Source organism: Catharus ustulatus, chromosome 3 (genome assembly GCF_009819885.2).
Source record: "Catharus ustulatus isolate bCatUst1 chromosome 3, bCatUst1.pri.v2, whole genome shotgun sequence".
NCBI lineage: Eukaryota > Metazoa > Chordata > Aves > Passeriformes > Turdidae > Catharus > Catharus ustulatus.
In genome coordinates this window covers 82,918,910-83,035,109 of record NC_046223.1, presented here as the reverse complement: position 1 = coordinate 83,035,109, position 116,200 = coordinate 82,918,910, and the positions used below count along the sequence as shown (strand labels likewise).

The following is a 116,200-nucleotide window of genomic DNA, read 5'->3' as shown; positions in this document are numbered from 1 at the left end:
AACCTCAACACAGCCCTTTAGCTTATGTTAAGGACATAAGAAGATGGTGTCTTGCATATGTAAGGGAGACATTTTCCAGTCTCTCTTGATAAGGCCTTGAGCTAAGGTATAACTTAGCTTGGTTAGCATTTAACTCTGTATAGCACTCCCTGACATTCTTAGTAAAATAAGAATAATTTAATAATAAAATATGCCAGTGTATCTATAGCTACAAGAAGAGCTTCTACCCAGCGCAGCAAATAATTGCCTTGGAAAATAGTTTCTAAAACATTCGTAGCAAATAAAGATCTGGCAACAAAACTTGCAACTAATGGCCAAACTTTAATGTAGTCTTTTTCTGATTATTAGTATGACTACTTCAAAATGACTACAAAGAAAAATTAAGAAAAATTGAGTGCAGGTCCTTTCCCTTTTCATCTTTTGCCAGAAGTCAAGAAAACGCATGAATCCTGTGCATAGCAGCTTAGTTTTTTCAACTAGAAATTATAATTTTGTATATTCTTCATGGCAGCAGAAGAAAAAAAATTAAATTTCTATACTGCAAGCTAAGGAAGATTAAAAATAACTGCTTGAAATAAGCTTTCATCAATAATTTACCTTTTATTGACTACTGGTATCAAAGACACTGGTTTCAGCTCCCTCAGCCCATCAGTTGCCATTGAGAGAACTTAGAGTGAATTCTACTTTGATATTCCAATATGTCCTCCAGCAAAATCGTGCAGCAGATTTAATGCTCCTGGTTTTGTCTGTGCTGCATCATAGAGGTTGGTTTTGTGGTACCTTTGAACCATAGTTGTTATACCAGAAGCCATAAAAGGGACCAATGGACAGCTTAGATTGTTCTGGAACAGTTTAATCTATTAAAAAGCCCAACAGTATCTTGGAGCAAGGCACTGAGGTGTCCTGATCTGACACACAAGCTGAAAGCACCAGAACTTTTTTTCTTTCAGGCACCTGGCTTTGATTCTCTCTATTAGTTTCTCTAATCCAACTCTGAAAACTATCCTGTGCCATGAACATGGAAAATACACATCACCTTGCCTCTCTGCTGAAATCCCTTTGATAGTGTGAAGTGTGGGCTTCTTGACAATGGCAGGCATGTTTTTTTTCTGCAAATGTGGCTATAAGGAGATTCAGTCATCAGTGAGTATCTGTGCTCCCCAAAACATAAGTAAATATAGCAGAATAAGCAGGAGTTCCCTTGGATCTGAGGAATAATTTCCTAAACTGATTTCCTAGCCCAGTCCTGTAACAGCTGTATAATGACCATGGCAATGGAAATGTTGCTCAGCATAAGAGAGAAATTAGCTGGACTGATGGACCATGCTATGGGTGTTTTGGAACAACACTTAGTTCAAATTCCATTCTCTGGGAATAAAGCCAACAGAACAATGTCACATTTAATAAAACAGGAAAATAACAAGACCACAGTATGTCTCAGGTGAATAAATTCTACAGAAAAACACAGGATACAATTTTTGTTTGTATTCCATGCACAGTTGTAGTTATAGTGGCATGCAGCAGTTTTGGCAGTGCAGACAGCTTCTTAAGTGAAAGTGTGTTTGCTTTTATTTCCCCTTTCAAATAGACTGGCATCATGGCACTGTTAGCAAATAAATTTTATGTACTCAAGGAAGAATGAGTATGAGGCAAGTTCAGAATCTGTATCTTGTTAGGCTGTGTACAGTGAGACCTAAAGACAGTGGAATTTTACTCAGTAAATAATAATTATGTAATTTTTTAAAATAATCTTTATTATATATATTTTTAATGCAGTGGAATCGCCTCTTGGTAAAGCTCTTAATCAAATTCTAAGCCTGACAACAATGCTTGTGAACTATGCATTGGGATGCTCACACAACCTGAACACTTGAAAAAGGAGCTGACAGATCAAGACCCCAAGAAGTGGGGTTATCTGGAAGTGTCTCTTAATGTGTGCTACTTGACAGGAGAGCAGGATAAATCCATCACTCAGGCACAGGGGTTACTTCTTTACTGTTAGACATTGGAGGTGACAGTTCCTGCAACTGCAGAAAGACCTCTCGTGAAGCAGGGTCGCTGTCACTCTGATGGGGTTTTCTGACCTTGCTGGTCTTCTGTGAGGGCACAGCATCAGCAGGACATTCCTCTTTCATCCTCAGTCCTGACCCTCTGCTCTCATCTCAGATTTAAATCTAGGTTGAAAATTTGATATAGTGAAGATGCTTCAGTCTTGTCATACTTCTGTCATCAAATTGCCTACTTGTTCCCTCAAAATGGAAAACTGCTGGCCATCCTTTGCCCAGCAGCAGCTGGGGGATCAGCTGGGAAGCCAAGAATGTAAAAGTATGCAGGGAACCACTGGTTTAGCCTACTTCTATGTCCCCTAGTCATGCAGGATGGGACCTGCATCCTGTCAGTGAAGTGGCACAAACACCTTGGGAACCAAGTGCAAGTCAAAGGTTTTAGTAGAAAGAAGATGGGTAATCTCTTGGGAAGGGTAACCCCATTGTAAAGAAGGTCTTTCTCTGAGGCTTGTAAAGAGTGCTCCAATTAGCCCAAAGGAGACAGGTGATGCAGCTGCTCAGCAAAGCTGCCTGTCCTATTTCTGCTGCAAACAAAGGTTTCTCCATACATTTGCAGAGCAGCTGTTACTGTACTCATTCCTCTGTGTGATGGAAGGTATGTCCAACCCACACTTCTTTGGCACTGGTTTCAGCAAGGGATGGGCCTGGTGAAATATGGCTGCAGCCTACCTGTCAGGTATCTCAGCAGATGCTTTGGCATCACACCCTTGGAAAAGCAAATTGAGGTACAATTTCTATGTCTACTACTCATCCGTCCCTTTGAAACTAAAAGATGCTCCTGATCATAGAGTGAGTGAACTCTTCTTTCCAACCTAGATTTGTTTGTTACAAAGTGCTGAAAACAGTTTTAGCAGTAGTTTTGTCACTGGTGAGTAGAGTGTGAACTCCTAGGCACTGAAAAAACCCACTTCTGTCTGATCCTGTGATAGGGTCTATTTTAGTACACAATTGACTATATAGATGTCTGTGCTGGGACTGAATGTACTGCCTAGCCTGAGTGGTTGTTAAAACTGGAATGAAACAACAATGAGAACTGCAATTCTTCATCACAAGTTAACTTGGGCTCTTCAGTATCTATCAGTCATAAAAATGTGGACTTGAGAATAATGCCTGCTGTCTTATTTCTAGCTTCATGTGTTGGTGGATGTGGAGGGCAGCAAACACTTTATTCCTTTTCTCTTCCTCACCTCAGTCTTCACTAAAGAGAAGAAATGGCAGCATACTAGACAAACAGGGGTATTGAGGAGAACATGAACTTGATACAACCAGCAATTTCAAAATGCTTCAGAGCATTCCTTGAAAAAATGCCAAGATAAATAACCAGGGAAAACAGATGAGCTAAATGTAAATGTTTTGACCAGTGGGTGTTACTTTATTGACATATTCACAAGGGTGTTTAGAGATGGAAGTGTGATGGCTAAAGAAGTTTTTGAAAAAGAAAATGAGACCAGCATGAAACTCTGTAATGTGCCTGCAGAAATCCAGGGGTGATGCCAAGGTGCAAAGTGTTACCTTTTTCCCCCTTTGGTTTCAGCAAGCCCAAGGTCAGGCCCTGAATGCGCATTCTCCTGCTGTCATGTGGGCTTGCCGGGATTCTTGTGATGAACATAAGCAGTAAATGCCTTCTTCCTCACTTCACATTGGGCCAGAAATGTTTGGCACAGACAGAATTTAATCAAAGTGATAATTTGTTTCAGGTCTCCCCTGGTTCTTCTGTAAACATGGTTGTAAACATGTTGAAAACAAATTCTGAAACTGTTTTTTAATATAATCTACCTCATCTGTGAAAATAATCTGTTATGCATTGCAGGGGTATAATTACCACAGTTACTATCAGAATTGCATAATTTAAGGCCTTTATCCATTTTTTCTATGGAAGAAAAGGAACTAATTTTTGCAGGGATTCCTGTTATTTAGGAAGAGCAAGACTTTTAAGAGAAATTTAGTTATTTGGTGGCAAGTGACTTGCAGGAGCACTGCAAGGTTTGTCTTTGTGAACCCCAGCGAGATGTGGGTGTGGAGCTTTTGTTTCAGCTTTTGTGTTAGCTAAGTGCAGGCATCTGAATGTACATATTTAATTTGCAGAAAAACATCTGTGCACATTATCTTCTAAAGCAGAGTCTCTGCTAGTACTCTGAGATGAGAGTAAACCTGGATGTCCTCCTGGATCATTGGCAGCTGGTGATGCATGTTTAGGCTGACAGATGGGAGATTTATTTACAAAATGTGCCCCATCTCCCCTTCAGACATATTCATGGGTATATTATTTTATTGCCACTGCCAATAAATTCTGATCTGTTTTAAGGGCCTGGAAGTCTGTGGTGAGCATCTTGTGTGTCCTGCCTGCCTGATCATTGGCCTCTTTGTCTCTGCAAGGATCCAAAACATCTTTATTTTGCCTAATGATTACGTTTCCTGGCAAGCTGTCATATTTATTCCAGTTATGTACTGTCTTTGTCTTTTATGTTTCTCGCTCTTAGTAAGGTACTTTGCATAACAGAGCAAATGTGTCAAGACTTGTTTACACTGTCCTTTGCTTCTACAGACTACTATCAGAGAATTATCCTGGCACTATGGTCCTATCCTGTCTGTGGAAATCACTTTCTGAAATACCTGGTAAAACAAATTACGTGGCTGGTATTGCCATTAGTTCTGTTAAGAAACTCACCAGCTTGATATTTCAATTGTTATTTTATCTGCTATGCAGCATAATACTCTTTTACACTATACTCTGGTAGGTTGGCACTGAAGAATGGCATTGTCAAGAAGCTACCTTTTAGGTGTCTTTTTCTGTCCTCTTTAGACATGAGATTTTCCCCAAAGTGATCACTGGCCTGTAGTGGAACAGTTGTGTCTTTATTGAGCCTTGCTGAGCTGGAGGTCACTGTTCTGTCAGTCTGGTCCTCAGTGAGCCTTCAGTGACAAGGTGAACCTTAGCTTGGGGTAGGTCCTCAGCAGACATGGTTTTCCCAGAACTTACTGCTAATTACTCTGATTACTCTGATGTTCCCTTCCCAGCTGTAATCTTAACAATCATCTCCAGAGTGAAAAAGGACAACTACAAAACAGACCAGTCTGGACAGGAGATGGGATGTGTGCAAGAAAAGGCTGAAGAAGTTAAAATGTGCCAAGACTCAGCTTTTTATCAGCTGGTTTTATATAGAATCATAGAATGGTTTGCATTGGAAGGAGCCTTAAAGATCATCTAGTTCCACACTCGTGTCAAAACTTTCCTTTTTTGTTGTGGGCTGTATGTATCCTGTAGTTATTTCTGACACTTATGAATCTGATATTCCTCACGTGTTAGTCAGTATCCAAACACTGTCCCTTAAGCTGGTTGATAAATGATGATATTCAGCAGGCAGACATTCAGAAATGCTGTTTGCTGTTGAATTGGATAGACAATCTTTGTGTATTGTTCTAGTACCTGAAAAGCCCAAGCTTGGGGTGGGAAAATTGTGAGTTGTACAACATACCCTATTCCTTTTTAAGTTATGAGATCCATAACAGCAGGCCTCGTCTAGAAGTAAACCTAGTATCACTCTCCCCTTTTGGGAGGGTAAAATTTGAACTTAAACATCTCTTCAGGAGTTGCATAGCAATGTAATTTGCGTGCTATCACATGGGGTATGAGCCCAAATTTTTCCTTCAGATTTTGATTATGAGTGCCTCAAAACTGGGACAATCCTCATCAAGCACACTATAAGAAATGCAATTTCTTCCACTTTGTGTGTTTGTTTTTTCAGTAATTGCCATTGTTGATCTTCCTTCAAACAAAAGCATCAGTGAACAGGAAGATGTTCTACCTTTATATGTAGTGGAGGTGACAGAAAAGCGAGATGCCTGATCCACTTTCCTTGACTACCCAGAAATCAAGTGTAGGATGTTCAACTCACTCCTGCTTATAGTCAGGGGGAGAAGGACAGGAAAGGGCTCCTACAGTGGATGTGTCACTTAATTGCAGACAGACATATTTCCCCTAGGAATGATTCCCATCTTTCCCTTCACTTTCCCTGAACTGATCCTGGCTGGAATGCACTTTATTGTCCTCATAGCAGCTCATATGGTGCTTTGCTTGTGTTTGTGACCACAGAGTGGTGCTAACACACTGATGTTTTAGCTATAGATGAACAGTGTCTGCACAGCATCAACACCTTGGTTTCTCACTCTTCATGTCCATCCCCACCAGGGAATAGATTGAGTATGGGGAGGGCACAACCAGGTGGATGTCCCAAACTAAGCAACAGGATATTCCATGCCACATAATGTCATGCACAGCAACAGAATGGACAGGAGGGTGTTTAGGGAGATGAGCCATCTTTTTTTTTTTTGCTCATGGCTGGCATCAGTCCACTTGTGGGAGGTGATAAGTGATTGTTTTGGTTTAGTTCAGCTTTCTTTCTTTCTTTCTTTCTTTCTTTCTTTCTTTCTTTCTTTCTTTCTTTCTTTCTTTCTTCCTTTCTTCCTTTCTTCCTTTCTTCCTTTCTTCCTTCCTTTCTTCCTTTCTTTCTTTTCTTCCATTTCTCTTTTGCTTATTAAACATTTTTTTTTATCTTGCTTTTTCCATTCCTTTCTTCTTCCCCTGCTCCACTGTGGGTTGGAGGGGGATGCAAGTGAGCAGTTGTGTGGTACTCAGTTGCCTGCCAGGTTAACCCACAACACAACATATCTGCATTTAGAAGACAGCTCCACTTCCAGTCAAGCTGTGTGAGTTCTGAAGCCTTGGTTGGAGTAGCAATCGTTAGCAGGGTCACATATAGCAGGTCTCTGAAGCCACTAAAGCAAAGCAGCTCTTACAGGATGGGTCTTAACAGCAAATGCAGTAATCAGCTCTCTTTGGTCCAAGTCAGAGAACTTCTGAAGATACACAGGCATGAGGATCTGGGAACACATGCAGGAGTCTGGGACTTCTCCACAGCTGTAATCAATGACTTGCAAAGCCCTGGTTGTCTTCTAGTGCTACTCAGGGACAACCAGTTGAGCCATACCAATATATGGGCCAGGCTCATGCATCAGCAAGAAAGAATGGTCTCGAGTACCAGCTGCTTTTGGCTCATGGTTTTTCAAGTGCCACCTGGCTTTGGTTCCTGGCTTAGCCATGGACTGCTTGGGTAAGACCCTTCACATCTCTGCCATGGCTCCACACAATCTGCTTCAGTGCCATGGCTCCACACAATCTGCTTCAGTGCCATGGCAGTGCGAGGGTGCTACAGAAAAGCTTATTTTCAGGCTCAAATAATGATACTCACTGTGGCTGCAAGTAGATTTCTCCCATGTTTTAAAGCTATCTTGCCCAAATTGAAGCTGAATGAAGAATGATAGAGAGCTCTTTGTCTCTTTCCCCCTGTACAATGAAAAATGTTCCTCCTATGGCTTCATTTTTAAATTAAAGCAATTTAAACCCATTGTGCTTTCTCTGCACCTTTATTTAATTTTCAGCCTCTTGGCATTTTCCTTCCACTCTTCAAAATTTGTTATGATTTTTACTGTCTGGTTAAATTAATTTAGGGCTCCATTTGTCACTTGTTGATTGTCTGACTCCCTAGCTCCCTTCACTCTCCTACTGTTTAATACTTAGTACACATTGCATTTCCCAGCTTTAGCAACTTTTCTCCATCTTCTTTGGCTGTTGTCCAGTATTTTGCTTATGAGTAGTTTTCATTACATAAATTCTTCCCATTGTTATCCATCAACGTTGGAAACCTTCGAGTCAGCTTCTCAGCAAAGAAGCAAATTGTGCCACCAGTCCTGCAAGTTTCAGTACTAGCTAGTAGTGTGAGTAGTTCAGCCACCATATTTATACCTTTTCTGATACCAATTGCAAGTTTTTGAAAATCTGAGAGGTGGTTTTAACCATGAGGTTGTGCTGGTATCTCCAACCTTGTGTTTTCCTGACATACCTCGCTTTTGTGCCCTGTTGCTTCTCTGAAGATGGTAAGAAAATTGAGCTCAATTACAGTAATTTCACAACTATAAGGCACACCCTTTTGACTAAAATTTTGGCCTGAACCTTATAGTCCAGTGCACCTTATATATGGACAAAGTTGCAAAATTTGGCACCCCGGAAGTGGGAGCCGTGAGAGGGGGCAGCGCAGCGGGAGCACCGAGCCACGCGGGGGGCGGGAGCGGGCGGCCCCGGCCTGGCTGGAGCGGGGCGGGGAGGGAGGGAGGGAGGGAAGGAGCCAGTGGCCACCCCAAGCCAACTCGGAAGTGCAAGCTGTGGCCGTGCCACAGCAGCCCTGAGCCGCCCTGGACCGCAGGCAGCCTCTGTTACTAATTCGTTATTTTGTTGCGCGCGGCGCAGCTCCTCACTGCAACAAAAAAAGTGCGCCTTATAGTCTGATGTGCCTTATATAATGTACAATGTTGCGAAATTTGCTGACTCCCGGAGGTGCGCCTTATAATCTGGTGCGCCTTATAGTCATGAAATTACTGTATACTCTTTTCCTATAACTGACTTGTTGGTTCTTTTTTTCCCCCTCCTGGATAGTCACAGAAGTATTTGAAATCAAACAATGTAGCACACTGACAGGATACTCCATCAACAATTCACCAGAATATACTTTCTCACTGCTCATGATGGAGTATTCAATCATAGTCACCAAGGTAAGAACTGGGAACAAGCTTTCTTTCTTTTATTTTTCGCCCTTGGGACTGATAGCTGTGGTGTCTTCCCTGGACACAACGTGTTACTAGATTTTTATGCTTTGTGTTTCTCAAATCTCCTTTTGGGCACCTTGCTATAACATCCCTCCCACTCCCATTTAACTTCTATCTGCTTCAGGACAGGGCTACCTCCATTATATAGACTTGTATTCTGCTTCCTTCTATGAAACTTCAGGATCTGGAACTACTGCCAAGGGCTCTGTTAGAAAAAAAACCAAACCAACCAACCAACCAAAAAAACAAAACAAAACCAAAAACAAACAAACAAACAAAAAATACCAAACAAAAAAACCCAACCCCCCCAACAAAAGAAAACAAAAAAAACAACAACAAAAAAACCCCAAACAAACAAAACAGAACTAAAGTTCTTCAACTTCATTTGTAGTTCCTTAACTCCCTTGTATGTCAAGGGTTTTTTTCTGGATATTATAATCATAGAAGCATAGAACAATTTGGGCTGGAAATGTCCTTTAAATGCCATCTAGTCCAACCCCTCTGCAGTGAGCAGGGACATCTTAACTAGGTCAAGTTGCTCAGAGCCCATCCAATCTGGCCTTGAAATTTTCCAGGGTTTTACCACCTTCATTATAAAAAACTTCTAAATTAGATATAAGGATTGTTGTATCCTACAAGCTCAGAGGACCTCTGTTACTTTTCATTATCATAATCGACTTACCAAATATATACAATAATTTGCTTACTAGGAACTTACAAGAAAGATGTATGGATATTAAAAATTTCATTTTCATTCTCTCCCATGTAATCCAAAAATTGTTCTTGAAGACGTGGAAAAGCTGCAAGAAGTTAATAATCAGCTCTTGCTGGAGAGAAGCACTGCAGCATTAATTGTGTCTCTCCTGAGGAGGCTTCAGGCATATCACTTCCACTCACACTGATCATAAAACCAGCACTGTGAATCGTTTCACATTTATATCCATATCAAGCTGATGCAAATTTATGACTTACGTTCTTTTTAAATACTAAAATCTTATTTTGTTTTGATCTGTACAGATAAGGCTCTGTAGTTTCATTACAAGGTGCACAGTATGATTCCATAAACCTGCCTATTATTTCTATTACTGAGCTGTTAGAATCTCACTCCATTCTCAAACACCACCCTAGCAAGAAAACAGCATATCAGGCTTATTTACACTGAAGAGCTTTTTCATATTTGACAGTTTAAACATACCCAGTGTTCTCATTTTAGCTTAGCTTTCTAAACCATTTGCTTAACTACAGCACGTTCTTGTAGGTTTGTTTTGCTCTTTCTGGGAATGGTTGTGCCATGTGTTTGCCCAGAGTGCACAGAGGGCTGAAAGCTGCTTGAAGCTGGTGGCACTCATCTCTGCTCTTTTTTCAGTCCCACTGAGTTCTATTTGAGAGCAAGTTGTCAGTGGGGATTTTAGGAACTGTATGGACTTCAAACCACAGTGTGGCTTGGGTTAGCCCTGGCAGAGTCATTGTTTTTGACCTAAGTGAGCCGAAAAGAATTGGTTTTTCTCTGACTAAGAAAGATTTTGCATGGATGCACAAAACCCTTATTGAGTACAGACTTATAAATTCCACACTCACACAGCCTCTGACACAAGACTTTCACTGAAGCAAGGCTGAACGCTGCATACCAAGGTTTTCAATGCCGTAGAGAAAAACTTTTCCGTACTGTAAAATAATCTTTGAACTGTTGGAAGCTACACCTGCCAGACCCTCAGGGAAAGAAGGCCTGCAGGTTAGCAAGTTCAGCCTTTTTCAATTTACTAGCAAGCCCTTTGTGATGGGGGCAGCCTCATTTAAAGGTGAAGGAATGAATATACCTCACTTAGCAGCTGGTGAAAAGTTCTGACCTCCTGCCCTCGTGCTGGCCAGAAGGAATCCTGTATCGATCCTCCTTGTTCTCCATGCTCTCCAGCCATGGAGATTATTTGGCCTCTGGAGCATTTTAAGACTGATTGTGCAGAAGATAAAAAAGCTTGTGGCCTTTTCTCTGACACAGGAACCAGCTTAAATAACTCTGTTGAACTCAAGAGTCAGATTTGAAGCTAGCCTAAAGTCTTGACACCTCCAGATGAAAGGTATTCTGCTATGCAAATAGCATATTCTTCAATACTAATAGCTATTTCCAAGCTCTATCCTAGTCCAAGCAGAAAGATAATTTCTTTGAAGACACAGGAGCTACAAAAATCAGAGGCTAAAAAACCTGATTGTAGTGCAAGAATATCTTGCACTAACTTTTCAAAGCTGAAAATGGCTAAAAACCAGTTACATGCAGACTTCAGGCAGCTGTGGTTTTATGCAAACTGGGGGTCCAAAATGAATTTTTTAAAACAGCAAGCCCTTTAAAGAGCTACATTTTCACTGGAGGTTAAATGAGAAATGTTTTAAAGTGATATTTAGTATTTAAAGTGCCTAACAGAAACAGAAACTTAAAATTCTCAGAGTCTCTGCTGACCACCTTGAAGAAAGGAGGCAATTCCTTCCCACCTAGAATCTTTTCTTTGTCTATAGATGGTGGTTCACTCTTGATTGTGTATTTCTTCCATACACTCACCAGTGCTGGTGCTATGTGATAACTGTGCATGTATTAGAACCAGGGGTTGTTCCTGTAACATAGTAAGATCTATTTAAGGGTCTCTCCAAACCCATGATGTTTTAAGAAGGAACATCCTTCTTAAATGAATGTTGTCATTACAATGACTGTTCAGTATCTGAGCTTGTTATGTTGGACTGTAGCTGTATTTGCAGAAGTGGATATGTTGGTCTATAAGTTTTGAGGAAACCAAATACCTCCTTACAGTCATATTGTCAGCACTTTTAGGTTCCTTTGACCTCTCTCATGACCCTCCAAGTGTTTACTTCAACCAGAGAGTCTGGCAAGCATAGTTCATAACTGTACTGCATACTGAAAACCACAGACTGAAGAAGAATGTTGGTTTCTGCCTACTTCCCATCCTTGATTCATCCTTTACAGATCTATTCTGTAAGGAGTAAACTACTTCTCTCCATTTTTTTGGAGCTACCACCCTTGAAAATGTATCTCTCTAATACCAACCTCTGCTTTACAGTTTTCAATCACATATTCTTTCAAACCATTTAACAGATTAACACAAATCAAGTTAAAATCTCGTTCAAACTGCGCTTGGCTTTGGGGATGTAGCTTCTCCTCTGGACCAGAAGGAGGACTGTGTGCATGTTTGTTTGCCTGCCTGATTGTATTCGTTTCTCCTGGTTTATCAAAAAAAAAAAAAAAAAAAAAAAGAAATTGAGAAATTGGCTCACAGCAAACAATGCCTCACAGAAGGCAGTGTAATAATTTTTATGATGAGTTGCCTGGTAGTTCAATGACATGATTTCTCATGAGGTGCAGACCTGGTTGATCAAGATCCTCTTACAGTAGTGAATATATGGTTTTAAATTTTCTGTGAGCAAGCACACTTCTGGCAGAAGGTGATCCCCACTGTCAGTATCCTCTTTACTATGGAGGAAGGAAAATACTACAAATTCTAGGCTAGACTGAAGCTTCACAACCTGCCCTATGGGTTCAGCATGAGATGACAGCCTTTTAAAGAGAATGAATATCTGAATGTCTTCTCTCTCATATCTGAGGGAATATGGAATTACATTCATGTTCTGCCTTTGCAGTCTGCAGCTGTCTGATCACATCCCGTTTATTCCTGCAGGGGAGAGTGCCCCACTCACAGGCCCATGTGAGCTATTTCTTGAGCTACAAGGGAAAACTGAGCAGGGCAGTAGGTGCAGTAAAGCCTGGCATAACCAAAACATCTGAGTCAATACCTGCAAGGCACACCAATATTAATATGCTTGGCAGGTCATCCCTGCCTAGAGGACATGAATCTGTGAAAACAGAACAGATGAGCTGCAGAGAGCTGCCCTTGCTAGGAAGCCTGGGGATACTTCCAGTGAAACACTTCCTTTCCTCCAGTCTCAGATCAGCCAATTCCTTACAGACAACTTCAGGACAATTGAATTTCATTGCAAGGGTGTGTGAGGACTTGTAAGTCTGATATCTGAAGGCAGAATGGGACTTAGGTTCCTCCTTCCCTTCCAGCAGTCTATGGAAAGACACAACTGCTTTGGTTGCCAAGCGAAAGGGCTCTTCTGCACAGCGCAGCAAAATCTGGGCAGTAAAAGCAAATTAGGTTCAAACATAACCTGGAGGAGCTTTGGGCAGTAAGGCACACTCGTGATTTCCACCAGTTGATGTGGCTTACCAGTTAGAGTGGGTGAACATGGCTTTCTGTAAGGCTTTGATCTGTAGGATGTAGCTTATCAAATCTCAGTGACATGGAGCACATTTCTGTTTCATTACTCACTAATGCTGGGCTTGGCAGGCACTGCAGGTTGTTTTGCTAAATTATGACAGAACTGTCATCTGCAGGATAAACTAGGATATAATGCCTGTGACTCATGAGTAGTTTTGTTGGAATAAAGCTGCTTCTTATACAATACAGTATTTAGAAAACAATACCTGGAATTTATTGGAATAAAGTCTGCCTGTCCCTCTCTTTCCTTGTGTGGCTTACAAGATTGAACCAGAAACCTTTGAGGGCTTTTTTCCCCCCTCTACTCCTCACAGAAATAGGAGCTGTTCCAGGAACAAGATGCTTCATATATAGGGTGTAATATAATATCTCAAAATAATTTATTTTGTGATCAAAACACCAAGGAAAAAGAATGCTGTGCTAAGGCACTACCAAAAGGACCAAATGAGAGGATCTGTACAGGGACAACCTAGATAGGTTCCCACAGGAACAAAAGAGCACAAAGTCTGGCACAGGGCAAATCAAATAAAACAGACTGCAAGCACTGTAGGGGACTTATTCTTTCTTTTCAGAACTCAAACTTTTCCAGGAGGTAACTACACGTGTTGGGGAAGCTGGGACAATTGTCCAAAAATCTGATCTGCACAATGTTTGAATAACACAATTTATTGCATTAAAATTCAAGTAAGAACATATCAGATGTGGCACTGATTCAGATTTTAAACAGCTATCAGTGGAAAGGTGTCATAGCCATGAACTTACCTGGCTTTTAAAATTATATTGTTAAAAGAATCTGTAGAGAGAGGAACACAGACTGCAAGTCACACACAAAGAAAAAAAGAGCATATGCTAGAAGTTTATGATTCTCAAGAAGTTGCTAAGGGCAAGACTCGCAGTTAAGGACTAAACTGCTGTTATGAAGTGGTTATGTTGGCTCTACATCCTGCTGGAAAGAGGAATATGCAGGATCATTAGAGAGTTTATGTTTAACCTTTCATGTGGCTGGTGCCGGAATAATGCCTAAGTTCTCATCTACCTTCACTGAAAAATGAAAATGGATTACTAAAGGTAAAAAGGGATGCAGTGTTCAAGGCTATGAACCTTATTCAAAGAATGCTACTTACAGTTACCCAGTCACCATTAGAATATATCAAGAAACACTCACGGAAATGGTGCTAAGAGCTTTAAACTCCAACAGGAAAGGAGACAGCATTTTCAGTAGTTGAGCATAAGAGCAGTGGAAGATGCTTCGATGGAGGAAAGTGGATTCTCTGTGGCTACTATGGGCAAGGAGGGTGCCTCAGAAGCTATTCCACTGGTACAGCACTCCATTTGCCCATAGCTTTTCTTCAGCCTCCCCTTAATACTAATTCCATCTTTAAATTATCCCTTGTGAAAGTGATATCACTGCAAGATATGAACAGAGTGTGTGAGTAATCCACGTTTTACTAATTATTTATATCTGCAGATTTGCATCTAACCTGAAAGGGTGTCTTCTTTTTAAACTTCACTCTGCATTCATGAATGTGTTAGTCTTAGCTTCTAATTTAGTTTCATCTTGAAAGGTATATAAAGTACGCTTTCCTCTAAAATATAATTTCTTTTAAAACATGACAAACAGAGGAATTCGACAGAGTTTGAAGGAAAAACAGAATCAATTTTTGGCAACTTTGAAACCTGAATTTGTAAATACAATTGTCTATTAATGACACTGTTAAAAGTCAGCTTGGGCAGCTGGTTTGTACATCTGCATCCTTGAGAAGTGTTTTTGAGAGTGTAGCACAGAAAAATGGCAAAAATTCAGAAGCTTGTTGCTTTATATAATTTTTATTAACATGCAAATGCAACCAACCATACAGCTTTATTCTTACAACATAGTCAAAATTGTTGTAAGTGGTGTAGGAAAGCTCCTCTCTTTCTTTCTGTTTAAACCACCACAGTTCTGGAAGGAATTCAAAGCCTTTTACTCTGTAATAATGTTCCTTTCAAGAACTGTTTTTCTGCTGTTGTTTTGTTGGTTTTTGTTTCTTTGTTGTCAGTTCTAAATCAGTTACGGTGAGAAGTGTTGTTTGCTTTCTAGGTGTCTGCTAAACCCCAGGCAGTTGCTAACTACACACAAATATAAAGATTTGGGAAGTGAAAAGGACTGGTGGAATGAATTTCTGCAGAATTTGTGCTCTAATTGTAAATGCAGTTTCTGGCTGTGTGTCACTGAACCCGGGGCTGATGCCGCAGCTGCTGAGCCATAAGAGGGCGGCTGCTGCAGATGAAGCTCCATCCTCATTCAGGTCAGCCACAATGGGAATGCCTGTGCTACCTCTCCTCTTCCCTCAGCTGAATTCCTTTGCATTTTAAAAATTCCCACTGCTGTCCCTGTTAAGAGGAAGAGACAGTAACGATGAGCATAAAGAGCCAGAAAACGAAATGACAGGAGGAATGGGAAAAACATTGTGCAGCGCCCTTATCTACACTTGCAGTTGTGCACCTGCAGTTCCACATCTCATCAGGCAAGAATATTGTGTTTCTTCTGCTGCAGTCTCACCTGCATTGCTATTACTGAACAGTCATTAATTCTGCATTTTCACTAATAAGAGCTGTTAGAAACAAGATTTAGAATCCTGGGAAAGTGCTACAATTCTGGTTCATTAGTCTGTGGTTTGTTTTTGGTTTGCTTCTTTGGCATTCGGTATAAAAGCTGTAAAATCTTTTCTTACAGGACATAGCAGAGAAGTGTTGGAAGTGGTGTATCGGCTACATGAGGCTTCTTCCTTTTAGAGAGAATTTGAATGCTAATTTTTTTTTAAGGCTCAGAAAAATGAGCAAAAGCCTGAGTCATTCTGCCTTTTCAACAGCAGTGCAAATAGCAGGAGATGGGAAGTTCCTGACTTGCCATTGTGCTCATTCACATTTCTGATTACAATCACGAGCATGCATAAGCATCAGTTCTGTATTTTTGAGATGGAGATGACAGTATTGGTAGCTTTTGTGACTGCTGCTGGAGAGGGACAGTACTATCAAAGACCCAGGTCCTGCCTATAAAGAAACAGATGAGAGGGTGCTAACAAGTGTCAGAAGAGCATTGGCAAAGATCCACTGTAACATTAGAAGGTGGAAATTGCAGAGGGCTGCTTGCTTGGTTGGATTGGTGATGCCTCACACTTGTTTCCTCGCATTGGATTGAAAAATGAAGCCCTGTCGTTCCTTGTAACACTTGGTTGCCGTGAAGGTGACTAAATGCCATGAAGATAGTGAGGAGCCTGGGGGTGTGACGTATGAGCATTCGCTAAGGGATCTGTGATCCCTCAGCTTAGAGGAGGCTCAGAGGAGGCTCAGGGCACTCTTACTGATGTGGATGAAGACTGATGGCGGGAGTAAAGCAGGTGGAGTGGGACTGTTCTCAGTCGTATCCAGTGACAGGACAAGAAAAAATGGATGTGAATTGGAAAAATAGACACTTCCACTAAACATGACTTTTTCTTTTTTTTTTTTTTCTGTGAAGGTAATCAGGGTTTGTCAGGTTATGGATTCTCCATCTTTGGAGCTACTGAAGACCCAACTCATGTCCTGAGTTAAACACCCCAGATGATTCAGCAGGCCTGGATGATCTCCAGGTGCCCTAACAACCCCCACAGAGTCTGTCAGAGCAAGCTACAGATATCATAAATTCCAAAAGGTCTCTTTGTTTTAAGAAGCAACATTTCATAGGTTTGGAAACTCAGATGACTGGTTTACCACATCAATGTATATAAACATCTAAAGGGGGATGTCAAGAGGATGGAGCCAGGTTCTTCAACAGGCAGAAACTGATGCACAGGAAGTTCCACTTGAGCATGAGGAAGAACTTCTTTACTGTGCTGGTGCCCACAAACTGGAACAGAATGCCCAGAGAGGCTGTGGAATCTCCCTCACTCGAGATACACAAAATACATCTGGATGCCATACTGTGCAACGTGCTCTGGGATGACCCAGCTTTGACAGGGAGACTGGACCATATAATTCCCTGTGGTCCTTTCCAACCTGATCCATCCTGTGATATGGTTCGAGACACCTGAACCAAACCCCTGTAGATTTAGGGCACTGCCCTTCACCTCCTGGCGGCTGAGACAGCGGCTCTGACAGCCTCCACTGCTCCCCACCAGCCCCGCTCACTGTGACTCCCCATATGCAAGCGCGCTGCTCCCTCGGCTCCCAGGTGGGGACACGCCATCCCTCTCCCTCCCAAACCGATGTTTCCCTTTGGGATGTGTGAGCCCCTGCCTGGCAAGCGACTCGCAGGTGTTGCTGCCAGCTGACGCTCCGCCTGAGCTGCCCGCCCCCCGCCCCGCGTCCCGCTCCGTGCCACCCGCCCGCTCCGTGCCACCCGCCCGCGGGCCGGGGCAGCGCGCCCGCTGCTGATTCATTGGCTCTGCCGGGGAGCGAGCCCGCCGCGTCCTGCCCGCCCGCTCCATCCGCCCGTCCCTCCCTCCCGCCCGCTTCATCCATCCCTCCCTCCCGCTCCATCCCGCCTCGCCGGGGCCGCTGCTCTCTCTCCGGCGGGCGCTGCGCCTTTCGGTCGGGACGAAGCGGCGCTCCGGGATCCGGCCGGGCGGACGCACCGGTGAGCGCGGCGGGGGCCGGGGCTGCGGGCGGGGGGAGCGAGCGGACGAGAGAAAGGGACGGCCCTGCCCTGCCCTGCCCTGCCCTGCCCTGCCCCGGCGTGTCCGTGTCCCTGTCGTGCCGTGTCCGTGTCCCTGCCCGTCCCTTCCTGGGGTGGCTGCTCCCGGCTGGGCGGTGCGGGAAGAAGCCCCGAGCCTGGAGTTCAGCCTGCTGTTAACAGGTGGCCGGGGCGGTTCGGAACAGGGACCAGGCGGCTCCCGCAAGCATTAAGGTCTGAAGAGCTCCGCCAATTGTTCTTTCATTTAAAATAATAATAATGAGAAGAAAATGCAGGAGGTGGCTTTGTTCGTTTGGGTGACATGGAGAATGTCAGCTGTAGAAAAGCTTGTGTCTCCTTTCTGAATTTGTAACGGAGTGATTCCTTCTGTATTCATAGCAGAACAGCTAAAAAGCACGCTGACTGCTGAGCATTCGAATGAATTTAACAACTGAAGTGAAAACCTTTGAAAAAAAATTGGTTGGACGAAAAAGCACCAAGCTAAGTTTGTTGTGTGTTTGTTGTGGTTTTTTTGGGTTTTTTACCTTTTCCCCCGCTCCAGGTAGCATCTCTCTTCCTTTGTGTTTTCATGTCTCCTCCATACAGGCTTAGATTATTTCCTCTGCTCTGTCTTGCCTTCTTCCCTTTCTCTGTGTGCTTTTCCGTAGTCTCTTGATTCTCATTCTTTCCCCCTGTCCCCTCCCTCCCTTCCTTTTTTGTTTTTAACAGTTGTCATCTCAGTGGTTTCTTCCTCTGGCCTCAGCCTCGGTTGACAGTGACTGATGTGTAGCATCAGGTCCCTCTCCTGAGCTGTCTGCCATTCTTTTTTTGCTAGAAACAATCACCTCAATGACAAGCTTGCAAAACTTCTCTGTGAGCAGTCCCTGTTCCCTGACATTTGCCTTTTCATCCTGACATATAACCATGTTTGGCACATAAAGCTGGACAGTGACTGGAAGCACAGACACACCACAAGTTTGGCATTTCTGTGACAGGTGTAGCTCGTAGAGAGATGAAACAGCAGAGTTCAAACTGCCTCAGGCTGGTTGGACTTTGTTGGAGAGAGCACTGAGGTGCTTCTATTTCCAGGTGTGCTTCCCAACCCACTGCTTGTCTTGGAGTGTCTCCCTGTTTTGGTCTGTTCCTCTCATTTGAGCTTCCCAGAGGCTGTGCACACAGGGGTGCAGATTTACGTAAGTGCTGTGGAAACAACAGATGTTTTGGTTTCTACTTACAGATAATCAGGTAATAGTCCCCAGTTCTGGTTGTTTTTCTTGTCCATTTGTGGCTTTCTATTCAGGCTCTTAATCAGAGTCAAGATAATTTTGACCACAGGAATAAATGCCTGGGAAAATGCCAGGGGAATGGCAGGTCTCCATTGAGACAGCTGGTTCTATGCTTGTCAAAAATAATGAGATATTCTGGGTGTATCAATCACAACCAAATATGTATAAAATTAACAAAGCTATTTCAAGATTTTTTTTTAAGGGAAAAACCCCCAGAATATTAAGAATTGGACAAAGTAATTTACTGCCTACTCTTTCCCTGGTTGCCCATGTACACTTTGTCATGGAAAAGGTTTTGAGTGAAGCACAGATGATACTCTTGCAGCCTATTTAACAATTTAAATCAAATTTAAAAGTCTTTGAACCTGTAATAGCAGCTATTACTGGCAAAGTTATACTATAAATCTTATTACAAATGAATGAAGGCTTTATTCTGTGTACTCACTGCAATGTGCCCTGGTTGTACTGGTTCAGTGATGTTTTCTTGGCATCCAATTACTTATTTATAACACAGACACATGGCAGGGATAAGAATGGGAAAATTCAGACGTGTGCCTGTGAGTTGTGTACCACTGCCTGATTTTCCTGAGAAGAAACTGATATTTGAGGCACTACAATAAATTGTTTGCTTCTTCAGCAGTGCTGGAGGGAAGACACAGATTTGAAGACGGGGGGAAAACTCCCCCAGTTCTTGTTTGAAACAATCCCAGGCCAGTCTGACTTGGATGAACAGCTCAATTTCAGTGAGTGCTTAAAATTGTCACTGAACCAATTAAGGCAATATTTCTGCATTACACTGTAGGATAACTACAAAAGTTAAGAAAATATTTGTCATGCAGGTGTGGAAATTTTAATGAAAATCTCTGTAATTTTATTACTTTTTGAGGAAATGTAATATGTGATTCAAATTAAAAAGCTCATGTGTTATTTTGCATTGAAGAGATTATGGTTTTCACAACCTATGTAGATGAAAGCACAAGCTGAACATTTTTCCACCATAGCACTGCCAAACCCTAGCTGTGAGATACCCAAGTGTGGAAGTAGCTCTGATAAATGGTCTATCATACCTGTTTTAGGTTTTTTTTCATCCCTGCCAGCTAGTTTATCTTGCTCTGGCTTCAGCAGAGGCTGGGAACAGAACTATTTCTTCAGGGAGAACACTGAGAAGTAAGGAGGAGCTATGGGAAGTGTTCTGTGGCCTGTTCTTCAGACCAGATGAATGCTGACAATTAGAGAATTATTTTGTAATGGAAGGCAGGAAATTGTCATTGGCTTCCACTCCTCCTGTCAGCCTCAGCTCCGTGGTGACTTTCACTGACATAAAGCTAAAACAGAGTAATGAAATGAGGCCTGAACTCACTCATCCATTATTGGAACCCTGAAGCTTGGGAGTTTTGAACTTTCTGTGCTTTCTGACACTGACCCCAAAAGATATGGGGTGGGGGGGGTGTCTGTTTCTTCCTTCTTGTTCCTTCCTCTTCATGATTTTAGGTGGTACTTTTTTAATTGATTAGAAAGTTCTACAGTGAGGGTCACAGGTGCTCGGTCATTAAGTCAGAAGTATAAATAATACAGATGTTAGCTCTTAATTGGATAGTTAGGCTTCAAAAGGCCTTGTAACCAACTAAATCCACCTCCATTTTTGCTCACTTTTAGCTTGATAGCTGGAAGTGTTGAAGAACTCTCTGTACTTTAGATAAAATTTAATAAACAACCAAGACCAAACAAAAAAATCCATCTCTTAAGCATTCTATCTTAACTCTGAGTGAATGCAGAACAAGAAAGCCAACCACTTTCAAGAATCCATTTTCTGGGCAACCCAACAAGCAACTGCATAAAATCTGGAGCCTGGCACACTGAAGGTTGGTAGTGCAGCAGCACAGGGCATCTCCAGATATGGGTCACTGACATGAAGGGAACCCAGATAATTTTAGCTGTTGAGTAGTGCTGAGTTTCCCTGGGTAGTTCCTTCCTTCAGCCTTGCCCCTATTATAAATGGTTGATTTAGGTGGGGTTATTTGAAACACACCTGGCTGCCTCTATTCTTGGGTTTGGTTGGGTTTTCTGGTTGCACAGAACACTGTCCTTCCAGTGTGTCTTCATGACTTGCAGACTAGCCAGTTTGAGTCAATCTAATCTGGTAACCCTCTGCATTGAAATAATTTCTCAGTGAGGTTTTTTTGCTTTCAAATTGAACACCATCTTGTAGTTATAAAAAATGGCAATGTTTGTTCTGTCCCTTCTGTGGAGGCTGGGGTTTTTTTTTTGTGTTTTTTTTAATACAGTCTTACATGGTAGCAAAAATAGGAGGTATTTTAAAAACAACTCTTACAGTAGGTTGTGTTCTGATGGAGCCATTCCAGTTGACCTGCAGTGTGCTGATGACTAAGAGTGGATGGAGGGAGCTTTCCTTTCTCTCTGCTCAGAATAAGGTATGGGATTGACTGACTTCAGGGCTAGAAAGGAATTCAGAACATCCCCATCTCAGCACTGAGCTTTCTGTGAGAATAAAACTAATAAAAAGACACATTTAATAAAACTTGCTTTACAGTTTAATTTTACCTAATTAGTAGATATGCCAGAAGGGCTCTTTCATTTTACAACAAATCAGCCTGAGAGGTTAAAAAATTGTAGTGAGGAAGCTAAAATAGGCAATATTATACATAGCTGAGGGAAAGGCAGTCTTTCTTTTGGGAAGTGTTGAATATATGTATATATACCATTGATATCAGCATTTATAACATTACAGGACTGAAAAAGTCCTGGTACTTTAATGCTTATTGATAGGGCTTTTTCTAGTCTGGTTGGTCTTGAGGGAACTTGGGTTTGCAGCTGCCATGCCTGCACATCTAAGAGGAGGTTGGCTTTTAGTGGGGAGAGGAAAATAGGCTCATTACTGATTGTGTAATCCTGCCCTGGATGCAGGAAACAAATGGAATTATGGCTAATCTTTATTACTTTTAGAAAATGCTGTCTCTTAAGACTGCATGTTCTGGTTGTAGTATCTAAAGCTTTTGGTACTGGAGTTAAGCTAAGCTTCAGTGTGTTTTGGGAGTAAGTCCCAGCAGTCCCCTACTGACAGTTCCATGTCCATTTACTGTCAGTGCAGGCCTGAAACTTTTTGAGAGAAATAGGAATGCAGATATTCTGTGAAACCATATTAGGTACATTTCATCTGCCTTCTCAGACAAGGCTAATGAGTAGGCTTATGTAGCATTTACTTTATTTGTTTTTAGAACCATTCAGTTTTCAGTGAACTCATGACTTCATGACATGAACCTATGACTTCATGTTAGTTTCTGCCTTAATTTTCAGGTGGCACCTACTGAGTTGGACTGCTAAGTGGGCATTATTGTTTGCTTATATTGTTATTGTCTATAGGAAAATAGTTGGCAAATCTTTTTAGCCTTTATTAAATTTCACTTTAAAGTCATAATGTCATGTCACATTTCTAACTAGGTACAAACAGTACAGTTAGCATGCAAATTGTATATAATGGTGTGGAGTTTGTGTGGGGTGTGTAAGAAGTTTGTTGTTGGAATTTACATTGCACAGTTATAAGGATAATAAAATGCATGTTATATGATGTGTAATGGTGGTATGAGGCAAAGATGTCTGTAACTGTAACCTCTCATCCTTAATTCACAGTTTAAGCAGTGACTAAACCAGTTTTTCTCCTTTCCATTGTTATAAACTCCTTTTGTGATGAATCCAACATTATTCTTGTTACTTTGGTGCAACAGCTCAGACATAGCTCTGTATGAACATCAGTAACAACCATAACCATGGTTAACACTGTATTTTCTTTTATCTCCAAGAAAAGACCTAGGTATCAGAGTTGACATTCATGTTTGATTTCTAATTGTAAAATCAGTTTTCAGGTCTCTCTTTCCCTCTCTTTCCCTATTTTTTCCTAAATTTGGCTCATTTTTATTGCTTGCTCTCCTCTCTTTTATTGCAGGTGGGATTGGGTATTCCCCTGAAAAGACCACAAATTTGAATTCAGACCCTGCCCACCTAGGGTACTGAGAATTAGCAAGAAACAAGGACCCTTAGATGAAGTATTTCCTGCAGACTTTCCTGTCTGTGCTTGGGAGGGGCACAGCTTGCTCAAAGCCACATGATCAGGTTGTAGAAAGATGGGGTCTGTTTCAGCTGCTGCAGTGCAGCAGTAAAAATAAGTTTGTGCTTGTTTTTTTTTTTTTTTCTCTGACTTCACCTCCTAGTCTTTGGGATGGAGTAGGGGTGGCTGACTCTCTTCTCCCCCATGCAGAATATTGGTGCTGGTACAGGAATGTAGAAGATACGGGAACAGCCTGAGTTGTTGACTTCTCATAGCCAACTTCTTCTGGGTTAACTGTACTGCTTAATTGATGGAGCTGATGCACCAGGGTGTAGCACTAAGCTTTCTCAGGCTGGGACTTCTCACAGTTCGAAATGTTCCTTCTTTTTTCCCCTATCTGGGTCTTGGGATCTTCAGAGTTTCCAAGCAGGCAATGTTTGTTTGTTCTTTTGAAACCATTGAGTTCTTTGGTTCTGTGGCACTAAGCAGAATAGAGCTGTGTGGAAAATAGATGTAGTTGGTGACTGGAAATTCACCAAGCTCTTTGTGTCTACCACACTGGTAGTTTCTCTTGTTCCAGAAACAAACAGTACATGAGCAATCCACATGGTTTTCTTTTTGTGCATGCAGGTCAGCTTCGGAGGTGGTTGTTGGTGGTTACGAGCTCAGTTTCAGACATACACAAAACCAGATATGCCTTTGTGATCCCAGTGGTGGCTTAAGCCATAAAGTTGTGTTGCAGATGTAGTGTGTGTTCAGTTTTGCTTTCATTTTGAAAGGTAAGTGGCTGAGAGCCTCACACAATGTATCAGTGATGTCCAGATTGGAGAAAATAGTCCAGCTGCACAGTGTTTGATGTCCTGCTGCTGCTGTTCAAGGGCATGGGTTTATGCAAACATAGCTCAACACCCAGACTAGCTTGCTCAGGTGCCACTGGCAGCTGTCAGGCCAGCTGAGACCTTACAAACTTTCACACAGGTTACAAACAAGTTCTCATGAAGGCATAATTCAACTCCAAGAGTTGCAGTTGGGTCTCCATGAAGAACATCTGGTAACATTTATCTGCAGAGAGCAACTCAATGCTCCAGAAGAAAGACCTGAGCCCTTGCCTTCTTTAGTTTTCAGGATACTGACCTGTCTAAACTTCTGGTTGGCAGCACTGAACACAGTCGTGCTTTGGGGTTTCTTGAATAATCAAAGTGAAGCTTCTTGTTCCTGACTTACTTGCCCCTGGAAGAAGAGAGCCGGAGTGAGGAAAGCCTCTCTGCAGCCCTACACAACAAAATCAATAGAGGGGCTTTCATGTTTGCCTCAAAAGACCCCTGTACCTTCCACAAGAACCCTCAGCAAAGTCAATTAGAGGAGGGCCCTGTGAAGCTTCAGAGCTGTGGGATGAATCACAGCTCTCTGTGTCTGACAAAGAGTGTTTGAGAACACCTCCTGGAGGAATTCTTTCTTGGAAGTGATTACCTCTTACCTGAATCCCTGCATGACCTCCTGCAGCCAGGCAAATGCACTTGACAGGCTGCTACTGTGCCAGCTCAGCCTGCTTTGCTCTTCCTCAGGAGATGCAAGGTGTAAATAGTCACTTCTTTCACTGTGCTGGTCCTTGTATCATGCTAGACTGACTTTTTAGGTAGAATAAAAGGCTTTTGTGTGTTTGAGGTTGAGATTTTGGAGGTATTTGGACAGACAAAGCTTACAAGTGCTGAAAGTTGTTTTGGAACAGTGCTTATGCTCAGCCCTACTGGTTGATTTAGAAGCATATTTATATGTCCTTCAAAGCACAGGGTAGCCAGAAAACAGGTAACTCAGCTTTTCATTAGCACCTCTCCCTCTGACAGTGGCTTGTCTACAGTGAAAGTAAATCTCCACATGCATGTAGCCAGTGGAAAGGCTGGAGCTTCTAATCCTAACCTCATGCTATACTGGGATGGATTCTTTGTGTCCTGGAAGTGGTTATCCTCCCCATAAATTATAAATGGACACTTGTGACAAGATTGGGAGAGAGCTCTGAATGTGACCCAATGAATCCCATCTTCTTTGAGGTGGGAAGAAACACTTGAAGTGGAAGAAACATTTTTCAGCTTTTTCCTATACTCTGTTTTGAAGTTTTCTGCAAGTGGATTTCAGATTCTTTTGCAATACTAAAAGGAGGGAGGTGACAATGGCCACTAGTGATGCCATGTGAGGAATATTTAAATGAAAGGCTTCTCTGGAAAGTTAAAAAAATAAAAACAGCCTTTAAACAGAACTAATCAATTTTTTTGCTTTCTTTTGGTGTGCAATATCAATATTGTCAAGAGTCATGTCATCAGCAAAACATTGAGGAGAAGTGGGGGGAAAAAAGATGGTGGGAACCCTATGTGGCACCATGTATTCTCTTGGAGCACTGTCACAAAACAAAACACAGAGTCTTGTAACAAACAACTGACAGAACTGAGATGGGAGCAAATTAGGACAGGGATCCTAGAGTTTTCTCTGTGCCACTTCCTTCTCCCAGAGACAGCAGTTGCTTTAGTTGATTAAAAAGAGGAAGCTTCTGTATAAAGCTTAATCAGACATTCTCTCTTTAATTTGAGGAAATGGGGAAGCCAAGGAGGAACTTTACTGCCAACACAGGCACTTTTAGTTACACTTACCTCTTTCTCTCTGTCCATTCTGAATGGGTTGGAAGTACAAGATGGGAAACATTCTCAGCCATGAACTGGGTTGCCCACAATATCCGTTTTCTTTTCTCCTCTGTGCCTCAGTCTGGAGGCTTTCTGAAAGGCTAAGGGGAGGGTGAGGGTAATGTGGTGAAGCTTCTTATCCTGATCCAAGAATAGGGTTGGTCACTTCTCTCTCCAGCCCACCCCTTCACCTTTCCTGCTGTCAGGTTGCTCCTTCTGAAAATGAAATTGTTTCAGATTGAAAAATAGATACATTTATTCTTTTAAAAGATTTATAACTTGTCAGTCAAATTTTTTGATAAACATATAAAGTTCTGAACTCACACATTTAAGTGTGAAGTTTACTTTTTCGGGCATATTACTTACCTAAAATTGCGTTAAGGCATTACTGCCAGCACTTGGTAATGGTAAAATAGCTGCAGAAAGAACTGTTTTACAAATTTGAAATGCTGTTCATATTCTCTGAGTGAACGTGTTTCTTATTTTGTGCCTGATTTTTTGTTCTTTATGTATGGCCCTCCTAGCACTTGAAGCCTTAGTCAATCTTGCTTGGTTTTAATTGAATCCAAAATTACCCAAAGCTCAGCTTGCTTTCACAAAAAGTATTTTGTAATAAGTTTCAATTTGGATTTTCTGACTCCAGCTACCGCCGGAGATGTTTTGTGCTGAGATGCGCTTTCTTTTGGTGTGCATAAAACTGTCTCATATTCTGAAAAAAATTACTCTGCAAAATGCAAGGCTGTAGTACAGAATGGTGGTAATGACAGAGATATCTATCAAGATAATTTCATGATGCTCAGTGTTGCTTTGCAGTTTTTGTTAATCTGTGAGGGAAATCACTCCTGTTTTATTTTCCTTTTGTAGTGGAATATTGAGCCTGTTTATCAGCATAGAGAAATTTAGATTGGAAGGGACCCCTGGTGGTCATCTGCTCCAACCTCCTCCTCAAAGCATGTTCGACTAGATCAGGTAAATTTTTCTTTGTATCTAATATGAATTTCCCATTTCCCAATTTTTGTCCATTGCTTCTTGTCCTCTTACTGTGCACCTCTGAGAAGAGCCTGGCAGCAGCATCTCTGCTCCAAGCGCAGACAGCACTGAGGTCTCCCTGGAGCTGTCTCCAGGCTGAACAAACCCTTAGGCTCTCGCGCCTCCAGTGCTTCAGCTCCCTAAACATCCTGGTTGCCTTCCTCTGGGCCCCAGTGTCTGTGTCTATAATTAGGGGAAGGAATGGGAGGGGATGGGATAGCCTTGTCTGATGAGGCAGTGGCTGCTCTTGGGAACAGTGATGAAGCAGTGATCCAATAGAGAGAAAGAACAAAAACCCCAAAGGTGTGCTAGGTGTAGTCCCCATTAACACATTTCGTATCCCACAGGTCTGTATTTGAGGTGCAAGATGTCTTCCCTGAGGCTGATCTCTAACAGAACCTCCCAGCAGGCCCTGTCTAACTCTGATTACACCTGGGACTACGAGTACTATGAGTATGGACCAGTGTCATTTGAAGGCCTGAAGGCTCATAAGTGTAAGTTCAGCAGAGACATCATTGCAGCTGAGCTTCCTGTCTACGTGCTCCTATTCTTCACTTGCGACTGAATATCGTACAAAAACATTTCTCTACTAATTCCTAGGATTCTCTGCAATTAGCAGTATCCCTCTATTTATTAGATCATCATTGTTTATTATTCTGTATCCTTTGGTTAAATTTTTCTTGTTCTGTTGAAGAAGTGAAGGCAGGAGCTAGAAAAAATATTTTGTACATTAAAGCTTTAGAAAGTAAATAGACAAAGATAGCCAGGAGATACTTGTGACTGGCAGAGATAAGAACAAAATCACTTTTTGCCTTTGAAAATGAGGAAGCCTCAGTAATGTTAGTGAGAAGAAAAATAGGTAGGAAAGATCAGAGGAGCTGGAACTGCTGCTGGATGTTATGAGTATTGTGAAGAAAAGGAAGGCCAAAACTGTAACTTGAAAATGTAAAAAATAACCCATGACTATTTGTAACTTTGGGCAGTATAAGTGTCCTTCATACCATAATTTTTGAACAAAAGTTATGTACTGTTAATTTTGAATAAGTGTTTAGAATTTAGTAGGCTTGAATAATTTCCACTGAAGTAAGACCTAAATGAAATATTGAAGATAACTCAGGATACCTGTTTTAATTTTAAACAAATTCAAACAATGTAATTTATACAGCAGAGGGTTAGAAGCATGTCAGGAGGCACAGTAAAGCAAGGAAGATGTAGCATTAGGGTCAGTAAACTTAAGAATTCTCTTGGGAGCAGGGCCACCAAACCAACCACAAAACAGACTTGTTATTCAGCACATAATAGCAGGTGTGATTTTTGTGGGGAGCAGTAGTTTAGCAAAGCCTTGATTTTTTTTTTCTTTCTTTTTTTTCTTTTTTTCTTTTTTTTTCTTTTTTCTTTTCTCTTTTTTGTCTTTTTTTTCATTTTACCTTTTAGTTACATTTTCCAGCTTGATTGATATAATCTATGTGCATGTTTTTTAGTCATCTTGATCGCATTTTGTGTTCTGTTTTTAATGTAGCTGCATACCATCCAAGCATGTCTGACTAATTGGAAGGTACTAGTAGCTATAAATGGTCAAGTGGTAAATTTTTTAAAGGGAGTATTGCTTTTTAGATTAAATTTTCAGGTACTACAAGGTCCAACAGGATGAGCTATTTTGTATTAGGAAGGTTGAACTTAAGGGAAATCTTTAACCACTGAATACAGGCTGTGCTTACAGAATGGTTCTGAAAATAATTTAGTGCACATAATAAATGGAATTACAGAAATGAACTCCTGGCAGAATGCTTTAAACAGAGAGGGGTATTAAAATCTCCTCCCCCTCCATCACAGAGACCTACACTCAAACCCCATTCCAGTTATTTTACACAAGGTACTGGGAGGGCAAGATATGGCATAGGAGAGATGGAATAAATATTGCAGTGGGAAACTTGAAATTTAACCTCCTTAGCTTACCTGAGAAAGGGATTAGGCAGGGACTTCACTGTGATAAAGTATTTTCTCAGGGAGAAAATCTCAAGTTGCAGCAGGCATTTTAACTTTGCAGGGAAAGAGAGAATGGATTGATTTCCAGTTTCCACATCTGCCTTTTAGCATGGAAGATATTTCACAGTGGGAGCATGATTAACAGCTGGGGTCAAGAACCAGGTAGGATAGCTGATTCCTTGGTTTTTTCCACGTCTTTAGTTAATCCTGTAGGAAATTTAACAGTTCTGTGCTGTGCCTGTAGCACGGGGTCAGACATTACAGCCACTGAGGCTCTCTAAGGTTTGGTAGTGGCTGTGTAATGAGAGGTAAGGGTAGAAAGGATTCCTGTCCTGACCAAGCCATCCATCTTGCATGTCTGTATGTTAATGTTTTTGAACTTCTACAGTGAAAGTTTTGAATACTTGCATGAGAAAAGAATAACTAACTGAAAGGACAGGTCAAAAAAACTTGGGTGCTGATGGGTCCTGGGCCAGGTGATACTGAGTGTTGGTGCTCTGTAACTTTGGTCCACGCTGATCAGTTGATCATTGTCTGGAAATATGTTTTTCCCACTTGAACCACTCTAAATGAAGTTCCTGGAAACTTTGCACTTCCCTCAGGAGCAACAGTGGATCCACCTTGAAGTTGTAAGTGGACATAGATTTGTTTTCAGTAGTACTGGCAAATTGTGTTTGGCCCATTTGCTATAAATGAGAATAGTAGAGACAGTTTATGCACACAGACAAAAAGCCGTGCTCTTTCCAGTAACTGCTTTATTTGGCTATTGTGCTGGTGTTTTCCTATTGATTAACTGGTAGTTTGAATTTTTTGTCTAAATCTGTTGTGCTCCTCTGACATTGTGTTGCAGTTCTCTGTACTTCGGTTGGAAACCCAAATTGAAAATTATTCAAAAACATCTTGTATATGTTGGCTATTGCTATTTATTGAAGTAGCAAATAGTTTTAGCTGTGGTTCTGTTTCTTGCAGAACACGCTGTCTTGCTACTAAAAGGTCCTCCTAAACACATTTTGTCAAAGAAATCCATTTAAACCCAGAAACTTAATGGTCTGGGGCAGAAATAACTTAAAATGGCAAGAGTTCAGTTCCACAGAGACAGAGGATTTTGAAGAAAATCAAATAATCCCTCTTCCTAGTTCTAGCACTGACTTTCCAAAGCAATACTTGGAAATGGGCCTGGCATCACATAGGGAGATCCTCTTACTTAGCTAACCGAGAGAATTGTCTTCCCTCTGTTATCTGCTGTGTGCTTTGTCTAGATCTCAGTAAAATTTGGCCTCGAAATGAGATTTTCAGTGGCAGCTTTCTGTTTAAAAATAGATAGAGATAAATTTGATTATTCCTTCTCTTTGTCACCCAGAAATAAGCCGCAAAATGATTTTGAGTTTGCACTCATGCTGCCTGTGGAAGGCAAGTTTTTGCAAGTGCAGGTAAAATATTGATCATTTTGTTTTCTCTTTCTTTCTTTTTTTTTTTTTTTCTCCACCAGATTCCATTGTGATTGGATTTTGGGTTGGTCTTGCAGTTTTTGTCATCTTCATGTTTTTTGTCCTGACTCTGCTGACGAAGACGGGAGCGCCACATCAAGAGTGAGTCTGAAAATGGGAATAACAAATCCAGCCTCCTAAGTGGGCTCTTGCAGTCCCCAAACAGTGACAGTGCTCACATTGTACCTTTTTATTCCAGTCTGTTCTTATGAAACAGTACAGTCTGTCTTCATTTCAAGTCATTTCAGCATTTTTATTCTAAAAGGATGTTTTGGGTAGGCTCCCAAACAGGTGCCTTTGATTACTGTTGTGCAAACTGGTGGGATGGTTCTAAGTAGGCTCAAGTTTTCATGGGGAGATACTGTACGTATCAACAGAGTAAATACAAATAAAATGCAGGGCAGACCTTGAACTAAGGAAGCTGTAGCCTGGCTGGTTCCCAAATGTTTGTGTGTTCAAGTCCCGAGACAGATACGGGTAGTATTTGCAAAATCTCCCCTTAAGCCCCAGGATCTGAGAGTGTCTTAGTTTCTGCTGAGAAATTGCAGTAGATGCTGAGGTAGAGATCAGCTCGGCAATTTATTTAAATCCAGGCTCCCTTGAAAGTCCTCTATTTTTTATTATTTTCTGGCTGATAAGTATGTGCAGACCACGCCTTGCCTCAGTGGTTTATCTGCATTTACACAGGACGCAGGCTGTCAGTGTCCCTTCCTCTGAGAAAGTTTGAACCCACATCTCCTCTCAGGCTTGTGTGCCATAAAGTGGAAATAAAAAACCCTCTCTGGAGCGTGAGATTGCTTGCAGGCAGGTAGCAATGATGAGAAGCTGATTGCAAAAGGTGATTGCTGGTTCTTATCACTTCCTAAAGCAGCCTGTCTCTGCCTCCTTTGCTATTCAATCACATGCAAAGTGGCTCTGGAACTCGGTGTAATAGCACATCTAGAGAGACAGGGCCACAGTAGAGAGGGCAGATGCACATCCTGAGCCTCTTCTGTGCTCCTATAGTTTTGCTGCTGTGAGAAGAAAATAGAGGCAGAAGAATCCAGCTTAACAGAACTGACGTGCTAGTATTTTTGCTTCCCCTACAGACTATTATGAAGTAGCCAGAAATTGATCCCAAACAGATTTAAAATCCCTGTAAGTGTTGATGGGCTGCATCCTTTTCACAAAGATCTTATTTATTAGCTGAGCCTGAGACTGTATCCTATGTGGACAATTTGAGAGGGGAAAAGTGGTGAAGTCAAAAATACATTTATAGAGACAGTTTAATATGGATATTTGTCAAAAATTTTTACACTTGTAAAAATTTACTTTCAGATAGCAGAGGCCTGCTTTGTATCTCCCACTTTGTTCTGCTTTTTTCACCAATTTTCTTGGAACAGTGTCCTAGAGAGTTTGTGAAAAGTCCACCTTTGTCAACTTCTACATCTGGATAACACGATCAGAACTCAGACTTGCCCTTTCCTTCATCATTAGGCTTGAGATTTCCAGAGGTCACTTCTATTCTACACCTTATTATAATTTTTCTTCAGTTGCATCATTTCTGTATTTGTTACAGATCTCTTTTCAGATTTGGGAGCTGAGTGCTTGACCACTTGCTATGTATGCTGAGATGGCACCTTTAACAAATTTGAGCAGCTTTTCCAACATTTGGTAATGAAATGCTCATGTTACTGAACATTGATTCTCTAGGAATACGCTAAGGGCAGTGAATACAATTGTGTTCTCTTATTTTTGATACTTGTATATAAAAACTGGAGAACAACTACCTGTGAAACTAGAGCAGACTGGTTTTAGTTTGCCTGCATCTTCTATTTTGATACCTGACTGGACTCTTCATGACTTGGTGTTTCATTAGTGGGCTGCCTTGAGCCCTCCTTTAGAAATAGATGTTAATGGGATTCCTAGGTCCTAGGAGAAAGCCAGCTTGACTGATGGATGAAGTCTCTAAAGTCTCTGACTTCAGTCAGGCTATTTGGCTGTTCTTTAAAGTACCATTAATGTGAGAGTTTAAGTGTATCTGGGCTCAGATGGATGGATCCAAAGTAGAATACTCTGTGGTTTTTTTTGTTGTTGGATTTTTTTTTTTTTTTCCCCTCTAGTAGTATGCTTTTCTTGGCTCAATATAAAGGGGCACGATAGGATGTACTTTTCAAAACAACACAAGATGTTCAGAATTAGGTACATACAGAGCAGAATGGACAGGATATGGATGGGGACTGGCAGAAATTTAATCCGTTATGGAAATGATGTCTGTTGCATTTTTCTTTTGTTTGCTTTCATATATAAGCATGTGTGGAACATTAGGTTATGCAACTGAAAAGAAATTGTTGTCAATATCTGAATTTCCAGAAAATGTTCTCATTCATCACTCATGAGAGGAAAGCATGCCATATTTGTTTCTGCATTTCAAAATGTCCTTAAGAGCACATTTGTGCAACAAATGCAAGAGGTCATGCATACTATCTTTAAAAAATACTGGCTGATGTAATCTTAGAGCAGTAGATGTTATATAACTGGTTTTTTGGGTTCTTTTTAAGAAATTGGTTGACCCTGGTTAAGCAAACCTGGGATTTTTGAGGCTGCTTTTCTTGGGTGTTCTGAAAACAAACCTGCTGAGAGATTTTTGAGGAACTGTAATGAGCAAGACTATGCAAGTTTCTAGTCTAGTTTTAAAAAAATGTAATAGAATTCCTCTCCTAAATACAAAGATAGTGTTTGTGAATTTCAAAATTAAAAAATATCACAGTATATTAGATCATGTGTTTCCTGCTCATGAACACAGGTTTATGCTTCATCATATATCCTCAACATTCTGGGTCATCGTAAAATTTATTTGCATTTTCTGTTCTTCCATTAGGATTAGGTTGCCATTGCCAGTTTTGTGTGCCCCTATGCATGGTCAGCCTTTGCTCCTTCATAGCTCACTGGATTATGAAGCACTTTCCACACCTATGAAGCAATTCTACTCCTGTAGTGGATGCATTTTAAACTTCTGCAGTTGCTTCTTCCTGGGCTTACAGTGCTTGTCCTTGTTTCTCTGCTTATTTGCCACCTCTACTGCCTGTGCTACAACACTACCTAGAAATCCTTGGGACAGATTTGCAAATTGTATATGAAACTTCAACTCAGAGTGGTGCTTTTTTCTGCATTATAAATACACAAATATCAGTTGTCAGTTTAGAATTATTTCAGGGTGTTTCCCCCCTGCTGTGTATACAGTTGATTATTACTTAGTTACTAGTCAGTCTTACATCAATTTAAATGTTATTCTTCTACCTGGTTCACTTTGAAATGCAGAGTGAGCCAATACAGTTTTGACAAACTAGAGAACAGCTTTGATTTCTAGGCTAGTGGAAGCAATTTCATGAGGGCAGAATTCCCCCATCATGTAATGGAAGTAAATTAGCTTTTGAGAAGCAGGAACCTTTAACTCTGCCTGAAAGACTAATGGTAGGTATCCTGTGAACTTGAAAATTTTAGTGGGTAGACTTCTGAAGGTGTCATCTGAGGCTTTCAAAAGCTTGTAGGCACTTATCTCCCACTGCAGGCTTGAGGAAATGAAATTACACTGAAAAACTCTTTGGTACTGGGTGGACCTTTAGGTGTCCAATTATCTGACTCCAGAGTCATTTGCTACATCTTCAGATGTAAATAGTATGATTTATTAGTTCTTAACAAAATCCACATTCTGAGAACATGTTTCATTGCTCATTCTCTGAATACATCTACTGCCTTCCAAATGCAATTAACTTGCATTTTGTGATGATAGGATCTAAAAGCAGCCTGACAAAGAAGGAATCAGTAAAACTATTATCTAACTTGAGCTCTTCTCACCCCCAGCTTCAAATGGCTCCTGCATGAGTCCATGCAGATTGGTGCTGGTTTGAGATAAGATTTATAGAGAAAACTGCCAAAAAACATTAAACTATCCTTCCTGGGCTGCCTGGCTTGTTGAGACTGCCAGTGTTTAAAGCAGTCTTTAGTTCCAACTCTCCCTATTTGGAAATTTGAATTTCATTGACTGAAGTCAGCCGAAAAGATGGTTTGATGTCTGGACAAACTCAATGCCCTTAGCGGCAGCAGAGCTGCCTGTGCCTCAGAAACTTTTGTCTATCAAGGACTTTTCTCAAACTGTTCTCACGGGCCATTTAAAGCAATTATTACTACTTGAAATCAAGAGTGTTTATAAATTCATTCAGTGAGGTGATTATTATAGTATATTGATTACTAGAAGTGCCATTTAAGAGTGCTGGTATTAACTTATTCCTACGGAAAGTTATCAAGACAAATGAAGACTTAAAATTGCTTCAGCAGAAAATAATAAATAGTGCTTGTTTTCAAAGTCTGAGGTAGATAAACTATAAGGTTTCCTTTTCTTCTGATCATAAGGGTTGCTGAAACCAAACTTGTTGATAAGAACTCAAATAGTTCTACTTTTTTGTTTACTGTATTTTTCTTTTTCCTCCACAGCAATGCAGAACTTTCCGAAAAAAGATTTCGCATGAACAGCTTTGTGGCAGATTTTGGAAGACCTTTGGAGTCTGAGAGGGTCTTTTCTCACCAAATGGCTGAAGAGTCTCAGTCACTTTTTCATTTCTGCATTAACGAATTGGACCATATGAACAAAGCAAAAGAGAGTCAGAAAGGTCCAAGTCTGGATAGCAATACCCACTTCCAGGAGGTTTCCAAAAGCAGTGGAGTGTTTGAGGAAGACCTACATCGTCTTACAAAATTCAACATTCCTAACTTTGTGAACACTGAGCAGAACTCTTCATTAGGTGAGGATGATCTCCTCATCTCAGAGCCACCAATCATTTTATAAAGCAAACTGGTTATGCAATCTTCCCATTGGATCCTTGACTGAAAATATCTTTGAGGTAAACATTCCCGCTATTGTCCAGTTTGAAGCCTTTCTTGGTCTGCTGCTCTTTTGACAGAAGGTATTTCAGACGTGCTTTTTATTGTATGTAAGATTAGCTGTACTGACAGAACTCAGTTTAGACAAGATGAAAGATACTGAATGCTTTATTCTGATGCCTTCTGAGGTCTAAAACTTCTGCCCAGTATTATTTTTGCTTTTTGATTTTGCTTGTTTCCTGTATTATTCTTCATTTTTAAACATCTACTTATGGCCAGCTTCTGAAGGATATAATTCACAAGGACTGTGAAGGCTGGAGCCTGGCACTGGGAGGTCTACGAAAATTCATTGGCCAAGAAAGGTGTAAATCTCAAAGAAGACTGAAGAAAGGAATAAACAGCCCCTGGGGAGGTTCTGTAGTTTCTGCTACTCCCAACAAGGTGCCTGAAGCTGAGCAGCACAGTAAAGACTAAAGACCTGCTTGGGACTAACTTCAATTTCTGATCCCTAACTGCTTTTTGGTGCAGTAAAACCCAATTTACAAAGCTTCCAGAGGGAGCACCTTGCAAATTAAATTGTTTGGTTACAGTGTTTACAAAATGCTATCACCACCTGCTGCTGAGTAAAAGCAAATTGGTGCCTGTATTGTACTTCAGAATGACACCTCAGCAGCTGCCCCATGATGACATGGAATTAGTATTCTCACAAACATAAACTCTGATCTGTCTTTATTTTTTTTTTTTCTGTTAATTGCTGATGTGAACTTTGAGTTTACTAATTACGGGATTCAGTAGCTAAATCACAGGAAATAAGAAAAAGAGCTATTTTTCTTTGGCCAATAAAGTTACTACATGCAAATGATAGTGGTTTGTTAAGCTGGTGTTACGTGTTGAAATAGGCTGAACCTTCCTATGCTTTTTGCCTTTATAAAAGGTCATTTCTTTACTCATTGGCCAGTGAAATGCTAGTAGGCTTTGAGTTGAGAGTACTAACTCTAAGTATAGCTAAGCTGTGTTTGTTCTGTGTTCTTTTTGTTCTCAGTTAGTGCTGCAGATAGTGGTACAACCCCACCTGTTCTCCCTTTGGTAAGGATTTGAATAGGTATAGTTTCAACTTTTATTTTTTAGAGATGGAATTAAGTTCTGAACCTTTGAGAGTACTTAAAATTGTATTTCAGCTTTCTTCAAAAGATTGTAGCTAATGACTGAATGGTTTTAGAGCAAGCATGCAAAATGCAGAGGCACCAGGTTCAAACCCTTTGCCGAATTTCAAGTATGCTCTGCAGGAAGTTCTTAATTGAGATGAGAAGTGGATTCCAGATGCTGTGCCTAATTGGATTTTCTTGAAATTAATGTGCTTTGTATCCAACACATCTGTGTTCGAGGTTAGAGACCTGCTGATACATTCTTCAGCTACTTAAATGCTGATTAATTAATCTCTTCTTCACCTTACAAAGAGGAAAATGAGTGAATGGGTGTTGAGCATTTAAAGAATTCAAATTGTGTAGGAAAAGTGCAAAAAACATATTTTGTTTTTATGTCCTGTGCCCTTATTACATACCACTTACCGATTAATTTCCTGCTTTCAAATGTAATTCTTGCAGGATTTACTAGTGTTTAAAGAAACAGGATTACACTTAAAGCAGAGAGTATTTAAAGCTATCAGGATATTGCTGAAAACAGTTTCCAGAGAAGACTGAGATGAACCCTGCTCTGAATGAGCACAGCTCCATGGGCTGCAATGCACATCTCCAGTAAAATGCTTCAGGAGAATAAAAGGTCTTCTTTCATAGAAAGTACATAACACAAGTATGAAGGTTGGAAGAAGTTTGCTTTTCCTAAACCTGGGAAATTTGGGAAATCTGTCTCTGAGTATCTACTTCCTGCTGAGGCACCTCAATAACTATCAGCTATCTGAAGGTTAAACTTCGAAGCTCAATATTGTCCCTGATAACATGTTGTGGGACTTGTACTAAATGGGGCTTTTGTAGCTATTTCTGGATGAGTGAGCTGCCTAAAGTAATGTTTGAGTTATTATTTTTATTTTATTTTTTCCTTTGCTGCGCTTGAAAGCAGTAATGCTATTTGAAGGAAGGATAAATCCATGTGGAATTCATCTTCCTTGCAACTGAGAAATTAAGGGTATTTTTAAGGCATTAAAAACTATGTTTCATAGATCATTTAGGTTGGAAAAAGACCTTTAAGATCATAAAGTCCAACCATTAACTCAGCACTGCCAAGTCCCCCTCTAAATCATCCCCTGCTGTACCACATGGCTTTTTAAAACCTCTAGGGATGGTGACTCCACTGCTTCCCAGGGCAGTCTGTTCTGGTGCTCCACAACCCCTTTAGGGGACAAAATCTCAAAAAGTTTCAGAAGTTTCAAAATAATGCAGACGGGGTTTTAAAAAAAGAAGATGCTGCTATTCCCTTAGGCTATCCGGTGCTTTTCTTCTGCTACCTTAAATCTCAGTGGCTTTTCTTTGGGTGCATAACTACTACTTAGGGGAGAAAAAGAAAGCATTTTGTGTATGGATATTGGTGATAATGCCTAGATGAAAGGTACTTAATAAAATGACCCAGAGATGATGCCAACTTAACTTACAACACATTTGAATGACATAGTTAATATCCTGCAGCATGTATTATCCTGTAAAGCTATTTAAGTTTTTGGTTCCTGCTTCTGTTCTTTCCTGATGATGGTTCTACCTTTTTTTTCATCTTATCTCCCTTCTATATATAAAGTCCTTCATGCTGCTGTTCTCAGAAAAATAACCTGTCAGGGCCTGCTCTTGAGCTCCCACACCACTTTATTGTGGAGAAATAGTCTGATTCAGATTTTTGCTCTGCCTCTGCCTTAAAGTGGAGCCAAAGGCAAATGCAAAAACGTTCTGCAGTCTTCAAAAGTAGCTATTTTAAGGCTGTCCTTCCTTTTTTTTTTTCCTATTTAAGCTTAATAGACATATTTTGCCTCAGGGGAAAGGGCAACATATAACCTATTAAAAAAACCATTCATCTTTTCTCAGAAAATCAATTCATTGGTGCACTAGAAACAGAATAGAAAGTGCTCTGATCAGAGTAATCCTCAAAAGGAGTACTTGGAATTTAATAGTGTTTGAAAATGGAATTTTTGTGAGTTTTCTTAGTGCTTGGTCTCAAGCCTCTTCTCAAAACTCAGTATAAATGCATCACCTGCAGAAGATTTAACTGCAGAGACATAGCTCCTCTAAACCAGCTACATATGTTTGTTTGCCTAAACATGTCTTTTATTCTGTAAGAACTTACTAGATCAAGTTATTTATCCCAGTTTTCAAAGGTAAATACTTGCAAAATGCTCTTCTATGTAAACAGGTTTTAGTTGTGTATCTTAAATAAAAAAAACCCAACAAAACCCCAAAACCTCTAATGTAAAATCAGTAAATTCCTGCTTATAGAGAAGAGAATGGCAAAACTGTGATCGTTTCTATTACAATCCAGAGCTATAGTCTCTGAGACTGCAAGGTGAAGTAAATAAGCTATATTTATCATGAAATTAAGTATTTATGCACCTGAGCCCTCACCCTTGAATACTGTAACACTGTCACACTGACATTTTCTGCTATATTTTTAGCCTTGGATATTGACAGGTAGCAAGGACAGCAAAGAAGAACCTTCTAATACACATTCTCCAACAAGAGCAAGAGTTAGAGGCCTGTGCTTGTTTATTTTTGGATGAGAGGTATGTAGTTAGCTGTATGAAAGGCTGCTTTCAATTCAGAGATATCACTGGATTTCTGTTCAAGAGTCAGGGCAGCACTTGATGCCTGACCCCTCCCCATTCCTTGAAGAAGTGGATTTGCACAGCTACTGTTGGTATACTTGTCCTTTTAACTTATATTTTCCAGAATAGGTTAAAATGGGATAGAGGGACAGACTTAAAATGTATTAAGTTCCATCAAACAAAGTCTTCACTCACAATAACCTATTTAATTTATTACATGAACAATTTTGACATGTATTTCACAGAACTTGAAATGGAACATGCTGCTGCTGTCTCTGCCCCAAGTGCCGTGATGAAATCTGATACTTTTCTGCACATCATATTTTCGTCTCTTGAAGCAATCTAGGTCACTGAGTCACCTAACCAGATGTTCATGGGATTTCTTAAAAGCTTCGAACATGACACTTCAAATTATTATGCTCCAGCTGCTTTGCTGTAAACAGATGAAGTCCAACTAAGCATTAGGCAATGATTGAAAGACAATCCATTAATCAATCCATTACACTGCCTCCTGGAAATGCATGATGAAAAAGGATGGCACGAGAAGATGAAAAATGTACATGAGGAGTATATAATTATATAACTCCTTGAAAGACCACACTGAAATCCTCAGACAGTCACTAACTACTTTAGAAGAGAACTTAAAACTTGCACCTTAGTTCTCTAAAAGGACACCTGAACTGCAGCCATTCAAGGCCAGAGAGTCTGTTGCTGTGTAGAGTGGCCACTTCATGGTAAATGCCTAAAAACTGAAGACCGTGCTTCAGTGAGTGTACAACTGCATAAATACTTGTAAGAAAATGGTATAAACCATCTGCTAGCTTACAGTAATGGTAAATAATACTGTCCCTGCTCAGTAAAACAGAGAATTTAACGCCAGCTATGTAAGATACCAGCACTGGCTGACTGTACAAATTGTAAAAAGTGTTTGAATGAACTGCATTAACATTAGGACATACATGAACATACACAGAAGAGAGTTTCCAGTGACCAGAAATGCTTCTCTAGGATTCCTGTCCTAGCAACCTCCATCCAGGACCTGGCCTCTCTGGAAGCACAAGGGCTGCAGTAGTTGAAAAAACATCTTTTACTCAGGTCACACACTTTAATATAGTGTTACATATTTATCAAATTGTACAGGAAATAAATTAGTTGAATTAGTTGAATTTTTATCCTTTTTATTTGTAAAACAGACCCAAATCAAGAAAATGTATCATATTTATACACAGCTGGTATTTTACATACAAAATATTCTTATACTTACACATTTTATTAATATAAACTAATACTTTTTTTGATGGGGACAAAATAGAAATAGTGAAAATATCTGAACATGGAACAACCAGGATTACCACATTAACTGGCAACTGCCCATCCTTTTTAAATTACTATATATATATATATTTTATATATGTGTATACAGGCTCATTTCATGTTTGTGTATGGGCCAAAAAGAAAAAAATCCTTGCACTTAAGCACTGTCCGTGTCTACATGGTATAATCTTTATATTCTTCTGTTTTTTATGCATGCTCAGCCACATGCTTGTATGAGAGAAAACACACATTTACTAGCTGGTCCCTGAAGAACACAATACATAAATACACACACAGAGATCTAACTATTTCATATCTGACTTAAATGCTAGTTTCAACCAATATTGCAGGTCCTCAGGGACCTAAGGAGTACATTCTGGCTTTCATCTTCTCTTTGCCCTAAATAAGTAGCTTTGATTGAGATACAACATCAATGTATGTGCTTTAGAACTCTTAAGGACTTGCAGCCACTGAAACTTCAAACTAATAATGTACTGATTTATTGGGAAAGCATTCCTTCCAACCACCAAATGGCTATCATCATCTACTTTGAATTTTCTTTATAATTGCTGCTTCTTGCTTCTAGCAGCAGGTTTTTCATATATGTTAAGTGTAATAACCATGCTCATCACCCTCCCCAGTCTCCTCTCTGGAGCAGTGCAGGCTTCAGAGGTTCTTAGGGCTACATTTCCTGGAGTGATGATTTTTTCCCTCCACTGAGTCCATCTCTTTCTTGAAAGAGGAGACGAAAAGTGTAGCACCCTAAGTTACACATTTCTGCTGCCATAGGAACTACTCCTATGTACCTGCTCTACAGCACAGGTGTGTAACTGGCAGGGCCTGAGGACAGGGAGAAGGCAACAGCCTCCACCTTTCAACTGCCATCACACTTGCCAGTCCAGCAGAAAGTTAACTCCATATTTGGTATTATGGTCTGGTTTTCAGATGGGTGGCTTGGTTTTTCTGGGTTTTTTTTGTTTTTTTCCCTGGCCCCTTTTCTAACTTGCTCAATATTTTAACTCTAAATTTCCTCACCTACACATCCCTGAAGTCTGAGCTTTAGCATAGTCTTCACATCTGACTGGTCTGTCAAGATCACCTACAGAGGTACTTACTATGTCAGATCCTGAACAGCCCATTGTAAAAACCTTATCAGTACAGCCTTCCCTTTTAAAAAACACCAATAATTGCTCTCACACTGTATTTTATAGGTCTTTCCTGTATCTGCCCTGTAAGAATTCAGCTAGACCCACTCTGCCATCAGTCTTACCAGCACAGTTGTAATTATCTGAAAAGGAAAGAAAGAACAGCTTGAATTTGAGCACCACCAGGGAATGCCCACTCTGTTCCAGCCCTCCAGTCATTCACTGAAGTGGAAAGGGGTCTTAAAGAGAAGGGAAGAAAAGTATTATATGAACTGGGGGGAGAGAAGCAAATGCTGGAAAAAGATGCTTTTCCTGTCCTATGGAATGAAACACATTAATGCTATACACTAAACATACAAATCAAACAACTTACTACTCAAATTTTTCACAAAGGAATCACTATAAGACAAATCAGAAATCAAAAATATTCAGGCATGTTCTACGGTCTGTGAAAAAGGAAAAATTTCAATGGTAGTTGAATTTATGGAATAACCTCAATATTCCTATTATTAAAAACTGTAAATTTATTACTAATAAAATAGAAGACATACAGTATGACTAGAGTATTGCTCAGTGCAAATCTGCCTCTGGACATGAGAGACTGCAGTTAAGATCAGAATGCAATTCAATTTATACCCATTACAACAATGATTTTCAATAACATTTGCTATACATAACTTCGAATATTAAAATTCTGCTGGCTCTACCTAGTCATATGTTCCAACAGCTGTCTGTCACTCTGAATCCACTGGAATCAGGTGCAGGAATAACAACCCCTTGCTTCTGCAGCTCACGTAAAACATCTAGTATTGAATCCAATTCAATTCGAAATTTCTCCAGTTCCTGATTCTTCTGCTGTGCCAGCCTTCGCCACTTCTCAACCTCCTGGGTCTGCCTTACTTCAGAAATGTGCTGTGTCAGTTGGGTTGCCTGAAAATTAGAAGAAAGTCAGCACTGTGACTCCCTACACCAATACTCAGCCAGTGCTTCCACTTTGCAAAAATCTGTCACATCATTTTATCTGATGCTCAGTATCAAAGCTGAATGCTCACATTGTGGGCATAGGTAGAAGCAATTTTTTCTGAATATTAAAAAAATCATTCTGACAGCAATAAATTCCTTTAGATAACTGCATTAATGACAGAAGGGTAGGATTGATTATTGACTAATGAGCCCGAGGAGAATTTAACTTACCGTCTCCAAAGCAGCAGTTAAATTTGAATATTTAAGACAAAGCTGAGCACATAACATAAAACCCTCTATAAATCAAAACTGACTTTTTGAATTGCCACTTAAATGTGGGAATTAAAATAATGCTCTGCAAAATAAACTCAATCTCAATGACATGTTGTACCCTACTACTCTACTTCTAAAAACCACAAGTTCCATGAATAACCAGAAATTGTTCTGTAGTCACAAAGATCTCATGCTGCTACAGATAAAGGTCTGAATAACTTTAACAGGAATCCCTGACATAATCTTATTAAACAACAAAACACAACACAAGTAGTGTCATAAGATATCAAAATCTCCTCACCACAATCAGGTACAACAGATTCTTTAAAGAATCACTTCCACTTAAATAGTCACCTTTCACTTAAAGGCCAAAATTATCATATTTGCAATTTGATACTAAGGACAATCTACACTCTTTGTTTTGCTATAATTCATTTGGGCAACTGTTCAATGGCCCAGTGCTGATGGTTAAAGGAATAAAACTAGGACAAAACAAAACCCAAAGCTTAATACATAACAAGGGCAGGAGCACCACAAAAAGATGAAATTATTTTGTGCTAATTATGTATACTGTTATTTCTTATTCAAAAACCCCAAAAATATTACAAAACTTCTTAGTAAATACTATTGGCATTCAGTGGAGCTAGATCACAGAGTAGGCAGCAGCAAACACTTTACAGAAATGGTAAAGACATCCTCACATTATATAAAAGAAAATTAAGGGAAAAAAAATGAACTGTATTACAGTCACCTATAGCAGCACAGAATGTGAACAAAAATCACAGTGAAAGCAACAGTGACGACAGGATTTGTTTTTAATCTAGTGACTTGTTTTATGCACAGGTTTTTTTTGAAAGAAAATAACCATCTGATATAGAAATGTACAGAACAAATCCTTCTACAACAAAAAAATCTGTATATTAAAAGCATATTCCTTGAGATTTGGTTTTAAAATTGAAAATAAAACAAGGTTTTTCTATACTTTTAATGTAGCTTTTCTGAATAGGGCTGCTAGGACTAGATAATTACAGTTCAATTGAGGAATATATCACAGTTTAGACTCTGCATTCAAAACTCTTGTCAGTTTTCAGTAGCTCACTTTCATTGTGTAACTGAAGTATGAAATAATGATATTGACTCCAGAGGTCACACTGTCCGACCCTGTGGAACAGCAAGGCCTTCTTAGACCAAGCTGGAAGGAAGTTACACAAATGATCTTAATTACCAGAGCAGGGTCGAGCTGACCAGGCCTGCACCTACATTCACTTGCATTAGGAGCGACATCAGCAAAGAAAAAAACATGGCTTTATAAAAGCTACTTCTCTCCTGCAGTGTGAGCTAAATAAGCCTGAATAAATACCATAAAATTACAATTAAACCAATAAATTGCTCTTGAGAAGTAAATGCAAGATGTACCTTTTGAATTTCATGCTCTCTTTCTGCATGTCTGCTCTCTATATGCTTGATTTTCTTTTCCAGGGACAAGAAATGTTTCATTTCAGGACTCTGGCTCTCCCTAGCCTCTCTCAGTTCTTCCAACAGTTTTGTCACCTACAGTCAAAAGAGAATTGATGAAAATTGTTATCATTGTGCTAGGCAGGGTATATAACAGATTCCTTTAAAAATGTATTTGCATTGTTTAATCATTACATTCAAAAGTTGTAGAAAGGCAGACATAAAAGAGAAATCTCCTTTGTTCAAGGGCTTTAACAGGGACTCAGGGACTTATATTAGGATTTTTCATTTCTAAGAAGTAGCCTGAGGATGTGAAAGTCTAGTCTCTTTGATAAATCCAGTTCTGTTAATAATGTTATGAAGAGATTGTGTTCTGTCACATTTTATACTTCATACAATGAAAGTTAACAGAGAATATTATGATAAGATGTTCTTACACAACCCCTTCTCACACTCAAGATAAAGACCAAATATAAAAGATACCAGTGTATTTGTAAGGACTAAATTACAGTAATTTCACGAATACAAGCCGCACCAATTTGACCAAAATTTTGGTGGAAACCCGGAAGTGCGGCTAATATTCCGGGGCGGCTAATCTATTAACAAAATTCTAAAAGCTGCCAACACGGAAGTGAGAGCCCGCGGCAGCCCCAAGCCAAGCTGGAGCCCGGCCGGCCCCGGCAGAGGTGGGAAAGCCTGGCAGAGGCGGGGCCAGCAGTGTCGGGGGCGGGCGGCAGAGCCTGAGCCAGCAGGGCGGGGGAGCCCGGGAGAACTGGGGCTAGCAGTGCAGGGGAGCATGGCAGAAGCAGGAAGGCCGGCGGGTGGGGCTGCCTGGCAGCGGGGGAAGGCCAGCATAATCGGGGCCAGCAGCGTGGGGGTGCCCGGCGGTGCGGGGGCCTGCAGTGCCGGCCAGGGCGAGGAAACGCGGCGGCGGTGCAGACGGGAGGGGGCGGCCGGCGAGCGTGGGTGGCGGCGGCGGCAGCCCTGCCGGCGGGGCGAGCGAAAGCGGCGCTCGCGAAAGCGCCGCCCGGCGAGCGAAAGCGCCGCCGCGAGCCGCGAACCGCGAGCCGCGAAAGCGCCGCCGCGAGCCGCGAACCGCGAAAGCGCCGCCGCGAGCCGCGAACCGCGAGCCGCGAACGCGCCGCCGCGAGCCGCGAGCCGCGAGCCGCGAGCCGCGAGCCGCGAACCGCGAGCCGCGAAAGCGCCGCCGCGAGCCGCGAACCGCGAGCCGCGAACCGCGAACCGCGAGCCGCGAGCCGCGAACCGCGAGCCGCGGACCGCGAGCCGCGAACCGCGAGCCGCGAGCCGCGAACCGCGAGCCGCGAACCGCGAGCCGCGAACCGCGAGCCGCGAACCGCGAGCCGCGAAAGCGCCGCCGCGAACCGCGAGCCGCGAAAGCGCCGCCGCGAGCCGCGAGCCGCGAGCCGCGAGCCGCGAGCCGCGAGCCGCGAACCGCGAGCCGCGAACCGCGAGCCGCGAAAGCGCCGCGGGGCGGGCGCGGCGCGGGGCGGGCGCGGCGCTCGCGAGGCGCGGCGCGGGGCGAGCGAAAGCGGCAGCGGGGCGGGCGGCGAGCCCGGCGGCGGCAGCCCTGCCAGCCGGGCGAGCGAACGCGGCAGCGGGGCGGTGCTGACGGGAGAGGGGGGCCAGCGAGCCCGGCGGCGGCGGCAGCACCACCCGGCCAGCCCCGCCGAGCCGTGGCGCTGAGCTGGGCCACCCGGCCCCGTCGGCAACCATGAGCGGGCCGAGCCTGCCTGGCCCCGCCCCGAGCCAGTAAAGCCCGCTATGCCGCGATCCTGTTACTAATTGGCCAATTTGTGAAAGCTGCGCACGGATTCTCGCTACGAACGAAAGTGCGGCTAATATTCGGGGTGCGGCTTATCTATTGACAAAGACAGCAACATTGTCGAGGCACCGGGGGTGCGGCTTATAATCCGTGCGGCTTGTATTCGTGAAACTACTGTAATTAAAGACATGCTGCTAAGAGAGAGGATTACAAGCCTGTATGTAAGTTTAATAATTACCAGGTAAAACCAACTTGACAATGACCTGAAACTGATTTCCTAATCCTCCAGAAAGTCAGGGAAGTTTTCTTATAAAGCCCCACTGGTTTATTTCCACTCTTAGCCTATTTTAAGTAACTTGATATTCCTTAATTTAACATCCAAAGTATTTTTTGGTCACTCATTTTAATGTGTATAAGTAAACTAAAGGGAAAACTTTGACATCTTTTACTTTTATCATAGTCCTTAGCTCCCCTCAGCCAATATAATTGAGAGCTGTTAGCCCTCTTCAAGCACTCAGCTGTCCTTGGCTCTCTGCTGTGAATTCAAGTAGCTGGAAGCATTTTATCTTCATAAGATGTTGTCACACTTACTGCAAAGTGACTGTAAGGTAGCTTACTGTTATTTCCATTTTAAGGTGGCTTTCTAAAGTAACGAGGCCTATGTCAGTACATTTTTGCCTGTCCCTTACTTCAGCAGCTTTGAAGCTGTTCAGCCACGTTTGTTAGAGGAACAGAAGTCTTCGCTTCAAGGGGTCTGTGCAACTGACTGCTTGGCTGCTAAGTTGCCCCTCTGAAGGGAAGGGCTGATGTGTGGTCTCAGGTATATAATTAATACAATTAAAAAATCATAGTGGAAAGGTCTCACAGGGGAAAAAAGCCCCAGGAGGAAATGGGCTCTGTGTATGTTGCCAGTGACAGAACTACGTCAAATACAATGCAGTGCTATGTGCAAGCTGTTAAGGAAAAGAAGTACTCAGTTAATGGAAAACATCCATGAACAGCATTTCTGAGATCAGAATTCAAATAACAATCTTCCAAGAAGGCTCAGGAAAAACTTTGCCTTTTTGGATGTAGCACCATTTTAGACAGAGGATTCAATCCTATTACCAGTGAGGTGCCTTCCCCTATCACTACTATTTCCATTTGCAGGTTTGGCTGTCTTCTTTTCTCAGCAAAACTTATTTAACCACTTAATGCTTAAGATGTATTTTAAAAGCAGCACAGAAGTTGTGCTAGAGGGCAAAAGCAAGACTTTACATAGATATTTCTCTCTGTACAGTCTTGCAATGATTTCTGTAACAAAGATACTCCTTTACATTTTGTTCAATACCAGCACCTTGAAGTTGGCCTCTACCATGTGGGTCAGATTGGATGATCACTCTCTTAACCACCACTGTCAATAATCTGGAAAGCACTCACAGAGGAAACAAAAACATTTGTGTTATTGTACTCTCGCCCAGTTTTTCCAGGAAGAAGTATTACATACACTAACACCACTGGAATGAAACAAGTTTTGTAAGGAAAGCCAACATATGAACCCAAAGTCTCAGACTCTTTTCTGCAAACACAGAACTTGTATAATAGGACATCTTTTTTCTCCCCCTACAAACCCACAGTCTTATACAAATACATCACAACAGAGGTGGAATTTTGCATGTGTGAGATAAAATACCCAGATATATCTCAGTTTAGCGAGATTAAGATTAATCACTTTTAATAACCCTTGCAAGTTAGAATATTATCAAAATTAAGTTAAAATTGTGATGTTCATACATCAAGGCGATGGTGAATGAAGCATAGGCAGAATGCTGAGACAGGCTATAGCCTCTTCCTGAACAGGAGGTGGCAACAAAAAGACTAGCAGTACTTCAAGAACAAGAGAAGCATAGCCAATGATTCTAAAAGCTTGAGCTAGAAAGTGGACAGCAATTTGACACATCATTAACCCAAAAGCAAAGATAAGAACAAGCATAATTTTTAAATTATAAGCTACTGATAGAAGTAAAAGATTAGGGAAAAAACCTATATACTTTTCTCAAAACCATTGCATTTCATAACTTTTATAGCTAACTCTCTTCTTGAAACACATAAAGTTTCAGAGATAGCACAGGAGAAAGCCAAATATATAACTGCCTAAGTTAGTTTTATGACATGGAGAATGGAAAAAGAAAAGCTTTTGAAAATAGTAACAAAAAATCCTCTTAATAAAGAGGAATAAAGAAAAAGTCCTTAGGTCTGTTTACTTCCACTACCCACCATAACTCTCAGAGGATATGAAAACCTGGATTAACCTGCTGATCAAACTTGATTTTGTTTCTAGGACATATTTTACTATATATTAGTAGAGGCTTGACATGAATTAGGATGAAAACTCTTATTAGACTAAGGTACTCCCATTGAAATTTAAATATACCTCTTTTTGTAGGAGTTGCTCTCTTATCTGTGAAACTAGAAGAGCTTCTTGACGTCTCTCTTGTTCACCAAGTTGTTCTTGAAGATGTTTTATTAGTATCTACAAAAGGTTTAAAAATATTTTGTCATTAGCATACACACTCATGACAACATGTGTAAACCTGTGCAGAAATACAGAAAAAAATAAGCAGCACTGAGAAAGTTGGGGCTGTTCAGCCTGGAGAAGAGAAGGCTGTGGGGAAATCTCATAGCAACCTTCCAGTGTCTCAAGGGGCCTACAAGGAAGCCAGAGATATATCTGCTGTATCTTACCTCCTGTGTTGAAATTCTGTTCTTTAGTTCAGCTACTTTAGAAGTGGAATGTTCCTTTGCATGCTGGCAAACAATCTTCTCGACTTCCCTCTGGTGAGAATCCTTCAGAGATGCTATGTATTCTGCTGTGTCTTCCTGCATCCTGAACAGAGCAAGAGAAAAGAGATGTAATAAAGCCGCTACAGACAGTTCTTCAAAAATGCAGCAGATTCTCACTTGAAAACACTAAATAACAAAAATGTTAAAGGCGGCATATCACTGATATTTCATAACAAAACCTTGCAAGACAGGACCACCATTACTTCTATTGCTCTGAAAGGAGGAAAGGGAGGGAAACCTACAATGGTGGATATGTGTATAGTCTACCTAGAGGCTGTTAGGATACAGAAAATTCAGTCAATCACCTGCTGGTTCCTCTTATCAAAACAGTGTTGAGAAAACACATGCTTTTAAATCATAATGCAGCTATCTTCTTTTAGGTATATATTTTAGAAAATAATGTGTTGCAATCAAAATACACCAATGTCTTCTACTTTGATTGTGAAGGGATGTAAGGGAGACTAGGTGAAGTATAAGGTTTCTACAGTTGGCCAAGTAAATCCCACTGAAAGCATACCTCAGGTTTGAAGGAAAGAACATGGACTAAATATCAATGCTATATAACACAAAGCATCTAAGATATGATGATTTACACTGAGATATTTTACTTAAAAGCATAAGAAATTGTAGTATTAACAGAAGCATGAATACAGGTTTGCCTGTAGAAAAAACTGTGACAGTACACTGCTTAAAAAACCCCCAAAGTAACAAAAAAACCCCAAACGCCTCCCAAAGTCAGAAAACCTACAAATGAAGGCATAAGTAACTTCACACATGGCTGACATGTTAATGTGCTACTTCAATCCTACATTTGCCAACACCTTAAGAAGGTTTTTAAAGATATATGTTGAGCATTTACCTTCGCATGTTACTTTCAGAATAAGCCAGCGCTGCTTGAGATGTCACCCGCTGCTGGCTCATTTCTAGGGACAATCTCTCCAGCTCTTCTTTCAGATGTGCATTTTCTTGCAGAACTTCCAAGAGATGAGAATCAGAAAAGGTATGTGGTTGGTGTATTTTGTCATCACTGAAAATACTTCGATGGGGTTCAGTGTTGGAATTCCTTCTATCTGTTACTGAGGTATTCTTTTTCAAGACTTCTGTGGAGTTTCCATTAGTGTTTGTTTTATTTCTCAAATTATTATCAGACAACATCACCATCCTTTCTTTTTGAAGTTTCTCTACAGTTTTTGTGAGGTCTTGTATTTCTCTATTTTTGGTGACAAGTTCTTCATTTAGTTTTAACAACCTGTCTTTTGTGTTACCTTGTTTTATCTTAGAGTCCATGGACTCTAAGTCTTTATTATCATTTTTACTTCTGAGCTTTAATTGGGAATTTTGACTTTTAAGATTTTCAATTTCTGTTTGGAGGTTTCCAACAGTGATCTGATGGGTCTCCTTTAGATTCTGAAGCTCCTGTTCAAGTTCTGTAGAAGTGGCTTTATCACCATTCAGTTTTGGTGTTTCATTCATAAATTCATAGGCAAGTAGTTGCTCAAGCTCTGCAAGTCTTTGTTCATACTGTATCTATGAGGGGAGTAGAAAGCAGGGACAAAAAAGCAATTGCAGAAGTGTACTGTTATTATTAGCTCTTCCTATTACTCTTTAAAGTTACTGCCTATCTGAAGGAACATTTCAGAAGACAGGATACAAATCATGATTACTAACAAACTACTCAATCAGTTCAGAAACTAGTGAGTGAAATAATTAAATCTGCTGTAAAACAGAATTACTCAAAACATTTACGACAAAATAATCTAATCACAATGGATGCAGTAACTATGGGATAGAAAATTATATTGACAAGAAAATATTTCATTTTTATGTAAATGAGTTCTCTTCAGATGCTACCAATGTTAATTTTGTCATTATGTACTTGTTATATGTCAGCTGGTAAACATTCATGCCACGTGTTCAAAATTTGACTTCACATTTTTCAAAACCTCTCAGTTTTTAACAAAAGATATTTCTTTTTATGTATTTATAAGTATAAAGACAGAAGTATGAATTCAGAGAGATGCAGGATCTTTCCTCCTAATGAGCTGAGGAAACCTTCCTAATTGTTTGGATGGCCTTTGAGGAAAGTATGATGAGCGACTCATGGAGAAAAGGTGGAACAACTGGCCAATGCTTTCCTTTCTTGCTCGTAAAGCACCTGTGCAGTTCACCTTTTCCTTGAAGTAAATGCCAGACTTCCATGGTTCCTAACCTGAGTCTTCAGGCTCACTATCATGTAATTTTTGGACAGCATGTTTAGTGGTTCCCAATGCTCCCTGCAAAAGTGCTCAGTCAGCAGACCTTTGAAATCACAGTCTTTGGTACAGCAAGGAACTAGATAAGCAGCTACTCTGACCCACAGAGTGCAAACCACTTAATTGTAAGAACTGAATTATTATGCCTCGAAAACACGTGCCCTTTGTTTCAAAACTCCCCTAGCAATTTCAGTGCTATTTTTATCTTAGGTGCTGAAGGTACTGAAATTCTGGGTCTAAATTCTTTTGAGTATTTTTTTTTTCCTTGAATGTACTCTTTGCCTTCAGTTTTAACCACTACCCTGTGTTGGACTCCAGTTGCCTTGTGACTGTTACTTGCAAAAGTGAACTACGCAACTTTTACCTTAATTTTGTGAAACTGTTGTTCCATGGTACGGAGGCTTTTCTTAGCTTCATCATCTTTACCTTCAAGTTCTGTTTCTAATTTCTTTATTCTTCTCTCCAAAAATTCGACTGTGCTTGTTTTAGCTGAAAGATCATTTGTTTTCTCAGCAGCAGCAGCAGCATAAATTAAAGCAGGCAAAGAATTTGGATACCTTCTTTTTAGAATTCCTTCCATTTCTCTGATCTATTCATAAGAAAATTAAGTCAAAGGTCAAAAGCAATAAAGATCTAATGAAAAGGGAACAGAAATAAGTGACAGAATGTTAACAAATTTCATTCCTTTAAGGTGGAAGAAGGAAAACTATAGATGCATATACTGAGAATCATTTTATATTCCTCACATTTATGTTTTTGTTTACAGAAAAGCAAGACTCATCATCTCTTACTAACTTACACATGATCTTAAAATATTGTTCTGGTCTTCAGATTGCCTTATGTCAATAGTCTAAAGAAAGTTAAAAAAGGGATTTGAGTATGGCTCTGAATGCTGTGACAATACTTTATTTCTGGATTTGCATTCACATTCTGCTTTTCCAACTGTTATCAATATTTCATAGTGACATTGGCACTATTCTCCCAATAACAGATTGTATGCCTTTTATTTTGTAGTCTGCAATAATGTAAAACTAATACTTTGCATGGAACATTAATAACAAGCCCCTCTCTTATCTATGGACAAGATATTCACATCAGAATTCTGCAAAGGCTCTTGCCCGTGAGTCCCTAATTAATCCCTAATTAATGCAACTGCCACCTCCTAAAGTTCAGGAAGGCTCACTTCCACTTGATGTTCCTTTAGTAGAAACATGGATTCTAAGGTCTCAACTCCCACAGTTTTCATGAATCTTGTAGAAATCCAACGGAATCAAAACCCCTACTCTTGAATCAGCTTAGTTGAAATTTGTCATGCTGTTAAGGAATTACTGAGGGTGGACAGGAGTCTTAGAAGATAAACAGCAAACTTTGGCTTTTTCCTTTTGAAGAAACTCTAAACATTATGGTAAAAGATTTTAAAAGGGATATCATCTTGTTGGAATACAGCAGCAAGAAGTGCTCTAAGTAAATAATTGTAGTTTTTTGTGTTTATGAGTGTTCAATAACACAAGTTACTTTATCACAGAACTTTGTGCTATACTTTATCCTTATGAAAGCACTGGGGTTTTAAGAGACCTTTATCTGAAACAAAGGTTAAAGGAAAGAAAGTTCTTTTATTGCCTACTTGTCGTTCAAGATCCTGAATTCTTTTAGCATCTGCTGCTCTGTCTCGCAAGCGTTTCTTCTGTTGCACACACTGATCTCCTGCTTCAGCTCTGAGCTTCTCAACCTGTCCAATTTGCAAGGAGACAAATTGAAATATGTATTCAGGGAAATTGCCCTGAAAAGCATTTCAAACACACATGATAAAATGGAAGTATTCTGCCACTTAAAAACTCGTAATGGCAAGTTCTGTATTAAATGATTCTTCAGACTCTTAACCCCCATGACAGCCTCCTTCTCCGAAGTAACTGATATGGAAATCTAAAAGAGAATTTCAGCTCTGGGACACTCTTGTCTTCGCACCAGTAAAACTGTTTCTTTCTTTCATACTGCCAGCATGCGGGCTTCATTAAAAAGCTGTCATACAAAGTATTACAGTTCATTCCATGCTTCAGGATTAGTTTAGGAAATGGTTTGTGATTTGCAATGCTACACTATGTCATGAGATACAGAAACAGCCAAAAGGCAATATTATGTTGTGTGCACATAAAAGCTGAGTCCCAGAACCAGGGAAAGGACCTGGATAACTCATGGTCCCGCACTCCCATGAAGTCTGGCCATGAGGAATCAAAGTTACCATCTAAAATTGAATTTCCTACCTTTATTAGCCACTATGATCTCTGTATAGCAATATTATACCCAAGATATTTAAAAATATTCCTATCTTGAATTCTCTCTCACATTGGTAATATTAGCATAAGTCATGCTTTTATGCCAGCATTTTATAGTTTGACTGATTTGATTATTTCTGTGAAGTCAGAGCTCTAGGTATCAGAATTTTTAGATACCAATCCAGGCTAGAGAAAATGTCAATAAAAATATTTTCTTTCACAGGGATGATATATTGATCAAAGTTTGATATGGTGGTGTCTGTCCCTGGTGGCTCCTTCAGAATCACCTCCTTTAATCTGCAATCTTTCTAATAAAACATCATAAAAAAAAATCCAAGATCATTTATATTTTAGCACCAGTAAAATTTTTTAATTTTGTGAATCCTAAGTCAATGCACTGACAAATCTCAGCAGTATTCAAGATTCCTGTATTAGATTAGTTTGCTTTATATTTTGAGTGTTTTGTGTTTTACCTCCCTACTACAGTAACCAGGGATTTTTTCCTAAGAAAGAATTTAGAACTGGTACTTAAGAGGAAAAACAAAGTGTTGCCTAAGTTACTATGGAGCAAAAAGGAGGAAAAGAGAATGAGAAGAGGGGTGTTCCTATCAGTTAATGTAACAATATACTTATTTCCCTTAAGTCAAGAAATTCGAAGGTTTTAGGGAAACATGTTACTTTTGTTCCCAGAAGCATAGCCAAGGTGTCCAATAGAACCAATCTAATATACCAAAAAAAAAGGAATTATTATGAAGGAAATAATTACATTACACTCATCACTGGAAAAGAAAATTTTCAGTTCCAACTTCTTATATAAAGATAGATATTACCACCTCTAGTCTTAGTTTCTCAATTTCTTCTCTCGCATCTTTAAGACGGGCTGCATCTTTATCCAGAAGATCTTGATTTTCTGCATACCACTGAAGTCTTTTTTTTAAATGAGTAATTTCCTGTTTGTATGAGTCTTCCATAACTTTAAATTCATAAGACTTCTCACCTACAAGAATAAAACATTCTTAGAATTGTTTAATTAGTAATTATGTATTGAAGGAATAATTAGTCAACACTGCCTTCCTCAGCATTTTTCATACATTTACCGTTTTGACAATACTGTTACTGTAGTAGCTTTAAAACCAGATCCTAATTTGGACTTTAAAAGCAGCAATATTTGTAAAAACCCCTTTATTTCTCCCATACATAGCAGTACTCAATGGCCAATAGCTCACCACAGAAAGTACAGTAGTTTCACGAATACAAGCCGCACGGATTATAAGCCGCACCCCCGGTGCCTCGACAATGTTGCTGTCTTTGTCAATAGATAAGCCGCACCCCGAATATTAGCCGCACTTTCGTTCGTCGCGAGAATCCGTGCGCAGCTTTCACAAATTGGCCAATTAGTAAGAGGATCGCGGCATAGCGGGCTTTACTGGCTCGGGGCGGGGCCAGGCAGGCTCGGCCCGCTCATGGTTGCCGACGGGGCTGGGTGGCCCAGCTCAGCGCCACGGCTCGGCGGGGCTGGCCGGGTGGTACTGCCGCCGCCGCCGGGCTCGCTGGCCCCCCTCTCCCGTCAGCACCGCCCCGCTGCCGCGTTCGCTCGCCCGGCTGGCAGGGCTGCCGCCGCCGGGCTCGCCGTCCGCCCCGCTGCCGCTTTCGCTCGCCCCGCTGCCGCTTTCGCTCGCCCCGCGCCGCGCCTCGCGAGCGCCGCGCCCGCCTCGCGCCGCGCCCGCCCCGCGGCGCTTTCGGGGCTCGCGGGGCGCGGCTCGCGGCGGCGCTTTCGCGGCTCGCGGTTCGCGGCTCGCGGCGGCGCTTTCGCGGTTCGCGGCTCGCGGCTCGCGGTTCGCGGCGGCGCTTTCGCGGCTCGCGGTTCGCGGCTCGCGGTTCGCGGCTCGCGGTTCGCGGCGGCGCTTTCGCGGCTCGCGGCTCGCGGCGGCGCTTTCGCGGCTCGCGGTTCGCGGCTCGCGGTTCGCGGCTCGCGGTTCGCGGCTCGCGGCTCGCGGCTCGCGGTTCGCGGCTCGCGGCGGCGCTTTCGCGGTTCGCGGTTCGCGGTTCGCGGCTCGCGGCTCGCGGTTCGCGGCTCGCGGCTCGCGGTTCGCGGCTCGCGGCTCGCGGCGGCGCTTTCGCGGTTCGCGGTTCGCGGCTCGCGGCTCGCGGTTCGCGGTTCGCGGCTCGCGGTTCGCGGCTCGCGGTTCGCGGTTCGCGGCTCGCGGTTCGCGGTTCGCGGCTCGCGGCGGCGCTTTCGCGAGCGCCGCTTTCGCTCGCCCCGCCGGCAGGGCTGCCGCCGCCGCCACCAGGCTCGCCGGCCGCCCCCTCCCGTCTGCACCGCCGCCGCGTTTCCTTGCCCTGGCCGGCACTGCAGGCCCCCGCACCGCCGGGCTCCCCCACGCTGCTGGCCCCGATTATGCTGGGCTTCCCCCGCTGCCAGGCAGCCCCACCCGCCGGCCTTCCTGCTTCTGGCATGCTCCCCTGCGCTGCTAGCCCCAGTTCTCCCGGGCTCCCCCGCCCTGCTGGCTCAGGCTCTGCCGCCCGCCCCCGACACTGCTGGCCCCGCCTCTGCCAGGCTTTCCCACCTCTGCCGGGGCCGGCCGGGCTCCAGCTTGGCTTGGGGCTGCCGCGGGCTCTCACTTCCGTGTTGGCAGCTTTTAGAATTTTGTTAATAGATTAGCCGCCCCGGAATATTAGCCGCACTTCCGGGTTTCCACCAAAATTTTGGTCAAATTGGTGCGGCTTGTATTCGTGAAATTACTGTATTTAAACAGAATTGATCATACTCCTCCCATTTATGGACCAAGCATTTTCAGAAGAGACATGGAGGTAAATATTACTGCACTTAGCATTTGTGATGTCTGACACTGGAAATGAGAGAGTCCAATTTTGAGCCTTCTCTCATTAATTCAAACTGGAAAAAACTCTGATAAGAATGCTGAAAAAAATCCCAAGGCATAATTTATAGGTAAAAAATGGGCAAGATATAAATAGGAGACTAAGATGTAACACAATCTTTTCTTATGAACAGAGCTGTCACATAAAATTGAAATAATCTGTCTTCTATGGCCAGTGAAAGATGGGCAAGAAATAAAATTTAACGGGCCACAACAAAGAGTTTGGTTGGATACAGGAAGATACTTTCTAATAGAGTACCAAAAGTACTGCAGCATGTCCTTCACTGTATGCTTTTGTTAGAAGTTTAGACAATATTTGGAAATGCTCTAGATGCATTTCACTAAGAAACAAGTTTTTGTTACACATTTATTTACTGAAATGCAAAGTAAGCAAAATTATTCAACAAAATGAAGGTACTTTACTTGATGCAGATGCCATCTGGACTTTCACTAAATCTCTCTCTTTCTTGGCTTGGACCAAATCTACCTCAAGAGCTTGCTTATCTTGTTTTAGACGTCTTATCTCTTCTTGTAATTTAGCTTCTTCTTTCTGGGTTTTAGAGAAAACAGTAAAACATGAAAAACTGAACACATAATATCACACAAAACCCCTGAGTGTGCCTTTCATCATACAAAGAATAAATCACAACACTTGCATCCCACCACAGCAACAATAAAATCTTTTAATTTTGGTATTGCTATAGCAGAGCATGGAAAAACATATGCTAAACATTAAAAAAAAACCCAAACCCCGCATTTTTTAAGCCTTACTTAACTGTCATGGAAGTAGAAAACCTCTGCCTTTTGAGAGGGTCAGTAAAGAAAATGGCTTGACTTCTGAGACTGAAGACTGTAGATTAAATGGACAGATGTATTGTCCAACTTTATTACGTTCTACTTCTTGCCATTTTCTGCAGGCAGTCTCTCTTCTTTTGCTACACACAAGCACTAGCAAACTTCAAGACCAAGTAGGACAAAAGGTCTCAGTGCCAGAGCCACTTCTAAAGATGGAGCCCCTTGATCTTAGGTATGCACAGCAAAGATCATCTGGGAGGCTGAGATTTTGGGAGCAGCCAGTAAACAGACTGAGTGTCTAGGCAAGTGCATGTAGGTATGTTCCTGCTAGTGAGCTCCTATCCTAGCCTGCTGAATAGGCAACATCAGGCCTGTGTGCCTCAGGTCACATGTTTCCAGCAGTATTATTTGTATTTCTGTGCTACAAGCAAAGGCACTACTCTATTATCTTACAGGCTTGGTATATACCTACCCGTGCTGCCCGAAGCTCTGAAATCAATTCTGTGAAACTCTGATTTCTGGTTGTTTCAGAATCCTGCATGATTCGTGACTGGTTATTAGTCTTCTCTATCTTTTCTCTAAACAATAACAGCAAAAGCAGTTACGCAATGTGGTGAATCAGCATACTATCAATGGCTACTGAAAAATAATCACAGTCCCCTGCCCCCCAAATTGTACCACAAAGTCCATGGAGGTTCAAAACAATAAGAGAAGCAAATATGCACAACATTCGTATGCAAACAAAATTCACTGTAAGGCAAACTTGTTTATTTGGACTCCACAAAGGAAAGAAATAAAAATCTACCCTGCAACAGTGGAACTCATTTACAGGCCTCTCCAAAGCAAAGATCTGTAGATTAGAAGTACACACAAATCTAGGATGTTTTTCCTCATTGCTAGCACAGGATGTAAATCTCACAGGTGCTACAATGCAGTGAATAGAACAGTTTCTCCACTAGCAGAACCTCTTGTGACCCCTGATCTACTGTAACAGCATCAAAACATCTTAACATCAGCAGAGCCATAATATCAGAACAAGTGCAGGATAATGTATTATGCATTTTGATATGAATAAGAACATTGAAATATTTCCCAGGTGGAAGTCTCTAGTCTTCCCGTGGGTTTGCAAAACCATCAAGAAAACAAAGAATTAAGTGCCCATAACAAATCAATTCTCAAAAGAATAAACAAACCCACAAACCTGAGAAACACAGGAAAACATGCACCTGATAGACTCTGCAATGGTTCTTCATTAAAAAAAAAAATAAACAGCAGAAAACTCCAGAGATTTAAAGTCAGATATGTAAATGAGCCTACCTTAAGTGTATTAATTCAGACTTTAAGCACTGATTCTCCTTAAACATTTGTTCCTCGTTTTTTTTGTTTTGGATTTGTAGCTCTTTCATTTGTTTGTATAACCTCTCATTTTCCTAAGTTGAGACAAAGTAAAAGCATGTTCATAAATTACTGTTTTCCACAGTTAAAAAACAATTTTCTATGAATCACAGTTTCCCTGCTGAAACAGTGGAAGAAAAGAGTAAGTTTTCATAACTTCATGAGCTTCTAAAATGGATATCTACTTTCATTATCTACAATCTCATCCAAGTGTCTGCTCACTCTGCAGGAAGGAGCTAAGACAGATCCTCTACAAACTATCCCAACTATATCCTAAAAACGTGCTCATGGGTGGGTGCTGATAGATCAGAGCTCAGCCTACCCAACTCCAGTCCTGGGGATACAAACCATCATTGTTTGGGCTGCTCACAGCCATATTGGAAAGACACGGTGTTTATATCAAGGAAATATGCTGAGCATCAGCTGGAAGCTCATTGAGCTACCTACTGGATATTACAGCTGCAAGTATTCAGGATTATTCAGCTTGAATTATCTATTTCTCCACTTAACTTAGTAATACAAATCAGGCATGCTAATAAGGTTACCTTGAAATCTGCCAATCAGATCTTGAGAAAAACATTTTAAACCCCAAAATTTTTCAGATTTTAATGCTGCTTAAATGTACTAATTTTCAACTACATTTGGGCAAAAGGTTTGTGGTTCTTCATTGACCATAAAGTATTTTCCCAGTTCTCAACTGAAAAGTTACCAATTTTAACAATTTAGAACGTTACATGGAACTGTGGAAAAACAGTCCAAACTAGACACATGAAAGACTTCTTAAACCTGCCATACGTTTGCCCTTCACACTCAAATTCCATCCACCTTTTAGAAAACAAGATACCTGTTTTCAACAGAAAAGTAGTAACCATTAAACAATTTTGTTTCTGAAACTGGATAGAGGACAGATCAAAATAATGTGTGGTGTTACCTGTTGATAACCTTGAATAATGATTTCTTGATCTTCAATCTCTTTTTGTATTTGTGCCAGTTTTTCTTCAGTTACAGGAATTGTTGCTGCATGGGTCCACCTCTTTTCTTGGGCCATCTCTTCCATATTTCTTAGCTTTCAGAAAAAGACACACAAGCAGTAAGAAAGTTTTGTTAGCAACACAGAATTTTCTGTAAGACTACAGTCCAATCTCTTCATTAAGGTATGAGAGCAGACCAACGAGTGGCTCTTACTGGAGTTTTACAGAAACAGAGAAAAGATATAAAATATTTGGAAAAAGCTAAAGTTCTTGTTCTTATGTATCTAGACAGGAGGGTATGTTATGACGCAGGGAGTTACCCACAACATATCCACAACAGGGTATAGTGGAATAACTCTGGGAATATTTCATACAGACAAAACATAACATTGAAAAATGCATCGAGAGCTATAAACAGCACCTCAGCATATAGTACTTATCTATAACAAGTGGTATCTGTGAGAGTGAATTAAATCTTTGCAAACAATTTGCTGCAGGACTCTCAAAGTAAGGGAACTCAGGTAAACATGGTTTTTCTCCAGAAAAAAAACCATATGTCTTATAAGCAATAAATGTAACAGCACATATGCATTTATAAAGTTGCAGAATCTGTCTAAATTTGGATTTTCTGCACATCAACAACTCATGTAAAGTAACACTGATTCAATTTTCAGAAGCAATGTTTCTTCTCTTCTATAGGCACAGTATACAAGATGATAAAGTACCTTACTCTGAAGAACATAGTTTTCCTGACCCAGACAGGAAAGTTCCTTTTCATGCTGTGTTTTCAGTTCCACTACCTTGGCCTCCACCTCCTTCTCTTTTTGTGAAAGCTTGCTGGCCAGCTGCTGAATCAAATCCCGAGCTGTGTTCAGGTCCTCCTCTGCTGCTTGTACTCGTTTTAACAAATACAGCTCTCTATCACAGCTTTTGAAAGGGGAAAATTGTAGGTCCTAGGGTAAAAAATTCAGGGAAACATTACACTGAGCTGATTGTTTATCAGAACTGTGCTATCAGTTTTATTTAACTGGTTTGTCTGGCTCTCAGCAACAACACAAAACACTTGAAGAAACAACACAAAATACAACTCTCCCAACATTTTAATAGCAAAACATCCTATATTTATTTCAATGAGCTACCTTCTAATTTGCAAAATATATATGAGGAAAACTAGACAAAAAACCCAATAAGAAACAAATAGATCACATATGACAGCCACTATATTGCTACCAGAATTGTTCCATTATGCATCTTACTTTTAGAAAAGCAGCAATGCTTCAGGTATTAATTAATAGCTTTTTAATGCAGCTGATAAGAGAGAAGGAAAAAGCACTACGGTACTGTAAATTCAGTCATCTTGGAGAAGTCAGAAGATACTATTAAATATTAAGTGCAATGCAAATAGGAAAAATCCCTGAACAGTAGTACTGTTTAAAAATTCATAGCATAATATTATAAGTAGAAATTCTATTTAACCTTCTTTTATAATGAAATAGAAGTTTTTAGAATTTAATAAACAACTTTAACTATATAGAACCACCAAAGTAACAGCATTATCCAAGCAACTGAAAAGCAGTATTATTATATTTGCATATTTTAAAAGCAAAAACTAGTGTTTTACCAATTTCATTCAATATTTCAGTATTTGCCAACCTTGTGGTAATTGTTAAAAGCCTTGACAAAATAGGCTTGCAAACCAAGTTGTACATGCTATAACTGGAAGCATCACTGATTATTACTCACATGATGATATTGCCTGTTATAATCCACAGCCTGGTGTCCAAGATTACTAACAACTGATTGGCCAGACAAAACTCTGTTAATACTTCCCTCCAAAGTTGGTTCATTTGTTGCAGATCTTATTATCCTAGTAGCAAATAAAGCTTCTTCATTCAGGCAGAAAGTAAAATAGAACAAATTAAATTCAGAATTTTATGTCCTTTAAGTAAAATATGTATTCATGTGATCCAACCTGTAGGTCTATAAAGTATTCTACAACCTGAAATTTGAATGAAATACAGAAACTTGAGAACAATGATATAGTATGGAAAAACTGGAGAGTTTTTTTTTTCAGTAAGGAACTGATGACAAGATAAAACAAAACCCAAGAGAACAACTGAAACAAATAGCTGGATAATAAATACTTCATGAAACAAGGTTAACCTCACTCCTCCACTTCTGAAGTGGCCAGTTATCTAAGTATACAGAAACACAAAATATTTCAAACTATGGGGAAGATAAGACACAGCAATTTTCAAAATAGACTTTGGAATGCAGACAGCACAGAAAGAAATGCATTATTTATTTGTTGCATCAAATAACAACTTGACTGGAATGAAAAATCAGGAAAGTTCCTCCAGGAGTCAGTAACATATATACAACTGTTCACATCTCAGGTCTTCTGAAATACAGATAGTAACTACAACTGCTATTTCAACTGCTCCTGCTTAGGAATGTTACACCTGAAAAAAAACCAACCCATCAGATAATGATTCTTTTTCAAATTTCATGCCTTTTTAGTGTCACACACCTCTCAGAAAGGTGCTCCCCTAGCACTGATGACTTGGGAATTGTTTGATTCAATGCTATTCTCCTAGCTACAGAGGAGGCTCCTGCAGAATGAGGCCAGGTGAGAATAATTTCTGAAATCACCTAAAATTGCTATTGTGAATGGTTATAGCTAGAGAGGGAAGAGCAAGTTTGAATGAAGCCAGTGGTCTTATTTTCTCAGTACTTGTCATTCACTTTACCACTTTCACCAGGCTGTAAAACCTTCTCTTCCTCAGGGAGAGGCACAACAATGTACTGAGGAACTGAGGTTCTTCAGTTCAAAAGCTGCCATTGAAGCATCTCCTTAAGATAGGCAACATAATCCTAAACTGCTTTTCCTGACACTACCTGCAGGGTTTTTCAAAGCACTGCATGCTAGAAGTGCACTAAAGCCTGGGTATCTGTAGAGTTACTTGTCCATGCCTCAGGGACAGCAAACATTGCCTGCAAAGACACTAAACTGAATTACCTCATGAAACTCTTCAGGCTTTACCCCAAAATAAAAAGGTTCAGTCCTTTACTTGCAACCTAGTTTACACAGGATTACATTAGTAATTTCCTTTCCATAGTGTTTCCAAGAGACATGAACAGAAAATAGGACTTCCTTTTTAGTACTCTTTTTGCACTCTAGGAAAAGCAAAGATCAAAAACGAAGAAGCTGAGAACAGGAATTCAGCCTCAAACATACAAGTTAGTAAGTCACTGAATCTTTGCATTTACTGCAATGAAAAATATCAACTTGTAGATATTAATTTTTGAACACCAGATTTTTTTTATTCTTTCAGTCCTACTGGTGAACGGTAGGTAAGTCTCAAACACAGTGGTGGTAAATGTGAGTGGAAATGAAGCAAGACTACAAAGATTCATATAAAAGTCTCTCTTACAGTAATTTCATGCTAATAAGAAAAAATCAGTACTTAAATGCATTTGAGTTTAGATTTCTATGACGCTTGGGTTTTTTTAATGCAAAGCATAAAAAGCAAACCTCTCTGGCTCTTAAACTCAGAATTAAAAGTCTTAAAACTTAGAATTACCTTTAGATTTTGCTCTATCTGCAGGACTTTTGGCTTTCATACAGGTCTTTTTGTAAGTTTCTTTTGGTGTTTTCTTTTCACTAACTGGAAAAGACTGCTTGGAAAGTAAACTGGGTTTCCCATAGCCAGAACTTCTAACCAGCCCATGAGGACCATGTGAAGGTTTCTTTTTATGTACAGGTGCTGGACTTCTGGTATTCTTATATGACATTGATTTGGTTGTCATTGATTCTGATCTTTCATTCTTCAAGGAACAAGACCGAAGAGCCTGTGACAGAATATATTTGTTTAAAACAAGTTTTAGGCTCTGCTCTAAACTGAGGGTAGCATTCACCAGTGAAAAACAAAGAATCAATTATGAAAATTACACAACTATAAGACTCAGGGTGATGGCAAGCATTATTTTTAACCAAATTAGTAGTAGTAAGTAATTCTGTGGAATTGTACTACTTCAGAACTACACAGGGCAAGTATTTTGTACTGGCTCTGTTTAATTCATCTGGGAAATTGTATTTTTGTTTTAATTGTACTGCACATTTCAGGATCTTTTGCTTACCAAGTAAGGTAGGTCATTATTAAAGGCTAATAAACACAGTGAATATAGAAATCTAGCCATGAAGAAAGGAACAGTGGCAGGCAGAGGAACCCTGCTAAACCTGATCATCAAAAACAAAGCACACAACTCTCAAGACCAACAAATGAAAAAGTTTAGTCTGTTTGCCCTGGTGGGCAATCCACCAGGATAAATCAGCCAAATCTCTGTCCCTAAAATGCCTTGCACATAGAAGAGACAATTGCCTAAAGGAGTGTGACACTAATTTAAGGGATGCAAGGAAAAAAGAATTTGGGGATGTAGGGAGAAGATTTAGGATTATGTAAATCTTGTTCTGGAATGTCTGAGATGATTGTAAGAACGTGCAAAATTTACAGGATCTTTAGGGAAAGAACAAAAACAAGGTAAAGAAACAAGTCTGGGAAATAGAGGGAAAAAATCAGATTAAAAAAGTTGGTGACATAACCAGCTTGCTGGTCAGCACAGTTGTCTGACTCAGCTGGACACTGACCACTGCAGTCCCTCCTATATTCTTCTGAACTGCATTTCTAACTGTTCTCTCTGTACAAATGAGTTTACATGTGTCCCTCCAACGCTTGCATTCTCAGAAACACCAGTGTCTTGAGCTGGAGACATGCATTGCACATGTTGGGCTGGGACAAGAAGAATCCCACTGGTCCCAATGTCCACTGGATTTGGTGACCTCGAACACTAGCAATGTCAACACGAGAATTTAAAGGAAAAGAACAACAGTCTCTCAATTTCTTAACATCAGAGCATACTCAAGTGACAGGCAGTCTAAAATACATACCTTTAAAAATTACTTCCATATAACAAAAATCTGGCTGGTAATACTTACTTTTTTAGTTTTGCTTCCTTTTGAAAGCAGAGAGTCATGTCCTATTTTTTCTCTTAGTATATCAGGCTGTACTTCACTGGTCTGAATTTCTTTCTCGGTCATCCTCTGAAAGTTGTCGTCATTCAGGCTTGTCCTTAGAAAGATGTTTTCTTCTCTGTTAAACTTTTCAACTAAGTTTTTCTCCCAAGCTGTATTTCTCTGGGGGTCTTCAAAGGGTGAGTGGCTCATGAGGTCATTTTCTGTGCTGCCTACCAGTTTCACAGGACTACAAGAAAAAAGAAGTCATATATAATAAGACTTTTGCCCTTTGCTTTTTTATCACGCTGGAAAAAGCAGGGCATTTTTTCCTTAGGTATCAGCTGTAAAGACTGCCTGAATTTCAAAGAGCTACTGAGGCTCTTTTAAGACCCATCTCACACATTTAGTCATACAGATTCACTCCCACAATGTAGGAGCTGCTTCCCAGCAGGGACTGTTTTTGTGGAGGTAGCAAAATTGGCTACAAGATAAACACCTGTAAGCCTGCAATTAACACTAGGAAAAAAATTAGCAGCATTTTTGCTGAGTGCAGCTACACGATAAGCTCCCTGAACTCATCTGCAAAGCATAAGCTGTATTCCTGACAGTCCCAAGGCCTATGCTGTCTGCTCTAGACAGAACAGTTGCAGCAAATAAGGGGGAGGTACTGAGCACAGGTTAGTAAGAGTCACAGCAGTGGGGCTTGATTTTAAGATGATCTGAATTTAAGATTATGGAGTTTGGAGAGCTAGGATAGGATGTGGACTGAAATCTTTGTATGGAGAAGGGGAAAGAGCAGAAGACTGAGAAGGCAGAGATTCTAGATGTGAGAATGACGAACACTCCTCCAAATGATTTGACAAACACTGCTGCTTATTACCCAAAGTATGGGAATCCCTGGTCTAAAACTATTAACACTGCATAACTCATTTAACAGTTCACTGCAAATGCCATAATGCCAGTGCAGGATCTAACAAAATTTCAGTATTTAATTAACAGAAAAAGACAGAAGAGTTATTCAGTAAGGTATTTTCAAAATCATTAGCAGCTTTAAGTTACCACAATTCTTAAAATGCACCTTAAAATAAATACCTTTCAGAGTCGACATCAAAATTTCTGATATCACACATATGTCCTTTAATTGTTTTCATCAATTCTTCCACAGTAGGGAAATCTAAATAATGAAAAATAAATGTAAAATAAATTTAAAAACAACCTAGAAAAAAAATTTGTTACAAGGATATTCAAATATTTAAAAATGTTTCATAAATTGATATTTCTATTGGTATTATATATATTTAATATATGTAAATATATATTAAATACAATAAGATTAATTGTAATAAACACTAATATATTAAAATGTTTTATAATTGGATATATATATGATATTATAGATATTACTAGCTCACTCACTTTACAAGCTTGTACAATACATACCTCCCTTTGAGCTATTTACCTGAATCAACAGTTGACCTGTTTTTCGCACAGATGTCATGATTTTGTGAAATGCTTTGCCCTAAGCCTTCTGAGACTGCCACTGCAGAATTGTGCAGTTTCTGCTCATCAGTGTCCTGCAAAGATTGATCAATGTGATGATATGCCTGGTGTAGTGCTTCCATGTCACTGGTGGTTTGTCCATAGGAAGTGCCTGATAAAAAAACAGGCTTGTAAGAGACACTACTGGATTTTCTGTTTTGGGAAACATCCCATTGGAGCTTGTGTTACAGTAACTAGCTTAGTCTATTATGTAGGGAAAACAGTGATATCACTTACATTAAAAGAATAATTAAAAATCTAATTTTTTCCTATAAAAAGAAACATTTGCCAAGTTAATTAGTGCCTACTAAATTGTCTCATCTACAGTTTGCATTCCTCTTTCCCATTCTCCCTCACCTCAGTATTTTAACAGTACTAAAATTAACAGTTTATGTTATATGAGTATTTTAATAGGTGCCATCACAGCCATAATCTGGATATAAGTGGCCTGTACTGTTGTGCAAAGCTTGATAAGAGAATGTAGTTAATAATTCAGTTCAATGCTGTCAAAGAAGAATCTTAGATATGAGAAATAACCAAAGGAGATGGTATTTAAATAGGAAATTGCAGCATCAAAAGCAACCAAGTGTAAAAAGACTTCTTTTTAGCAGAAACATCATTTTTTCCTGAAATAGTTCCTCCTGCTTTTAAGATTTGTTGGCAAAAGCCAAGGGCCTCATGTTCCCCAGTAATCTAAGAACAGAATCTAAGTGAAGACAATAGAGTCACCTATTTTAATAAAGTAATATTTTAGGTTTTGAGTTTTGTTGTGTGGTGGGGTTTTTTTTTGGGGGGGGGGTTGGGGTTTTTTGTTTGTTTGCTTTTTTTTAAAGCACTTCTTACCTGCTTCATTCATTTCTTCAGGCTGATCATGCTCGCCTGGAGCTACATCCAATGTTTCAATGGCCTTCTGAAGTTCTATAGTAGAATCTTGTGAATCAAGTAATACAACTAAGAAGATAAATATTAAAGAAAACACAAATCCTCTTATTTATATTTTGTCACACTGGAATTAGAAGTATACCAGAGCTTATCTTGACGTCTTAAGCATACAAAAAATACTATGTAGATTATTTTATTGCCTTTAATGGAAAACCAATGAATTCTGATTACAAATCTGAATTCTGAGTAGGTGTAATAAATATAAAAATACATTCATTATCATAATGAAGTGTTAATATGAAGATTACTTTTAACTATTTAAATGTAACATATTTTTGGTAGAAATAAGGTGAAAAATAAAATAAGGTGGAAAATATCAAAATAGTAAAAATCAAGTAAGCAAGTTTCAAAATGTTACTTTTAAGTTTCTTCCACTGATCAAAGTTTACATTTTACCTTTAGCCAGCATGCCAGTGTTTGCTTCTTCCTAACGAAAAAAAAACCAAACCCAAACAATTACTTTTTGAATAACAGGGGGAAAAAAACTGGACAAACTTTAGAAGTTGGTCCAATACCTAAAAACAGTTTTCAGAACTTAGAACTAAGCAGATATTCATTCTCCAAGAAGATGCACTTCTCTGAAACTCTCCTTAGGATGCCAAAAAGTTCTCAACATCCTGTACTCTGTAAACCTCTTCAGAAGTAAACAGAAATTAAATGCTCCTCTGCACAGAGGAGCATTTCTGCACCCTCCTGGTTTTCTTTTATTGTAATTTGAGAAAAGAAAGTTAGGTAGCACTAAGCACATAGAGCTACATTCTAACTTTTCAAAAATTTATTAGAAATACCACTCTAATAAATTTTTTTAAAAAGAGCTAAAAACCAAATAATTTACCAAGTGAAAATGAATACATGGTGCTCTATAGACTTCTTTTGCAAAAAACCCAAATCTGAATGTGTGCTTCAGGGATGTACCCATGTGCTACACATCGAAACACCTGACAAAGCCAGTGGACAGCAGTGTCCTCACAGCTCATACAGTGAAGATTTCTGTGTCCTATGTCCAAAGGGCTTCTATAAATTACATCCATGAGTCTGTGTCATTTGCACCTCAATAGCTCTGAGAGATTAATCACTACCCATTCTGAGTCTGATTTTCCACCTGAGCTCATAATTTGTGTACTTCCATCCTTTCTTAACTTAAAGGAGGAGTAAGCAGGAAACCCTGTGAAGAACTTAAACCTTTCTATGATCTATTACAGGAAAGTTCATATCCTTAATACAAAGATATAGTCTGAGGGCTAGTATATTCTTTCAGACAGTACATATCATATGAAGGTTTTTATTGAGTTACATACTGCAGACCTTTCAAAATTCCTGCAAGTAATAGAAACATTTAGCAAGCTATACCTGTTCTTGAGGACTTAAATCAACTTCTGACACGATGTTTTGAATCACCTGATCTCCCTCAGTTTTAAGGGCAGGATTAGTATCTGTTACTTCTTCAAAATCTTCACTGTAGCTAGCTAAAAGAGTAAAATAAACATCAAACAGAATGAATACTCAAGGAAGATAAAGCACTAAGAGAGAGCTAGCTCCCTTTCCCCAATGCCTCTAAGAACAGCTACTGCTAATGTTACCCCCTTTACAAAAGCAACAGAAAGTTTCCAAAACTGAGTGTGGTACTAAAACCACAGTGAAAGTCACACATAATATCTCTAAATTCAAAGGAAGCCTGCCTTGTGATCAGATATGCTTTGTTTCCTCAAGGTGTACTTGAACTGACCCCCTTTATTCAATTACTCTCTCTCACTTAGAGGTGAAATGATGCAATTCCAACCCTGTAGATAAAATACTCTGTACATTCACTTTGACAACTCCAGCAGTTTTGAGGCTCAGAATCTGTAATTTGACCTGCTTTGGTGGGCCAAAAGAAACTCTCAAGAGTAAGCACTACTTAAAACTAAGTGTGTCAGAGAATGAACTTTACAAGCAAGCCAAAGGCTTTTCCTTCAGTTACCTAGATCCTTTCACAAGTTTCAGTTCTCCTGTGGTTACAGGTTCCAGTGTCTGCTTTATCTTGTAACACTTAAACCAGAACCCTTGCAAAACATTGGTTCATAGTGTGTTCTTTATGTGTTTACGGTTTACAAATGTATCCCCCTTATGCTTGGGAAATTCAAGCCTGACAACAGGACGTCTCAAAAGTTCAGCTAAATATACAAATTTAAAAATAAAATCCATTAAATTACATAAATACACTCTAACATATGCCAGCAATAAAGTATGAAATAAAGAGACATGACAAGTGAAAGACAAATAAGCAAGAAATGTAGCATGGAAATTTGGGGGTGAAAATCAAATTACAGTAATACTGCAAATTACAGAGATTATTCAGGCATGAGAAGATGGCGGAGATGACAGTTGAGACACTGGAGTAAATCAAACATCAAATCAGATTTCAAAATCAGAATTTATTTTTTCATTTATGATTGATGCTGGGTTTTTGAAACTTTTTTTTCTTTCTTTCTTTTTTTTGTCTTTTGGTTTACAATAGATTAAAAATCCACTTAAGAAAACAATCCCTTAACCACTCTGTATGAACAACAGCAGCAGAGTCAAAATGCAAGGACAGCCTGAAAGGCTTATGTAAGAACTGCAGGTAAAAGAAAAGACTGTATTACCAGATTTTTCTTCATGTGCAGATTCTTCTTCTTTTTCAGCATTTTCATTTCTGAGAAATAAATGAAAATTCTACTCTCTTTTTGGACAGTAAACAAATATCCTTTTTTTTTCTTGGAACTCTACACTCTGATACTTGTTACAATTAGTAATAAAAGAAAAAATTGTTATTTGTCCAGTAAACCAAATCAAAGGTAAGAAAAGTGGTAAAGTGGTAGCAATTACTAAAATAAAGTATTTCCCAGCTAAAATTCTCAATCTAACTCCTAAAACAACTCCCTTTCTGCATTCTCTTCAAAATCTACATTAACTTACCAAAAAATATTTTTGTGATCCAGGTTTGCCTCCTGTTCTGACCCTGTCATTCTGGATTAACAAAATAAATTAAAAAACCACCCACCCCTCCTCTCTTTTCCCTTTTCCTATAAAACAGAAGTTTTGTCCTTATCTAAAGCTCCCTAAAATTCTGCCCCCCTAACTGTTTTAATATCGGAAGTTGCCTCTGAACTCAGCATTTTCAGCAAGAGCAGCCTGAAATTACCCTTCAAACATTTCTCTCACAGATGTTTGAACTTATTTTCATGTAACTGATTATAAATGGGTTGCCCTAGTCTATGAAGATTAAGTATCTTTTCTCTAGATTCATTTGCTATACCATGTCTAAAGGGACACAGAATCTTTCCTGATCTACTTCCTTGTTATTATCAGTTGTTAACTCTTCATTTAGCTACTCTTTACAATTAAGAATGTTGTTACTACTGAGTTATGCACAAGACTGTGGAGCTACATCCACTCATCACTAAGTCATGCTCTTACTTTTATTTATTAAGCTCATTTTTGTCCTTCTCTTTAAGAAAAAAAGCCAAAACACAATAAACAAACAAAAAACGGACTGAATCATGTACAGGGTATCATCCAACGAAATCTCTGTGGCCATACCCAAGCCACCTGTGCCCACTAATACAGTCCCCAACTTTTCTTCCCTCTAAGTTACCGTACAAATGGTGCTAGTATGACAGAATCATTGGAATCCAGCTCTTTATTTAATCTTGAATAATCAATAGTAGAGGAAGCTTCTCGTTCAAGCTTGGCAAAGAAGATCTCTTTTTCTTCTTGTTCTTCCAAAGTATCCAATCCAACTTCCATGATACTTTGATTAGGCCCAGAAGCTAAAACTGAATCTAAATTTCAAGAAAGAGAATAAACTGTGTCTGTGCTGTATGTCCACTCAGAATAGCCATAATACTTAACAACAAGTACAGACAGACACGTAAAATATTAATGACATCAAATCAACACAAACTAGTACTAGGAGAATTCAGTTCGGGACACAGCTGACAGAAGTGAAGAAATCCATCTTGAAATGAATCAAGGTAAAGTGCTTTTAATAGTAACTTATTTAGATCTAGTTAACCGGATGAAATGATTGAGATCTCAGTTCTCACCATTTGTTTCCAGGCTGTCTCTACTCAAAGCGACAGCATCTCCATTACTTTTCTGAAGCTGCAGCTTTTCAACATCCATATTTTCATGGCTTTCTCCCATAGGCAGTGAAGTGTTCTGTATCTTGACAAAGTTTTCATTGGCTTCAAGAATTTCTAGGAAAAAGGTTGCAATATTATTTAACTACCATCTAAAAGATTTGTATTAGTCTTGTCATTCATCAGTCTTCTAGTCTCTTTCCTGAACCACCAGTTTTAATCTCACATTGCAATCGCAAAGATACGCAGTCTCACGAGCTGCATCCACCCAATTTCTACTGATTCTATCTAAAAATCTTAATTAATTAATTAATTAAGCTATTATAAATGTTATCTTCCCATCCTTCATATTTGAAGACATACCTAAAGTTCAGCATGAGCTAAATGTAAAAACTCAGTTACCATCATATTACTCGCAAAAGAAAATCTCACTCTCAGACCCTATACAGAAATTAACATTTCTTTCTTAAAACCCAGTTTGTTTTATTTGGTTTACTACCTCAGATCACCACAGATTTTTTAAACTTCCTAAGCCATTGGCTTAGCAGCTAAATTTTAATGTGTCGTTTAAAGGCTATAAGGAAAAAAAGAGTAATCAAAGTCACTTAAAAGTCACTGATGAACACCCAGTTCTCCCATTCTATATATTTATGCAACTACAATTTGTAGTTGCGCTCTTAATTGCAATTTCACTGTTGTGAGGTTCCAACACCAACTAAGAACTTTATGCTGGCTCTCAGGCAGAACACTGCCGTATCTCCTTCCTTATGGACAACTAAAAGTCAGATATTGCAGGACCTTCCTAGTTCAAAAGTTCCCTTCTGCCTGCCTGTAAAATACACAGGTTTATACTTAGATTCTGAGTAAGATCTCATTGGAGAAGGGATAGGACAAAAGCTGCTTATGCCTTTTATCAAATGACACATGAAATTATTTAACAGTTCTCACAGAAGGGAACAGAAACTACGTCTGTCTTTTCCAACAGGAATCTCCAGTTGGTTTTTTTCGTTCTGCCTGGCCACATGATGTTGAAACCGTAGCTGTGCTGTGTCCTTGTGCTGAACACACCAGAAGGGGTGAAGACACCGACAGCTCATTTCCTGCTGCAGGAGACCGGAGGAGATCCATACATCAACAACACTAAATCAATCTTCCATGTCCTGACCAAGTGCTTCAGCTCTGGCCCATACAAGTCCCATTTAAAAATGCTATACTTGCTGCATCATGACAATGGAGCATCCTTTCCCTTTTGTACTGAAAATGTACTTAAAGTGAGGAAAGGCGGGAAAGTAGGAATCTCAACATCTTTTCCCTCCCTACTGGGCAGCCCTCAGCATGTTCATTTTGGTTGTAAGAGCCTCCTTTTCAAAAAGTAGAATAGGTTTATTTTCTTGATTTAAATGAAAAAGTCCCCTTGCATGTCTTATTGGGAGGCTAAGTGCATAAGATTCCATATCTTGGATAACCAATGTATCTTGGTTAGATACATTTCTGTATCTAACCTCAGCTCTGTCCTCAATAGAGCTAGGACTGACTTGCCTTGCATGCAACAAATAAATGTCAGAGACATTGTCTAAAGGTCAAGGTCTACATGTATAGAAAGTTAATACCCAAATAAATACATATTGCTACATTGAAAAGTAGAAAATGGAAAGCTCAAAGTGCTGAACAGAAGTAAAAAATTACAAATAGCCCATTTCTCAGGTAGCCAAATGCAGTAATTTAAAGTAATTTACTCTGACAGCAGATGACACCCTAGTTATCAAGACAGCAAATAGGAGTCCTTTTGCAGCTGGGTCACAAATGTTTTGCAGAGTTTTAGACTAGCCATAATCTCACCAGACCTCCAACAACCTATTTTTGAATGAGAATATATTAGCAGAATCAAACGCTAACTGCAACTGATGTCCTATGTAGAGATTTGCAAGCAAGGAGAAGGGATTATACAAGAGTTAAAAAAACCAATTAGAATGCTTAATTGAACAAAAGTTTAAAAAAATCTTTTCCTGTGTTTTCTTTATTTAAATTGTCTCATATCCAGTGAAATTTCTCAGCAGATGTACATTGATCTTGAAGGCTTCATGGGGTTTATGTAAGCTATCTAATAATTTTTAATTATGTTGCTAGTCAGGGTTTGAGTCAAATCAGAAATTTTTTTTAAAAAACACCTTCCATAATAATCTGAAAATCAAATGCTACTTCTGCAGCCATTAAACTTTACAACTTAGCCACTCTCAACACCCAGACACACTCCCATTGCTAGTGAAGGCAAGAATATTTATTTTCTCTTACCCTTTGAACTCTGAGAAACCTATCAAACTTGGAGAACATATCAACTTATATGGATTTAAGAGTCTCTTCATTGTGTTTGTAACTGTTTGAACATTCCCATGGATTTCAGTGAGACTAGCAAGAGCCATTTCTTTTTGTGGAGTGGGTATTTGTTACTTCTCTTAGAAGTTTCTTAAATAGTTACCTTGAATGCCAAAGTTTTCACTACCTGTATGTTTATACACAATATTTCGTAAGGCTAATGATATGATTATTTTTTTAAATACAGCCACTCAAAATTAATTAAAATAAGAACCTGAATTTCCCCCTGAACAATATTTCTAACTACCACATTTGCAAAGAAACATTTAAAAACATAAATACAAAAGACTTAAACTGATAATAACAAACATCTACTTCAAAAAGTAACTTATTTTTTTCTTAATCTGATCAAGACTGTCAGAATTGAGTCATTTTACCTTTTTAATACCATATAAAATACAGTAAATTTGTTACCCTCAGAATTGTCTGGACTGTCAGAAGCGAGGGCTCCTTCTTCTTTGTCTAAGTATGAATCTTTCTTGTCTTTATGAAATTTTTCCAACATTTTGGATTTAGACAAAGCCTTGCTGCGAGATGCACTGGAAGATTTAGAGGGAACTACTTCTAAGTGTACATAAACATTATAAATTTTAATGCATAGTGGACAGGGAATAAAGAGAAGAACAAGATGCGAGACTTCAAAGCAACACTTCTGAAAAAGTAATACAGTTCAGTTTCTTGTACACAGAATTATCTCTAATTTTCTATCTATAACTAAAAACTAAAGTTAATACTTATAACTTCTGGAAATAGAACTACTCTTCTCCATCCTTTACTTATTTTTAAAAATATTCTTGATCCATGTATACTTTGCATTCAATTACACTGTTCTAGGAGTTCAATAAATGACCTGAAAACAGAAAACTACTAAAGCTACTTCAACGGTAAAAGGTTTTTACTACAAGGTTTGAAAGAAAGCATCTAGACCGGTTCAAAGAAAAGTGGGAAAGTGTAGGTACATTAGTATAAATTACTACTGTCTTTATCACTATCAGATATAAGAACTGCATTTGTTTGCTCAAACCCTTGTGGGGACCTGCTCAGCAGCAAATACAACAAATGCCTTCCATTTACATTAGCAGAATTAAGCTTTAGGTAACAGCACCTACGCTGAAAACACATGATCAAAGAATCTTAGAATAGTTTGGGTTGGAAGGTACCTTAAAGAGCATCCAGTTCCAATGCCCCTGCCAGGGGCAGGGACACCTTCCACTAGACAAGATTGCTCAGAGCCCCATCCAGCCTGGCCTTGAACACTTCCAGGGATGGAGCATCCACAGCTTCTCTGGGCAACCTGTCCAGTGCCTCACCACCCTCACAGCAAAGAACTTCCTCCTAATACCTAACCTAAACCCACTCTCTTTTAGTGTAATACCATTCCCCCTTGTCCTGTCACTACATGCTCTTGTCAAAAGTCTCTCTCCAACTTTCTTGCAGGCTCCCCTCATGTACTGCAAGGGCACAGTTAGGTTGAAATATTTTCTTCTCTAGGCTTAACAAACCCAATTCTCTCAGCCTTTCCTCATACAAGAGGTCCTCCACCCCTCCAACCCTCTTAGTGGCCTCCTCTAGACTTCCACATGACAGCTACACTACAGCCTTTATATACTTCAGGCTGGCCAGTTGGTCTATGTTAGATTTTGCCATGTTGAAATTGTCATGGCGGAAGAGGCTTCAAAATTGAGTAATTCAGATCAAACTCTTAGTTATGGGTCTTTTGAGTTTACCTTGAGACAAGAGAGAGTAGTCGAGGACATCAAGCCAAATACTGCTGCTACTTAGAACAGGAGTTCTAGAACAGGGATATGTGACCAGAACTTAACACAGCTCAAACATCCAAGATAGCTAAAAGAAGCTGGTGCAGCAGAGAAATGGTATTAAATCCATTCTGATACAATGTATAGGCCCTTTATTCCCTCAACTGATGTGTAAATTCACTACCAAGGCACTACTTCTCTAGAGCTATATTCTCTCACATTTACTGGGAAACTAGAAATGTTGACAGCATACCATCTATTGTAAATAATGGAAACACCAGATACCTTTTAAAACAGTAATTTGAAATAACTACAGAGGTCCACCTATTGCTCATACTTCAAACATTAATCCTAATTTGAGAAATAAATTAATTTTTAGTATTTATCTCCCAGACTGAGATGCTTTGCAGCCATTCTATACAAATGAAAACATACATATATGTACATTTTCTAGGGCTGCACATACACTCTAGAAAACTAACACAGGGAGATGTTCTATAGTCTACAAACTAGATTACCAACATGATCCAAAGACCAAGTGCCAAATATTTAATTGTCATGTCCCTCCAAAACATTACTAATCTGCTTGAATTTAACACCAACTCCATGCTTAAATCAGGACAAGTTAATTGCTATTGTCTTTTATACAGAAGTATCTAATGGATCAATGCTTATATTCACTGGAGTTTCTTTTCAGATAACATAAAATGACTCACATAAAATGATGAATCTAAAGTTACACTGACTAAAATAATCCTGCAGATTAAGCAATTTAAGCTTTTCATTTATACCAACTGCTGTTTCCATTCCAGGGGCAGCATGCACAAAACAGTTGTCAGCAAAGGGAAAAAAACTAAATCAATAGAAAATAAATAAAATGCATTATCTGACTGCTCTCCTTGAAATTAAACAAATTATACAATTCTCAAGTATGAAATGCAGGAGGTGTAAGAGACTTTATATTTACTAAACATGTGCTTGTTACAGGTGAGAGCTTTTTGTTCAGATTTTTGAAGTTATTTCCCCTTTTCCCCAGGCTGACATCTAATACTGTCTGTCCTACTGCATCACTATATGTAGTCATATATGATTATACAACAATTGAGAAAAAGTTCACTCAATTATTAATTTCTCCTGAAATTGATAAAAGAAGTATGTGGCAGCTTGGTCAAATGGACAGTTTGCTAAGGATTTTCTATAGGAAACACACTATTAACAGAAGGTTGACACTGAATAAATATATCAAAATATATTTAATGAAATACCAGACTGGGAATCTGCATGGGGACTCTTTTGTTCAGTATTTTCCACTACTTCGGCATGGCTTTCTGTCAGTTTCTTCTCTTTTCTCACTTTAACAAATTTTATTTGAAAATCTTGAAAAGACAAACAGCAGGAACAGACATGCAAGCAAGACAGGACAGGAATTCTTAGTATCCAATTTCTTTTAATCATTTAAATGACAAAAGCAAATAGAAAGGACATTACCTAGGTCTCTAACCTGTCCAATATGGGAGACAGTGTCTTGAATCACAATTTGCACATTTCAATTTAAAGCTGAAGAACAAATAGTTTAAACGTGCCTAGAATAACTAGTGGAGTTATTTTAAAATGTACTTCTCAGAGGAACAGGCTATTAGTTTAACTCCCTACCTATTTCCTGACACTTCTGTAACAAGATGCCTTGGGTGAAAAAAACAAAAGAACAAGTAAGTGTAGAGCATGTCAAAATCAAAACCTCAAACTGCAAGCAACATATAATCTTGACACTAGTATGACACTAGCTAATTATCCAGGCTTTCTTCAGATAACACTATCTCTCTACAGTCACACCCAAAGACATCAACTTACACATATGGAGCTCACATTTGTAACGAACGCAGTGCCACACTGTGGGTGAAGGCAAGATTTATGCATTTATGTAAGTTTGATTCATGATGACAAAACAACTTAAAAAACCCAAATTCTGTTAGCTGACAGTCTATTGATTACACCCTATCTGCAACCAACATGAAGGACACACAAGGATCCCCACAAAATTTTGAAGCATGCTGACATTACACTTTCCAGAAATTAAATTCAGCTTATTTTCATGTTTGCTAGCATCCCAGGAGTGTTATTATTTTCTCCCATATGAAATTATTTTACTATTTAGGGAATGTTTACATATAACCTTACAAAGAACTACAAGTCTGAATCATCATCTTCTCAGTCATCCAGTGCAGTAACATACATTGAAATGCTGCTGTGCCATCGTCCACTTTTCAGAGGTCTGAGCAACACATTACAGAACATACACATGCTGAGAATATTAGACATGGCAAAACAGTACTTGACAAAGTACTTGGAAGCGCACAAGACAAACAGAGAGATACACAGACGAAAAGATAAGCAATTCTGGAAGTTTATCCACACTGAATTCCTTACAGTCACCCAACCTGTCATTTTAAAACACAACAAGTACATCTACATGAACTAAAATTACAGCCACATAAGACTGCAGAGGAAAACTCAATTTATCCTAAAGTTGGCCACAAGGGTCTCCGCAAATAGCTCTTTTGACTCTAGGTTAATTGCCCTACAACTAGACCCTACATTGCAGAAAGGCATTCATCATAGCACATATTTTGCAACTGCTACCTTTTGCAAGTGTCCAGTGTAACAAATACAGCCTTTTCCTCATGGGACGACACAACCAGGAGATCCACTTCATGCCATGGAGTTACTACCTTCTTGCCAACACAGAAAAAGGAAAGCCCTCTAGCAGGAAATAAAGGCCACTCTGCTTGGCAATATTAAAGTAGTAGGCGGGATATGGTTTATTGCATATGCTCCATGAGTGTGATATTCTACGCAGAGTGGTGACAGAGCAGTAAATGAAATAAAACTAATAATCTGCCTGGCAAAAATGGTCCAGGAAGAATTCTGTGCACAGATCTGGCACATTTGGCATACACCCCTACATTCTCAGTTTTGTTATGTCCAACTGCCAAGATGTTGGATCTTGGAGTCAAAATGCATTACATACAGATTACATTCAACTCCCTTCAAAAAAAAACCATCAAACCAGTCCCTCATCAACAGTATGAATATGAACAGGTTAGCTTCTTTTGCACATAAATTGATTCCATACTGGCAAAACTGGACAGGCTCACCTTCTGAATGCTCTTCTATTAAATGAGAAACTTTTCTAAAGAGAGACCTTGAAAGTTTACCAGATATTTCATACATCAGTAAATTGCAGATCAAGTTTGTTACAGATCTAATAGCTTTACCTCTAGTTAACCTGCACAGCTGATAAGATATTCTCAAATATCTCTAAAAATTTTTAAAATTATAGTGGTGGAAATTGTTTGGATGGAACATCTTGATATAATCACACTGTTTCATGTAATTCTGTTCTGAATTTTACTTAATCCACACAAGCACTATTCTCTAAAACTTGTAATCACTCTGTGCTTTAGGAACCTATCCCATTGTGTTTTCTACCATAAGAAGTATCGAAGTTCGGTTGCCTCAAGCATCTCAGAAAAACCATGTAAACATGCTGAACTTGTAAAGTCACCAGAAAATTTTCTTTGATAGAATGCAGAAAAATGAGACCATGCTAACCTCCAAATTTTCACACCACCCAGCAAAAACACTCCATCCTTATATTATTTGAAAAGCTGTAAGGAAATTATTGTATCTCACAACCACCTGATAAGAACTTTCTCATATCCATCTGAGTTTTACATCAACATCTTAAAAGGCCACAGACAGATAAAAAGTCCTAAACATTTTAGGATTCAGCCTAAATAGCACAACTGCTGACTAGGATTTGACTCCTCACTAAGACAAAACTGACAGGACACAGCTAGTCTTACAACCTGAGACTATCAGCAGTATTTTAACTCTGTGAGATGAAAAACTGATTTTTGTTACTTTCTGTTAAGATACATTTGCAATTAATACGAATAATGAAAACTAAGAAACCACCAGTTACTACAAGAAGAGGAGGCAATCACCCTGTGTAAAATCACTACTCATAGGCTTTACTACCCAACAAGAAGACAATGTAGACAATAAAAACATAGAGGTGGAAAGCTTGCAAACAGTTATATATTTTCTTCCAGAACTATGTGACCATGTCAATACTGAACCAGCAATCATGTCATCACAGCCCATTTTGCCTTGAGCCACAGTTCTTGGCAAGGAAAATGTTGAGAATACTGAAGACATACATCTTAGATTTAGCTGGTGTTGAAAAGTTTTTCTGTGCTTTTCCAACCTACTACAAATGTTGTAGTTAGCATACGTTTATACAAACTGGTCTTTTTCCACTACAGTTTTTAAAACAGAAAGCTATAAAAAGTCAGTATTAAGAACAGGTTGGCTACAAAACACATATACCAATATTTCTGCAGAGTTTGTAAGTTATATTTTCTAATTATTTTACTATTTATAATGTCTTTATTTTTTACAAGTTTTATTAACTCAAAAGATACAGATAAAAACCAGCAGACAGCTTGCACGCAGCTTGAATATGAACCATTAAAAATACAATTCTATTTGACTTTTATGCTTTACAAACTTGCACTACAACATTCTAAAACACTTGAGTGGCATGAGCTTAATCTGAAACCAGGCCTAACATGCAGTATGAGAAAGAACTAGCCTGACCCCCTGTGGCCAAAACATTGCAAAACTTTAAATTTACCACCATCATCCGAATCTTCCTCAGATAACCACCACGGCACTGAATCTTTTTTCTTCTTTTCTTTTTTCCTGGGCTGTCCCAATTTCTCAAGAATGCTGGACTTTTTCTTTGAATTTCCAAGTGAATCATCTGAAAGAGACTGAATCAATTGCAGACAAGATTAAAGAGAGCTTGTACATTTTTACATTGTTTCAGCCACTCAATTCTGGACTTCTGAGTCCAGATGCCTCTCATTATTCCCCAGTGTTTGTCTTTTTTGTATATGCATCACAAAACTGATTAAGAAACAATAACTATATTCATGTGGCATAATACTGCATATTTTAATAATCCTGCTGCCAGAATTTGGATATATTAAAAACTGACTGCTTCAGAGAATGTATGTTCAAATGACCAGCATAATCAGCTCTTCTTCAGTTAGTCAAGACATCTAAGAACTACAACTCTGACTCCATCCCCGAAAACAATGAAGTAGAGCAGAAACAATTTTGCCTTGTCCTTGCTTTGTACATGAAAATTATGATTAATGTTCTAAAAATAAATGTGCACTAGCAACATTCTAGCTGCCAACACATCAGATTTTAGAAGTTAATTTTACACTTTTTATTCATGGAATGTAATAGAAATGCCAGAGCCACTTCTACCCAGCTATGTATTAAACTTTCATACGTGTTTGTCATCCATGCTCATTTTGACTGATGGCTTAAATCAATGAAAAAAAAATCAATGAGTATGGACACTATATGAATTTAAGTTACTGAAAAGTAACAGGAAGGAAAAGATAACTAACCTCTGCTCTTTTCCTTTAATAAAGCTCTTTGTGCCTGAGAGCAGGCTCAGAGCCACAATCAGCTGTCCACACATTGAACAAGGAAATATTCATTAAACTAGTGCACTGCAACCTGATGTTCTACATATTCTTTGAGCACCAAACTGGGGTTAAGGGGAATGGAATACTTTTTATCTAATTTTTTAGCTACAACTGTTAAAATCAATTCTCCTAAACTGTCTTAAAGAACACAGTGCACAGTTATCAAAAGCCATAAATGGTAATAAACAAGGAATTCACATATGAAATTCATTGCATGGGAAAATTTCAAAAGCTTCACTTTTGTAATAGTCACAAACAAGAAATTGCAATAGTATAAACCCAATATTAGATGCAACAGGATTGTGAATACTTAACATGTAAACCACAAGGGTATGTTTTATCAAAACAAGCCTCTGCAATCCACTGCCTCCTATTATATTAAAAACACTGCCTTAAAAGCTGATCTTTACTATATGATGAAAACTTCAACTTCTCTGGGCTTAATAAGAACATTCAAAAATCAAATGCCAATCATAAAACTCTATAAGAAAAAATAATTGTAATAAAATATTCTTGTTAGTATCTCTGATCAAGCACATCTTTAGAGCTTTCACTTTCACTAGAGAAAACTAAATGCCTGTCATACATCTTAGAAAGAAAGAAGTGCTCTGAGCCTTGCACTTTAATAAAACACAACTTTAATTAATTATGAAACTGATAGACAACAGGATGTATTGCAATTCCTCTAAGTTGCCTCTGTGACATAGAATAAAACACCTTTAGATTTCTAATAAATATCCCATAAATAACAATTTCCTGTTACTAGTCACAACACAAATACTAGTGCCATTGTCCCCAAAGGTCAGAGAGCCTCCTGCTAGCTGGAAGCATGACAGGTCCTTGATGCAAGCTCTGTTATCACTTGTTGTTTCTTTTACAACCAAAAGTATCCTCTGCTCTGCCAGCAGAACTTCAGTGATGCTCACACTCCTTAGTGGATTGTAACTAAAGAACCTGCAACTCCCACAGGTTGTGCTCAAGTTCTGGAAACTTTCCAAGTCCAGCCATCTTGTCAACTGCAGACAGTAAAGCTGCAGCAGCTGGGAAAGAAATGCTGACACAAAAATACGGGTGCATTTTTCCCAAGACATCAGTTGTCTCAACAGCAAAACCTCCAGATTTTTTTTTCCTTCCTTTGAAAAAAAAGGTAAATCTATCAATCAATCATCAATCAGCTTTTTGGACTCATAATGATTTCTCAGCACCAAGTGGCAGTAAGTGGCACCAATTTCTTCCTTCCCCTCCTCCATAAGACAACCTCTCAGCCTTTCAGGAACACAGTCACACAGAAACACACAAAAAGTGTTAGTTGTTTAATCTCAACATAAATAAAAGCCAAAAGAGACAGTTTTAAGAATTAGAACAACTACATGGCACATCAACAGCTTACTACCCCTTTCCACATGGAGGAACTTAAAAAAAGACAGGTAATACAGAATTTAATCTAAAACACTCAAACTTTCATAGGCAGTTGTCCTAATTAATTCATGAAACCAGTATTTTTCAAATAAATAAGTCTGCTCCAAAATATGCTTTTATTACACAATAATATGTTAATCTATTTGATCTTTCTGTAAAAACTTAAAATGTTTCTCAAACATGGCTTCATGTGTGGTGTTTCTCTTCCAGATATTATTCTACAGGTATTTTAGTAAAGATGATATAGCATAGCCTTCCTTCTCAAGTATCCATGAATATCAAGTAGAACAAAGGTCAACTGAAAATACTAGAAGCAGACACTGGCTTTTTCACAACATTGGTTTTGGCCATCAAGAAAAGGCAATTAATTCAATTAATTAAAGCACTGTGTATTAGAAAGACTTCCTCATGTTGCATGTCCCAAGAGAACGTCACAGCCAACACAGCAAACACTGAAAACCTGGAGCTAAACCAATATAACAGATGACACTTGAGGGAAATCCAACTGACAATAGGTGAAGCACACCAAAACAAGATACTGATGGTGAGGAGTCAGTGGACCACAGCAACACAGAGAGTGGAGGAGGAAGAATTATGGGAAGAATTATGGATGACAACAGGCTGTCTTGGCAAGGGGTTGGGAATAAGCATAACCAGGCAGAGGGAGTAATTAAAGGATTTATCCTACATGCAGTCCTTGTTATTACACATTTGTGTTTCCTTCTGTATAATGATAATAGTCTAGAAAATCCACTGACAGCTTTTAAAGATCAGTGGATATGCCAAAAGACTTAGTTTAATCCTCATATTAGACCTGCATCATCCAGCTGTATACACAGTCTTTCTTTTAACTTCATGTTTTAATCACAAACATACACACAGCCTCACCCCAAACACAGATTCAATAAGATTTGTTTAAAAGGGAAAAATCCAGCTCCATTTAATCTTTGAAAGATTTGCTTAAACAGTATTAAGTCTTCCCAAACTACTGAGAAACAGATTTTACTTTTCCCCACCTGCTGTGACACTCCCAACACAAAGATCACCTACAGAGAGATTTCAAGAAATGGAGCCCATCAGTTTCTCATCTTTCTAATATTAAAAGGCAAAACACTTTTTATAAAAAACTGAAGCAAGGAGAAGGACATAGCAAAAGATGCACGTGTAAAAACAAAAGAGAGTAGATAACACCATTGTTATTTGGTTCTGTATCTAGCTGGCAAAAAACACAATACATATTTTTAATAACTAGATTAGCAGTGTGAAAACGGTTTTGGATTGAAATTACTAAAAAATTAAGACATGAGTTGTTAAAGTTACATTCTCTGGGACATTCCAAATGCCACTTAGAATAATTGAATGGTTATCAGGATTTTTTTTTATGAGCATTCTCAGTGTGGGCAATAGCTGAGGAGGAAGAAGAGCATGCCAAATGAGGAATAAAATATTAGAAGCAATCACATGCAGAGTTTTGACACATGTGCATAACAAATAAGAATAAATCTCTTTTCTCTTCCCCAGAGCAACTCCCTTTGTAACAACAGTAAGTAACGAATTTTGAAGGAAATGCAAAGACTAGTTTTCTAACTTTAATAACATTAACAATTTCAGTGAGTTCAGGAATGCTAACTTAGTTACATTATTAAATTACTTTTCACAAGTCATTAAATTGTAACACAGTTTTTACTTAAAAAAAAAAAATTAATCATACATTACATATAAGAGAGACTCCAGAAATATTCTCTGCCATCTCTAGTTATGCCTACATACAGAATTAAAGGCCTTATGTAGCAGTATTTATGTTTTAAAGTGACAACACTGTGTGTCTGACAGACCAGAGGACAAGTTCTGAAATTACAGGTCTATCTGAAAAAAACATACCTAGTCAGGGTATTATCAGATCATATCTGACAATTCTCAGCTTAAGTCAGAGCCCATGGATTTGAATGATTATGCCAGTACTCAAAACGATTAAGTGCCATGAGGAATAAAAGGAATCTAATTCAAATTTTCTAATCACTACAACATGCTCCATTTTATACAAGAATTGAAAAAAAAAATTCACTGAGAGTAAGTATTGCACTAAAAAATAAAGAAATTTTGAAAACATAGCTCGTGTTTATATACAGGTAGAAGTTTTATACCTCATTTTCAATTATACATCAATTTGAAGGGTCTGGTACTAAGTAGCACCAACAGTAAAACTGAAACAAAAATCAAGAACCAAGGGCTCTCTATGGAAATACAACCAGGCAATAAAAAAAAAATTATTTAATTACAAAACTATTCTCTTGATTTCAATACAGCAAAAAATATTAATTTAGTTTAGCAATTAAGACCTTGCAAAGACCCATACATAAAACAGCTATGTTAATTATGTGATAAAAGCACAGCTGAATCTTACACTTCATAATCTTCCATACTCAATTTTCCCCATTTCTAATAGAGAATAGGGATGTGACCTTGCTCTCAAACATACCTCTTTCAGAAACTCTTCAAACTGTTCATCTAATTCTTCCTTTGAAAATCGATGAGCCATAATTTGCAGCTGGGTTTTACCTTCCAAACAACTGAGTCTAAAAACTAAAATTTAAATTAAAGGTAATTAAATGCATTCTGAAATTGATGTAACCTAACAATAGAGCTGTAAGCAAAAAAACCCCAATCCAAAACTTGAGAGATGACAAACACTATTCTCCCACCCCTTATGAAACTATTTACTGAATGAGACAATCAGGGCAAATGTACCCAGATCACCCAAAATCCTTATAAGCAAAATACTCACTTCCAAAACACCAGCTTCAGCATTTAAACTTTGAGGGATAAATAAAATATGATTTACTTCAGCATCATTATATTATTCTTCAAAAACCAGCTCTCTTAGCAACCCACAATTAAGCAATTTTTTAATAATCACACAAAAATCTACTGAAGTAATATTTCCATTTTTAGATATTTAATTCCTTTCTATGTTTCTTCTTCAACACTGGGGACATCTGGCATTGTTAGTTTTCTTTTAATCATCTTTGCTGTGCGTTGGATTTAGTAAACAAAAAATACATGTACATCTTTTTAAAGTTAGGGAATGGCATTTGGTTTGATCTGCCCTGACACAGAAAGCCAATGACACTTGCCTCCCTCTCCCTCCCCTAAGTCTGCATCAACTTCTCAGGTATAAAATATGTCCCACAACCAGAAAGCTGCAAAGCTTTTGTGTATCACACTGCTCAACACATATGGCTCCCTTCAAAACTGCATATGTATGGCAGCATTAAACTGCACTAGCATCTTCCAGGCTGAGAAGTGCGATGTAAACATAAAAGGGCTAAACATTTGCAAAACTGCTTTTACCATTAAATAAAACTTTTCCCAGTATGGAGCCCACTCAGTACACAGGACTGTTACCTACCTAGTAAATTGATTTTGACAGGCGAGTTGTGACAACTGTTTCCTGCTTTCACTCCTTATCCATCCATAGACCACCCGACACTTTGGCAGTTAAAAACAAAAAAAGTTACATAGCACACTGCCCAGGCGTTGAATTGAGCACGATATCTTTATGTAAGCAGTTGGACAATATCTCTGAAAACATGGTAAGGAGATTAAGAATGTTACCTCTCAGGGCACACATAATCCAGTATCCTTTTATACTTTCATATCAAAGAATACTTGATGTGAAACGCAGGATGCTTTAGCAATTTGCTAACTGTGCCAGCTACTTTAGCAAGTGGGGAGTATTCAATTCTAGCCTTGCCAGAAAAGGCATTGACATTATCCGCACTTCTTAGAATGAAGGCTTTCTTCTGCCTACCTTATAATTACATATATTATGAAAACTAACAATATGTAACTTAAAGGACAGCAGACACGTTTACAATTTCGGTAACAGAAGATCATAGGCAAACATTAACCTTAGCAATTATACTTTCCAGCCATATCTCCAAACCTGGCGGCTCACAAATGACTTTGCGCACAAAGGCGGCACTTGCCGGGATGTATGCTACAACACAGCGCAAAAAGCCGAAGCTTTGAGGCTAAACCACGGGGATGGAGGAAAGCTTAAACAGTCTAACACATTTCACGCAACCTTTTAATCATGCCAGCCGTGCATGGATCCTCCTCCTCCTCCTGCGGCTTTCCCTGGAGCACACGCACGGCGGCGCGGGGACGGGCGGGCAGGGCTCGGTCCAAGGCCCGGCGGGCGCCCCGGGGAGCAGCGGGGCAGGGAAGAGGACCCGGCACGGAACCGAGCGCTGCCCCGGGCGCCGGGCCCCGCTCAGCCACGGCCGCCCCGCTCAGCCACGGCCGCCCCGCTCAGCCACGGCCGCCCCGCTCCGGCGGCGCGGTTGCCCGGGAAACCCTCCCGGCCACCGTCCCGCCCGCCAGCAGGGACCGCGCCACGTGATTCCGCCAAATCCACCCGCTTCCCTCCGCTCCGCCCGCCCCGCCGCGGGACACACGTCACGGGGGGAGCGGGCCCCGGCGGCCACGCGGGACGGGAGGGGAGGGGCCCGGGCGCTGTGCCTGCCGCGGGACACGCGGGTCGTGAGGGCACGGGGAGGGGGACGGGGACAGCGGCGGTCGCCATTGACGGGCGGCAGTGGCGGAAGGCGCCCCCTGGCGGGCGGGCAGTGGCGGTGCGGGTGGTCCCTGAGCGGTCGGGGCCGGGCAGGGTTGAGGGCGTTTCTGTGTCCGAGCAGAGGGAAATTTCCGTGTCGGAGCAGTCTGGAACCGCCATGGCGCCACACTCGCACCACCTGAGCGGGGAGGAAGCCCCTCAGCAGCCACAACACCCCGCAGTCACACGGTCAGAGCAGGTTTCCTTCCGCTTCGACCCCAAGCTCTTCTCCACACGTCGTACAACTGATCTTTAGGAAAAGCAGCAAGGAAAGAGTTAAAAGTGTGTTGTATTCCCTAATGAAAGGGTCAAAGTCAAAGCATCCCTTCTCGTTTATTCACAGAAATCCCTTTCTAAAGTTTTCCTAATGTTTCAGCCTTAGATGTCGGCCGTTGTGCTTTTAATGCGTTTTAGCACATCTCTGGAAATGTTTAAAACACGCAGGGAAATTAATGACCCCTGTTTCCCTGACCACTGCCTCTCAAATAACCACAGAACAATTGCAGTCTGTGCCTGCATGTGCTCTCCAGCGAGGGTCTGTCAGTTGTGTTTGTTGTGAGAGTCACGTTGCTTCAGGAATTTTTATGCCAGCATTTAGTAAATGGCAAAATAAAACAAGTTCACTTAAGAATACAAATGGACATTGTTCACACACGCGCGCAAACACACACACACACATGGGTTTCAATTCTCTGTTCAGCAGACTTGGAATGAAAAGATTTTGAAGTTTTCTTCAACGAGCGTTGGGTACTCATAGCAAGTGAGAAACCAGTTCAAGTCCTACTACTGCCTCTCATTTCCTGTTAGCTTGAGAGATAAAGACAGCGCTCCCAATATGGCCTTTATGTATCCCAGATTTTTTAATGCTGGTATAAATTATAGTTTAAATTCAAAGAAGCAAAGAAATATGGGCCCTGTGTTTTCCACACAAATCTATAGGAATTACTTTGCTAAAGGTGCTGCAGCACTTCTTTCAATCAGACCTATTGTCTGCAGATGGAGTATTATGTTTCCATTTGCAAAGTATTTTTTTCATCTTTATGTGCAACTTCTGCTGCTGTCTGTGGGAAATGTGGGAGCTGATCAAGGACAGAATGCCCACATAAACTAATATACTAGAACAATTTGTTACACACGACAGCCGACTGATTAAAACATCAATTTCCAACATTTACTTTTTTCTCATATTGCGTAAAAAAACATGAAGCCTGAAATTAAAATTTAAAAAGAAGTATGGAAATTAATTAAAAGAATGCCAGTCATGCTTCATGCCTTGATCCTGCGCAGATACAAGCCAATGCAAATTTTGCTATTAACTTCAAAGTGATAGCTGTGACTTCATTCATTGATCATAAGAGTTACTTCATTTATGATCAAATAATCACATCAAGGGCTCAGTCCTTCAAGCTGCTAAAAAACTGTTGCACATTGAAGCTTTTCTGTTTGCAGAAATATGTTCAAAGAGCCTTATACAAAGTATTGAAAAATGTGCAGAGGGATCAATGCTGTTGGAAACATCAGTACCCATATGGGAAAGAAAAAAACCTAAACCACTCTTGATGACTGTGGTGGAGAGGAGGCATTGCCTGGTGTTGAAATGTCATCCAGTGCATTCAAATAACATGCACAAGAGCCACTTAAAAGATTTTCATTTCCTTCTAATGCCAACCAGTTGGAGCAATTTTCTCAAGAGCTCTTAACAGCAAGACTTAAAAAATGGGAGAGTGGGAGTAGCCATGAATTTCAGACAGGAACATGGCAATTTGGGCAGCAGTGCTAATAAAGCAGAAGGATGGATGCAAATTCTAAAATAGATCCTGCTGGACAGAGCCCCAAATTATAAGGTAAATTTCAGGCTCTGCTGACATGGGTGGGAAGCCTTTGTTGATTTCTATGAACCCAGATTGTGCTGCTGTAGTCATTGGCTTCTCATTTAAATATGTGGCATGTGCATACACAATGCATATGTTTTTCTTGCTGAACAGCAAAAATATGAGGCATCATGGATTATTATAGTAATTTCCAAAGATTAATGACAAAATTAAAAGGATTAAAATACCTCTAATTTTATTCTGTTGTCTAATTTCAGTTTTGTATCATCCACAAAAGTCAATGGGGAAAAAGATATCAAATAGAAAGCAAAAACCTCTGCCACATTCACTTTGGCTGAAGCATTGCATCAGATAGTATTTCAGTACTGAACTTGCAAATATGTGAAATACGAGATTATGATAATAACTATTTCACCATATTCTTGCTTATGTTTTTTTAAGGGTTAACAGTTTCCTACTGAATCAAAAGCAAACAAACAGTGGTGGACTAAGAAGTTAAAATTGCATTCTCTGTGTATGTTCACCGTGATGAGACTTCCTTAAGTGACGATGCAATAAAAGCCCTTTCCACAGCGTGTACATCGTAAAAAAGAAAGCCTTCCATAACTAGAAATTGCACAGAAAACAAAAATAATTGTGTGGAACTGTATTCCATGAGAAAATGGCAGTCAAGTTAGGATTAGTTATAAAATAGCTCACATAACTGTAATTGCAGCTTAAAAGAGTATTTTTAATACTTTCACTTTTGGTTCACTGCAAGTCTCATTTTGTTCCGTCACTGATAACAAGTCCTCAGATCCCAAGGGTTGGATTTTTGGTTGATTCAGTTACAGTAGTCTGAACTCAGCGTCTCACCGTTTTTTTCCATCATGAATTTTCTCCATGGGCTGAGAACTATATTCTGTGTCATGTTTCAAATTATACCAGAGAGTCAGACTGGTCACAAATCTTGTTTCTTCTTGCATCCCTTGAAGGGAGCCGCAAAGTTTGGAGTTTGGAGGCTGGGCTGTTGCTGGCCATTTCCCGTTTTCTGGAAATTAGCAGACACGCACTGTTTCTCATGCTTTTTGAAAATGAATCCTCCCTCTGGCTTATTTGTGTAAATGTTTAATTGCCTTAATGTTGTGCCCTGTACTGCCAAGTTCTCAGTTTCTCTGGAAGAGCACAAAGTTGCTGTAACTACTGGCTGCAAGAATAAATCTTTCACCATCATAGAGGAAACTCTCCTATCACCAGCAACTGTAAGCAATTAAAAATTTTTTCAAGGGGTGATTGTTTGCAGTTGATAATTAAAGGTGATTATCACTCTCTCAGATTAAAGTGCATTTGCCAACGTTTAACACTGCTTTTTCTTTCAATACCTAATTCTCTGTAAACTTGTTGGAGAACATTGCTCCACTGTGTAATCCAGCTAGTGGAGCAAGATCCCTTCTGTTGCTTTTGAGAAATCCTGGGAAAATTATTATGCAAATATAGATACAAACACGGCTGGTTTGACTAACTGTAGCACTTTTAATTTACTCTTATGATGCTGCCCTGTGCCTACTGCAGGTCCTTCTTTGCCAGTGAAAATTTCCAGTTTTTGGCATCAGGTAACATGCTTACAATTCCTACTCTGTGGGACTGGAGAAACGACTTGGGTCGCTTCCACCTGAGATCATTTGAACTGCAAACCCTCATCTGCCTTGAATATTCTCCTTTGCATATAGAAAGTTTTGTAATAAGTTTTTCTCTTTGTGTGAAAGCACACTGCATGTGTTCTTTTTCAGGAGAAGTTAAGGTAAATATTTTTATAAAAATTTCTTGGTGGCTTAGGAAAGATCAAACTCAGAAAATTATGCAGAGGAAAACTAAGTATTCTTATTATCTTTATTAAAATTTTTCAGATCTGTAACATCTTTCGTTGATCCTGATAACATATCTGCTTAACACTGGCAGGAATGTTAGCTTTGCATTTCAGATTTTCACTTGGTTATTTTTAGTTCTTCTGAAGCCTGGGAAATAAGAAATATAAGCGCTTTGAACAGTCTGAAAGAGCCAACTCTAGCAGGGCCTCTGAATCTGATTAGATAAAACAACAAAGAGGTTCTGTTAGGGCAGAGGCAGGAAGAACTAAGGTGGGTGGCAATATCTGTCATAACTCAGGGGAAATGTAGCCTCAAAGCACTCAAAAGTGGGTGAAAAAATAACATAAGCAATAGACAACTTTCCCACATCTTAGGTCACTCTCCAAATGCAGTTTGAAGAACTTTCTCTGCGCTCCACTTTTTTTCTTTTTTTTTTTTTTAAAGTACAATAAACAGCACATGCATGTGTGTTTATATTAAAAAGCTGATTTAGGGGAACATCGTTTCTCTTCAGATAAGTATCTGAAAAAGTACAGTGTGGCAAGTGCAATTACATTTGTTGGTGCAGATTCGGTATAAGATCTTAAGGGACAGATTTGCAATTTTCAGTGTTTTCCTCAGAAAGTTAGGTAGCTTAGGGATGGACACAGATTTCTACCCTAAAATACAGCTAGTCATAGCACCACATTTGATGCTACTCTCCAGAAAAAGAATCAAACTTGTGTTTAGAGCTACTGGGGGTGTACAGTTTTTTTGGGGCTTCATTTAAAAATGATGTATTATTGGAGGGGTGGAAACCTGAAACACCCACTTAGCCAAGGATTGTGCTTCCCTTCATTCAGTGTAGGATGCTTATTTTGGGTTGGAAGAGATTGAAAGAGAGATTTGTGCATTTCCTCTGGAAAATCAGTCAAAATCTTTTCAAATTTGCTGTGCATCCACAGTGTTGAGCTGTCTATGTCAAAGGCTGGGAGTGTTACCTGATTGAAGCCCACTGCTAAGTGTGCCCCAAACAAGTCCTGCAGCTCCGGAATGTGGTGCTTGTTCCACATCTTGGAGGCGTATGAGAAAAGTCCCTCCAAACTGCTCTTTCCCTGCATGTAACTGTGGCACACTTCCAGGTGTGTCTGCCGTGGGACAGATGTGGTGTGGAACAGGAGTTGCATCCAGGTGTGATAACTAATGCTAATCCAACACCAGTTCAGCCCCCCTGCCAGGCTGAGGGTGTGCCTGTGTGTATGCCTGTGAACTAAGTGATTTGTAAGCTGTATTTTTCATCAGGCTAAAGGTAGTTACAGTGTACATTTGGGCAGGAGAGCTGGAGTGTGAAATTTATCCCTATTACCTTTCTCCTCAAGTTTTTTCTCATTGTAATTCCATCAGAAAATATACTGCTTCACAGTTCTTAATTTTTTTTGAAATCTCTCTGTGAGGTTTGGTCTTACATTCCTGCACAGGGAATTGAGCATCAGATCTTAAAAGCTTGAGGAGGCAAAATCAGATTCTTGCCAGGAATTGTTGCCTATACAAGTTATGCTCCACCAGCTGATCTGTGGACTGCCCAGGTGAATGTATAAGAAGACTTTTTCCTGTGATGAATGGAAGAAAGATAGATAAAGTGGATATGGATACCCCTTTTTGCCTTTGGTCAGTGAAGGAACAACCCCCTCAAAATTGGGTTCACATGTAATAACAAAAACCCTGGGATGTGTTAACCAGTATTGATGAGGGGGACAGGGTGACTATCACAAGTCTGTTCTCTGTGAGAAGCAAGTTTACATGTTTTGTCAATTTAGTGTAGCTGTCTTGCTCATCATCTTCTCACTCGTGGAGACAGAAAGCCCAGTCCTATGCTATTTGTGCAGATGCTGTGAGTACGGAGATGAGGGATGAGGAAGTCAGGGGAATCTGAGGTCTCCTTCTCTGCAGCCACGTCCCTAGCTCTGCTCGGAGACATTTCAGGTCCCTCACCTACAGCACATTTCTAGCACAACACTTTTTGTTGCCTTGTACTGGTATGAGGAGGTTTAATTCTGCACCATGGGAAGCAACCTTTCTGGAGTCAGCATGTGTCTCCTCTTTTTTGGTTTAATTTTTTCTTACCTGGAAAAAAAGATAATCTAAACTGTTGTTCTGTGTATGTGAAACAAGTGCCAGACAGATAGGTACTATGGAATAGAAAACCTCACTACTCTGGAATTCAAATGTGGACAGGCAGATTTATTTATTTTTTTTCCCTATAAACAGTGCTTTGGGGATATGACCTGTCATTACTTAGAGATTTCCAGCAGTGGAACCTTTGGTGTCTGTCTACCACCCACCTAGTACCAAAAATGCCACCAAGAGATCGGCTTGTCGCGGGACTAAAATAGTCCTTAAAGCTTAGCCTCTGAGGACTATGACACCTGTTCTCCTGTGTCTTCTCTTTCTCTCCATATCTACCCCACTAATCACCTTTTATCTCCTAAGATATACCAGAAATAAACACTAGCAGTCCCAAGGTTCAGGCAGTGCATATTAAGATCTGTGAAAACAGCCTTTTGCAAGCATTTGTCTGGAAAATAATACCTAGCTTAAGGATTTAAAACCTAATGAGATTTCTTTGTTATTTCAGGCTTCTGAGAATGGTCATTTTCTTAATGTGATAAGAAACTGAAATGTTTTCAAAGAAAAGACACTTAGATGTGTGGCCTGCCTGGGTTAGTAAGACTGGAAGCTGCTGTTCCACTAATTCCTTAATTATGACAAACCTTCCCTGGCAAGCTACTGCATATATTTAATTGAATATTAAGCTACGATTTTTACATGTATACTAAAGGTATTTAGGTGTCACAATTGTCTTGCAATGTAATAATATTTGAAGTGATTTAATTTAAAGTTGGATAAGCTTGGACTTTTTGTTCATTTCCTCCACTCTGAGGGATAAAATAGCATGGTGTGAAAGCCTTTTAAGATTCAACAATATTGTTCAAGCATAGCATCTGCAACTCATAACTATGTAACTTTGAATGAAAAAAATGTCTAATTATCATGGAAAAGAGAAGATGGTTGACTCATCTTCTGCAGTTTGGATTACATGTGTGGTATTGTGTTTTGGATGGAGCACTCCAGAATAGCAACACTCCATCAAAAACACAGTCATGCACCTGTACTCCAAATGGCTGAATAAGGCAAAACACATGTCATCTGAACACTGTGAATCAAATTAAAAAAAAAAAAAAAGAAAAAGAAAAGAAAAGAAAAGAAAGGAAAGCTGGAAGAGAAATAAAGACACGTACCATAACATTGGTGTGTGTGAAGAGTTGTTTCTTTAAAGCTCCCTGAGTGATTTATTTATCACTAAACCTCTGTTCGCAAGCCATGTTTGATTTTGCTCGATGCTGATATAGACACTGAAACTGGATATTATGGAAAGGGCTGCCAGCAACTGTTTGATCCTGATAAATTACAATAACAGGCACAATTTACAATGAGAAGCTATTGCTGCTTCTGGCTCTAATGTGTGATGAGGTTTAAAACATGGTGGGCCAAAATTCCCTTACCTGGTGGCCCCCTCAGACCATTTGCAGAAGAGCGTTTAAGAGAGCCACTGAGCAGAAGAAAATTACATTCGCAGCGAGGGCCAGGCCCAATTTTATATCAAAGGTCAGCATGTGTGTATATGTGTATCTGCCTGCATTTGGAGTGAAAGATGTGGGGAAAAGAAGTAGAAGAAGCGTGTATAATCCACATGTTTGGAAACTTGTGTGTTAAGTGAGCAACCCATTCCCTGGTTCCTTCTACATGTACACACACCCCCAAAACCCCCACACCACCACCTCTCACCACCCCTTTTATGCCTGCAATGCATATGTGTTGTGAATATTGAAGTATTTGCTCTGGAAAGTTAATTGATGACTGGCTGCTTGTTTGATCTTTACAGTGTCTAGTTCAAAATGTAATGAATGATAAAACCCACCCAATAGCTGGGCTTGGAAAGAGGTGCAAATTCAGAAAAGTGATATGAATTAAAATCCCCTGCATAGTTTCTTTGCAGTAGCATTCCCAGACACCTGCCACTCATTTCAGAAATTTATACAAGCCACAGTCCACACCCAGGAGAGCAAACACAGATTTCTTGAGATATTTCATTGCCTAGAAACTTCTGATAATCTCATCAGGTGCTGCTTTTCCTCTTTAGGGGACTTGGAGTCCAGTCAGATTGACATATACATTCTTAGTGATGTGCCAAAAGTTCACTGTCACAGGGGCAAATGAAGAATGGAGTGAAAGGGATGCTGCAGGAAAAAGAGGAACAAGAATATATCAACTATATGTACATGAAACCATGCATTCTCTGATCAACTCACATTGCTTGTGCCTCCTGTAGAGAAATACAAGGGTAGAAAAGATAATTTAGGACACTTTTGTTAGTGAAATGTTGAGCAAAGCTTCAGAAAGTCTCTAGGAGTAGTGGTGATGTTCAGTGTCTCTGACGGATTGTTTACTTGACTTCTGAAGGACTGTAAAGCACCTCGCCTAACACTGGATTCCTGTCTTTGGGAAGTGTTCACCTATCCAAGACTGTATCATATCTCTTGCCTGACCTCATCTTCTGTTAGTTGCCTCATCCAGCTGCTGTTAGATTCACATGATCAGGAGAAGTTTTTCTGTATTTGCAGCATGCTTTTCTCTTACTCCAACATAAACACTTGCACGTGAACCGCAGAAGTTCCATATTCACAAACCTACTTCGTGTCCTCTGCCTTTGATAAGTAAACTTTTCCATTCCTTTATTTTTCCTCTCTTGTTTTCCATTAAAAAACCATGTATTTATATATATGTATATTCCACTAACCATTCCTCTTTTCCTTTGAAGAAAGGCATGTGTACACATGCCTACCACCCTGTCTCTGCACTGCTGCTTTCCCAGCCTTAATGTAGGATCAGTATTTCCAGTGGCATCTGCTAGAGAGAGGCAGACAGAGTTGCTGCATGTCTTTAAGGAAGGACTGTGTGTCCATGAGCATACACATGTGCACACACATGCTCTCACGTGTAGGTGCCCCCCTGTCTGGAGGAGTGAGGGATCTGAGGGATCCCCTGGATCATGAGGAATGAAGCAGAAGAGGTGAACACAGACTTGGGTCTCTATAATGTGGACACAATTTAGCAAAGACATAGTATGAAATATAGATCTTGAATATAAAGGGGGCAGGCATTGAGGACAAAAGACACACGTGTTCCTCTAATTCTAAATATAGACAAATGTTTAATCTATGGACTCTATGTAAAGGGACAAACTACTTAAGAAAAGTAGCTAAGAATCATTTCTAAAGAGGTGCCCATTTCCATGCTGCTGGAAATTTTCTGCCAAGAATTAGGTTGGATAATTCCAGGCCAGGTTCCAAGATTACATGCCTGCCAGGGGGGCATGCATTAGAAATTGAAATTAGATATGATAAGCTGATCATAGGAGAAAAAAATTTAAGTCAAAATATTTTGGAAAAGAGATCAGCCTGAAATTAGATTAATGGTTGCAAAAAGTGGTCTGAATATTCAAAATGAGGGCAGTCTATGGGAAATGCCTTAAATGTGTGCTTTTCTTTCTGAGCAGGTTGTTCAAATTGCCAAAAGAGCAGAATTTAGGGGTTTGTTTTCTCCGTTGACCCCATAGTGAAAGAAGAAGCACGTCTGTCATTTCCCTACGTTTCTGGGGAGTGTGAGTTATGTATCTACAACTTGGTGGGTTCTCAGAATAGGTCTGATTTTCTGTCCATTGGAAGTACTGTGGTACTGGGACCGGTAACTTGTGTGACCATGACATGCCCTCTAGGAAAGCAGCCATAAAGATATTCCTTTCCTAGCAACTGGTTCTGCTCAGTACTAATGATTAGTTCTTTTAATAAAAAGCCATCTAATTCAGCACTTTAATGTGTTTGACTTGAGCCTTCCAACTTGTGAGACCCCCTCTGTTAGATGAAAGAGTTGAGAAGTGCACTCTATGTCTTTTCTGCGGCAGTACTAGTATATTGAAACCAAACCACTTCTTCTTGACCAGCTGTAAATTAAAGCCACCAAACTTGCTGTGGGGAGCTACTGCTTTCATTTTAAACCAGCTTGTATGATAATAGAGCAGCGAGTCGCTGGAGTTTACCTTTCCACCTGCTTGTGCAGGCTCTGAGCAGCAAATGCAAGCGATGGGAAAGTTAACAATCAGCGACAACAGAGCCGGCCTCACGCAGTCCCCCGTCTGTCAGCCCTGCTTCAGCTGAGCTGATGTTGCCACAGGGGTGCTGCATGTTTTAAGAGAGAGATTTCCACGTGTCCCTCCTGCCTTCTCTAGGCAGCAAACTACCTTGCATAGTTCAGATTTCATCATGAGCCATGTTTACTGAGTTGTCAGAGATAAGCCTGTCTCTGGAGGCAAATGTTAGGGCCGGGAACAGAAATGCCAGCAGTGAGCACATATGGCACTGTTTGTGCTCTTAAGTTTGAAAGAGCTAGACAAGTTAACAAATACAGATGTTTAAAATCAGTAAGAGTGTTTAATGAAAACAAACAAAATACTGTAGTCTATAAAGCTAAACCTGTTTTTCTTTTGCTCCTTTTGACAAGCTGGGATTAGTGTTTTTCTGAACCTATACCCTCCTTGACATATGGGACGTTTTTGAGGGACATTAGTCCCAGCAGATGCTGGGTGGCGCTTGGGTGGATGCCTCTGATTTTTAGTTAGTTAATAAATCAGCTTTTACAACCATGTGTATCCTATGATTTAACACATGAGTAACAATAATACTGGATTAAGAAGAACAAACTGTTTCATTGCAAAGGAGATTTTATTTCTTAGTAATATTGCATACAATAAGAGCTTTTCTGTAACATAAACAAAGGATTCATGCTTTTTTTTCATTTAACCAGTGTCCTTCATCCCCATGGGTCAAATTGTACTCGGAATTGCGTTAGTACAAATGCAGAGTACCTCCGCTGAGCTCAATAAAACTCTTTCCATTCACTTCAAAAGGATGCTGTGTCAAATTCATGCAGCCTGCTTTCCACAGGCAGCAGTAGCCACTTCCTGCCTAGTAAACTGCTTAAGTGATGTTCCCTCAATTAAAAGACTCCTGTAATGCTTTACCTAATCAGAAGGTTAAATAGTGTCACGTTGCTTTCCTACAAAAATCTTTTTCCTATGTGTCCCACTTTTGTTTTTGGAAGGAAAATTTTCTTTTTAATCTTTAAACTCTCACTGCAGATATGTGCTAAGGTTCTAGCACACATGACATCATCCTTGGCTTCAGCCTTTGAAAGTGAAATGGCATTTAAAAATATGAAATTCTGGTAGCAATGTCACACCCAAAGTTGAAGTTTAAAAGAAAACTGACAACAAAATCAACTGCCAGGAAACAGACTATTTTTTAAAATTAGACATCCATCATGTCAACTTTGAGTTAATCTCTGGAGCCAGCTCAAGAATGGATGAGGTAATATTTGCACATGTTGTGGATAAGATAGAATAAAAATGGATTTTCCCTTTTTTTTTTTTTTTTTGGCTAATATGCTGCAAAGATTATGAAGCCTGATGGTTGGAATCACGAGCTGTAATTGAGGGGTTATGTGTGAAGCAGCAGATTGGAATGGCTTTAATATGTTACATGATGATCTCTGAAAGTCCCAGGCTGTATACAAAGCGTGGTGAATAGGGGCACTTGCAGGAGGTAGGAAGATAGGTGATAAGTGGAGGATTGACATATTTCTGGAGAAAGCTCTCAAAGCCAACACATTTGGTGGATAAGTTTAAGGACTTGGTCTCACTGCTTTAGTTATGAGTGCCAGGGGTTGAGGCTTAAAAGGGAATCAGGACTTGTCGACAGAGCCAGCTAAAAGATGGCTGGATGTAAGTTATAGTGCATGAAAGAAAATGAAACATTGAGTCATAACCTGTTACAAGAGCAACCTCTTTTGCTATTACAGAAACTGTCTGAAAATTTGTTTTTGTCTGTGTTAATAGTGCTTAAAACACATGCGAATTACAGCTGGGAAAAGAATTTCACTAATTCCTGTTTTCTGTGCTGTTTGTGAAAGCTTTTCTTAGCCTTTGTCCGCACTGTTCTCTAAAGCATACTCCTGGCAAAGGCCTACATTCCTTGCTCAGCATTTGTACCCAACTGCCTGTGAAAGGTTGACATGTGCAGAAACTCTCAGAGGCCTGGCTTAGGAAGTTTGGGGCTCAGGTGGCTCGTTCTATCTTGTTCTTTTTCAGGGGTCTCAGTGGTCTTTTCTATAATCTTAGCAGTTCTGGGGGCCAGTTAAGTTAAATCAGTTCTTTCCAAGACCCTGCCCAGAGGTCCATGCTGCAGCCTTGTCTGTTATGAGCAGCTATAAATTGCTAGTTCTTTGATCTGTTTCTCCACACCACTGGAGTAGCTTTGCACCTTCTAGGAGTGTGCAGGAGCAGAGGCGGGAGAGTTCTACAGGGTAAGACCCCACCCTCCACAGGCAGAGATATGAGGGGTTTTTTGATTTTTTTTCCCAGTTTCCCTTGGGGATGTCAGTGGAAGAGGACTGAAGGACACACAATGAGCAGGAGGAAAAAGATGTGTTCCTGAGTGAATGTGAGAGCCAGGAAAAGATTTGAAATGTTGGTCTTTGAATCAGAGCAGGAAAGGTTTATTCCACAGCCATCTCCATTCCTTTTGAGAGATATGCAGACAAGATGTTGATTTCAGTTACTAAGTCAGTTTTACAAGTGTAACAGGTGAGTTTCTCTCAGGTGTTTTTGCTATAGGCAGCTGTGAGTTTGTTACAACCTTCTGGAAACCCCACAGTCACGGGTGCTGCAGTCTTTATTCACAACTGACCATTACATATCCAACTCCATTCATATCTGCTCTTCAACTGAATAATAGACCTGAAAACTGGTTAGCTGTGTTTTGTGGCAAGGACACTGTTCTAAAAGGACACTGCCTAAAACTGCCAGAGGATGTTCAGGTAAGAACCAGCAAAATGTGAAAGAGCTTAGTGCCAGGCTTAGATGTGGACACGACTCAACCAAGAAGCTCAACTTCCTCCAAAGAAGAGCACACTGAAACTTCTTGTAGGACCACACAGAGCAGGACACAACACAGAGTATTTTCACAGTCAGATGCTGTTTAAAAAAATTTAAAATCAGTGGTTTTGAAAATTTGGGGTTTTTCTATAGAATACGAAATGAGTACACAATAGTCATCACATTCAAGAGAGAATCAGTGGAGAAAATCTGAAGTAACCATGACTAGCATTGGGAAGGAATGGAAGTGAAAAGTTTTGAAAAACTTGCAGTTCTGTGTTTTTTACTTCCCAAGAGGCTTGTCTTTTTTCCTGTGTTCGTTTTGATTTGTGGAAAGCTGTTTACATGACATTTATGCTGTATACCTCTGTGTGAAGAAAGTTATACAGCATATGTGTTAGTCTATGCAGGTGTTTATAACTGAAAATGTTACTTTTGTAGTTTGCCAAATGGAAAATACACCCAACGGCATCTTCTTGAACCTGTAAATAAACTGTTTTCCAGAGCAGCCATCAAGCACATCATGAAAGGAAATGGCAGAGCAATTCCATTGACAATAGCATGAGAATTATTGCAAACCAGATGTGAAACAATACAAATATTAGTGAAAAGAATAGTTTCTGTCTACCCAAGCATGACAAAGCTTCAGGAAACACAGGGATATGGATTGGATGTGCAATGAAAATAAGTGTGTGATTCTCTGACTGGAACTGCAGGCTGAAATTATTCTGGACAAGCTCACAAATGACGTGTTGTTGGTATGAACACTAACCAAAAGCCACTCATCCCTTTGACTGGGACCAAACTTCTCTTGCTCCCCGTGGGTGAAGAGCCAAGGCATTCCACCTGGGCATCAAACGCACACCTCCTTTCTGCCCTGCAGCCACAATTCTGTTATGAGTGGGTCGCTGTAATGCCCAATTCCATAGGGACTTAGCAGGTTTACACCGCAGATGTGGAGGATTGATGCAGTGCTTCAGCCTTTGGTGTCTGACTCTGCTTGGGATAATGCTCTGTTTGTGTGTGCCTCCCTGAGGCAGCTGGGCCCTGGTTTAGAAGGGGAGGCAGGGACATGAAGAGCAGTGTGCACCCTGTCTGACAGCCCACTGGGGATGTCTCAGACACAGAAAGGCATTTGAAGGGCACCAAAACCTACTTTTGGGCAGCTGAATCATGCCCTAGGTGTTTTGCACAGCAGTAAGCTCCGGCAAGCTTGGATGTGAATGTGAATAGCAATGCTGCACTGTGGGCTATGGCTGAAGGTTGAATATAGTGCAACACTGGCATTTCAGAAACAGAAGATAAGGTTTCACTCTGGAATTTACCAGGGTACCAGTGCTAACATGTAAATTAGGTAGAATAATCACATTTTGTCTTTTTAGCCAAGGTGAGAGCTCTTCCTTATCAGCAAATGAAGTGTTTACTAACTGACCAGGTTTCTGTTGAGACTAGGCAAGGGCAAACTGATGTGATTAAAATCTCACACTTGTTTTTTTTCTCTGCCAGTGTTTCATGTGAGAACTTCAGCAGCCCATCTGGCCTCAGTTGGTGGTTTTCTAAGTTGCCAGCTTTGCTTCAGCATATTGTGATAATATTATTTCAAAATAGCCACATCATCAAGTATCTTTCAGGATGTGAAATATTTATAAAAATATATATTTCTGTTTCAGCTTATACAATTCCTGCCATCCTTTACCTACCAAACTTGTGTCATGTGAGCTTTTATTCCATTATTAAAAGGGAGATGTGAAGTCGTGGCCATCCTATCACAAGCTTTTGCCAGCTGTAAACCTCATCACAGTTCCTGTAAAGTACATTTCCACAGATCAGGTTACTGCCAGGGAAGACTTTAACAATCTTCTACCCTACTTTCAACCCTCAACAATTAGTATTAGCAAATGGTCCAGGCCACTGCCTGAATCACATATGATTTCTATTCAAGAAAGACAAACTTTTATTCAAACCAGACCCATAAGCTAAACACATGAGTTTCCCTGCTTAAAATAATGAATCTGAAGTAGTTTCTATCATTCATTTTAAAAATCACTCTCACATTTGAAATCAAGTTGGCTATTTTCCCTTGTCTGTATTAGCCATCTGGTAAGGGTGACTTTCCTAACACTGGTGTCTAGAGCTAGGATTTATTCTCTTAAAAAAACCCAAACCAACCATCTTCCCCTTCCCACTTCAGGTTTTTTTTTTTTCAGTTTTGGAGCTTGTCCTTGTAATATAGACAAAACTCATCCTATCTTTGAAAAGGGGAAAAAAGCCCTCCACACATGGCATAACTTCCTTTATAAGATTCTTGATATATTTTACAGTCAAATTGTACTTTTGTATGTGATGATTTAAGAAGGCACACATATGCTTTCAGGTCATTAAAGTGCATTGTAAAAATAATAGAGACACAAAGGACTTATTCTCAAGAAACGATGCACACCCTCTTCTCCATGGAATATTGAAGATCTGTTTCATTTTTCAGTATAAGGCAAGTTCAAGATGCTATTTCCTTACCACATACCTCAGCGGTGCATGACCCCTGAAATAAAAAAAAAAAAGTGAGGGGATTTATATGCAAAAGAAAAATCTTGGCACTTCTTAACATTTTGCTGCTCTTCCTAAATAAAAGACCTTCAGAACAAATCCTCTTAGTGCTGTTGCAAGGGGGTTGTTCTGTCAGGGAGCCTCATTTTCTGTGGATGCTGGTCTGAGTGAGTCTGAGAGTTTGTTAGATGCTGCTTTGTTACAATCTCTAGTGAAGCAATGTGTATTTAAAGCAGCCCTTTGTCCCTACCTGATGATTGGCTGTTCACAATAAATGTGGATGAGAGATGGTGTGTGAGGTTTTGATGCACTGACTAACAGAATTGCCATTAAAATCTGAAAACTGGATCAACCAGAATATTTTTCCAAGTAAGTATACCTCAAGGTCTCTTAACAGGTACTTTTTGGCAGAAGTTAGCTGTCTGTATGCTTTCCACCTCCTTTGAAATATAAGATATCTTGATACACTGAAGCAGGGATCAATAAATTGCCTCTCCACGCAGTGCAACATGCACAGAATTGTGGTTGGTCTTGTCTTACTGTCTGTCCTTGCAGTGGCTCAAGTCTCTCCTTTGTGAAGATATTGGTTCTCCCTGGGTGAGTGAGTGGGAATTAATTCAGCATTTGCCACAAATCTTCCTGTATCCCTGCCATGTTAACAACAGATTACCTAGACAAATTCTGCCATACAATCATAGAATATTTGGGGTTGGAAGAGACCTTAAAGATTATCTAGTTCCACCCCACCTACAATGGGCAGGGACACCTTCCACTGGACCAGGTAACTCAAAGCTCCACTGAGTCTGGCCTGTAATATTTCCAGGGCTGGGGCAACCACAACTTCTCTGGGCAACCCATCCCAGTGCCTCATCATCCCCGCTGTAAAGAATCTAAACCTACCCCCTTTCACTTTGAAGCCATTTCCCCTGTCTATGATAATCTGAGAAAAAAATCGTATGATAATCTGAGAAATCTGAGTGCAATGAGATTTGGTAACAGCAGTTCCTGCAGGCAATCCTGGTTGTGATGCAGCCCTTAGCTCAGGTGCTTGCATGTGGAGTCCCAGTGTGCCAGTGTGGGGCCATCAGCACAGCAGCTTTTCACGCCACTTTCCGAGCCTGAGCACCAATGCCTCCCACTCTGCATCAACCAGCTGCATCCTCAGCATAAGGACAGCAGAAAAGGGCAATCTGGGGCTCACAAGCTGCTGTGTGGAGGGAGGGACAGCCAGCCAGGGTCCTGAAGCCTCCATCCTACCATGAATGGTGTTCATGTTTTCTGCTGGTGCAAAAAGGGGTCCTGTACCATAGACTGGAAATAAGTAGCCAAAGGTTTCAGGTAGGAGAAGGTCAGTTTGGTTTCTAACTAAATGAGAACATGCCTCTGCCCTTCTAATCTGAATAATAAAGAACTGGTGGTAATAATATTTTCAACATTTTGATCAAGGTTTGTAAGGGAGTGATATATCTTTTATTATACTAGTCTGAAAAAGCAGACAAGATTTCAACAGCCAAACTCTTCCTCAGATGAGTGAGGGTACGTGTAGGGAGCCATTAATGTTTTGTGTTAGTAAACAATTTGTGGTAGAAAAATGTCCTAAGATGTAAGCAAAATTGAAAGAAAACTGAAATTGCACAATACCTCAAGAAAGCCTTTCTGTAGTATTTATATCACTTAAATATATTTTGGGAATTTGAAATCAATCATCAGTTTAAAATCTCTTAAGGATTCCTGGTGAGGTATATAGCCATTAGCTCACCAATTTGCAAGCACTTAGATAGTGTTTAGTATATTTAAAAATATTTTAGAAAGTGAAATAGTAAATAGACTTACTGTTCATGAAGATAGATGTGGTAAGAGCAGGAAGGACAAGCCTTACCACCAGCTCTCTTGAGCTACACAATGGTTCTTTCTCGAGCAGCCATTGCTACACCACATTGTTTATTTATGAGGATCTATTCCACACATCCCTGCAGGAAGATGCTGTTTGACCGTTCTCACCATTATTGCTGACATTTGCAGCTCCAGAGCTGTCACAGTCACGAAGGACATTGAAGATCCACGCAAAGCATGCTCCTAGGGAACCTCTTCTCAGCTGGGACTGCTGGCCCAGAGCATCAGTCCCACCTACACAGAGTTAACTGACATGGCCCACATTGTCTCCTGTGCTACCTGGGGGGAATTGGGAATAAAGTATCACACACAATGACCTATTTTCAGTTGTGTCTGTCTAGACCATTTCCTTGCTCCTTTGGCTCCAGGGAGCCTTTTCGGTGTGGTTGCTGGAGCATGCACACAGAAGATATGCTGGCTTGTCTGCAGGTGATGCTTCACGAGCGTGGCGTTTCTGTGGGTAACAGGTCAGTGTATTCCCGCCTGAGTCCTTTCCATTTGATCTTTGCTGGGACATTAAGCTTTGCTATTTGCTGCAGAGCAGGGGTTTCAACAGTCTCTGTGACCCTGGGGACGCTGAGACGCAGTGTCCCTGCAGCCGGGGGCTGTCCCCCAGCAGGTGCCCAAGGTGGCCACCACTCGCCCTGGGGCTGTGGCCCCTCGTGGGAGTCAGCAGAGGGTGCTCCTGCAGCAAGGTAGTGCTGCCATGCCGCCCTGCCTTCAACCATGTGCCCGATGGGAAGTATTGCTGTATAAATTATTAACCGCAGCCCTCTGACACACCAGCAGACTCACATCTGTGGACATTTTATATAAAAGACAAGTAATGGGAGAAGGTGAGATCTTCAAAGTGTCTTGTAACCCAAGAAGGTCTGTACTGTATAAGCACAGGAGGCAGCAAGGGATTACAATGAATTGTGTTTGTTTGGGCTGCAGGGAGAACCCCTGCTCTTCGGCCACTGTTTGATGCCTGGGGCCAGCACGGAGCCTTTGTCAGCAGCAAGTTTTCTGATGGCCATGCTGAAGAGAAACCCTGGAGGGAATATTTCATCTGCTCCCTTTTGGGTAGGCAGGCCATGGCCAGCTCAGTATTTGCTGGCTGCCACAGGATGTGTGGGAATGTACAGGGATGTACAGGGAAGTGCAGGGATGCACAGGGATGTGCAGGGATGTGCCAGGATGTTTGGGGGATGGTAGGCAAGGTAGCATAGCTAAGGGTTGAGAACAAGAAAGAGAACAAGAAAGGGCTGCCAGGAGGAGGATAAAAGGAGACAGGAAAAGAAAAAACAAAAAAACCCAAACCAAACAACCAAAAAAACCACAAAAAAACCCCATAAAAACCAAAACCAGGAGGAAATACTCCAGTGGCCCCAAATACCCATCGACTTTGTTGTATTTTTGGTTTCATACTGTGCTTACTTTCTTACTTTTCTGGGCCTTTTAAAAACTATGCGTGTGCCTTGTGTGTATGTGAAAAGAGGAGGTTGTAGGGATGCTTTGAAATGGGGAACTCAGGGGCTGCTGTATGGAGCCTCAGTCAGTTTTATGACTTGGAGGTACCCTTGGCTTGATGATCTGCAAGATTTGCTGTAGACAGCTGTATTCTGGGTACTTTGTCATCTCATTAAAGCCAGTTAATGCACTGTTGAGGTCACAAATGCTTCTCTCTGGCTGATGTTTTTCTACTCCGTTATTTGCTGGTGTCCAAGAAGTTGGAAGTTGAGGAAAACATGATTTTTTTGTTTCTTAAATAATTTTTGCCGTTAAAATTCTCACTCAGCATGTTCCTCTTGTCATGTTGAAAAAACCTAGTACAATTATCAAGCATCTGGGTGTAGGCAATAATATAAAATAAATAAAAACATTTTTGTGCTATCTCACACTGTTAGCTCCTGAGGGAAACTCTCATAACAATGAGAATGGAAACGAACATAAATTAGGCTGTAACTGCAGCTGACTAAATAATAGCTGGAGTTTTTTGTCAAGAAAATTGTTCAATTAATAGTTTTGTGGTCTTCAGCAGGGAGAAACTGCTTGACCAATATTGCATTGTTTTCTTCTGCAAATAAAACAACATTGATAAATATGTGCTCCTTTGCCTGGAGTCACTGTGTGGCTTTGCCTTTATATTCTTTTCTTTTAATCACTTCCTTAAAATGCCATAATTTTCCTAAACGGCTTATATGCATTCTTTTCGAAAAGGCATTTTTAAACCAGAGGAAAAAAATCACCCAAACTGATTTCCAGACCCTTGTAATGAGCATGGCTTCCCTCCCAATCCATTTTCATTTCCCCTTCTCTTGACCCATCTTTTCTACCTATAGGGGTGTATCTGCACTTTTTTTCTGTCTCGAGGTATAGGTAGACACAGCTGCTCCTCCTGGAGCCCCTGGATCACAGAGGGATGCAGAGTGTGTGTGAGAAGATGCATCTGCCCCTGCAGACAGGGCCTGTAGCTGGAAAGCTATTTCAGTAGTGACCTTTTCTTCTGCTCCACAGTGGAGCCTCCAGCCAGCTCTCAGTGCTCACAGAACAGCAGCAGCCACATGCACTGAAATTGAGGTAGATCAGCACTCGCGTAGCAGCAGGCTTTGAAAAGTAGCTGCAAGTCAAAGAATATGTGGTGGTTGGGAATGAGCAGGGTTATCTGGTGGATGTGAGGAAGCTTTAGTCTGCTGTACCCACTGCTATTGACAGTGCAGATTTTTATAGAGAAAACCAAGGTGTAATATCAGCTATCCATTAAACCAGAGACATTTCACCTGCTGTTTATCTCAAATTCCTTGGATTGTCTTCACAAGTGGCACTATTAACTTGCCCTGCCTTCAAACAATGCCAAATCAAAGCATTTGAACAGACCCTATGAAGTGGCTTTTTGTTCCCTGGATCCACAGGAAGTCAGGAAGATGTATCTTATGAGGAGTTAGGAGAAAAAAGCATTTTAAACCAATGCAAACATGGAACACCTTCAATTCAGTTACTTTCAGTTTTAGCCCACTTTCATAGTGGATCCAACAGTCGCAAAGACTGTAACTGCAACATTGCAAAGTGAAAATGTAGATTTTACATTCAGAAAACTTTTCTGTAGCAGAACATCAGTGCTAGGTTAAACCACAGGTGGTGTGGTTAAATGCATGTTTTCCCCCATGTTGTTACAGAATTGACCTGACCCTGGAGTACACCCCTCAACACCAGTGGAATTCAATGGCAAAATTCCCACATACTGGGAATGGACCAGTACCGGGAAGGATGGGATCCTTGAAACCAAAATCTCACAATGACTGCAGTATTCCCATTGAATTTGAGGACTTCACATGCATCAAGGTTTGATTAATGGACTGCTATATGTGCTCAACAAGTTGTAGGATCGACCTGCCTGCCAAATGAGTAATGCAGGGCTGCAGCTGCTTGACTTGGCTGGATTCAGAGCAAGGCTGGTATGAAGTGGCAATTCTGCCCCAGGGACTCTTCAGGCTCTGACTCACCTGTGGCAACAGAATAGTACTGAGTGGCTGAAGGGGTTCCTGTCCCAAGCCATGGGCTGAGGGGGCTGCATTCTAATGGGAAGGTGCTGCCACCATCCCATGGGCATCACCTACCCTGCTAGTGGCATTGAGATGGGCTGAAATTCCACCTAATTTCAGACTAAAGATTGGAACTGTCTTGTCTTTCAGAACAGGTGATTTGTTTGGACTTCAGTAGCAGGGATGGAGTGACAGGGTGGGGATGGAGTTATCCCAAACCTGAACCATTCAGATAGTTTTGGTGGATAGCACAGTTAAAATCCTAAAACATTAGAAATTATTATTGATCTGTGGACTTTTAAATCTTTTTTTAAATATAAAACAAATAGAAGGATATTTCTGAAATGAAACATCCTATTTTAATTAAGGAAAATAAAAATATTTTATACAATGTCACTGTGAACAATTAGCATTTTTAAGGATTTCCTAATATATAAGTGATTTGTTTAAAGCAAAATGTGTGTCTTCATAAACCTGATGTGTTTATAAACCTTATGCTGTCAAGTCTGAATTTATTGAAAAAATGCAACAGCACAAATGAATGCAGTAAAAACTCCTTTTATTTGTTATTGTAAAGTAAAAAAAAAAACCCAAAGAACATTTTAGTGTTCCTCATGTGACGAGTTCCTTGATCTAGATGAAAGCTTAACTACTTGTCTTCTAGCACTGTGTATATCTGTGAACATCATGATATTATATAGTTAAATTTCGTGGAAACACAGTTAGATCTTAATCTACTGCTTTGTCAGTGATGACCTGAAATCTTAGCTCAAATCTTAGGTGGATTTTGCTGGATATTTGCAGTGAATATTCTGTGTCAAATCTGCAATGTGAAAATGATATTACTTTACATTAAAGAAATAAGCAGTCAAATTACAGCTTGTTCATAGGATATTTATAAATAGAAACAAAGCAACCAAACCATAAAATCTGTAACTATGCTGTTAGCTATGGCTATACCAAGGGCTTTTCATTTCCCTGTTTCTCTGTAGGGCTGGGGGAGTCAGGAAAGCCTGGAAAGCATAGAAGCTTCCATCAGAGTTTCAGGAAAAATGTCATGAGTTTTAAGGATTTGAGGTTGAATTAATATCCCTGGATCAATGACAAAATATTATTTTGGTGCCACAACCATTTCTTCGGGTAAAATTTTTGTTTTGTGCTTACCTAATATAAAAGACAGCGACTGAAATGTTTTTGAAATTAATTCCATTTGGCCATTGTCAAATTTGCTCTCCTGACAGTTGCAATTCTGAATGTTTGCATGCTCTGCATGAAACTGGTCATTTTAGAAAAGAATTATACAAATCCTAGAATTCTTGGCTTGCAAGTGGGCTGGAATGAATTATGACCTAGTTGTCATGTATAAAATTAACTAAAACCCAGAATAAAGCAAAATGCCTTCAGCAAACGCTCTTCTGCTACTAGGCTTTTTCTAAGAGATCATGTTGAATTAACTGTTTCTTGAACTTCCAGGAAATGTAGTGGCTGGATTATTGCAAAAGCCTTGGCTCTATGAAACTGGGATCCTTTTGTTTTAGGAAAACAATAGGAAGGGGGTTTTTTTTGCTTTTTTTTTTTTTTTTAATGCTCCTAGGCTAAGCAGTATGATGCCTCTGCGGTTACATCATGGTCAGCAAAGCCTAACAAAGTGAAATTAGTTGGTTCTAATCCAAGTGTTTTTGTTACTGGATGCTTCCACAGAGTCACCATACATAGAAAAACTGAGGGATCATAATGAAACCTATATGACACAAATGAAAATTTGAACTCTTGAGTCAAATCACAGAAAAAAATCCTATATTTGGGAACAGATAAGAACCTAACAGGATGTTTAATAACTGGAACAACATTAGATACAATGTATAGATGAAGTCTGTGTTCTGAGGAATAGTTTTTACCACAACAAGAGATTATGTCTTTATTCCTTAGAGACTGAGGGAAGGAACTGGGGATTATATATCACTTAAATGTGCCACACACATTGTCTCTGAACACTCTGGTAAAGAGAAAAGTGGTTTCTAAGGCCATAGCTTCCTTGCTTAGTTGGATAGCTTTCAACTGAAAAAAAAAGGATGAAAAATTAATAAAGGAGGGGACTTTTTGCATGTTTCACATTACCTTTGTTTGTTAAGCTGGAGTATGATGTGTGGAAAAATTTTAAATCTTTAAGGCATCTTTTAATATTTTAGTTACCTGAAATATTAACTGATTTATTAGGTTCTATGATATTGGATCCAGGTCAGTACAGGAAATACTCAGCTGCAGTGAGTCTCTACAAAAAAATAGGTCAGACTATCCATATATCTTCTTATATTATTGGGAAATTGCTTCCCAGATAGCACTGTAAGTAAAAATGTGAGGTTTTTTGCATTTCACCAGATCCCCAGTGGTTGCACTGTGACTTCCTGCACATGCTGTTCCAATGCCCCTCTGTCCTAGTCCATAAAAGAGGTCACTTCATATTCCCCAGGATATCATGAAATATGGAGACAGTGATATTTTCCATTTTAGAAGCGGAGCATGTTGTGACATTCTGGGAAAAACCTCTTGGTTGCACATGTGTGGAGCCTTAGCATCTCAAAGGCAAAATAGCTTCTAAAGGTAGGAATAGACAGTATAATATTTTATGGAAAAATAAAAATATTTTTGAAAACATTGTGTATTTATTTTACTAATAGAATGCAGAAAAATTCTACTATAACTTCACAGATTGGTGTGAATCATTGTACAAAACCAAACTATACTATTTGCTCTGGAACCTTCTTCCATTTCGCATTGTATATGCACACACAAAAAAATCAACAGTATGAGTGCACACACAAAAAATCAAGAGAAAATCTGCAATGTCATAGATAAAAATTTGCAAAGGTATAGTCAAGAGTTGCTATTACAGGTACTGGATTTTGAGATTGTTATTTATTTTAGCCCTTCTCACTACACATGACAAGAGTATCCCCAGATGCTCCTCTTGTTTCACCCAGTGGAGGCTGCAGTTTTCTGACACTGTATTGCAACCAAAATGGAAGAGCAGCAGTTGGATACAGAATGCAGGACACTTCCTGCCAATCTTGATCATGCTGTAGAATAAAGCATCGAAAACAACCCCACACCTTTAGGAGGGGAAACCTACAGGCCTGGGGTCAGTAAGCCCCTTTGCCTCCAAAACCAATTTTTAAGTGTTTTCGTATTGCCTTGGATGCCCAGAGGTCTACAGCTCACCTAAGTACAGGTTTTCAGGTGAAATTAGGCTGCCCAAAACCTGGTCCAAGGAGCTGTAGGGAGCTCTTCCATCATAAGGATGTGCAGGAAAACAGTTTTTCCCCTGAATTATGAATTAGGTTCAAGGTGCCCATTCTCGCCTTCAAGAAACAGGCAGGACCTCAGGTTTTGCAGAGGACTTGCCAAAAGTTGGGGAGGAAAGATCATGGATGGCTGTTGGTCTTCACCTTGAAGACTTGCTGAGGCAGGGACTTTCCATGCCTGTGGAATAACCCAATACAAGAACAGAGGATCATAGGCACCTGACTGAAGGTGAGGGTATGTGTCTTTCCAACACATCCAAGCTCCTTGCTGTACCCAAAAGCAAAGAAAAGGAAGAGCACAACAACCAAATAAAACGCTGTCACATCCACAACTCATCCAGACAATGGGCCACATATGACAGACACTGTGCTAAGGGAAGTGGCTTCCACACTTGCAAACTCTTGTGATGACCAAAGTTACGTGGAATATAACAAGTAAAATGATTTTTTTCTGGCCTCCATGCCCAGACCTTCTGCATATTTGAGGAGTTACTTTGCTTACATCTTCACTGTGGCCCAGGAAATGTTGGGGTCCTGTTATATTTGCAGAGTGGGAGGATCTGATCTGTTGTTCACACATTACTATCTGAAACACTTGTTTATACAGTTTTAGTCACCATATCACAGGAAAAGGATATAATTTGTCAATTTCTAAAAGCATAAAAGTAGGTCTTAAGAAGACCTGGTGATAAGGGAAAGTTACATAAGCTACATTTTTTTTTTTAACCTCAAAGGCAAAGGAAATCTTTGAAATGGCCTTGTCTATTAACTCAAAATGATGAAACAAAAACATTTTGTTTAAAAATGTTTGTTTTAAAATCATAGACTGGTGACCAGGTCCCCTACATGAAGCCCAAGTGTGGTTCCTTAAAAGAATTAGGCATTGTAATGCCCAGATTCTAGATGTTATCTATATAAAAATATTAGCATTGGTACTTATGCAGTGTGATGCATGGGTCAAATCCTATGAAACAAAGTCACAAAATCCAATAGGCTGTGTTGGAGTCATATAAACTAAGAAATTATGAAGCTACACCTTAAAGACTTATCCAATTGTGGAATTTAGGTTATTAGCTCTGAACTTGTTAGGACTTGTATCCTTGAATGTCCTTCTGGAGTTAGGTACTCTATAACCCTTTTTATATAGCATCACCAGTTTAGTTATGCCCTGCTGTGGGGATGCATTTCTGTTCATTTGCCTCATTGTGTTTGATGTCTTCTTGGTGAGAAGTGATTCAATCCTGCCATAGACTGATAAGGTTTGGTGGATGTGGAGATGGGAAATGGGCTTTATTTATTCCATAATTTGCTGGATTGACTCAGCATCTGAAACCACCTTGTAAACTGCTCAGTTCTTTGTCTTTCCACCTTTCCTTCTTAAGGGTATGGTCTTTCAGTGGAAAAAGGCCTACAGTGTTCTTTATCTCAGTGTTCTATTAGATGTCTTTTTTCCCTCTAAAAGCTCAAGTGAGAGGGCATCAAAAGTCTTGCCTAGATCCTTTCAGATGAACTTTTATCATTATACCTCAGCCAACAGAGTAGTGGTTACCTCATTCAGACAGCACAGAGTGGTGCTGCCTTGTACTGTGGCTAAGGAAAAATGCAAGCAAAACGAGTTTGCTCACTTCTATTTTAGGCCATGGAAAGTTTGCTCACTTGGGAAATGCAGTTAGCCAGTGGATGAGTTGTCCTTGCTCAGCGGTGCTCCATATGGAATGGCTGGAACTTCTCCAGCAACAGGACCGTTCTTCTGCATAGTGTCCAAGTCTCACACCTGCAAAGCAACTGCGGCTTTGCTCACCTTTCATCTGGTGGTGACCTCGATTCCAGGCTGGCTCCAGGCTTGCTGAGTGAGCCTGCCAGAGGTCTTTGGGATGTGAAAGACTACCCCTCTGTCAATGCTAGCACAACTGTTTGCAACACATCCAAGCTAAGTGAGAACCTGTGGCAGTTAATGAGGAACCTCTTTCTATGGATTAGTTCTCCAGCATGAGACAGCTTTCTTTTCCAATCCTTATATCTCCTTTAAAAAAAAGTTGCCTCTGGATCAATCACTGAGAACATAAAAAGGTTATTTCTATCTCTAAATGGACACATACCGAATTCTTGTGGAAGAATAGTCTCTATTTTCTCTCTTTCACATTGCCGGTCCTCCTGCTGTTTTAATCCTTGTGGAACAGAGCAGCTGTTAGAACTTGCATGTGTTTTGCTGCAGTTGCATCCACAGTGACAACTAAAAATAATACAGGAGGGAGATAATTAACATATTGCTACTTCTCTCTTTGTACTGCGCTGCTTACACATGTATTTACTAACATGCTGCTCTATCATGGCTCCCATTAGAGTTGTAAAGTTTTTCCTACATATGGGCTTTAAGCTTTTCTAAGCACAAATTTGACTTTTATTAGAGAAACTTGATATAAGACAGTAATTTCAAAACTGACTTATTGCACACTTATTGGCTCAATTTGTGAAGTTTTATAAGATGCCATTATTTAATTCCCAGAGCATGCTTACAGCTGCTGCTGCTCTTCTTGGAACACCTTTTCGCTTTGGCAAAATTGTGTGCTGCAGCCCCCTCCAGTTGGTAAACACACAAACAGACCATTGAGCGCTGAAACAAAGTATTCTGTATACTTCTGTAAGTGATCCTAATGCTTGCCTGAAGGGTTGAGTCAACGCCTTGGAAAACCAGAGTTTTCTGTGCATGGCCATGGGCAGTGGCTTATCTCTGGAGCCAAGAGTGCCTGCAGTGTGTTTGGGATGGTGAGTGCAGCTGGCAGCATGATGCAGTGCAGACATACTGAAGCCAGTTTTGAAGGAGGTGGCTGAGGTACTGAGAGGAGGCCAGAGGCTGGAGCTGCAGAAGCCAGCTAAGAGGCTGGCTAAGCCCAGGGGCAGGGACCCACCTTGCTCTCAGCACCGCCACAGCCACTTGCACACATCCCGTCACCTCCAAGATTATCAACAGCGCTGCTTGGTTTGGCTGCTGCACAGAGCAGGGGAGGAGGAGCAGGGAGTGCTGCAGAAAAGCTCTGGCCAGCTGTCTCAGCAAGAGGCTTTGCTCCACATGTGTCCACCTCAGGGGCGACAGCAGCCAAGCAGGGCAGATGTCAGAGCTGTGGGTGTTTTCTGCCCCCCAAGAGGCTCCCTGCAGCCAATACTGTGCCTGGTGTCCGTGTTTCCACTGAGGCTCCCAGGCAGACAGAGGTGAAGACCTGATGATGTTTAGTAAGCATGGGGGGGTACTGTGTAGGCACTGTGCTAAGCTATAAACCAAGACCAAGCAGATCATCACTGTTTTTTCCACCCTATGTCCAAGTTTTCCCGTAGTATGGAGTTTTAATCTTTGTCTGCTGGTGTTTGTTCAGTGTACCATCTCTTAAGTCCGGACTGCTTATAAGAGGTCACTTTAACCTCTCGAACTGTTTGGTGAAGAGAGCCAAACTGGGCTGTGAAGACCCTTACATTTCTTTTAATTGCAATCATCTTGAAACTTTCACAACAGATTATATAGTTACAGACTGTCATCACAGGATTTCTTCTGGAATTGCTTCCTTCGAAGAATCAAGCAAGCATGGCCCAGCATTACAGTAGGAACTGATAATGGAAGAAGAAACACTAGTGCTCCATAGAATCCTCCTGCCAGTTGATGTTGTCTTTAATCTTGTTCACCTATCTCTGAGGAACCTACAATGATGACTGGTAGCTCATTCTTGCTGTAGCTGATTTTGTTTCCCATATGTCTCAACATTCCTACATCTGGTGCAAGAAACCATAACAGAGCAAGCAAAACAATTACATTGCGAAAACCAAATGTGGAATGTTCTCATGTGCACTGTGTATGTGTGTATTTTAAAATGTGGCTGTTTAGAGAGGTGTAAGAAGGCAGAAAGCAGTCAGATTAATTTCAGCAGATATATGGAAGTGTGCCTTCATTGGGAGGCTGATCCAAGGCATTCCCTCACTCTCTAACCACTGAGAGATCCAGGCTTTTCCAGAGGGAGGTGGAGGGAAGGAGCCTGGTGCCTGAAGTCCAGAGCTCTGAATGTAGCTGCACCTTCTGGAGCACCTCTAGGGCATCCTTGGCACGGATTTTTTGACTTAATAAAACTTCCAAAATACACCTTTGAAACTGACCCTCTAAGATGCAATTTCAGAACAGAGGTGCTGATATAACTTTAATTATGCTTTTATTAATGCTAGTGATTCAACTTTATTGAAACATTCAAACTTATTTCATTCAATATATCCATTTATAGAGTGCATAGTGAGGGTAACCCGAATCTGTTGCTGCCCTAAGGGAAGCATATTCTTATTTTCTGAAGCTCATGGTAATTTCCTCCATAGACTTGCCACCCTTCCACCAGCTAATAAGTAAATTATGCTGGAGATTAAAAGCACTATTCAAGATATCAAGTGATAATTTGGCAATCCTGTGATGGGAACATAAGTTTTCATTGCTTATTAATTTGTTTGCTTTGTACTATTTCAGTCTATGACTTTAATGTTTGAATTCGATACCTGGCAAGATGTCCTATGAGTTTTTAAGTTCTCAGAAGAACATGAGCATGGTATTGGCACTGCTGAAGATCACTCAGACACAGCATCTGGTTTCTAACAGTGGTTGGCAGCAGGCATGAAGGGATAAAATACTAACACAAGGCATGTAGAGCTTCACCCATCTTCCCTTAGTTATGATTTAGTTATCAGTGCTTTAGTGACGTGACTGCCCTACACCATCATTCACTGTGGTCAATAACCTGAGATAGACCTACTTCCCATAAATCCATTTGTTTCTTTTTGGACTCTGTAGCTTAACCACATGCAGTGTTAAAAACTACTTCTCTACAGGCATTTTAACCCTGTGAAAATTTCACAGGTGGCACAGGGCAAAGAGTAGGTTCAAAGACAGTGTGGCTACATCCAAGCAGCAAATAATAATTTCTTGTTTCTCTTTGCCATGCCACTTACAATGCTGTCTGTTGCTCTGTAATACCACTTTTCTGCTGTTGTCTTTCCAAAGTGTGTGTGTGAGGACACACAACCTGTGTATTCTCTTGAATGGCAGATGTTGTGTCAGTGATGCAGCTGACGTGCCTGAGGCCGTTCAGAGGGACCTGAACAAGCTTGAAAAGTGGGTAGTCCCTGCTGCCAATCACTGTTAGAACCTCTTGAAGTTCACAAGGCCAAGCTCAAGGTGCTGCACCTGTGTCAGAGAAACTCCTGGTATCCTGGCTGGAGGATGAAGGGATTGAGACCAGCCCTGCTAAGAAGTATTTGGGAGTGCTAGAAGATGAAAAAAATGGATATAAATTGGTGCTTGCAGCCCAGAAAACCAACTGTATCCTGGGCTGCAAGACAAGGAGAGTGGTCAACAGGCCAAGGGAAGAGATCGGGGAGTGCTGCACCAGCTCAGTAAAGATCTGCTGGAGAAGCTCTAGAGGAGGTCCAGGACCATGAACAGAGGACTGGAGCACCCTTCAAATGAGGGAAGGCTGGGAGAGCTGGGGTAGTCCAACCTGGAGAAGAGAAGGTTCTGGGGAGACATTATTGTGGCATTTCAATACTTAAAGAGAGCTTATTAACAAGCTGTGAAAATAGAATTTTGGTAGTGTCTTTAGTGATAGGACAAGAATTAAGGTTTCAGACAAAAGAGGGTAGATTTAGGCTATATATAATAAAGAAATTTTTTACCATGAAGATGGTAAAACACTGGATGCCCCATTGCTAGAAACATTCAAGTTCAGATTGGACTGGGATTGATTGCAGCAATATGGTCTAGTTGA

General features: G+C 40.0%; 2 protein-coding genes across 6 annotated transcripts; one reads left to right on the top strand and one right to left on the bottom strand.

Annotated features, from left to right (window-relative positions):
• The first annotated feature begins 17,481 nt into the window (after positions 1-17,481).
• On the top strand, positions 17,482-35,889 carry MRAP2 (melanocortin 2 receptor accessory protein 2). The gene is made up of 5 exons (XM_033053939.1): positions 17,482-17,606; positions 26,528-26,632; positions 27,040-27,186; positions 30,168-30,267; positions 34,639-35,889. The coding sequence occupies exons 3-5, from the start codon at positions 27,060-27,062 to the stop codon at positions 34,988-34,990; spliced, it is 579 nt and encodes a 192-aa protein (XP_032909830.1). The 5' UTR covers positions 17,482-17,606; positions 26,528-26,632; positions 27,040-27,059; the 3' UTR covers positions 34,991-35,889.
• A 5,859-nt stretch (positions 35,890-41,748) lies between these two features.
• CEP162 (centrosomal protein 162) lies at positions 41,749-86,062 on the bottom strand. 5 transcript variants are annotated; one of them, XM_033053934.2, is made up of 28 exons: positions 85,911-86,062; positions 85,233-85,405; positions 84,303-84,406; positions 79,534-79,672; positions 70,669-70,821; positions 70,218-70,404; positions 69,226-69,275; positions 67,952-68,067; positions 66,998-67,028; positions 66,503-66,610; positions 65,580-65,771; positions 65,213-65,294; positions 64,103-64,367; positions 62,691-62,958; positions 60,850-60,992; positions 59,832-60,059; positions 59,067-59,201; positions 58,058-58,170; positions 57,213-57,318; positions 56,369-56,495; positions 53,900-54,063; positions 52,418-52,522; positions 51,158-51,382; positions 49,401-50,068; positions 48,443-48,584; positions 48,132-48,230; positions 43,897-44,031; positions 41,749-42,174 (listed from the first exon to the last, which is right to left on the bottom strand). In XM_033053934.2, the coding sequence occupies exons 3-28, from the start codon at positions 84,360-84,362 to the stop codon at positions 41,956-41,958; spliced, it is 4,260 nt and encodes a 1,419-aa protein (XP_032909825.1). In that variant the 5' UTR covers positions 84,363-84,406; positions 85,233-85,405; positions 85,911-86,062; the 3' UTR covers positions 41,749-41,955. The 5 variants fall into 5 exon arrangements, with proteins under 5 accessions (XP_032909825.1, XP_032909827.1, XP_032909826.1 ...); XM_033053936.2 differs by having other exon boundaries at positions 85,233-85,312; XM_033053935.2 differs by lacking the exon at positions 85,911-86,062 and adding an exon at positions 85,735-85,877.
• Positions 86,063-116,200: the final 30,138 nt, after the last annotated feature.

Bases quoted from the DNA above. Each gene is read 5' to 3' on its own strand.
- MRAP2 (XM_033053939.1), top strand. From the start codon at position 27,060: ATGTCTTCCCTGAGGCTGATCTCTAACAGAACCTCCCAGCAGGCCCTG. The intron at 27,187-30,167 runs GTAAGTTCAGCA...TTTCTCCACCAG, and splicing joins AGGCCTGAAGGCTCATAAGT to ATTCCATTGTGATTGGATTT. The intron at 30,268-34,638 runs GTGAGTCTGAAA...TTTCCTCCACAG, and splicing joins ACGGGAGCGCCACATCAAGA to CAATGCAGAACTTTCCGAAA.
- CEP162 (XM_033053934.2), bottom strand. From the start codon at position 84,362: ATGGCTCATCGATTTTCAAAGGAAGAATTAGATGAACAGTTTGAAGAG. The intron at 70,405-70,668 runs GTGAGAACTGAG...CTTGAAATTTAG, and splicing joins AGACAGCCTGGAAACAAATG to ATTCAGTTTTAGCTTCTGGG. The intron at 64,368-65,212 runs GTATTTATTTTA...TTTTTCTTGTAG, and splicing joins TTTGATGTCGACTCTGAAAG to TCCTGTGAAACTGGTAGGCA.